At 40.2% G+C, this 116,320-nt stretch overlaps 2 protein-coding genes across 2 annotated transcripts; both read left to right on the top strand.

The window, feature by feature from the left end:
• The first annotated feature begins 18,391 nt into the window (after positions 1–18,391).
• On the top strand, positions 18,392–19,012 carry ASCL5 (achaete-scute family bHLH transcription factor 5). Its single transcript, XM_074220404.1, has one exon. The coding sequence runs from the start codon at positions 18,392–18,394 to the stop codon at positions 19,010–19,012; it is 621 nt and encodes a 206-aa protein (XP_074076505.1).
• Positions 19,013–21,015: 2,003 nt separating this feature from the next.
• Positions 21,016–115,187, top strand: CACNA1S (calcium voltage-gated channel subunit alpha1 S). The gene is made up of 44 exons (XM_074222319.1): positions 21,016–21,219; positions 25,996–26,101; positions 50,822–50,961; positions 52,389–52,531; positions 52,766–52,918; positions 54,396–54,601; positions 57,222–57,325; positions 58,378–58,523; positions 59,018–59,099; positions 60,680–60,840; positions 64,726–64,951; positions 66,588–66,795; positions 68,680–68,800; positions 70,473–70,587; positions 72,894–72,987; positions 73,347–73,416; positions 75,938–76,070; positions 76,470–76,599; positions 77,894–77,953; positions 81,245–81,351; positions 82,421–82,508; positions 82,835–82,942; positions 84,563–84,615; positions 85,506–85,652; positions 86,979–87,180; positions 87,635–87,793; positions 89,333–89,443; positions 90,425–90,508; positions 96,904–96,960; positions 97,541–97,669; positions 98,192–98,257; positions 99,921–100,012; positions 101,471–101,630; positions 104,491–104,618; positions 105,145–105,241; positions 106,068–106,170; positions 107,060–107,161; positions 107,972–108,096; positions 108,842–108,970; positions 109,714–109,970; positions 111,705–111,781; positions 112,693–112,802; positions 113,053–113,199; positions 114,319–115,187. The coding sequence occupies exons 1-44, from the start codon at positions 21,068–21,070 to the stop codon at positions 114,577–114,579; spliced, it is 5,649 nt and encodes a 1,882-aa protein (XP_074078420.1). The 5' UTR covers positions 21,016–21,067; the 3' UTR covers positions 114,580–115,187.
• The last annotated feature ends 1,133 nt before the right edge of the window (positions 115,188–116,320 follow it).

Raw genomic sequence — 116,320 nt, 5'->3', positions numbered from 1 at the left:
TGACCCTGAGTTTGAGAACCTCAGTGACAGACAGAGAAACAAAGCAATCTATTTCTGTAGTTATTAACTGGAGGCAGAGTGAGGACTTTTCATTATTGTAAGTTCCGGGAATCTGTTTCTGTGGTATACCCCTGACTCCAAGAAAAAAAAAAAGTTCTATGTGCAAAATTAAGAACTTTTTATTCACCATACAGATGGTTTGAGTTCAGTAATTAGGAGAGTCTACTCTGAAAAGAGAAGGTATATCTGGTTTGAAGGAACCTCAACATTGGAATTGAATTTACAGAAAATATTTTAGTGGATGATTGATTATTCACAACAAAATGGCATCCTATGGGATTCCTTAAGACACACATTACCTTTTTTATTTGAAATATGACAGTTTTATCAAAATGACTACATATTGCTTTTCCAAGCAGCACACCTACTATGTGAAACAAACATTCTGCCTTCTAAAATGAAGAAAGTCAGGGTTCTAGGACATCTTTGTGTATTCCAAGAGACAAGGAAAGAAAGTCTTATAAGAATAATACATAGTGGGGTGGCTAGATGGTACAATGGATAGAGCACAGGCCCTGGAGTCAGGAGTACCTGAATTCAAATCTGGCCTCAGGCTCTTAATACTTACCTAGCTGTGTGGCCTTGGGCAAGCCACTTAACTCCATTGCCTTGCAAAAACCTAAAAAAAAAAAAAAAAAAAAAAGAAGAAGAATATATAGGATACAAATGCTTTGTTTTGTTGGACTCAACAATAGTATATTGTAATATGCATATTAACCTATAATCAATGGAGTACTTGGTTTTTCCAGTCAGTAGAACCAAGGTTCAAATCTCATCTCACATTTACTAGCTGTGTGACCCTGGGCAAGTCACTTATGTACCTCAGATAACTTCCTAGGACATGTATACACAACCAAAGATGGGTTGTGATTCACTTGGTGGTGAATATTCCCACACCAGAACTCCCTTTACTGACGAAATTCTATACCTCCTTCAAGTATTTGCATTAGTATTTGGCATATGCTTTGTGTATATCTTTGATATGTACAGGAGTCAAATATGGTCCCACCAAACCCCCCCAGGCCCTGCTGTTTCAGGTTGGGTAGGCTGGGTCTAGGTTGCACAAAGCTTTACAGTCAACAGTATTATCACCAATCTTCTTAGAGCATACACACCTTTCTAGGTGTGAGTTGGAGGAATTCTGAGAGAAAGCAATGTCCCCAGGGAGGAAGCAAGACATTTTTCAGTGGCTGCCTTCATGACACCTTGTATCCTGGGGAATGGGCCAGGTCTGATGGTAGAAGAGAATGTACGTCCAGCTCCTTCCCTGGGTCCAGCTCCTTGATTCTGGGCCAATGCCAACTTGCCCTAAAAGATGCTGCTGCACCCTGGAAGTTAACCATGGGAGATTCTATAAGCCCTGGAAAAATCAATCTGAATTTGCTAACTCATGTTCCTCCAATTCTTTTTGTCAACTCTCATCTTTACACATGGTGACTGAAACCTTTTGGGCAGAGGAGAAGTTTAGTATGGGAAGATACAGAACAGGGGACTCTAATCCCAACTTGAGACCCCAAGTTTGAAGGAACTTCTGAGGTCAATTTATCCAACCCATGCCCAAACATCTCTGCAATACCCCCCCAAAGTAATCATCCAGACTGTCCCTAAAGATCATAGAATCAGAAAGCAAAAAATGACCTTGAAACTATCTGTCCAACAACTTCATTTTACAGATAGGGGAAACTGAGATCCTGGGAAGTTTCCCAGGTCACCCAGGGTCTAAGCATCAGAGGAAGGAAATAAACTTAACAGAGATGGGATACCTACCTCACTGAGAATAGCCCACTCCACTCTGAGATCATTGTGGGTAGTTGTTATATTGGGCCAAAATCTGCTTCTATATCATCTGTGCTCCTACTTCATTCCCTTAGGGCTAAATGGAAAAGTCTAATCCTTCTGCATGGCAGATATTTTCAGTTATCATGTTTCCTTCTCCAACTCTTAGCTTCTCCAGACTAACCATCCTTCAACTCTTCCCAAAAATGGGAACATGGAAATGAACACAATCAGACAGGGTCAGTCTGAAGACAAATATAGACAGAATGTTATAAGAAGCTATATCATGTCTATGATACAAGTCGCTTGAAACAAAATCCATTTGAGAAGTACAATGGATTCTCAATTACCCCCATTTATGTAGGGAAGCGGTGGGATTGGTAACTTAAAAGAACAAATGATCCAAATATTCATTATCTTTGGATATGGTTTTGGAATGCCATCAGGGAGATATACCCCAACAAATATATGCTTGGACATTAAAATAATCTCTCCCTCTGTGGTTGATCCTAATTCCTTGCCTTTCAACATGGTCCTATTGTCAATAACCTAATTAATACCTGAGGCAGTACCCAAGCAAGGCATTTGAAGATCCAATTCAGGTTTGAAAATTGCATTTCCTTTGGAGACTTTAAACCTTCACTAAAAATCCAATTTTATCACAAAATACTTGCATGCAAAGGAAAACAGAATGGGGGTGGGGCATGCAAAATACAGGGTCTTCCCAAAAGTCTTAGTGCAGTTCTAAACTTTATGTTCTTTCAAAAGAGATATTCAAGTATTTCGTGTTGCATCTCCCTTTACATTGTTGATCTTCAAACTAGCTTACCCTGCATATCTCTAATCACATCTCTAACCAGAGGACTCCAATTTATCAGTTCATAGCAGCTACTCAGGAGTTAACTATGTTATTGGTAATCAGCTAATAAACTCAGTAATGATAACCCAGCCAGCCTTGTGGTGCTCTGCTTCTCAGTGGTTGAATGGGGGCAAGAGAACTTGTTCCTCTGTGCGAAGATTTCTTCATCTTTAGTTTTCCAGAGAGTCCACTTAATGTCACCCCCAGGCAAAGCCAGAAGAGAAAACCAACTGAACAAATGGCACATCTAATACTTAATGGTTGCAAAGCACTTCACAGAAATTACCTCATTTGAGGGGGCGACTAGGTGGCACGGTGGATAGAGCACCGGCCTTGGAGTCAGGAGTACCTGGGTTCAAATCCCACCTCAGACACTTAATTACCTAGCCTTGTGGCCTTGGGCAAGCCACTTAACTCCATTGCCTTGAAAAAAAAATCTAAAAAAAACAAAAAGAAATTATCTCATTTGAACCTCACAATGACACCAGGAGGTAAGGGAGTACAACCACATTTTACAGGTTAAATGATTTTGTCCCCCAAGAGGTTAGCATTCCCACAAAAGCAAGTTGGGGGAGTATTCCAGAGGGAATGCCAGAAAAACATGACCTATCAAAAAACAGATTCCACCCTCCAAGAGATTGTGACTTGGTCAAAGTTACAGTACATTAGTATGTACTGTCTGTACTGAAGTCCAACCCAGGTTTTCTAAGTCCAAGTTTAGTTTGTTTCTCCCTGCCCAGGGAACACTGACACACAGCTTTGCCAGCTGTTACAGGGAGGAGGGGTTTTTGCTATTCTACCACCAAATCCCATTCTTCAACCCTCTTATTTGATAGAAGGGTAAGCATTTAGTCAAATAACAGTGGTTATTTTAGTTTTTTTTAGTTCCCTCCCCAACCATCCATCTATTAATGAAGAGGTATCACATAGTTTGATAGGACTAATATTTCCTAATTCTATAACTACATGAAACTCTACTCCAAACCAAGGCTCTTCTCCCCTTCCCTGTCCTTAAGAATGTCCAGAGAAATCAATTGAACCAAGTAGTTCCTATGTCTCATTATCCTCAATCAGGAAATACTTCCTGATGTCCAAGGGGGAAAGGGAAAGAGTAAGGGAAAGGGAGTAAGAACCTACTATGGGTTAAGTTCCTTAACATCTCATTTGAAATATTCAACAATCCTATAAAGCAGGTGTTATTATAAATATTAAATATTTATTATAATTTTTGTTATGAATAATAAAAAGATTATATTTTATAGATGTGGAAACCAAGGCATAGATAGGTCAATGACTTGACCAAATAAGGATCTGAGCCAAGATTTGAAATCAATTCCAGTACTTTGCTGTCAATTGTTGTAAATCCCTAGAAATCAGGGAATTCTCAAAAGAATAGTGGGTTTTGTATTGGAAGACCAGAGTTCAAATCCTGACTCTGATATTTACTAGTTATGAACTCTCAAGCAAGACATAGCCTCAATGATTCTCAGTTTACTCATCTGTAAAGTGGGAAGCACAAGGTTTCCCAAAAGACAAGACAGTGGTAAATTATTAGGCTATTAAAGCTCAAATCTGAGCTAAGATTTGGGAGAAATCTTATAGTAATTACTCACATCTGTGTCACTGGTTGTTGTGAGAAAAAGACACAATAAACTCAGTAGTGGTGAAGTAGATAGAGAAAAAAACCCCAGAGGGAATGCCAACCATAAACAAACACTAAGCATACAAAAGAGGCAAAAGACAGGCCCTACCCTTATGGAACACTGGGTTTAGAGTTCACAAGACCAATCAATACCTGTTTCAGACACTTACTGTGTGACTCTGAATTTCTTTCTCAAATATAAATTGGGGATGTTGATAGCTCACATCTTAAAGAATTATTGTAAGGAGAAACATGAAACAATAGATGATAGATAGATAGATAGATAGATAGATAGATAGATAGATAGATAGATAGATAGATGATAGATAGATGATAGACAGACAGATGGATGGATGGATGATAGATGATAAGATAATGTAAAATGCTTTGCAAAATCTTTATGTTATCTATAGGCAAGTTATTATTATACAAATCCCTCCTGCCTATATGAAAATGAGTTTCATTTTCATTCTGCTTATTGGAGGGAGACTATTCCAGAAAGTCTGTCCCTTTATTAGAGTTCTCACTCTCCTGTGCCACCCCTGCCCCAGCCTGCTCTTCTCTTGTCAGTAGTCTGAAGGACCAATTGTCTAAAGCCAGGAATGTCCCCAGCCTCTGTGTCTCAGTCTCCCTGGAATCATCTCCCAGATCAGAGAAGTCCCTGCACACGCCTTCCTCCCTCCCCTTCTGGGTGTGTCACTGTTTGAAACCGAATCAGGTAAAGCTTACCTGGCTCTCCGCTTCCCTGGTGGCAGTGGAAACCTGGGGCAAGAGACAGCCAGGCGGCGCCCAGGAGGCAAACAGACAGCTCCTTGGAGGCCCCCAGACAGCACTTCAAGGTCCCAAGGAACCTGCAGCTCCTGAGTCACCCCAAGGGAGGCATCCACCAGCAGGAGCAGTGGAAGAGATGGTGGCTCCCCTGGAGAGGTAACTGGAAAAGAAGCTGCTGCTGCTGCTGGGGGAGGGGGGGGTGTTGGGGGGCGTGCGGGGAAAGGGATTTGCCAGACTTGGATATTGAAATAGCAACAACCCAGATTAGCCCTGGGCAACCAGTCCAGAAATAATGTTTACTTAGGGTCTTAACGAAAGCACAGGAAAATAAAGTGGAGCCAAGCAGAGGACTTGGGTTACAGCACCCACTTCTAGGAAAGAAAGAGAGAGATTAACTGCTGAGAAGGCTAGTTCCACCAGCTGAGAATTTCTCTGTCCATTTAGAGACTCTGCTGCCAACTGGATTGGGGTTGGTGGCAGGGATAGAAGGGGAGAGCAGGGAGTTCATGCTTTTCTGCAATTAAGTCCATCTTATAGCACATAAGTTGAAAGCATCAGCTTTACAAATCCTATAGAAGTGATAGCTTTTTTTCCCCTGAATAGCCATCAACAAGGTAAAGGCCATCCCAGGGGACTTGACCAAGGACAACTGAGCTTTCTGTCCCCCCAAGATATTGTCCTTATGTTCTCATCTTCCTTAAAGGTTGCACCCTTTATTCTCCGCCTACAGTTAACCATTTGAATTGATTCTAATTTTCCATTCCCAAGATCTCAATAGAGTAAAAACATATGCAATGCAAGGAAATAGTAGTTCATTTGACATTAGGCGAGTATTTATTACAGATTCCCTAATGATTATAGCATTATGCTAGACACAGAGGGGGAGACAACATAGTATGCCAAAAAAAATAAAGATAAGTAGTGTGGGAGGTAGAGGGAAAAAGGAAGGAAGTGAGGAAGGGAAAGAGGAAGGAAAGAAGAGAAAGAAAGAAAGAAAGAAAGAAAGAAAGAAAGAAAGAAAGGAAGGAAGGAAGGAAGGAAGGAAGGAAGGAAGGAAGGAAGGAAGGAAGGAAGGAAGGAAGGAAGGAAGAAAGAAAGAAAGAAAAAGAATTAGAAAAAAGAAGGAAAGGAAGAGAGAAAGAAAGGAAGGAAGGAAGAGTAAGGAAGGAAGAAAGGAAAGAGAAAGAAAGGAGGGAGAAAGAAAGAAAGAATTAGAAAAATAACTAGAAAAAAGGAAGAAAGACAAAGAAAGAAAAGAGAAAGAAAGAAAAAAGAAAGGAAAGGGAGTGAATGGAAAAAAGAGAAAGAAAGAATTTAAAAAATAAGAAAGAACTAGAAAAGGGAAGAAAGAGAGAAAGGAAGGGAGGGAGGAAGGGATAGAGAGAAAGAAAGAAAGAAAGAAAGAAAGAGAAGATTGAGAAGGAATGGAAGAAAGAATGAATGAAAGAAAGAATGAATGAATGAAAGAGAGAGAAAAAAGAGAAAAGGAGAAAGGAAAGAGTGAAAGGAAAGAAAGAGAGAGACAGAGACAGAGAGACAGAGAGAGACAGAAAGAGAAAGAAGGAGGAAAGGAAGGAGCATAAGGTGAAACCCTTACATTCTGTTTGGGAGACAAGACTCAGTACAGTACAGAAGTCATAACAGAGGAATGGGACAGACATAGGGTTTGGAGGAGTTAGAGAAGGCCTCATGGAGGAGGTGAGGTCTGAGTTGCTACTTGAAGGATGGGTAGGTTTTGAAGAGATGAAAAGTCCAGATGGGAAGAAATTATGGAAACAAAAGTCCAGATTCAAGAGAGACCATGACAAGTTCAGGAGAGCATAAGTGGATTAATAGGATTAAAGCAGAGGGTTTGAGCAATGAGATGCTCAAGGTAGAATGGAACTAGATTGGGGTGGGGATGTGGGCTTTAAATGATAGGTTTAAAGGTTTGGTCTTCATCCACTATGCAAAAGAAATCCTTGAAAGTTTTTTTTAACAGAGCAGCAGTGTGATCAAGCTATATGTAGGAAAATTAATCTGTCAGTAGAGTGAAGGATGAGCTGGATTCAGGAGAGAAAGAGCTAGCTTCTGCAATAATCCAGGCATGACCTGATGAGAAACTAGACTAAGTGATGGCAAGCAGTGGTGAATAGAGAGAAAGGAAGAGGTGCGAGAGATATTAGCCAAGAAGATTGGACATGGTTGACATAGTTCATGACTTTCTTGTTCGTCACACTAATATTTCATCTTGCCTTTGCACAGGCTGTCCCTGATACCTTTTCCATTTCTGCCTCTTAGAATCCCTATTTTTCTTCAAAGGGTAATTTGAGTGTAACATTCTCCATGAGGACTTTCTTGATTGCTCAACTCTCACCTGCTAATACTTTGCACTAATTTTACATATTCATGTGCTTGACATTACCAAAAAGTATCGGTGAGCAACTTAAAGGCAGGAACTCTTTATCTTTGCACTCTAGGATGTAATGCACTGTGTAGCACATAGTAGGTCAGTATTTAATATATGCTTGCTGATTGATCTAATGAAAAGAGAATTGACAAAGAAAAATGTAGTAGTGATGTGGGCATAAGCAGAGAGGTGTCTCAAAGATAATCTTTAAGTTTATGAAAAGAAGCTACAAGGAGGATGATTATAAAATATTTCCAACTTTCTTGTGGATATAATAAGAGAAAGGAAGAATTTTTTTAAAGCTGTAATAAGGATTTAGTTTGGACATCTGGAAGAACTTACTTTCAATGAGATATTTTTTTTTAGTTTTTTAAATAATTTTTTAAAATTTTATTCTCAGTTCCAAATTTTCTTTCATCCTTCCATTGAGAAGGCAAGAACTATGATATCCTTTATATATATATACAAAATCATGCAAAATACAATTCCACATTAATGTCAATGAGATTTTAATTCTTTAGATCTTTTGGAAAGAACGTTTACACTCAGGTCCTCTGTAGTTGTTTCTAGAGGTAGGTCAGATCCGTCTTTGAGACATGAATTGCCTGTGTCTTCTTCCATGCAATGGGAAAGCTCTAGAAATCTTCCTCCAAAATATCAGTGTAAAGGTATTCCATTTCCTCACTATTATTTGAGAATAGTTCAAGAATTGCTAGCAATAGCAATAAGAGAAAAGAAAGATATTAAAGGCAATAAACATAGGCAAAGAGGAGATGAAAACCATCCTTATTTGTTGATCACATACTGGGTTTATTGGAAAAAAATCCTAGGGAATCCACAAAGGTCATTGAAACAATTCAACAAAATTGCAGGTTGCACAACAAATCCATAAAATGTCAACAGCATCTCTATATACTTATAACAAAATCCAAGAGACAGGAATAGAAAGGAACTACAAAGATGTATAAAAATTGGGGAGAATCAATCCACCAGAGCACACTCAAAGTATAGATTCAATTGCAAAGTGCTCCTTAAAGAAATAAACAACTTAAATGACTAGAGGAATGTTCAGTGTTCAAGACTGGGCTATGTTGATTAAAATAAATGTGACAATGCTATGAAAGTTAATTTATAGATTTCATGCTCGACAAGACTTTTCTAGTCTGAAAATTCTCTAGTCCCTTGACCAGTATTTACAACCAAAGGGAAGAAAAAAACTCTACAGTCCATTGCTCTAGTTAGCCTATTTTGTATTTGAGGCAAGAAGATAAAACTGTGCCTCCTACTCCATACCCCAACCTTCATCCTTATGGACTGGTATGCTTAGAAAAGTGGATTATTCCAATATGAAATAAATAATATGCAGAAGCATAATATATAATGTGCATATTATATTAATTTTTATTATGATATGATGTGATATTTTATGATATGATATGATATATGTGGGCAGGTCCCTCAGTTTTGTGCAACAAAGACATGTGCCTCAGTGGTCTATCTCTTGTTATAATTCTGCCTTCTTCCCTCCTCAACTCTGACGTTCTTCTCTAGTTAAAGAAGTCTTTATTTCTAATAAACCAAGGTAGCATTCCCATTTTTCAATCCATACTCATCACAAACTTCTTCCTCTCCCAGGATGTGTCCAGATTTCTGTCCATTTGAAGAGTTCCTACCTATTTCTTTTGTTCCCTTCTTTTTTATAATAAAATTTATCTGGAGATTTCATTCTTCTGCCTAAGTCTGAGACTGGAGAAGGATTATTGGAGCATAGCTCAAGACCAGAAAGGGACCTCTGAAGCCATGGAATCCAAGCCCTTCATTTTACAAGCGAAGAACTAAGGGTCAAAGGAAATCAAATGATTTGCTGAAGGTCATGGTAGTAATCATCACTATCAGGATTTGAATTCAGGTTTTTTGACTCAATCAGAGCTCCTTCCCTCACTCTATTACCCCAATCATGTTATGACTGGGGACAATCAATTGGGAAGGAAAAAAGCAAAATGGGGGGGGGGGGGTGGTACTGTGGCTTGGAGGTGAGACTGTAGACTCCAGCTGAATGGTTTTTGTCCTATAAATCATAACCATGGTCCCATCTTCCTTCTTCCTTCCAAAGATTTCAGATCCTAGAAATACCCTTAAGTTCACTTAGTTTATAATAATAATAGTGAACATCTACATAGCACTCTAGCATTTGCAAAATAAAAACATTTTATTCTCACAGTCTGGCCATGATGTTCTTTGAGTGGGGTTTGGCAGAGATGCTAGAGAGGTTTACCATTTCCTTTTCCAGTCCAATTTATATGTAAGGAAACTGAGGCAAACAGGGTTAAGGGACTTGACCAAGATCACATAAATAGGAAGTATCTGAGGCCAAATTTGATCTCAGGCTTTACTGACTCCAGGTCCAGTTCTCTAGTCATTGGACCATTCTGGAACCTTTCAAAAGATTCAGACAAGTAATTCTAACTTTCAGGCCAAATTAGAGTTGGAGGAGACAAAGATAGTTGGCTGGATGTGCCTCTTGCATGGGAAGATTTTCAATAATCGTTGTTTCTACTAATACTAATATATATTATTGTTTATAATAACAAAAGTAATCACTTGCATTTGGATGGATAATGCTTAATATCTTGACCAACAGAATAAGCTTAATTATAACCTCTAGGAGAATACTCCTTTCTCTTCCTGGTCTCTCCCATCCCTAATTTCAGTGGAGATATATTGATCTTGTACTGTAGAAATTGCTGGAGCAAAAGTTACATTCTAATTAATATCTTTATTTGTGTACAAAGCTGGCTAGAGGTGAATGAGTCCATGCTAAAAAAAAAAAATTACAATATGGAGGTGGGGAAATTCACCAAGACAAAATGGAGATTTTTCTCTCCCCATTGTATGGATATAAAAATTGAAAGTAACCTGCAGTTTCCAAGGTAAGGCAATATATAATGAAGAACCATACCAAAATCCAAATGTCCTGATTCCAAACCCAGTGAGAATTCTTCTATACAACTGTTTCTTTAGTGTTGGGATATTTTAAAAATCAAAAGTTTAATATTAAATAGAATTTTAATATTTACATTAAATAATACATTTAATATCAGTATAAATATATTTAAATATTTTTTGTTTTGGTACCTACATGTTCCAGTATATTGCTCCTATCCTACCAGACAGTCATTCTTTAGAATAAAGAATTTTTTAAATATGGTGGGACAACTAGGTGATGCAGTAGATAGAATGAAATCAGAAAGAACTGAATTTAAATCTGGTCTCAAATACTTAGCTGTATGACCTTGGGAAAATTATTTCACTTCTGTCTGCTTCAGTTTCCTCAGCTGTAAGAATAGCACCTTCCTCCCAGGGCTTTTGAAAGAATTAAATGAGATAATAATTAAAAAGCTCTTAGTCCATATATAAACACCATATAAAGGCTAACTATTATTATTATTATTATTATTATTATTATTATTATTATTATTATTATTATTATTATTACTGGGAAAAGATGGTGGATTGCTTGAGCTCAGGAGCTCTTAGCTAAAGTCAGGCTAAAGCTACTAAGTTTGTCACCAATATCATCAACACCTGGTGATGGAGGGTGAGGTAAGAGAGGGAAGGAGGAAAGCTAACTAAGCCTAAGGAGGGAAGATCTGGCCCAGATCAGAAATGGAGCCAAGTCAAATTTGTGGGATAACCACTGCACTTTCCAGATAAGAGACCTAATCTCAAAAAAGAAAAAATAATAGGAAGTTCAATGAAATTAATCAACATATCAAAAAAGTCTAATGTTATATGTGAGGTGCCTCAATTCTTTGAAGATGGGGAGAGATATTATCATGCTCCTCTACCTATCTCTTCTCTCACAACTAAATCAGTCCCTTCAATAAAATCACAGCATCATAGATTTAGAGATGGATGGAATTGTTTTTAGGTTTTTGCTAGGCAAATGGGTGTTAAGTGGCTTGCCCAAGGCCACACAGCTAGGTAATTATTAAATGTCTGAGGTTGGATTTGAACGCAGGTACTCCTGACTCCAGGGCCAGTGCTCTGATCACTGTGCCACTTAGCCACCCTAGGATCTTAATATAATCTATTCCAACCCCTATCTTTCACAGGAGGAAAAATGGAGGTCTAGAAGATTGTAAAAGACTCCCAACTTTATGTAGGAATAGGTGAACTTTGAACTCAGAACCTGTGATACCCAATTCAACCCTCTTTCCACTAGACCACATTGTCTTTATGGTTTCTAATGCCTTCAGTATCTCAGATACCCCATTGTGGAAGCAAACCAGCTTGTTTAAAAGCTTCTAAAAATGGTGCCTGGAATCAAACAAAATGCTCTAAAATAAATAGGTTGTGGAGTAGAAAGAGCATTGAACTTGGAGTCAACAAGACTTGAGTTCTAAGAACTCATAAATTCACTAGCTGCCTGACCTTCAGTAAGTCACTTAACCTCTGAGCCTCAATTTCCTCAACTGTAAAATGAGGGCATTGGTCTTGATGACCTTTAAGGTCCCTTCTGATTCTGAGAATATGACCCCCATAATAATAGAGTGACCAGAGCACAGGATAGTGGGACAACTGGACAAAAGCAGGTCTGACCGTGTTATCTACCTACTCCCATTCAATAAATTCCAGTATTCCTTGCTACCTTCAGGATCAAATACAAAATCCTGTTTTAGACTTTGATAACTTGGCCCCCTCCTACCTTTCCAGTCTCCTTATGCTTCACTCCCCTCCATCTACAATGTCCAGTGACATTGTCCTTGGTATTGACAATGTCCTTGCTATCGCTCACACAAGATACTCCATCTCCTGGTGCTGAATTCTCACTGTCCATCCCTCATGACTGTAATTCTCTTCCTAACTGTCTGTTGAAGTCCCAGTTAAAATCCCAACTACTAACAAGCAGCCTTTCCCAGTCTCCCTTAATGCTTTCCCTCCCATTGGTCCCCATTTTTACAGATGAGGAAATGGTGCCACAATAGCACATGGTTCCATTTTAGCCTATCTGTATCTTGCTTGTACAAAACCGTTTGGATCTTGTTTTTCCTATTAGACTATAAATTTCTTGAGGGTAGGGATTGCTTTATATCTATCCTCAGTGCTTAACTCAGTGTCTGGTGCTTAATATTGACTTGACTTGATTTGAACATAGTGCATCTAACAGAAAAGTCTAAACTATTTGGTCACTGTTTTTATACCACTGGTGGCCAGCTCAAAAGAAATGAGTCTCCCTTGGGTTCCTTACAGATTCTCAAAGCTGACATGAAGTAAGCCAAGGAATGATGACTTGCAGTTCTTTCAGTAGAATAACTGGACTTGTTAGTTATTTCAACTCTATTTCCCTTTTCCTCCAAAGCTAAAAGGGAGGAGTAGAGAATGAGACATGAAAATTGGGGGAAAATCCAAAAATGTTGTTTCAAAAAGTGATGCTGATAGTGAGTGTGAGGTGATCATATTACTATGCAACATCTCACGGCATCATGGGGGTCCCACCAAATACACAGAACTTTTAAATTTACAAAGTGACTCTTTCAAATAATCCTCTAAGTTAAGTAGTTCAAATATTATGACCCACCATCACAGAAGGGAGAGTGGGTGTGAGCTCCCAGTGAGGAAACACCCTTTATTTATTTAGATCAGCAATTATTTCTAACTTAGAGCCTTCAAGAGTTTCCTGGGGCTCTGGAAAGGGAACTGGCATATGTAGGATCACAGAGTTTATATGTAACCCCAATTTTCCCAACTTCAAAGCCAGGTCATTAGCCAAATCCACTAGTCCTGCCTTTCACTGATCCCCATTTTTACAAATAATGAAATGAGGTCATACTAGCACATAGTGATGATGGTTCAGAGGTTAACTCAGCTCTCCTGATTTTAAGTCAGTGGTCTTTAGAAGATCATAGAACAATATTATCTATATCCCAATATAGGGAGCTTATTGCATCCCTATGTGTCCTGTTTTTTTTTCATCTGTAAAATGAATGATTTGAATTAAATGAACTTCCATTTCTAAATCTATGATTCTGTTTGCTAAGATTCCACATGCCTTTAAGTAACACTGACAATTATCTGCAGTCCCTTTTGTTGCCTTTTCCCTCCTTATTTATTTGAGGATTCACTTGGATGTTCAATCATTTCAGTCAAAACTGAATCTTCCAGATCTCCTTCAAGAAAACATTTGGAGTTTTCTTGGCAGAGTTACTGGAGTGCCATTTCCTTCTCCAGTTCATTTTACAGATGAGGAAACTTATGCCAAAAGGATAAAATGACTCACCCAGGGTCACACAGCTAGTACGTGTCCAATACCAACTTTGAACTTGAGTCTTCCTGATCTCAGACCAGGCACTCTATCCACTTCATTACCTAGCTAATCTGAGGATTCAATTAGACCAAAATATTTGAGGGCACCCTTCTCCGTTGTTCCATAACATGGCTGTCTCTTGATTTTCTTCCTACCTATGCAACTTCCTTTTTAGTCCCCTTGGTGGGATATAATCTTCCTCTTACCCATTAAGTATGTGGATGTTTCTCAAGGCTTGGTCCTAAGCACTCTTTTCTTGCTACATCCTCATCAAAATTATGAAATCATCTTATCAACTCCCAAGGTTTCAGTTGGAGTAAACAGGCAGTAAAGTAGATTTAATTCTGGTCCTGGAGTCAAGATCTGAATCCAAATCTGACATCAGACACCTACTAGCTGAATGATCCTGAACAAGTCACTTAACTTCTGTCTGCTTCAGTTTCCCCAACTATAAAATAGGAGTAATAAAAACACTTACCTCCCAGAAATATTGTGGGGATCAAATGAGATCGTTGTACAACATTTAACACAATACCTGAAACATAGTGGGTACTTCATAAATGTTAGCTATTATAATTCAGTTACCATCTCTCTTCAGACAACTCCCAAATATATATATATATATATATATATATATATATATATATATATATATATATATATATATATAGTTATATAGTTCTTCTCTTCCTCCAATTAATCTTTAATGTGTGGGAGGACGATGAACCAAATTCTGGTTCTATACCTTCAACTTGGTACAGAACCTTTTGGACCTCTCCATAGGTATTTCCTGTAGGCATCTCCAACATCAAGTGTAACCCATTATATTTCTACCCCACCCTTTGTACCTACAAAACCATTCACTCCTCCAAAAATTATGATTTTTGTAGATGATATCACCATCTTCTCCAATTAACCAGATTTACTACCTTGCAATCATTCCTGACCCTTCCCTATCAACCCCCATAGACAATCGAGTCTTGTTGTTACCCCCCGACCTCTACAACCTACATCCTCTGCTCTTGATTCACAGAACTTTTGCTCAAGTTGATGCCCACATCATGATAACTTCCTAATTAGTCTCCCCACCTCTTGTCTCTTCTCTTTCTGATATATCCTACATATTCACCAAACCAATAATCTTAAAACATGGTACCCTAGTCTACTCAAAAAGTTTCAACAGCTTTTTGTTGCCTCTAGGACAAGATACAAAAATCCCAGTCTGACATATAAAGTTCTCCACAATCTGGTATGCAACTGTTTTTCCAGTCTTTTGTGTTACTCAACTTCATATATTCAATTTTTCCATCAAAATGATTGCTAGTGGTTTTCTGTATATGATGATCTATCTCCCTCCTCCAGGTCTTTTCATAAGTGGTCCCCAATTTGAGTGGACCACACACAATGGCTCAGTATGTCTCAATGTGAATAAGTCTAAAAAATTAGTTTTCTACTATGTCCTCTCCTGACTTTTCTCTATCCAGCTAAATATCTCATATTTCTTCAACAAACCCTCCAGTGGTATGAACTTGAGACCATTTTACCACTCTGGTTACCCTCCTCTGGACTCTCTCAATCTTCACAATTATCATACCCTTATTCCTAGAATCTGTCTTCTTTGATTAGTCCAAATACTCATTCCCTTTTTTTTTTTGCTAACATATCATCCTTTGAGCTCATCAAAATCAGTCAGTCCGTCAGTCAATAATCATTTATTAAGCATCTGGTATGTGTCAAATACAATGTCTAAAATTACCATATCAACTTTTAGACAAACTGCCAGTTATAATGCTCATCTTAGATCTGTGAAAATGATTATTAAACTTTCATTGATTATTTATTTTTATTATTTTTATCTATCCCCATTAAATTGCATCCCACTTTATATTCATCCCAATGTCCTAGCCTATGAGAGATTTTTAGATGCTGGCTTTGACATCTACTGTACTAGCCCTCCCTTCCTCCCAGCTTTGGATTTTCTGAAAATTCAATAAAAGCTTGCCACCTAGGCCCTCAATCCAAGTCTTTGATAAAAGAGCCAAGCACAGACCCTTAGGTATCATGCCAGAAATCTCCTTCCAAGGTTCCAAAATTAATCCTTCTTTGAATCTGACCATTTGACCAGCTCTGTATCCATCTATTTGTACTATTGTTTAGCCTTGTTTCTCCATCTTTTCAGTGCAAGAAGAGAAAAGTATTCATTTGGAAATCAGAGGACTTAAGTTCAAATCTCACATCTAGGGTGCACTAAATATGGTACTTTATAGTATTAATTTTGAGGGATATAGCTTCTTTCTGTTTTATAAACTTCTCCATGTCACTGGAACATCAGACATAGTTATCATCATCATCATCATCATCATCATTATCATTATTATTATTATTATTATTATTATTATTATCATGCTAGTAACAGAGCAAAGGAATTGGTGACATTTTAACTCTTTCTAAAGTAACTTGGTTACTTTTAAAGTGATGACCCCTTTCCTTTCCAAGGGTAAATGGGTTCAGTCAGATTTGGACTTTCAAGGACCCAAAGACAAAGTTTTGTGATAAATTCAGGCAGCTAAATGGTGCCAGGGATAGAGGGCTAGACCTGGAGTCTAAGAACTCAGGAAGACCTGAGTTCAAATGTGACCAGTGACATGTCCTAGCTGTTTGACCTAGCAAGTCACATAGCCTTGTTTGTCTCAGTTTCCTCATCTGGAAAAGGGAGGTAATAATAGGACTACCTAATGGGATTGCTGTGAGAATAAAATGAAATATTTGTAAAGAGCTGTATAAATGTTAGCTATTATATAGTTATAGGGTTTATGAATAATAATATAAAATAATAAACATAAAAAGCTAGCACTTATTATATGCAGTCTGATAAGTGCTTTACAGTCATTCTCATGTGATCCTCAACCTTTGAGAGGTTGATGCTCCCATTTCCTCTCCATTTAGCCCCATTATACAAATGAGAATACTGAAGTTAAGTGACATGCCCAGGGTCACATAGTTAGGTGGTACAGTGGAGAGATCACTGGCCCTGAAGTCCAAAGGTCCTAGGTTCAAATACAACCTCAGACACTTGATACTGTCTAGCTATGTGACCTTGGGCACGTCACTTAACCTTAATTGCTTCACATCCAGAGCTACCTCCAGTTATCCTGATTTATATCTCTGGAAGAGAAAGTGAGGCTGGTGACTTAGCCTAGCACCCCTTCACTCAAATCCAATTCATGTGCATGGCATGGCATGGTCCTCTTCAAGAATGAAGGACAAAAGCAACAGTTAATAAATGTCTGAAATGGAATTTGAAGTCAGGTCTTCTTGATTCTAGGCCCAGTATTCTATCCACTGCACCACCTAGCTGCTCCAAAATATAAATAATGCTGGGCAGTTAGGTGACACAATGGTTAGAGCACTGGCCCTGGAGTCAGGAGGACCTGAGTTCAAATTCAATCTCAGACACATAATAATTGCCTAGCTGTGTGACCTTGGGCAAATCACTTTACCCCATTGCCTTGCAAAAAAACCCATAAATAATGTGATCTCATCTACTCATGCAAAAAAAAAAAGTACAAAAAGACGTATGCTCATCTTAGTTCATGTCTCTGCCACTCCTTTGTTCCCAATTGTGTTTGCTTAAAGGAATAAGGCTGCAAACATGACTGCTTCCAGAAGATCAGCTGTATCCATACAATAATAGTCTGACTTACAGAGGGTCCACAGATTCTAGGAGATGTGATGTTATAACTTAGACAAAAAGGAGTTGATGTTATCTGCACTCTTAAATTGGTTAGATAAAACTAAACATGAATTTAGTTTCTTTCATTTCTTCTACTAGATGAGTGCCTTTGCCTTCTTTGAGTAAAGAAGTCTAATCAGATTGTTTCAGCACAGAAGGGATTTTTTTCCACTGTTGGGTTGTTGACTATTCCTTCCATTGGCCGGCCATTGATGCTGGCAATTTGGCCACTAGAAAGATACCCATTATGACTGATATCTTTATTCTTCTTTTCCTTAGAAGAATTGATACTGGACTACTGGGACCATCTCTGCTGAGCAGCTTGAATTATAACAACCATCCTCACTTCCTTGGCTCCCTAGACAACATCTAGATTTTGTCCCACAGTTCCCAGGATTTGACCATCAATTCTCTTGTGAAATTCCTCAACTATATTCTGAAAAAAAAAAAGAGAGAGAACTCAGCTTCCATGTGGCTGAGGAATGGAGTCCCAGAGGTAGTGCCAGAAAGATGTGTTTATGTTCCCTCTACAGAAACATTCAGTGAAAAAGTTTGTTGACTGGCCCATGGAAAACTGGAAGGGCAGACAGGGCAACCAGGAGGCCTCCTGAGCAGCAGTCAGAATTTGAGATGCTACTGGCTAGCTCTGAGAGAAGAAGGTTCTTTTTCAGGAGTAATGGCTTATATTAGAGCCTGGAAGCCCCCAGAAACCTTCCTAAGGAGAAAAATATCCCAACATTTCTTTCCAAATCTAAGCTGTAACTAGAGATGTGATTTATATATACCCTGCAGGTAGATTTCTCTTTAGACAGAGGAAAGGAAGGATTCCTCAGGGTTTATCTTGATCAGCAACCATGAACAATAATTTCTGTGGGACCTTGGTGAACCGGAGATCTGTGGCTTCCCCCAGCTGTATGCAGCTGGGGATCATGACCCCTCCTGGGCACTCCCACCTTCCCCGCACTGAGTCCTTGATGAGCATGCCTTTCCTGCTTTACCCCAGCAATGTGGAGCCAGCCTATTATGACACATATGGTGGGGTCTTTCCCTATGTCCCATTCCACGGTCCCTTTGGAGTGTATGACTACCCCTTTGAGCCAGCCTTCATCCAAAAACGCAATGAGAGGGAGAGGCAAAGAGTGAAGTGTGTCAACGAGGGCTATGCCCGACTCCGGGGCCACCTTCCAGGTGCTCTAGCAGAGAAGAGACTCAGCAAAGTGGAGACCCTTCGAGCTGCCATCCGATATATCAAATATCTGCAAGATCTGCTCAGTACAGCACCAGAGGACACAGCTTCCACAACTGGTAGTAATCTCCTGGGTGGAGGACCAGCTCCCAAACCTCCCCCTGGCCCTCTGACAGACTGTACCAGTGATGGTGAATCCAAGGCCTCTTCCACCTTGGTTCAGGAGTCTTCTTCTTCATCCTACTTCTCCTCATCCCCATTCTGTGAATCAGAGGAATCCAGCCACTGAATTCCCTCATGCCTATAACCTGCCCCTTTCTCTTCATCTCTCTATCTCTGACCCCAGAAGACCAACAGCAGAAGGTGGAAAAAAATGTTTGACCTGGTTGGCTATTCTCTACCAATTCATCTTTTTTATCCCACACCCTTCAATGGTCAGTCCACTTGGACTAGATGGCAAAGTCTCTAGAGGATAATGTTTTGAATGTTGCTATGCAGTAACCTATGACTGCCACCAGATGGCTCCAGACTCCAAAATTCTAGCATCTCCAAGTTCCAACCAACTCCCTATGACTAGTGGTTGGACAGTTGACCATTTGTAATGGTAGAGAAGTTCAATACAATGACAAAAATCACACGTCCAGGCTGATGAACCAAGACACCACCACATTCCCTCGCAGGCAGCTCTTCTAAGAACTCACCAAAAAAGGAAAGGGAAAAGCATTTATTGAAAGCCTGGTGGCCACATGCTGAAGTTTTTAAAGATTATTTCGTATGAGATAACTCATTCTGAGTTCACCAATTCAAAAAATCTCACCTCCTCTCCTGCTGAGGCTCAGATATAAAGGAAATTCCCACATAGGAAATATGAAGGTGGGACCGTGGGGGAATTACTCCTCCAGGCTCTTTCTGAGGTCAAAGCAGGTAGAATGAATACTAGATGTGGAGGTGACTGGGCATGGTATCATGGGATTGAGTTCTGGGGTTTTACCTTTCCCAAAGTAAGTCCCACCACCCTCTGGTCCTTGGTGTATACATGACTACCCATCTGAGTCAACCTTCATTCCGAAATGCAATGAGAGGGAGTAGCAGAATGAAGAGGGGCAATGAGGACTATACCTCCTCCTTTTCTTTTGATGTTTCTTCTTTCATGCTGCAAGTCTCTAAAGGGTCTATGTGTGCCTTGACTCTATACTAGCCCCCTGCCCTATCCCCCCCCAGCTACAAATCAGGTTTTAATAAAAGCTTTTTTTCACTTTTTGGTGTCTCCCAACAGCAACTTGTCCTTATCCAACCATTGTCCCCTCTCTTCCTCTCCCATTCCTCCCATCCCTCTCATTCCCTGATGGGTCTCCAGGATTACTAAACAAGACTTCATCCTGGAGTGGGGAAGTTCAGTCTTAGGGTACTCTCATGTTGGGGAGAAGAGTCTAGACTTAAGTTAAAATAGCTTGAAAGAAAGGAGAAATGGAAACTAAGGGGTGAATTGGGCTACAACCCAGCTCCTCTCCCCTGTTTTTGTTTTTTTCGAGGTGGGGGACTGGAGTTTGAGGTGAGACAGAGTTCCACAATGGAAGGAGCATAGGACTGAGAATCCCTATCAGACTCAAGTTGTTCTGTAAAATGATGGAGGAGGCTCAGGGGTTCCAAGGACCCCCACACACACCCCTCTACATCTATGATCCTATATGACTGGTTAGGAATGACAATAATTAGCTTTTATTTACCACTAATTAAAGTGTCAAAATCATTTCATATTTGTTCTCATTTGATCATCACAGTCACCCTGTGAGGCAGGTGATGTTATCATCATTCCCATTTTACAGATGAGGAAATCAAGGTTCAGAAAACTTGCATTTGCCCAGGTTCATCTTGTTATTAAGTGACTAAGGCAGGATTTGATCTCAGGTCTGTCTGATTCCAAATCCAGAACTCTAGATATTCCACTATCACGCTAAGACAAGAAGGCCAGCCCGTCTCTTCAGGACCCTGTTTCCTCTGCTTTCCTTTCCCCCTACCCTAAGGGTCTCTCCTCCAACACATTCCACTCACCGACCCCAAAATATGGCTGGAAGATTGCTTCCTCCGCGACCCCCAGGCTGGTGCCTGTGCAAGGGAGGGAAAAAGCGACAGCTGCCCCTTGGCCCCAGGCACTCCAGAACAGCGGGAGCCAAGCTGGGGCTAATTTTACACACACCACCCTCCCCCAGCCCCACCCCCATCCTCACCCCCAACAGCCGCCGAGCCCAGGCTCGCCCAGTCCGGGGCAAGGGGGCCCTCCAGGACAGGCGCAGGGGAGAGGGAGGGGGCGGGCAGGGTGCAGCGGCGACCAGGACCAGAAAGCATGGAGCCCTCCTCGCCCCAGGACGAGAACCAGAAGAAGAAGCAACCCAAGAAGCCGCTTCCTGAGATCCTGCCCCGACCACCCCGGGCACTGTTCTGCCTCACCCTTCAGAACCCCTTGAGGAAGGCCTGCATCAGCATTGTAGAATGGAAGTATCCTTTGGGACTACCCCGAGTGGCGCCGATGGGGCCGGGCCGGGGGGGAAGGTGGAGCCATCCCACCGAAGGACAGGAAACTGGAGACATCAGGAGATGAGCTAGAGAAAAAAAAGCTGAGGAAAAAAGAGAAGCTAGAGGAGAGAGAGAGAGAGAGAGAGAGAGAGAGAGAGAGAGAGAGAGAGAGAGAGAGAGGAGAGAGAGAGAGGGAGGAAGCTAGAGAAGCAGAAAAGAAGCTAGAGAGATATAGGGAGAAAAGCTAGAGAGAGAAAAAAAAGAAGAGAAACTAGAGAGAGAGAGAAGCTAGAGAGAGAAAAAGGAGAGAAGCTAGAGAGAAAGAAAGGAAGCTAGAGAAATAGAGAAAAGAAGCTAGAGAGGAAAAAAGCTAGAGAGATAGAAAAGAGGCTAGAGAAAAATAGAAGCAGAGAGAGAGAGAGGCTAGAGAAAAGAAGCTAGAAATATTCAATCCTTCGATGTACTAGATTTCATCGGTGCAGGGACAGTTGCAGTGAAAGGAGACTGACAAGAGTAGAAATGGTATGATGAAAAGAGTGTTGGGTTTCAAGTCAGAGGGCCTGGATTTCAATCCTTTCTCTGCCACCTGTGTGACCTAAGGCAAGTCTCTTAACCTCTCCCACCCCACAGTCTCAGTTTCCTGATGCGTGAAATAAAGGTGCTGAATTAGATAATCTCTAAATTCTCTTCCCACTTAAAATTTTTGAGATCCTATGGATAAATGCTTAAGCCTCCGGAGTGTTAAACTGGTACGGTTGACTTAGGGAAGGGATAAGGAAATCATATCTTGAGATGAAGAGAGGGCAAGTAAAATCCTCACAGAAACGGGGGCACCACAAAGATGCAAAAGAAGACTAAGAGCTTTTAGTTTTTAGCTTTTAACCCAAACTGATTGTCCTATGGGTGGACACTCAGAATCCCTCCATTCAGTCTTTGTTTTAGGTCCAATAAGTAAAGAAAGAAGTCTCCTGATTGGCTTAGAATTTCAGAAGGATTGATGGAGGAGAGTAGCTAAAATAGTGAGCCCTGGGGCTATAAGAAAGATGGGGACGTGATAGAGGGAGAGTCAGGATTTCTGGAATGAGGGATGTAGGAGAACGCTTTCATTTAGAGATCTGGAAAGGTGAGCACATAGAGTCCCTGGGGAAAAAAGAAGAGGCTAAAAGGGAGAGAAGCAAACCATTTCAGGAGAAAGTTGTGAAAGCTGTTTGAAATAACGTGGGATATGCATCAATCTATTCCCTTCAGCTGCTTTCTGCCTACCCTTGATCAAATCTCCCTTTCTGTTTCTCTTCCCCTTATGCCAATAAAATCTCTGCCCACCCTCTCCATCCCCACTCTCTGATCCTTTCCCTCTTTTCCTTCCCTTTGGCTGTTTTTTATCCCCTTTATGTTTCTGCTCTTCTTCCTTTCTCCCTAATTTTCTTATCTGCTCTCTTCTCTATGCTGCTTCTGTGTCCTGTCCCTTCCCCAACTGTACTCTTCAAAGTCAACAGAAATAAGATTTTCCCATCCAAGTTGTCTATCTTCACAGAGTTCGACTTTGTCTCCTGCCAAGCTGGTCATAGGGCAGGGCTCCATCAGGAGAGAATAGTTTCGGCTTATGAAACATCCTTATTCGTTGGCCCTCACTGCTGTTGTCCAGTAGTAAAGTGAGAGAGAGGAACCAGGAATGAGGAGTCTCAATGGCTAAGGGAAAATTTTCCTAACTTTATTCAATGACATGTCATCTTTATAAGTGTGATCAAGCCTAATTCCCTTTATTCTCAGCTTTCCTCTCCTTTGCCCCCTTCCACTCTGTTCTGCGCTCCTCACATCATGCCCTCCTCAGACCAATTCTAATTTTACCTAAATTTCTAAATTTCTTTAGATTCAGTCATACTTGGAGAGGCTTATGGTGTTATTGGAAGAGTCTTGGAAATAGACTGTTTAGATTAAGATATGGCGGGAGGTGGGGCGGAGTTATGTGTGTGAAGTCTATGGGTATGAATCAGTGTACAGTCATGAAGATCATCTGGTTCAAATCTGGTCACTGATCATTAAAATCTGTGTGACAGTAGAAAGTGACTTACCCTCCCAGCACCCCCAGCAACTCTTAATGCTCTCATTCCAGACTGATTGATAAATGGCTTCTGTTGTAAGAGTGGAGTTTTCACTCCAGAAGTTCTCTATGCTGATGAAATCACAGGTGCCTGCCTCCCTCCCTCCTCTCTAATCCCTAAGGAAAGTTCTGATTTTCCTTTTTAAGTAATACATTTTTATTGATATCTTCTGTTTTTATATCATCAAAATTTTTCCGAGTTATCTCTTTCCACACCCTTCCAGGGCCTTCCCCAAAATTTTGCATTTCTAAGTATATACAAGAGGAGTTATTCAAGTGTATGGATATAGGACTGTGTCTGTGTGGGTGGGCATATGTCTGTGATGACGTCACCATGGAAATCTCCTTGAACCACTGGAAACTTGAGAGTTCATTCTGTCCTGGAGCTACACCACCAGCCATCCTCCATCAGATCTTCTAATACATATTGTAATAACCCCCTGGCCCGAATTCTAACCAGATTCTCAGAAGTTCAGAAATCCTTTGTGGGGGGAGAGAGAGGGGAGAGAGATGGAGAGGAGGAGGCAGGGGGGGGATAGAGGAAGAGAGGCGGGGAGTCAGAGAGGGAGAAAGAGAAACAGAGACAGAGAAAGAGACAGAGAGAAAAGAGAGAGGGAGAGAAAGATGGAGAGAAGGAGGGGTGGAGAGAGATGGAGAGGGGGAGAGAAGAAGGGAGGGAGAGAGAGAGAGAGAGAGACAGAGAGAGGGGGGAGTCAGAGAGGGAGAAGGAGAGAGACAGAGACAAAGAGACAGAGAAAGAGACAGAGAGAGAAAAGGGAGAGGGAAAGAGAGAAGAGAGAGAGGGAGAGACAGACCTTGAAGAAACTGACAGATAATTACAAAAAAAATCAATATTTATATAAATGTTTCTAGTCCTTTCCTCATAATAACCCTGTGAGGTAGTTAACATGAATTACAATCTCAGAGAGACGAGGTATCCAGGTGGCACACTGGAAGCAAAAAAAAAAAAATCCTTCCTCAGTTCAAATCCTTCCTTACTGTCTGTGGTTCTGGGCAAATTTCTTACCATCTCTCAGCCTCCCAAAAAGTGGGGATAATGACAATATTTACAATACTATAGAAATGGTCCCTCACTCTCTCTACAAGATCCCACTGATTCTCAGGAAATGACATGGAAGGAGTCATGGAACCCGAGTTCCACTATTTCCTATTGTGTGACCTTAGGCAAGCCAAACCAGTGGGTTAACACAAAAATTAACCTCTCTGGACTCATGTCCTCAAAAAATAGGGCTGTTAGACTTGATAACCTCTAACATCCCTTCCAGCACTAAACTTAGATTCTATGATGTTCCAGAAGCAAAGATACAGAGAAAGGAAAGTAGATCTGATTGGATAAGTGTGTGTGTGTATATATGTGCATGCACATGTATATATAACTGAATCTCACTAAATAGTGAGAAATCTCTTTTGATTAGAGAAGAAGCTCTCAAAAGTGTAATTCCCAGGGTGGCTAGGTGGTGCAGTGGATAGAGCACTGGTCCTGGAGTCAGGAGTACCTGAGTTCAAATCCATCCTCAGAAATACCTAGCTGTGTGGCTTTGGGCAAGCCACTTAACCCCATTGCCTTGAAAAAAAAACTAAAAAAAAGAAAAAAGTGTAATTCCCCAAATCCCAAAAAATCTATAGGAGGTCTGCATGATCAAACTATTTTCAGAAAGACCTTTTAATTTCTAATATAGTAAATAGCAATAGATAAAACTCACATAAGCAATGCTTCTTAGGGGAATCCCTCAATAATTTTTAAAGGTACAAAAGGGTCCTGAGACCAAAAAGTTTGAGAATCACTGGACTAGACTCCAATCTAGTCAGAGATATTAATCATCAGCTACCATGAGCCAACCACAGTTCTCCTGATTGTGGACAGAATCAGATTAAAAGTAATTGGGAAATATCTAACAAAATAAACAAAAATACAATAGGGCACAAAGATTGGGAATGTGTGGTTTTCTGAGTCAATATGTGGCCTGCCAGGGATTCTTTTGTGGCCCCAATTTCTATTTGAGTTTGCCACCCCTGGACTAGATTAGAAGGGGCGGCTAGGTGGTGCAGTAGATAGAGCACCAGCCCTGGAGTCAGGAGTACCTGAGTTTAAATCCAACCTGGGACACTTAATAATTGCCTAGCTGTGTGACCTTGGGCAAGCCACTTAACCCCATGGCCTTGTAAAAAAAAAAAAAACCAACAGAAAGGTACTCACCAAAAAGTTAGAATTATAGAGATTGAAAGCCTTAGATCAAGGAGGGCCTGTGATTAGATTAGACTTTATTCTGTAAGCACCGAGGAAACATTGCAGGTCTTTTTAAGCAGATGATTAGAGCTTGTTTGAGGAATGTTACCATAAGTGTGAAAGGCTAAAGATTTGTCTTGGTTGATATGAGTAATATGTGGAGAAAGGAATTCACTTTTCTAAACTATCTTTCCTTGAATTCTTGTGACTGAATTCTCGATCCCCTTTCCCACCTCCTTTCCTGTATAGGACTCCCAAGGGGAACAATGGGCTATTTGCCTAGGATTGTCTGAACACTGATCTGGCTACCTATGAGTACTGTCCTGGGTATTATGGAGGTGTCTGCTCAACCCTCTTCCTTCCAAAGGGGCCCCTTATAATTAAGGACTCTCCTTAACCCTGCCTTCAGACCCTTTGAGACAATCATCTTACTCACCATCTTTGCCAATTGTGTGGCTCTGGCGGTGTATTTACCCATGCCTGAGGATGACAACAACTCCCTCAACCTTGGCCTGGTAAGTAAGCCCTGACTACTTCCTACTCCCACAGAATCCTAGCACTTCTGAAAAGAAAGTGACCCCCCCTGAAAAAAAAGACCTAGATCCTCCCCCCACAAAAGAATCACCTCAATGATATACTCAAATAGTCCTTCAGTCTCTGATTGAAGACCCTTCAGGAGGGAAACATCACCAGAAAATTCCATGGCACTCTATTGATGAGGAAATTTTTCCTTAAATTAAAACCTAATTTGCCTCTTTCCATCTTCCCCCTGGGATAGCTAGAGCATCAAGCCTGAAGTCAGAAAGACTCATCTTCCAGAATTCAAATCCATTCTCAGATACTTACTAGCAGATTGCATCATCCTTTTTGTCTCAGTTTCCTTATCTGCAAAATGAGCTGGAGAAAGAAATGACAAACCACTTCAGTATCTTTGCCAAGAAAATCCCCAATGAGGTCACAAATGTTGGGCTATGACTGAACTAAACAACATATTCCTATCACTTCTAGTTCTGTCCTCTCAGTCCAGGTCAAATATGACTAATCTTTCTGCCACCTGCCAGCCCTTCAGGAACGTGCAGATAACTCCTCACTCCCACCTACCTCCCCCATCAATATGGTCTTCAGGATCAGCATGCCTAGCTTCTCAACTTGTCCCCACTTGGCATAGATTTAGATCCTTCTTACTCTAGATTAATCACCATCTTATCTATGCCCTTCCCATCACTGAGCACAGGTGAGGTCTAGCCAGGACAGGGCACAGTAGGATGATCACCTCTCAGTAGCTGGAGAAAACCTCTCAGATGACTCCCCGTGGGCAGTCTGAGATCTGCTGGACTGTTTTGGAGATCCTACCATGCTGTTGACTCATCCTCAGCTTGTAATCCACTCCATTCCTTTGGATTGCAGTCAGCTTTGTTTTCCATCTGGCTCTGGATAACACCACTTGGGCTCCAGGTCTCTGAGGAAGTCAGCCAATCCTACTGACTTCTGGGAGGTGAAAGGTGGGATTGACCCAAATTGATCTCTCAGGTCCCTTCCAGATGTAAATTCTGTGAAAATGAGTCATAAGTAACTTAGTGGGTTTATAAGATGAAGGGTCTCAATCTTCCCTCCCCTGTGTATAAGCTAAAAGAAATTTGGTCCCATTGACTTATCTTTATAGAGAGATATAGATTTTATAGGGACAGAAGAAGGGACATATTTGAGAATTCAGTCCCTTCTGCCTCAAAGTATATCTCTGGTAGACACAAATATTTACTTCCAAGTAAATCTACCAAGAGCAAAACATCCAGGACATTGAGAGACAAAGAGAGAATGGTAGGCTGGGCTTTGAAATCACCTAAGAAGACCTAGGTTCATATTCTATTGCTGATGCTTTAAACATATATAGCTTTAAGCAAGACATTTAATTTCTCAGTGTGTCACTTTGCTCATCTGTAAAATGGGGGAAATAATATTTGTGGAGTCCACATCACAAGGTTGTTATGAGACTCAAATCAAGTATAAAATACTTTTGCATACTTTTCAAATTTAATATCACTGAAGGGGGGTGGCAATTCTGCTTTCTTACCTGTGGAAGGAATGGCTTAGACTCTCATAGATTTCTGGGATTTGGGTTTTTGCTAATCTCCCTGACCAAGGAAATATCCAGTGGGTTTGGGTTGGGGAGCAGGACTTGGAGGGGTCCCCAGTCCCAATTCAAACATATGGGATATTTCCCTGGACAAGGAAACAAGTGAAAATTTAAAATCCCAAATGTCTGTGACAGTCCAGGATGGGTCATCTTTTCACCTGTGAGGGAACAAAATTTTCACATTCCCTTCTCCTTCAAATGGTCTGTTATCAAATATGAATGTTATAGATTATTTTCTTTATCATGCATTCATCAGATTGGGGATGGTGAAGGACTGAAAAATGTCCTAGGTTTCTTGATCTCCCCATTCCCCTGTTATCAAATCTATCCATCTCTATATTACAGAGAAGGAAACAGGCTCATAGAGGTTAATTAAATGACTTTCCAACAGTCACAAGGCTAGGAAGTATTGGATTAGTGACACAAATCTAGGTCTTTTGCTCCTACTTAGAGCAGGTAAGTGGCACAGTGGATAGAGTGTCAGGTCTGGAGTCAGAAAGATTTATCTTCCTGAATTCAAATCTGACCTCATACACTTAATAGCTGCGTGACCCTGGGCAAGTCACTTAACTCTGTTTGCCTCAGTTTCCTCATATGTAAAATGATCTGGAATCGAAAATGACCAACCACTTCAGTGTCTTTGCCAAGAAAAAACCCCAAATGGTTTCATGAAAAGTCAGACAAATGTGAGAGTTCACTTTCTTCTGCCTCTGTTGCCTGCTTTAGAGGAAAGGTGGCTCTTGCTAGGTCACTGAGCATGTGTTCAGGTCTCAATAAATATTTTTATCTCTAAGGGTCTTTTAAATTAGGCTTCTGTCTTGGTTTGATGGGAAGTTGGGATTCTACATGTGTTTTTACTTCAGAAAAAGGCTTTCTATTAAGCAAGATAAAGATCGGAATGTTCAGGTAAAGGTTTCCAGGAGTTGTGAGATGGGGATGGAGTCTATACAAATGGCAGAATTATAACTGGTCAACATAACCTGGGACTTTACCCTGAGTACCAATATGGGGTAAAGGGGTCCTATGGATTCTCCTCATGGCATCTCCTCGCAGTTCAGCATTCTGTACCAGTTCAAGAGTTGAGGATGAGGAAGGAAGTCCTGGGAGAAGTGAAAAGAGTGAGTCACAAGGTGGTGGAGGCCCACCTTCTACTCTGGCATAATCATGCTCCCACCCCTCGCAACACTCTACCTACTCTCTTATGCTGATGCTGCTCCCTGCATTTTCCTTACTGTGCCCCCTCCTCATTTTTGCCTAAGTAAAAAAAATGCATAATTGCTTTAAGGTTTGCAAAGCAATTACGATATCCTATTTTACAGAGAAGGAAACAGGCTCAAAGAGGTTAATTAAATAACTTCCCTACAATCACATAGCTAGAAAGTATTGGAATTGGGAGTCAAATCTATGTCTTTTGCTCCTGCTTAGAGCACTCTTTGAGGCAGCAAGGTGGCATAGTGGATACAGTCCCAGAGCTGGAGTCAGGAAGACTCATCTTCCTGAATTCTGGCCTTAGACAGTTAATAGCTTGTGACCCTGGACAAGTCATTAACTCTGTTTATCCCAGTTTCCTGATCTGTAAAATAACCAGGAGAAAAAATGGCAAGCCACTCCAATTTCTTTGCCAAGAAAACCCCAAATGGGGTCACGAAGACACATCTGAAAGACAGCTAAACAATAAAGAACATTCTTTATTCTGTGTGATGCCAAATAGGGGTGAAAAACTTAAAACTTAAAACTTCCCTAGCAGATAATCAAGAGCTAACTATTAATCTTTAAGATTAATCATTACCCTAATTATTTATGGAACTAATGGCACAGATCCTCTAAGTTTCCAAGAATCATAAATTCCTTTTGTTTTTATATCACTTTGATTTCCAGCTATAATCTCAACCACCCAGCATTGAACATGCCCTTAGAACAAAGAAAGAGTGATTGATTTTGACAGTATATGCATTATTTTGTCAAAGTCCAAAGTCAATCTTAGAGGCAAGGGAGGGGGCTTCCCATATATAATTCTTTGTCTTATACCCCTATCCTATATTTCTCTTTATTTTTGGCCAAGTCGGATTATGCATGAATGTATAATGTTGTTCCATTAAAAGAGAGTGTCAGGGAAATAACAAGGAAGTGGGTTAATTATTCAGGACTATTGGCACCCATTCTCATTGACTGTCACCTCCTCCCCCATTTGTCTCCTAGGAATGCAAGTCAGCTTTCTGTTCTCCCAACACAGCAGGAGACAGATAAATCTGTTGGTTTCCAGCAGTGTGTTAGCTTAGCTACATTTGCAGCTATTGGGAAGATTGTTTCTTTGTCATAGCACTGCAGGCTAAGGAGGGCTGGACTTTTCTTAGGGATCAGGTCTGATCTGTCTCTTCCTGGTGGCACCTATACTTTTCCAGTCCTACATCTCCTCACCCTCTTGAGAATGCCATTCTCTCTTTAAGACTATAATTATTAGAAGCAAGCCTGCCCTACCAGAGTGGGTACTGGGTAATGTCATCATCCACCCCTGCATCCCTCTCCTCATTCTCCTGAGAATTCCATTCTCTCTCTTTAAGACTATGAATATTAGAAGCAAACCTGCCTCACCAGTGTGTGTGGTGGGTAATATAATCATTCTGTAGAGCTCACAAACAGATTTCTGGGAAGAATAGCACAAAGAGAGCAAGGTGAGCAGGAAAACATCCCCCTATATTTATAAAAACAATACTTATGGACAAAAGGTCCTGAAGGGGGACCATATAAGTGGGTATGTGAAAGACAGCTGGTAGACAACAGCTGGAAAACATTCTAGGGATTGACAGATTAACTAAGGGGCCTCTGAGAAAAAAGTGTGAAGGTATCAGGTGTTATTGAACCTGAAGAAGAAAAGGCAGGGGCTTAAAGTTAATAATAGATTACTAAGCAACAAAAGGTTGTTTCATAGGAGCTCAAACCTTTATTCTCTATCTTTGTGAAAGTTGGAGAATCCCCTTTTCAGGAAATCTTTTCCCAATACAGTTCTACTGTTTGGGGAAAGGTTAATGGCATATCCAAAGGAGACTTGCTAAGGAAATCCTGGGTTTTGTTATTGTTCTTTCACAATTTTTGATGAGGAAGGAGGTACAAAATAACTGAGGGATGAAAGAGAAGAAAGTAGTAGGGAGTATGAGTATCTAGAAATCTACCCTGGAAAGACAGCTTGGTAGAGTGGGGAGAGGTTGTGAGATTTAGAGTTAGAGAATGTGCATTCTAATCATGCTACCTTTTGTGATGACCTTGTCCCTTTACTTATCCAAGACTCAGTTTCCCATCTATAAAATGAAGGAGCTTTACTAGAAAATCTCTAAGGTCCTCACTAACTCTAACATTAGGATCCTATGGGGGCGGCTAGGTGGCGCAGTGGATAAAACACTGGCCCTGGAGTCAGGAGTACCTGGGTTCAAGTCTACTCTCAAACACTTGGTAATTGCCTAGCTGTGTGGCCTTGGGCAAGCCACTTAACCCCATTGCCTAGCAAAAAAAAAAAAAAAAAACCCTAAAAAAAACCCATTAGGATCCTGTGAACCTATGGTCCAAATACTCTGAATCTGTGATTAAAAATAAAAGCTTTGTGGGGAAGATAACCTGCTCTGTTGTTTAAATCAACTTTGCATAAAATAAAATTGTTTACAACATTGCATGAGGATTTGCCCTTATTCAAATTTCAGAATAGATAATAATCTTTCTTTGCAATATTTTCTACTTTCCCAAGATCCCAAAATCCAGACCTTCTTATTCTCTTGAGAACAACTGAGGTAGAAAGGACAAGGATTCTGAAGTTCTTTCCCTCTTAAACTGACCTCTCCACACCAGAAAAGAGCCTGAATGTTTCCTCTCCAGCCCCCAGTCAAGACCCAGACTGACACAAAATGATACTGGCTAGAGGAAAAGAACCATTCCCCCTCAAGTGAATTGTACTGTACATCAGTCTTTGGAGCAGCCAATTGTATAAAGGATAAAGTATAGATCTTGCCATCAGGCTTGGCTCAAATATGTGACCTTGGGCGTTTAATTTCTCTCAGCCTTAGTTTCCTAGTCTGAAAAATGGGGTTAAAAATACTACTTATTTCACAGATGTTATGAGAATTGTATGAGATGACAAAAGAATAGTTTTATAAAATTGCCAGCTATTATTCTAGCTGTTGATTAGAATTAAATAGTTCTCCTCCAACATTCTCTATTACTTTTCTCCTATTTCCTGGACATGTCTATTTTTCTTTTTTTTAGAATTTAAAAAAAAAATTGTTATCCTGAACTTGACATATGAAATCCAACAAGGAGTTCCATATTTATAGAAGAATGGAAAAAAGAAGGCTGTGTATGAAACCATAAATCTATTATATACAGCTTATATGTTTAACTTTAGAATTATATTTAATTTTTTTCAATGAACAAGAATTTTTCTGCTCATCAAAAAAAGAAAAAGAAATCTTTTAACAGATATGCATAGTCAAGCAAAACAAATTCTGGATTGTATTTTTTAAGATACATAATAAATTCAACACATTCATTTGAAAGCTGCTTGTCTATGGCCCTCTCTGAACTTCTTTCTATTCTCTTCAATGCCTTTAAAAAAATATTTCAATGACACCCTCTTCTTCCTTTTCTCCTCTTTTTAGTAAGATTATTACTAGAGTCCCCAAGTCCCCTCCCAGCTCCTTCTCCCTTCCTCCAGCCCCATTACATAAAAAGAATAGTCAACCAGGCATAGTCTCACACACACCAGTAATCCCATCTACCCAGGAGGCTCCATGGCTTTGATCCAAAAGGATCAAAGAAAGGATAGAAATACAGCTTAGGCTAGATAGAATATGTGTACAGTGGAAAGAATAATGATTGAGGAGGCAGAGGCTAGGTATGAAAGCTACCTCAGACACATATTGGCAATATGCTAAAATTCATTTAAACTCTTAGACCTCAGTTTCCTCACATCTAAAGGGAGGAGTTTAAACTAGATGATCTCTGAGGTTTCTTTCACTTCTAAATCTATTGTGCTATGATCATTGATGACAAGAGAAAAGCTTCTTGATACTTACTTTCCTTGTATTTTGTCTCCAGGGAGAATAATCTTTGAGACTAGAGAGAACAGAACAAAAATGACTGATGAGGAGTCAATAGCAAAGTTGAATAAGGAGATAGTTGGAGATCTCTCAGCAATGTCTGAGGAGTTCAAGTCATTTAGTTCAGGTAAACTATATCCTTAAGAACTCAAAGAACTAATGAATGGGGGCAGTTGAGCCACCATAAATGACATTTGAAAGATTGTGGAGAACAAGAGTTGTAACTCAGAGGTGAAAAATAAATATCCTGATTGTCAAAAAAAATGGAAGAGAATGGAATTGGAAAATTATAGATGAGTGAGACTGAGTTCCATTCCTGGGGAAATTCTGAAATTTATTATAATTATTTATTATTTATTATTATGTTAATGAATATCTGGAAAAGAAAGCAAAGATCACAAAGAAAACTTTTTGGTTTCATCAAATTCAGGCCATGCTAATCTTACTTCATTTCATTTTTGACAGAATTTTTATTGTTGTCATTGTTGTAGTTTTGTTGTATCTGATCCTTAAAGACCCTCTAGACCATAGCACACCAATGCTTGTCCCTGGGATTTTCTTGGCAAGGATACTTGAGTGGCTTGTCATTGCCTTCTCCAGTGGGTTAAGACAAATAGTTCAAGTGACTTGCCTGGGGTCATACAGCTAATGTGTCTGAGGCCACAGTTGAACTCAAATCTTTCTGACTCCAGGTCTATCTATTGTGATACCTCACTGCCTCTAATAAACAATGCTTTAACCTATATCTTCATGGGGTTTTTTCCATTCAAGATAGAGAATATTTAGCTATTGGAGTCTCCCTTCTCATTTGGCTTTGCTCAGAGAGGCCGGTTCTTCTGCTCTGGGTCACTTCATTCTATTCCACACAACTTCCATGATCATCTAGGAGAAAGAAGGTTATACATGTTATTTTAATAACTCACATTTTTCAAGTGTTTTAAAGTTCATAAGATGCTTCCCTGGTGAAGGATATAGTCAGTCCAGAGCAGTAACTCTTCTGCATCAGTCTTTTGAGAATCAGAAGATTTTCTTTGAATCTGACTGGCTCTGAGTCTCTGGAAGCCAAGCTTGAGCTCAAAATCCAATTTCATCAAATTTGCTATTTTTCAGGTACTCTGACGGACTCCAGCTTTGACAAACCTGATTTTTAACTCCTTTTATATGGCTCAAAACTCATATTTTAGGGGTGGCTAGGTGGTACAGTGGATAGAGCACCGGCCCTGGAGTCAGAAGTACCTGAGTTCAAATCCAACCTCAGACACTTAATAATTACCTAGCTGTGTGGCCTTGGGCAAGCCACTTAACCCCATTTGCCTTGAAAAAAAACTAAAAAAACCCTCATTTTAAAATATGTCTGAGGAGAACAGAGAAATAGTCTTTAGAGAAAGATATATAGTAATTTCTTCTTGTTGAGAAATATTGAACTAGATGTAAAAACATATGTGTCTTCCTGAATCATTGCCTCATCTTGAAGACCAGTTCTGTGCAGGGGACAAAAAGAGCTAGAGAGAGTTGCCTGGAACTATAAAAGATTATGTTACTTGCTCAGGGTCACTCAGTCATCATTTATGAGAAGTAGGTCTTGAACTTAGGTCCTCCTGACTCTGAAATAACAGAATCCAGTCCCAGATTCACAAAACCTTGTTGCTTTTCTATTCCTTTGTACATCAAAGGATGCTCTGATGCTCTAAGAAGGGTAGGAAGTTTTCTACAGGTGTGAAGCAAGTAAGAACATGAGTCCAGAAGAGGGACGGGATCCTGGTTCTCTGGTCCAGGGTCCTTAACTCTAGTAAGTGTGTGACTAAGTAGGTGCCATGCCAATACTCACTCCTTTATTGACTAAGTGCTAGTAAAATATGGGTGGGAAACATCCATGGTTTTGGAAACAGGAGGCAGATCCTCCACGGCCATGGACAGGTATCAGTGAAGTGGTTCAATCAGGTCCTGGGGGGTCTTAGATGCTTTTTTTTGTCTCTGTCCTATGCCAGCTAACTATACAAGATGGGAAGAACGGGGTGAGATCATTTCCACTGCAAGCTTTGAGATTATATTAAGCTGGGCCAGACACCAGCCTAGGAAGACAAAGAAAGGCAAAAATGTAGTTTATGACCTCAACAAGTTCCTATCATGATGGAAGTGACGACATGTAAACCTACAAGATATATAGAAAGGAAAGTCATGGGTTAAGGCAGGGAAAGAGGAAGAAGAGGACTGGGAATAGCCTCCTACAGGTGAGATTTGAGGTGAGGAGGCAGAGCATCCCTCTCATGGTGAAGAGCCATTGCAAAGGCACAAAGTTGAGAAATAGATCATCATTTGGAAGGAACAGCAGTGAGACCAATGTAGCTTAAGGCTGATTTTAGGTACTGGTTCTCGTGAAACTCTTGGAAGTAAATCATCCCATTTCTGCAGCTTCCTTCTTCCCCCAAAGCTCCACTTGGTTCATCCCATGTTGGGGAACCACTTTCCCGATGCTAGACTTTCTTTAAGGAGCTGTTACATTATCCTACTGCTATCTGATGTTTACCTTTAGAGGTCATACTAATAGAAGACACAGACACAGAGACAGAGAGATGGACAGACACAGAGAGAAAGAGAGACAGATTTAGAAGTAAATGAAAAGGAAAAAAAAGTTATACTAAGTTGAAGAATGAGGGTGGACTGAGAAGGAAAACCCTGTTTTCATTCTGTAACCCCAGAAGAGGCCAGGAAAGAGGCAGTGAATTCAATCAATAAGGACTTAGTTACTCAGATACAATGCTAAACATTAGAGATACTAAGACAAACAAACAATAAAAATGAAGCAATCCCTGCTCTCAAAGAGTTTACATTCTATCAGAAGAGATAATACATACATCTCTGTGTACAAGGTAGGATTGGAATCCAGTACTCATCTGTCCCCAGCCTTACGACCCTTGAAGTAATACTCTCTTTCTCCAAATGTAAGCAATGGAAGCCAATGGATTTTTTGTTAGTCTCATCTGGAGACTCACTAATTAGCTGAAGGGTGCTAGGGGAAGAAAGAGAACAGTGGGGGGTCTCTTAGAAGGACAGCTTGGTCCCTAAATTCACATCCTGACTCTAGAACTTGTTAACTGTATGACTCTTGGCAAGTCACTGAATCACAGATCCTCAGTTTCCCCTAACAGGAAGAAATGGACACAGTCAGCATTACTACCTACTTTACAGCTGTGAGACACGTGCTTGGTGAGCCTTAAGGCATGATATCAATGTGAAATATTATTTAGGGAGGTGGCCATTCATGCCCCTCATGGGCCCCCTGAGGTGGCATCCCTGGCAAGGCTCCTCAGTCCACAATAGATCCTTCATTGATACTCCATTAAGGACTTCTGGGGTTAGGTTACAGCTCAGTGTCCCTAATATGGCTGAGGTCCAAGCCTCTGACATCCCTGGCATCCTATCAAAACTTGGGAGCTTTTTTTAGGGTCAGGAATGTGTACACAGACTCCTGAGCTTGGGCAGGACTGGATTTCTGAGACCTCAGAGGACCAACTGGAGTGATCCCTCTGGCCTCTACTAAACACAGTCCTGGACACCTAGTCCAAGAAGGCAACAGAGCACATACCAGATTTGGACTCAGATAACTTGAGTTTACATCCTGATTCTGAGATCAGAAACCTATCAGTCAATTTCTCAGTTTCCTCACCTGTCAAGGTAAAGGAATGGACTAGATCGGCTCTGAGGCTCCTCTCAGTTCTAGAGCCATAACCCCTGATTCTTAACTTCTCATCCTAGCCACATATTTTACTTACCATGAAATCTGAGTTGCATATCCTAGAGTAAAGAACTTTTGAAACTCCTTTAACTAGTTGTAAGATTTAGGAGACATCTGTTTCTACTTTTTTCAAAGTAAAGCCCCAGAGTGAATGGCTTCTACCACTCCTATGAATCCACTTACCCCATGACCACCACCATGTTTGATAGACCCTCAGCAGAGCCCGAAGGAAAACAACAACATATGAGGAATGGGATAGATTGTCTTTCCAATGTTGTTCTGACCTTGCAAGTATCTTTTCACTCTCCTGCTTCTTTTCTCTCATTTCAGCTAATATTGATATCCTAATTTCACCCTGACCTTCGCCTTTTCTAGCTCCCCAATAGTTCCCAAGTTAACCCTTCTAATGACCCCTATTCTCCAACATCAGTCTACACACATATGCACACCTACACACACACACACACACACTATACCCCATAAACTCCTACTTTTGTCTGTCTTAGACAAGAGGAAGAGAGGGGAGAAGGGGGCCTGCTTGGAACCTGAAATCATTTGAGGGCTCTGTTTGGAGAGGTGAGGTAGACAGAGAGAACTGGATTGTTTTGGGCAAAGGTTCACAGGCCTAAATATATCAACTCACTTCATGCCTGAGTGGGTCATTTTCCAAACCCAGAATCTGAATCAACCTTGGTAATACCAAAGCACCGAATACCCCATGAGAGGAGAGGATAAATGGATATTTCAAGACCAAGTTCTCTCAGAAGATCTTAGCAATACTATTTTAAGTGGATTAGAATTTTGGAGGAAGTCAAGGAGGCCAGAATTAAGACATCAGACTACAAAGTCAAAAAGTCCCAGGCAAATCCCTAAAGCCAAAGAGACATAATACACCTTCAAAGAGGATCAGAGAATGTTAGAGCTGAAATTAAAGATGCTCAAAATTAAATTATTTTATCATTTTATCATTTAATTTGAGAAAGAAGAAAGGGAGAGAGGGAGGAGAGAAGAAAGGGGGAGGGAGGGAAAGAGAGAAGGAGAAAGAAAGGAGAGAGGACAGTGCAGTAAGAGAGAAAAGAGGCAAAGAGGTAGAAAGGAGGACACAGACTTTCCAAAGACCAAATGCATACCTTGAATTAGAGACAGTTTGTATCCAAATATTAGTCTTCTTATAATATAGCCAGAGTCTTTCCTATCACACTATGTATAAGTTAATCTTAAGTGTCTATGATGTACCAAGATCTTTGTTAGGCTAGAGATTACAAAAACAAAAGCAAAAGTCCCTGCCCTCAAGGAGCTTATACTCTAATAGTGAGGTACCAAATATATATATATATATACAGATATAGATATAGATATAACCAAAATATATGCATGGCAAATGCAAGGTAACTCTAGCAAGTATCAAGTCATTAGTAGTTGTTATTTGTCCCTTGTTCTTAAAGACCATGACATCAAGGGAGGTGATGTCATGACAAGCACATGAATTGGATTTGGAGGGGGGCTATGCTAAGTCACCAGCCTCACTTTCTCCTCTGGAGTCATCTGGGTTCAGTGGCTAGATATGGATCAGGACAACTGGAGATGGCCCTGGATGGGAGTGACTTGCCCAAGATCACACAGCTAGCAAGTAGCAAGAGTCTGAGACTGGATTCAAACTCCCTGTCCTTCTGACTCCAAGGCCAGTGCTCTCTCCATTAGCTACCCACAGTAGTAGTTAGCAGGACCAGGAAAGGTCACATGAAGAAGTAAATGCATGGGTCTAGGCTTGAAAGAAAGCAAGAATTTCAAAAGGTAAAGGTAAGGAGAGTTTGAAGTCTGGGTGTGGGGGATGGCAAGGGCAAAGGCATGTAGATGGGAGATGTCCTGGGAAGACTAGCAAGATTTGTTTATCTGGACTATTCTATGCATGAAGGAGAATAATGAGTAATAGAACCAGAAAAGAGTAGGACAGGAGTGTATTTTGAAGAGCATGAAATTCTAGAGACATGGGGCAGCTAATTGGTGCAGTGAATAGAGCATTGGCCCTGGAGTCAGGAGTACCTGAGTTCAAATCCAGCCTCAGACACGTAATAATTGCCTAGTTGTGTGACTTTGGGCAAGTCACTTAACCCCATTGCCTTAAATAAATAAAAAAAATTCTTTAAAATTCTAACTACAAGCCAGATCCTAAAGGCAGCAGGGACTCCCTGCAGTTCATTAAGTTGGGAAGCAAAGTAGCATATCTACAACTTGGGAAAGTCCTCTGTGCTCACCCTAGACACAGCTGGGATGTTACTGAGGATTGTCTTTAGACTGCCTCTACCTTCCTTTCCAGCATCCTCTCTTCATCTGTCCCAATAAGGGCTTCCCGAATTTCTCACTGAGACCTGTCCTTTCAGGGATCTTTCCATATTCCACCTTTTTCTGCAGCTAATTTTCCAGTCTAGCAGTCACCTTGGGAAGAGTTTGACAAAGTAATGTTAAGGCATTAAAGATTGATAACGGCTTAATGGATTATCTCTCACCTGGGACTATGCATTTAACAGGAAACAATGGCTTAACCCAAATGAATAAGCTGCATGGTTGTAGAATTTGAGACACCATGACAGGATGTGGGTAAGACAGTGTATATAGGCATGAGGAGGCCTATTGTTCCCTCCCCCTACCATGGAGGAAAGCAAAAAAAGTGCATTTACTTGACTTTCCCCTCTGGGAACCCAAGCCTGTTGCCAAGTCATAACCCAGAAACAAAGACAGAGGTATATTCAAGGCTGGGTTGCTAAGGCAGAGACACAGAGGAGAGAACTCTCAGGAAGCAAGGAATCTCAGAGCTAGAAGGGACCTCAGAGACCATCAAGTCTAATCCATATTGGAACAGGACTCCCCTCAGTAACATCAAACCATCAAATATTTATGAAATGCTTTTACTTAAAGACCTTCAGTAAAGGGAAAGCCATTATGTCTCAAAGCGACTCATTCCACCTTTGTACAGTTCTAATAGTTAGGAAGTTTTCCTGAGATCAAGCTTAAATTTGTTTCTTTATAATTTCCCCCCCCCCCATTTATATTCTTAGCACATGAATGGTCCTTCCACCGTCTTAGTTGCCCTTCTCTGGTTACTCTCTAGATTATTGATGCTTTTCCTAAATAATACTTCCCAGAACTGATCCAGAAAGAATACTCTTAATGCAGCCTAAATTCACCTTAGCATTTTTTTGACTATCATATCATATGGTTGACTAATATTTAGTTTGTAAACCAAGTCATACAAAAAATAAATCTTATGAGCAGGAGATGGAGGGATGGCTAGATAGAATTACATTACTTATTACTTTGTCAAACTCTTCCCAAGGTGACTGCTAGATTGGAAAATTAGCTGCAGAAAAACATGGAATATGGGAAGATCCCTGAAAGGACAGGTCTCAGTGAGAAATTCGGGAAGCCCTTATTAGGACAGATGAGGAGAGAAGATGCTGGAAAGGGAGGAAGAGGCAGTCTAAAGACAATCCTCAGTAAAGTCCCAGCTGTGTCTAGGGCTAGCACAGAGGACTTTCCCAAGTTGTAGATATGCTACTTTGATTCCCTACAGATGGCTAGATAGAATTATATTACAGATGACTTCAGATAAATTGCTACTTAGCCACATTTCCCCAATTCACACTTGTAAATTTTATTTTTGAACCCAAGTATAAAATCATTCAACTATCTGAAACAGCATGGCAGATTGCAAAGAACTCCAGATTCTAAAGTTGAAAGATTCAGTTCAAATTTGGATTCAGTCATTCACTACCTGTGTAACCTTAGTCAAATCATTTCTCTGGCCCTCAGTTTCCTTGTTTGTAAAGTGAAGAGTAGAAAAAAAGGCAATTTTAGCTCCTAGATGGTAGGATCTTTCCTTGAATCCCTAATTAGCAGAGTATCTGGCATACAGTAGGCATTGAATAAGTTTAACCAACTGACTGTAGTAGGACGTATAGACAATATAATTTATAAGGTCTTCCAGATCTAAATTTAGAATCCTATCACTTTACTATTTCCTAATTTTAAAACATCTTATTATATATGACCCAACATTCTAGACTATCCATATCTTATTGGGGCAGAGAGAGGGAGGGAGCTAGGTAGTGCATTCTATCTAATGAATAGAATGCTGGGCCTAAAGTCAGGAAGACTCATCTTCCTGAGCCCAAACCTGACCTCAGACACTGGCTATGTGACCCTGGGCAAATTGCTTAACCCTGTTTGCCTCAGTTTCCTCATCTGTAAAATGATCTTGAAAAGAAAATGGTGAGCCACTCCAGTATCTTTTCCAAGAAAGCCCCAAATGGGGTCATAAAGAGTCAGAAATGATTGAACAACAACAAAATATCTTTTTTTTTTTAGGATTTTGCAAGGCAAATGGGGTTAAGTGGCTTGCCCAAGGCCACACAGCTAGGTAATTAGTAAGTGTCTGAGGCTGGATTTGAACTCAGATACTCCTGATTCCAGGGCCAGTGCTTTATCCACTGCACCACCTAGCCACCCAACAACAAAATATCTTATTGGAATTGAATTTTATCTTCCTGCATATTAGTTTTCCTTCCTAGATTTGTGTCATCTGCATATTTAATTAGTATGATATCTATATCTTTAATTGAAAAAAATTGTCAATAATAGAGATCCAAACACAGATCCTCGGGATATGTCACTAAAGACCTTCTTCCAAGATGATATTGAACTATTAATAACTATTCTTACAATATGGACAGTCAGCAAATTCTGAATTCATCTAACTAGTACTGTCTAACCCAGATGTCTCTACCTTGTCTAAAAGAATAATATCACCCAGGGCCCTGAAAAATGTAGGCCCCTTAAAACTACACCCAGGTTCTATGAACATTTGGGTTAGTGTCTAGTTAAAACTATATTTCAGAGACAGCTAGATGGTGTAGTGGGATAGAATATAACCCTAAAATCAGGAGGACCTGAATTTAAATCTGGCCTTGGATATTTACCAGCTGTGTGACCTTGAGCAAGTCATTTAATATGTGTTTACCTTAGTCTCCTGAAATGTAAAATAAAGATAACTGCATTTGCCTGAGAGTTGGGGGAACACTAGTAGCTGGACAGATAAAGAAAAGCATCTTGGAAGAGTTAGCATTTGATGAGAATTTTGAAGACTGCTAGGAATTTCAAGAGATAAAAGTGAAGAGGAAGTGCATTCTCGGCAGGGTGTACAGCTTGCAAAGATACATCTATAAGTGGGTACAAGAAAGCTATTTTGGCTAGACTATGGAGTGCATGAAAGGGAAGTCATGATTGAAAGTCCTGGAGAGGGAGGCTTGAACCAGATTGTGAAATATTTTAAATGCCCAATAGTAAAGTTTGGATTCTATCCTGGGGCTATATGGAGTCACTAAAACTTTTTTGCATTAGTAACATGTCATTCCAGTATTTTAGGAAAATCACTTTGACAGCTGTGCAGAGGATGAATAATAGAGTAATGAGAAGGCTATCAAAATACTCCTGAACAAGGCTGGCACCCATGTGAATGGAGGGAAAGGAACAAATCTAAGAAATATTTTGGCAGTATGTGACCCCTGATTGAATACCCTTGACTGTTCAAGGTTGGCTCCAAATTGAAAATCTAATGCCTTTGAGAGAAATGGATAATATAGACAAGAAAGGTGGGCTTAGGGGGGGAAGAGGGGAAGGAGATCAGTCATCTTGAGTTTATGATGCCTATAAAGCAATACCTCCATTTTACAAATGTTCAATAGGTATTAAGTAGGACTAGAAATTGGTCTCTGAGAATTGTCTTCCTAAAAATGATTGTAAAATACATAAGTTCAACTAATGCGATCCCAAAAGAGTTGGGATGTAGAGAGAAGAACAACACTCAGGAAAGATGAATTTAGGATTCATCCATTAGGATGAGTAATGATAGTGCAAAGGAGACTGAAAAGGAGCAGTCAGATAAGATAGGAGTACCAAGAGAGCAGTATCACAAAATCTCCTCATGAGAGGATGGGTCAATGGTATAAAGTTCAGAGCGGTCGAAAAAGGATGAGCACTGAGAAAAGGCTAAGGAATTTAACAATTAAAAGCTCATCAGTTCCTAGGAGAGGGCAGATTCAGCTGAATGATGAGGCTGTATTACAGACAACAAGAGATTGAAAAGTGAGTAAGAGGAGAAAAGGAAACAACCAATATAAATAACTTTTTCTTGGAATTTGACTGAGAAAAGATGTAAAAGGCAATACACTGAGAGTGATGTATGGTGCTTTATTTTAGAGAACTCCCTTATCAGTTATGTGGTCTTTGTGAAAGTTAGCCAACAAATACTTATTAAATATCTACTAGGTGACAGTCATTAAGCTGTGTAAGATGGTCCTGTATGGAAGGCATGGTATTTTTCCCATTTTTCATATTTCTTTCAGATGAGGAACCTGTGACACAGAAAGGTAAAACAATTTGTGTGAGATCATTATAGGTAGTTCATGGTAGAGAAAAAATAAAAAAGTAATATTCTTAAATTTAATATGTATTTATATAATAATTCATAATCAAAATTGGAAAAGGATATCAGAAAGACACTGACACTAACTACAATAATTTTTAACTGAGGTTTAACTAATGTGAATTAATTCCCACATCAAGAAAACAGAAAGCACCTTAGTCAGCAAATACCCGACTCATTTGCTGGACAGAGAGGGATGACTGCCAAAGGCCACACTGGACTAGAATATAAACTCATATACAAAACCTTAGGTAGAAGAATGTCAGGCATTTACCAATATTATTGTCTCATAAAGGAAAGAGAAGCAGAAAAGGGTGAATCCAGCTTATTTATTTATTTTTCAAATCTAGTCCTTATAGACTCTCAGGGCCCTTATCCTAACACTGGAACTGATAAGTTAGGTCCTCAGAGCAAATCTAACTGGAAATATATCCCATCAGACTTTTCCAGGGATATCTCTGAGGGGCAATAATTCTATCCACTTGAGCTCCCTTTCCAGTGAATTCTCCCTAATTAAAATCCCCAGTTACAGTTCATATTGCCTTATATCATTCATTGATTCCATGATAAGTGAATGTTCATAAATGAATAAATTGATGATAGATGAATAATGAATAAATGATAAATAATCATTTACCCAATTAATATCAATTAGTTTTTACAAAGGGATATTTGCTGAGAAGATACAATGAGAAAAAATTTCAAAATACATTCATCCCAGGCTGGGACATACTTTCTTCCCTCTACTATCCCTGTCTCCAGGGAGAGTGGACTCCAATTTAAAGCAGTTACTAAAAACACCTGCCCCACCAAATTCAAGTTCACTTCCTAATTCAGTAGAGCCTATGGACAGAGCCCTTCCCTTGCTTGTAGGATCTACCATCTTGACTGTGGAGCCAATTCACTGTTGGGATGAGCTGTTTGAAATATCCAGCATGGACTCTAGACGTCTGGTAATTCTCTTCATCTTTTGAAGCTCATAAGGTCACTGTTTAGTCCATGCCCAATGCTCCTTTTTATAAATTTCTTTTTAATTTAAGGCAATGGGATTAAGTGTATGCTCTTTATTCCAAAGCAGGAAAGAATAATCCAATCACCAACAGAAGAATCAGCAGAATCATATTCATGGTTTCATGCCAACTTGGCTAAAAGAATAGGCTACTATTGTATCACTACCTCTCCCAGGAATAGCAGGACCAATCTTAGCTTGAGCCTTCATTCCAATTCCAGGTCCACCACCTCTCCCCAATGTAGAGGTCCAAAGCAGCTTATCCTATCTCTTCAACCCCAGGGAAAGAAAGAGACCTAGTTGCTTCCATGTATACAATCAACTAACAGTCAATCAAATAGGCAGACCAGAAATAGAAAATGTTTGTGAATTCTCTGAGGAAGAGAATCAGAGTTGTTCATTGCACATTATCAGAGCTGTTCAAGCACACTAAATGCCTATGTATCTAGAATTGAACCCCTTTTGACCAGTCTCCAATTACATTCATTGATATTGATTTTATGGATATTTTTAATTTTTTCCATAGCCTACATTTTTCTCCTTAGTTCTTTCACTCCACTTTCAAAAAAAACATTTTTTATTACTAGGAATTTTGAATTTTTCCCATTTTTTAAGGAGAAAAAAATTCAATAAAACCAGTGAACACATAGTGAATATCTTACATAATATGCAATATCCTACACTTCTCTGTAAAAAAAAAGTGGAAGAGGAGTCTCTATGTCTCTTCTTCAGGGCTAAGCTTATTCCTTATCGCTTTACCACATTCAGTTTTATAGGTGTTTTGTGTTTACTGTTTTTGTTATTTATATTGTGGGATCATTTTTGTTTGTATATTGTATATTTTGAATGCAATTAGTATGTCATATATATTGTTTTCATTACTCAGTTTACTTTATTTTGCATGAGTTCATATGCTTCCATGTTTATTTTCATGCTTCTTTGTATTTATCATGTTTGTCATTTCTTAGAACACAATAATATTCAGCTGGATTCATGTACCACAATTTGTTTAGCCATTCCAATTGATGGAAATCTATTTTGTTTCTATACTATTACAAAAAGTGTTATGGTTAATGTGTATGTTGGTGTATATTAAAGTTTTCTTTTTCTCAGTTACCTCCCTGGGATATATGCCTAAAAGTAGAACCTCTGGTTCAAATGGTAGTTTTTTTAGTAACTTTATCTGCATAATTCAAAATTGATAATCCATAGTGGATGTGCCAATTCACAGCTCCTCCAAATGATGCACAAGCCCTCCAGTACTGACTTTTCTCATACTGTGTCATCTTTGCCTATTTTCTGGGTTTTGATTTACATTTCTCTTATTATTAGTGATTCAGAGCAGGAAATGACAATTTGACAAGATAGCCAAGTAAGCAATGTCATCCCAAGGACACAAGGGTGAAAACAGTAAGGCAATAAACAGAAAATGGAAAAAATTTGTAAAAAATCACTGTTATGAACTGTTTTCTCAAATAAGGACAGAACAACTACATTTGCACTCTAACATCACCTTCCTGGATGTGCCCACAGGGGAGGAAGAAATTCTAAAAAAACATCAGGGAAAGCCTCAGTCAGCACAATTGTGACACAGTGGGGGATTGATATACAAGATATCTGAAGAAGGGGAAGATAAGTAAGGCATAGAGGGAAAAATCTGAGATTTACTAAAGGGGAGTAGAGAAACTATAAATTATTCCTAAATTATGTCTACTCTCCCAAGTTCTATGTCTAATCACCAGTAAATCTTTATGAGAATCTTCTATATATGATTCAAGGTAACCTCAGTGAACTATTGGTAGAGAACCAGCAAGCTCCCCCAAGAGATATTCAATAATAGGCTACATATTTATCATATTACAATTGACTAAAAGATGTGGAAAATATCTAATCCCACTGTTGTTATTGTCTTTTGATTATGAAAAAGCATTTGAGTTCAACAAAATGCCCCCTTATAGTCTCCTATTTATCAAGATATCTCTCATTCATACTTCAAAATTACTCACTTAGAAGAAAGACAGCTAGTGAGAGGCTCTGGCTTCTCCTGTTTTTATATGACATTTTTCTAATTACATCAAACCTTAAAATATTTCAGAACCTCCTAGGAGAGATCTGGAATCATTCAAAGGTCTTTGGTTGGATCATCCATATGGGAAATATCAAGTGGATGAATATATATATATATATATATATATATATATATATATATATATATATATGTATATATATATATATATATATATATATATATATATATTGAGAATAGATAGAACAAATGAACAATGAGCTTAGCCCAAATTTAGATAGGAGAAATAGAGAAGGCTAGATTACCTTCTGGAAGTCCCAAATCTTCCAAGTTACCATGAAAGCAACTACCATCTACCAGTATTGCTGTATGTCAATGAGATATGAAATACTACAATTCCTGAAGAACTAAAGATGCCTATCACACTTATGGGAATGAATATACCTGGGGTAGTTGTGAACAGACTATTTTTATAACACATACATGTTTCCATCCTAACCTTTAGCTCCCATTATTCTGACACAGGAAGCCATATTAAATAGAATCCCCACAAAGACACTAATAGTTGTATGACTGAGATGGTGATTTCCCATCTCTGGATCTCTATTTTCCCACCCATAAAATGGGGGAGTTGGGTTGGTTGATCAGATCTCTTTTAGAACATGATAATAGTTAGAATTCATATATCACTCTAGGTTATATGAAGTACTTTTCATTATTGTGTTATGTTACATATATTATCTAATTCTGTGAGTCAATACATAGATTGATTAGAGAGGGAGTTAATCTCTACATCTAGATGAGTGTACGTGTATGTGTCCCAATGGGAGAGCAATGCTCTGACTCAGATTAACACCTACAAATACACTGACACAGACAGAAATAAATACCCTCCCTCAAAATACCATATTAAGTCTCAAGCTGGCCCTGACAGATGAAATGGCATCTGCCCAGTCATGGATATTCATAGACACATATACATGTATACAGACATACAGAAAACACTTGAATCCAGCTCTAAGACTTTGTAATTCTATCAACACAGGGATTTTATGTAAGGGAACTCATTGGGGAAAAGAACCACAGAGTCTTGAGAGGCCAAGCAGCTGAAACAGCTGACTTGCTCCATCTGGTCACCCACAAGTCCTTGAAACTGTCAACCTGAACCTGAGGCCAACTGCCAAGAGGGGACATCTAGGAGATGGGCAGCAGCAGGTGGGAGAGGCCAGACTGGGTGATAAATGGCTAACAGCCTCTTTGGGGGCCTGTGGAGAGCACAGCATCTATTTTGGTCCCTGCCATCCCTCCTCTTCCTCCTCCTCCTCCTTCCCACAGTCTTCTAATGTAGCAGAGGTCTAAGGTCATTGATGCTGACTCAATTCTTTTCTTTCTCTTACTCTCTTCCACTTAAGGAATTCAGTGAACTACTATTTTAGAAAAATCCAGAGCTCTAACTAAAAACAGGTAGACACCCTTTATATAACCTCATCCTCATTTTCACCATTATCCACAGTCACAGTTCTTCTTCCTTCAAGTCCAGTCCACCATTTGCTGCTCCTCCCCTCCAGAAAAGAGATTCAGTATTGATAATTAAAAAGCCCCTTCAGCACAGTGGGTTGTTCCTAATGGTTACCTTCAGATAAACATCACCTTCCCTGTCAGAAGTCATTTTTACTGCCACTTTGGTAAGATGCCAAATGTAATAAAGCTGTCTGAAAGTTTCAATTTTAATTTTGTTTTACCAACTTTCTGAATGGGAAAGAGGCCCAGGTGACAGAATGGATAGAAGTCAGGAAGATTTGAGTTCAAATTTAGCCTTAAACACCTGCTAGCTGTGTGACCCTGAGCAAGTCACCTAACCATTCAGTTTCCTGCTATGTAAGATGGGAATAATAATAGCCCCTTCATCCAAGAGTTGTGAGATTCAAATGAGATAATATTTGTAAAATGCTTAGCATAATGTCTATCAAGCAGTAGGTGCCATAGAAATGTTAGGTATTATTATTATTATTATTATTATTATTAGGAATTGGTGAAAGAATCAAGAGAGTTAAGTGTATCTTCTATGATGTAAAGATCATATAATCTCTAAGGGGCCTTATCCCAATTCCCATTCTTACAAATCAGTCTTGGATGGGTTACCTAGGTGGCACAACAGAGAGAGCACACTGACTCTGGGGTCGAGGACCTGAGTTCAAATCCAGCCCCAGACTCTTGATACTTGATACTGTATGATCCTGGGCAAGTCACTTAACCTTGATTGCCCTTCTAATATGTTTCCCTCAATTTTATCCATTGAGTTCTTGTGACTGTTTCCACCTATGCTCTCACCAAAGAAGATCATTGGAGGTCCTAGGACCTGGCTGTTGGTGAAAGCTGCTTCCAACACCTTCCATCTCACCAACAACTTTTTTTTTTAGGTTTTTGCAAGGCAAACAGAGTTAAGTGGCTTGCCCAAGGCCACACAGCTAGGTAAATATTAAGTGTCTGATGTCGGATTTGAACTCAGGGTCCTCCTGACTCCAGGGCTGGTGCTCTATCCATTGTACCACCCAGCCACCCCCACCACCAACTTTAAAAAAAAAGCTCTCTGGAAATATGAATTTGACAATAGATCAGTGTGACTGAGACCAGATAAAATGAATTAAAATGAAATTATATAGATGTTCAAGAGAATACTACTCTATGATAAGACAAAGCCCAAGGCTGAGAACTAAAAAGATGAAGACAAGTGAAAGGTTGTTGGCAGTCCCATGATGATGATAAGTGGAGCTAGAATTCTGAAAGACTTCTGGAAACATAAGGAAATGAAAGTAGATTCAGGTCCAGAGTCAGAGAATAATAAATTCTGTTTGTCATAGTAGATTAAGTACTAGACCTGGAGTCAATAGATCTGGATTTGAATTCTACCTTTGAGATATATCACCTTAGATATGGGTCTTTGAGATATGGATCACCTTAGATAAAGTCAATTAACCTCTGATTCTGTTTCCTTTTTTGTAAAATGGGGATTATAATAACCATAGGGATTATTTTGCAGGAATGTTATGAATTTCAGATGAAATAAAATATGCAAAACATTTTACCAATTTGAAGCCCCACATGAAGGTCAACTATTATTACTCACTGGTCAGGTGTGGTTAGAGTGCTGGACTTGGAGTAAGGAAGACCTGAGGTCAAATCTGGCTTCAGTCTCTTGATAGCTGTGTGACCTAAGATAAGTCACTTAACCCTATTTGTCTCAGTTCATCAGGAAAGTGAGCTAGAGAAGGAAACAGCAAACCACTTTAGTATCTCTACTAAGAAAACCCCAAATGGGGCCACAAACAGGCATACACATTTGAAATGACTGAACAATAATAATAATTATTATTTAGGTAAATTTTATGAGCCTAGAACAAACCAACCAAGTTTTAGTGGTTTCAAGGAGATGGTTTAACCAAAGGATAATCTCTGTCTCTGGCTTGCTTTCTCAATGACACCAAGGGCTGACCTTAGATTGGAGAATGGGAATAATCCAAGAAGTCATTTAGGGAGATTTATTAAGCACCTGTGATATATGAGGCAGAGAGAGAGAGAGAGAGATAGGTTATAATGAATAGAGCATTAGCCTAGTCTCAAGTACCCCCCCTCTAACCCAAGCTGGAACTGTCACCCAAGTAATTTAATCACTGTATCCCAGGGAACACTTCAACACTAGAATTTGCGAAGTATGTGCCAATCAGCATGGTAGAAGAAGTTTCCTCATTACACCCATGATGTCACTATTCTTCCCCCCAAAAAAGTGCAAGGTACTATGTTGGGTCCTAGAGATGCAAAGAGAAGCATGAAAGTCCTTGTCCTTAAGGAGCTTAATTCTAAATGGGGGTAGGGATGTTGAGGGAGGGGAAGAGATTAAAAACTAGCAAATGGGTTTTTGTTGTTTAGTCATTTCTTTGTGATCCCATATGGGGTCTTTTTGGTAGAGATATTGGAGTGGTTAGCCATTTCCTTCTCCAGTCCATTTTACAGATGAAGAAACTGAAGTAAACATGGTTGACTTACCTAGGGTTACACAGCTAGTGAGTGCTTAAGGCTGGATTTGAAACCAGGAAGATTAAGTCTTTTTGGCTCCAAGTCTACTTGGCTTTGGCTCCAATTCTATCCACTGTGCTACCTGGCTACGTAGAGAAGTCAATGATTGCACGTACATCTGAATCTGGAAAATGGAAGCAATAACTTAAGGAAGGAAAAAATGACCCAAATGATGGAGTTTACAGGAATCAGTTAACCAGGAGGAGGCAGTGTGGTGTAATGAAAATGATACCAAATTTGGAATTAGAGAACCTGGGTTTGGAAACCACTTATTAGCTGTGTGACTTTGGGCAAGTCATTTAACTTTTCTGAGACTGAGTTTGTAAAATCCTTAAACAAGGGTAACTGGGTAGACTAAATTGACCTCTGAGCACTGTTGGTAACCAAGTCAAGCTGAAGTGAGAAACATGAGGCTGTGTCTCTCACCTGTAAAGCATGGACTCCCATGATTCCCTCACATTTACAGTAAAATATTGTATCTTTAGCCATACTGTCTATACCACAGAAGGTAATGGGGGAAGGGGTGTCTCTTTGAAAATGAAAAACATCCTGAATCCCAGGCCTGTGTAAAGGAAATAGCTTCAGTCTCTGGTGATAACAAGTAAAATCTTCCCTAGGTAGCAAAAGAAACCAGTTAGGACATCTTCTGTTTGGGGTCTAACCTTTCTCCCATTCTCCAACAACCCTGCAGGAGAAGTTGGAGTATTTCTTCCTCATTGTCTTTTCAATTGAGGCCGCCATGAAAATCATCGCATATGGCTTCCTTTTCCATCAAGATGCCTACTTGCGCAGTGGTTGGAATGTGCTAGATTTTATCATCGTCTTCCTTGGGTAAGGAGTGGTCCTCAAACATTCCAGAATTGGAGATTCCACCTTTGCCAGCCCTCCCTCACTTAAATTCAATTCGCTTGCAAGTTATGGCTTCATCTTTCCTGATGTCTTGGTCCTCTTTGAAAATAAAGGACAAAAAAACAGCCAGGAGGAATACTGTAGTAAGGGATCTGTATACAAAAATGCAGAAGTGGACCCTTCTGCTGGTGCTCTTTACAGAGGGGAGTCCCCAGTCACCATCCTGGAGATATAAGGAAAGGCATCATAAGACCCCAGTTCTGACAGAATATTCAACCTAACTCCATTCATTCTTTTTTCTTGTCCCAGCTGAGGCAAGTTCCCAAATCATTTCCTTTCATTAATAATTAAGCATTTATTAGTTGTCTATAGTGTTAAGTACTGTGTAGACTTTAGGGAAATACAAATACCAAGGTAACATGTTTCCATCCTCAAAGCATTGACATTCTATTGGTTTTACCTCCCCACAGAGAGGTGACAATATGCAGAATGAGACATAAGACGTTTTGGACATGGTTTATGCAAGAATTTGATTTGCCCAACTATGCATATTTGATACAAGAATTTTGTTTTTTCTTCTTTCAATGGAGGTAGAATGGAAGGGAAAGAAAATTTATTTTTTTGTTAAAAATTAAATTTTTAAAAATTCTACTTGTAAGCTCAGAAGTCAGAATATGATTCCTTGGGTAAGGAGTGGTCCTCAAACATTCCAGAATTGGAATATCAGAACAGTTCTACTCATATTAAAATATTCATGAATCAGAATCACTTTGTAAACAAAATAAATTCAAACTAATTTTGATTCATGGTTATTTCAATATGAATGAGTCTGAACTGACTGGTTATTATAAATATAGACTAGTGCTCCAACTGCCGAGTTTATATCATTAAATTCAATTCAAGAAGTATTTTCTAAACACCTATTATGTATCTACCACCATTTTGCTTGGTGTCTTTAGAGAATACAAATGAAGCATATACTATAATTCCTCCCATAAAGGAACTTATAATCGAGTTGGGAAGGGAAGGCAAATGGGCATGAATACTTAGAGAATACTACCCAGCTATGGATAATTGAATGATAGGTTTCATAGGGCAGAAACCAATCTATGGAGCAATGCAGAGAAGGAAGAGAGATTGGTTTCCTGGAAGATTTGAGCTGGACCTTAAAGAATGAGTAATATCTATATGGACAGAGAGGAAATGACCCTACAGGTCAAGGTATGGAAGTGGCACTGGCTTTTAAGCTATCTGCTCAGAAGCACCTCTGAGCCAAGGGCATGGTTAGAGAGCTAGGCTGATCCTTTAGAAGGAGCCCTTCAGAATCCAAGCCCCTAAACTTTCTCACTGACCTGAGACAGTGTTGTTTTCTGACCTGTTTCTCCTTCTCTCCTTTTTCTCCCCTCTAGGGTTTCCACCGTGATTCTGGAAGAGATCAACTTGATCCAAAGCAATTCAACCCCAATGAGCAGCAAAGGAGCTGGTTTGGATGTCAAGGCCCTAAGAGCCTTTCGTGTCCTCAGACCCCTCCGATTGGTGTCAGGGGTTCCAAGTGGGTGGCAGTGCCCTCTGTAGAACCTGCTCTTCCCTCATTGCCATCCTTTTCCACTGTCTCCATCTCTAGCCCTGCTGACAGAAGTTTGGGGAACCGGGGTCCCTGGGGTAGATAGGAATGGGAAGACAGGTTTCTTATTTTCCTTGAGAAAAAACTTCATGGGAAAACAGGGTAGCACTCCGGGGTTGGGGGCAAGTGAGAAGAAAGGTGACAGGCTCTCCCTGACCACAGGTCTGCAGGTTGTTCTCAATTCCATCATCAAGGCCATGATCCCTCTTTTCCACATTGCCCTGCTGGTCCTCTTCATGGTCACCATCTATGCCATCATCGGACTAGAACTCTTCAAGGGAAAAATGCACAAGACCTGCTACTTCATTGGGACAGGTGAGCCCTCAAAGGGAGAAGGGAGGCAAGAGAGACCTAGAGGTTGACTCAACTGATAGGCAGACCAGGCTATTTCCTCTCAAGCCTATTTGTGGCCTTGGCTTGGACTCTCTGAGGAAGGGCAAAGATGGAGTACAAGGTAGAGCTGATTCTAAAGCCCAAGAACAAAATATTCCATTCCATGCTCCGTGAATCAAGTGAAAAAACTTGAAGAATTTCCCTAGATCTCTTAAAATTATTTTTAATTAACAAACATCTAGTTTTCTCTCCCTCTACCTCTTCTCTATCCCCATGAGAAAAGAAAGAAAGAATGAAACCCTTGTAACAAATATGCATAGTCAGGCAAATCTAATTCCCACATTGGCCATATTCAAAAATGTATGTCTCTCATTCTGCATTGTGAGTTCATCATGATCAGAAGGTGGGCAGAATGCTCTGTCCTCTAAAATCATCATTGGTAAGTGCATGGATCAGTTGTGAAGTCTGTCAAATACACTTCCCTTTGCAATATTGTGGTTAGGGTACAAATTATTCTTTTGGTCCTGTTCATTCATTCTTCATCAGTTCACACAAAAGTCCAGAATTCTCTGCAACTAGAACTAGAGCCCTGTATTAGATTCATATATTTCAAGATTTCCAAAACATTCCTCCATCCCCTTTTTTTCACTCTATATGTACACCCACTTCCCTAGCAGACTCAAAAGATGCAAATAATAATTAATTTTCACATGGAGAGAGAGAGAGAGAGAGAGAGAGAGAGAGAGAGAGAGAGAGAGAGAGAGAAAGACCGACCATACCCTGCAATATACAAATCACTTTTCCTACAATTACTATGTGAAGCAGAACAGGAAAATATTTTGACCAAGAAAGAGGTCAAGTGATCTTGTCCATAATTTCACCATGAAAAGATGCCAACCTAGGACTCAGACCTAGATCTTGGATCTCCAGTATTTTTCCTGCTTTACAAGTCTGACTTGCCAATACTTTTACTACTTAATAAAAATCATTTGCTCAGTTTGATGAGTATTAATTATTCTTGAAGCTTGCATGGAAAAAATTGCCACAAGCAATGAAGAGGACTGGATAGACAATGTCTCTCTTTATCCTTTTTTCTTCCCTCTAAAAGCATATACGTAGCCTGTGTAGTTTCTGAATTGTAGGAAAGAATAAAAATTTGACAAAAAGAAAAGTGACCCTTTCTAAACTTTTATTAATGTTCTAATTTTTTAGTCTTTAACACTCTGAAAGTCCTCAGAATGTTTTCCCATATTATATCACAAGGGTAAAGATAAGTACATTCTGCCTATGAAGAATGATATTACAGTGTTCAAGTAACTTGCCCAAGGTTAGTGTCTGACTTCTAGGTCTAGGAAGCAGGTTCTGTACCTCCCAGTCCCTTTGTCCTGCCCAGTCATATGTCAAACCTGAAGGAGCTCTTGGATCCAAGACTGATGCTATTGTATCCTTCCTCCCTCAGACATTGTGGCCACAGTCGAGATGGAGAAGCCATCCCCTTGTGCTAGAACAGGCTCTGGACGCCCATGTACCATCAATGGCAGTGAATGCAGAGGTGGATGGCCAGGTCCCAATAATGGCATCACTCATTTTGATAACTTTGGCTTTGCCATGCTCACTGTATACCAGTGTATCACCATGGAGGGTTGGACTGATGTCCTCTACTGGGTAGGTCTCAACTGTTGCTTGCTCGATCTCTACCCCAAACTCACCTAGTCACTAGAGAATGGAGGGAAACTGCAGATGCAGATTCCCCTATAGTCACTGGGGGACACATACCCCATTGTCTCCTGGTAAAATTCAATCCTGGAGAGGATATAGAGAAATGATGGAACACTATACCTTCTCAGCATGAAAGATGGAAGATAATTTGAGTTCATAGAACCCCAAGATTCCATTCCTAACTACTAATTATTCCTTAGGTTAGGCTGGAAATGATTCATTCTTCCAACCCTGGAGTCTTGGAATTCTTGGAGACAGGAATGGTATTATGAAACTGATTGTGTCCATCTCCCATTCTCCAGACAGAACCATAATCCAGGATAAACAATAATATCTTGTCTTTGGATGGGTTTGAACACTGGGGAAAATACTTTCCCATCTCTTACTTCATTTTTTCTTCTAACAACTCTGTAAAGTAAGGAAGGACAAATGAAAATACTTATGTTCCAAGGAAGTTGGCTTGCCTAAGGTACAATGCTAGTTGGTAGAAGACTAGAGCTATTCCCCAGATCTCTGAATTCCAAGACTTACTTGGACTACTTAATATAACTTATAGCATAAGACTGAGTGTCTCTTCTACTTTCAAAGATCCTAAATTAGAAAGAACTGATTAGTGATAAAGTACCTAGTGGAAGAACGTCAGGAAGAAATAAATAAGAGAAGTTCTTGGCCAAGGATAGGAGAGATTCAATATTGCCTAGAAGCAGAAGGATGGAAAAAAAGACCTGGGGGTTGACAGAAGCATTGATTGTTGGTTTAATTGGGAAAGGACCTCAAGTGTATAACACCCAAATCATTTTTTTATGTAAGAAAAAACTGAACCTTTTCAAATACTTCCTCCCTATATCCAAAACAATTTTGTCTCTCTACCAATGTTGAATTGATACCAATAGAGGTACCAATGTACCTCTATTCTCTCATGGGTGAAAAAACTGGAATGAGTACAAGAGGGCCCTGAGTGACAGAAAGAAGAAGGGAAAGGAAAAGGGCAAGATCAGTGCCTGTAGTTGTGGTTGTTGTTGTTCAGTCATTTGATTATATTACTGTTCAAGGGGTTTTCTTGGTGAATGTACCAAAGTCGTTTGCCATTTCTTTTTCCAGTGACTTAAGGCAAACAATGTTAAGTGACTTGCTCAGTCATACAGCTAGTAAGTATCTGAGGTTAGAATTGAACTCAGTTAAACTATGTTGGAATAAAACCCTGGATTTGAAATCAAGAGGCCTAAATTTCAGTCCTGGCCCTGATGCTTACAAACTGTGTGACCTTAGACAAGTCATTAACTCTCTCCATGCCTCAGTTTCCTCCTAAGTAACAAATAATAGGAATGTGTATACAGTTTGCTTCCAGGTTTGAAAAGTGTCTTATATACATTTTCTATCTGAGTTTCATAACTTCCTCTGTGAGATAGGGACTACAGATATTATTACTACCACTTTGCTAATGAGGAAATAGATCCAGAGAGATAGCTAAGTGTATGAATAGAGTGCTAGGCCTTGAGCTAGGATGACCTGAATTTAAATCCCAACTCAGACATTTATTAGCTATGTGACTATGAGCAAGAGATTTGGCTTTTGCTAACCTTAGTTTTCTCATCTATGAAAGTAAAGTTAATTATGGCCCCTGCCTCAATAAGCATCTAGCTCCCAAGTCGTTGAAAGATATAATGAGATAATATGTGTAAAGTTTGTTAACAAAGCTCAGAGTGCTATATAAATGCTAGTCGTTACTATTGTTGCTATTAATATTTTAAGTGACTTACCCATGTAGCATAGTATTCAATGTCAGGGGTAAAATTTGCATCTACTCCTCTCCTAACTCCAAATTCAGCATTCTTTTCATTACAATAGTCTGCCTCACTGAGGCATGTAGAGCAGGGGTTCTAAATGGACCCCAAAGGATATATAAATAGATTTTAGGGAGTCCATGAATTTGGATATAGAAAAATTACATCTTTATTTTCACTACCCTCTGCCTGACAGTTAATATTTCCTTTAATTTTTTAAAAACAACATTCTGAAAACTATCCATAGGCTTCACCAGACTGCCAAAGAGAGACATTAAAAGGATAGTTTAAGAATTCCTGGCCTAAGTACAATGATCAAAGACAATTCTAAAGGATTTGTAATGGAAAATACTATCCACATCCAAAGAAGGAACTTTGTTTGGAGTCTGAATGCAGAAAAGCATACTATTTTCAATTTTTAAAATTTGCTTTATGTTTTTGTCCCTTTTGTTTTGATTCTTCTTTCCCAACATGACTAATATGAAAATATGCTTAATGTAGTTTTATATATATATATATATATATGTATATATATATATATATATATCATAATCTATATCAGATCACTCACTTTGGGGGGTTGGAGGGAAGGAAAAAATGTGAAGCTCAAAATCTTATAAAAAGATGAATATTAAAAATTATCTTTGCATGTAGTTGGAAAAATAAATAAATAAATTTATTTTTTTTTAAAAAGAATCCCTGACCTAGATGATCCCTGAAGTCTCTTTTAGCTCTCAGATTCTATAATTTCAGACTCAAAATCTTTGCTGACCCCTACCTAGGTCAATGATGCTATTGGAAATGAATGGCCCTGGATTTATTTTGTCAGCCTCATACTCCTGGGATCCTTCTTCATTCTCAACCTAGTTCTGGGCGTCCTGAGTGGGTAAGTGTGTTGAAGGATAAGGCTACTGAGAGGGTTATGGGAACCCTAAGGAGATGTGGCTTATGACCATGATTTATTTCCCTGGTGGTGTAGTTCTTACCTAGTCCATCTTAGTCCAACCTACTCCCTTAGGGGATGCTGATAAAGACAATAGAAAAAAAGTTTCACACAAATCCCCTCCTCTAGCACTTTCCTCTGCCCATTGATTTTCTGAGAATAAAAATATAACCCTTTTCTGAATAGTCCAATCTAGAAATTGAACCACTATGAGCCCATAATCAAGTCCTGGGTATACTATTTGCAAGCTATGTAACCCTGAACAGATTATTTCACCTCTCAAGTATGTATTTCCTCAACTGAAAAAAGGAGAGAATTGAATTTAGATTCTCTTCTTCTTCTTTCTTCTTCTTTTTTTAGTTTTTACTAGGCAATGGGGTTAAGTGGCTTGCCCAAGGCCACAAGCTAGGTAATTATTAAGTGTCTGAGGCCAGATTTGAACTCAGGTACTCCTGACTCCAGGGCCGGTGCTCTATCCACTGTGCCACCTAGCCGTCCCCTCTCCTTCTTCTTTGTTATCAGTGGCAAAAAAGGTCTTTTTAAAGGATTAATGGACCCCATCACCTTTTCTAAAGGTTGCTTTGTAAAAGAAAGATGTTCAGACTAACTTAGATAAAATGTGAAAAATGGGAAATTTAAGTCATTTCTTGACCAAAGACTGTATTCATTGAGGAGTTCAGGTAGTACTTGGCTGTGGCATCCAAGGCTCTGGAGGTCTGGGGAGAGGTGACTATTCAAGCTGAATAGCCAGGGTGGCTAGGTGGAGCAGGGGATAGAGCACTGGCCCCTGGAGTCAGGAGTACCTGAGTTCAAATCCGGCCTCAGTCATTTAATAATTACCACCTGAGTGGTCTTGGGCAAGCCACTTACCCCCATTGCCTTGCAAAAAAAACCTTAAACAAAAAGATTCAAGTTCAATAGCCTTCATTCTCCTCCAAGGCAGTCAATACCCTGCCCAATATTTTCTTCTCTTTTCTCCTCTTGTGCTATTTTAGTGAGTTCACCAAAGAAAGGGAAAAGGCCAAGTCTCGGGGAACTTTTCAGAAGCTTAGGGAAAAGCAACAACTGGAGGAAGATCTGAAAGGTTATATGAACTGGATCACTCAAGCAGAAGTCATGGATATTGATGACTTAAGAGAAGGTTTGGATTCAGTCAGCTAAGAGGAACATTCTACTTCTCTATAACAGTAAAGATACGGGGTGGGGAGGGGGTTCTCCAGGATTTTATGTTACTTCACCAGAGAGAAATTGAATTCATCCTAATATAACCTCTGTGTCTATAGAAATAGATATTAATATATATATTAATATATTTCTTTCTTAAAAACTGTTTTTCTTCTGTCAAAGAAGATTGACTTTCCTCTCCCAAATTCTCGTTCTAACAGCTCTTAACATATCTTACTTAGCATTCTCTCTACCAATCCAGAGTCAGGCATATGCATACCACAGAAGGCTTGCATTAAAACCCAGGTTACCCTAATGTCATTTTACTGTAGCTTTGTCTTGAGAAAACATTGCCCTATAAAAGACTCTTATCTTGGAAAATCTTTCCAGATATGCCAGTGAGGGCAGTTTCCTCAAAGATGACAAAAGCCCATCCACTTGTTTGACTGTCCATTTCTCTTGTATCCCTAGGGAAGCTGTCATCAGATGAAGGTGGCTCAGATACAGAGAGCCTCTATGAAATTGAAGGCTTGAACAAGTTTATCCAATTTATGTGAGTATCCTCAAAAACCTACTGAAGACAAAATGACTCTATGTTGTCCATCCTCAAGAGACTGTGGAAGTCAGATCATTTGGAAAACTCAACAGTCACTGATTAGTTTTCCAAATATCCAGATTAACAATCTTTCTACTAGTCTGAAAAGTTTGGTGGATAAGTATAGGATTTAGAACTACAAGAATCACAGAGTTGCCAAGGCCAAAGCTCTCATTTAATAGATGCTGAAACTGAAATCCAGCTAGGTTAAGTTACAAACAAAGTCACAAAGGGATTAAGAATAAAGCATAGTTTCAAAATCAGCTTCTCTACTTTCAAACCCTATGGTTTCTCCTCTACCTCCTTTTCCACTCTCCCTGATTGCATGGATTAGGAGAGCATTTGAATGTCTATAGCTCATAATGAATTAGGGAACACCTCCCTTATAGTCCCAAACCTGAATGGAACAGACAAGAGGGACTGGTTAGTTGGTTGGTTTTTCCATGTTCCTTTTCATCTTGTTGTTACCTGAGTTTCTTTAAGCACAGAGCACATGAGTGTGGACATGGGCTACTTGGAATTGTTGTATCTTAACTGAGAAGTTTGTGAATGACTAATTCTCACCATATCCTTCTCCAAAATTAATCTCTTTTCCAAAATAAAAACAAAAAAAAAAACAAAAAAGGGGGTGACAAGCTAGGTGGCACAGTGGATAGAACATAGGCTCTGGAGTCAGGAGGTCCTAAGTTCAAATCTGACCTCAGACACTTAATAATTACTTAGCTGTGTGACCTTGGATAAGTCACTTAACCCCACTGCCTTTCAAAAAGAAAAGAAAAGAAAAACCAAAAAACAAAAAAATGAAAATCAGAATTAATCTCTTTATTCTTTTTCTTCTGGAAAGAGAGAACACACATCCCATCAGCCCCTAAAATCACAAAGACAAGCTACTCACTGGACTGATTTCTTCACTGGTCTAAGTGGTTTACAAATATGGTTTTCATCTGATCCTCACATCAACCTCAGATAGAGAGAGGTTAAGTGATTTGCCCCAAATAATCCAGCTACCAAGACTGGATTTGAACTTGAGTCTTCTAGAGTTCAGGTCCAGTGCTCCATCCATGGCACCATCTTTTAATCCCAGAAGACCAGTAATGTAACTGATCTTCCTCCTTTCTCTATAAGTAGCTATGGATAATGGATGTGGATGGAGGTATGTGCTATTTCAGATACAGTCTGTCGGCTGGTTGAGCTCTTCTCCAAAGCATCCTGTCTTCCAGACATAATCACCTTTTACCAGAAGCACACTTTTTCATAAGAATTGATCAGAGGACCTTCATTCCATTGGTCCCATCCTTAAAGTCCATGACCTTATAGGAAATGTATTTTCCCCCTATAAGCATGCCTCTAGTATGTATAATTTGGAAGGAAACTCACTGAAAGAGAGGTGATGAATAGGTTTGCTTGTGAATAATGGAAAATATATTGGGGATGGAGAGGAAGATCTTAAAAGCAAAGGAAATTCCAAACACTCAAGAGCATGGCTTTGGTACCAAAGGCTCTGGATCTCACTCTTGCTTGTTTTTCTCCATCTTCAGACGGCACTGGAGACACTGGAATCGCATCTTCCGCCGGAAATGTCAAGCGATTGTGAAATCAAAGGTCTTCTATTGGCTGGTGATTCTGGTTGTGGCCCTCAACACACTGTCCATTGCCTCAGAACACCACTTTCAGCCTCTCTGGTTAACCCATTTACAAGGTGAGAAGGGGACATTGTGAAGAACAGAAGGGGAATCAAGAATCAAGGATTATCAAGAGGTAGATAGGTAGATGACACCATGTTGTTCTCTTCCTCCCTTGTCAGTAACCATTTATTAAGCCCCTACTGTGTTCTAAACACTGGGGGAACAAATAAAGACAAAGAACAGTCTGTCCTCAAAGAGCTCACAATCTAAAGGGCAGTCAAAATGCAAATAATTATATACAAACAACCTGATCAAAAAGATTCATCTTTGTGGTATCAAAGGCTTTGGCAATATTTATAATAAACTTCCATTTATTAGTCATTTTTAGGTTTGCAAAGTGCTTTACAAATATTTTTATTTATTCCTCACAACAATCTTGGGAGGTAGATGCTATTAGTATCTTTAATTTACAAACAGAGAAAACCATAGCAGAGTTTAAGGTCACACAGGTCACACAGCTAATAAGTGACTGAGCTGGATTTGAACTCAGGTTTCCTTTCTTAGGTCCTATGATCTCTGAAGTCACCCAGACTAACCCTTGCCTAAAGGATGAATCTTCTCTGTAACAAGCCCTCTTCAGACCTCTAGTGATAGGGATCTCATTTCTTCTAAGGGCAGCTTATTTCCATTTTTTTAGGGGCAGATGCAGTAGATAGAGCTTTGGTCCTAGAGTCAGAAAGATTCATCTTTCTAAGTTCATATCTGGCCTCAGACACTTTCTAGCTGTGGCAACACTAGGTTAGTCACTTAACCTTTACTGCCTCTATTTCTTCATCTGTAAAATGAGCTGGAGAAGGAAATGGCAAACTGTTTTCATATCTTTCCCCAAAAGAAACCCAGATTGGGGGGGCTGAAACTGACTGAACAATAGTCCTCAGGGCGGCTAGGTGGCGCAGTGGATAGAGCACCAGCCCTGGAGTCAGGAGGACCTTAGTTCAAATCCAGCATCAGACACTTAATAATTACCTAGCTGTGTGGTCTTAGGCAAGCCACTTAACCCCATTTGCCTTGCAACCCCCCCCCCCCCAAAAAATAGTCCTCTATAACTAATAGTCTGTGAGAGTTTCTTGTGGCACTCAGACTTGGTCTTCCTGATACTGTATCTACTATGTTGCCTGTCCAAAACATTCATACTAGTGCACGTCACAACAACTATATCTGTTTTCCTACAGCAGTGATACATTAAATTTTGCTATATTTGTTTACTTTTTTTGGCTATTTAAATGATATCTTAAGTTGCTTAGATTGTCTTTGATTATTAGAAAATCTAAACAGGTTTTCAGGTCTATATTAAGGAAAGAAATAAGCTTTTATTAAGTACCTTCTATATGCTAGTCATTGTGCCAAGCATTTTTAAAATATTATCTATTAATAATTTGTACTTCTACCTTTAAAATTTGTCTATTCATGGGGCATTTGATCATTTTTCCATTGAAATCTGAATTCTAGTATTTAGTACAATTCCTTATAAATTCTGAGTATCTGACTTTTTTTACATGTTTACCATATATTCACTCATTTCTTTCTTTTCTTTTTTTAAGCAATATTGCTTGTTGTCATGCAAAAATTCTCTTTTTGTATAAGAATGCCCATCTATTTTGTGTTGAGTTTTTTTATTTGATTTTGTTCAATATATATTCTTTTCTCCAAAATTGAGGTGAATGTACCTTTCATTTTTCTTCATTAATTGTTCATTATTTCAAAAATATTTCTAGATTATTAAACCAGTGAGTTTCTTGTAGTATATACTATAATCAATGACTCCAATCCTGGTAGTTGGGGAAGAAGATTAGTATATAGTTATCAATGTTCTCTACAGTTTCATTTGAATAATGGTTTCATTATTCTTAATTCATTAGCCACTAATCCCTTATATTCGTTACAGTTCATTTTTGTGTCCCTATTAAATTTTATCTAATTAGTAATAAACTTGGTCCTATGAAAACAGATCACAATGCAGAATTTTCAGGGCTGAGACTTTCAGGATGTAGGAGGATTTGGGGTTTGAACTCCCATGACCCAGGTTCATATTCTACCATAAACCTGTGGTATGAAGGAAAATAGCCTTTTAAATTTATGCACTAGCATCTTTTGTGCATGAAGTACTGAAAGGAGGGACTAGAAAAGGAATGGATGCAGGAATAGATATTGCCCCTACCCTCTCTCTGGAAGCTGCTAGTTTGCCGACTACTTTACATTTAGGACTGTATAGAGTAAGTTAATAGGCATATTATTATAGACATATTACATAGACACTATATATTAATAGACACTCTATAAGGTGAGACTTACAGTCTGACATTTTCATACTTTTGTTATATCCAGATACCTAGAAGATATAAAATTTGTATGTGTGTGTACATATATATATACACACACACACTCCTATAGGTGCATATGTACATTTGTATATGTAAATGTATATATATATATATATATATGTATATAAAACCTTTATTCATCATGCAATCACATAACACATGAAACATTGATGAATAGTCCTTTTTTCCATAGTCTAGCCTTGATTATATCTGCTAGTTTCTTAAAAATATTTATTCATTTTGAACTTAAATACAAAAAGATCCCCAAAAGAACATTTCTACATATACACAACATAAAAGTATTTAATATAAAAATATGAATTTCCATTTCACAGTTTGCTTTTAAAAAACAATGTAATAAATACTACGCATCATTTTCAGAGATACCCTACTTTTCTGTGCTTCCTGATATAAAGTTTTCTAAGTCTTCACTTGAGAATGGGGCAAAAATTCAGCTTTACTTAGCAAATCTTTTATTCATAGAGAGTGAAAATTTAAATTGTAGACCAGATTGTAAAGGGGACATTTATAATAACTAAACAATTTCAAGAACTTTTAACCTTCTTCATCATTGTAGAAGTAAATTGTGACAGATAATTGCCCTAATAATTATAAATCATTCTTCTCTGCTTCTCTAATCATTAAAACAGGTCCCTGAAGGGCCCCCATTAGGCAGTAGATAGAATAAGTATAAGAATAAACTTCACTTATCTAGTCTGTAATATGAGGTTCTTAAGAGTATTGATGCTATATTTCTTTTTTAATAAGGGTATGGGGAATTGATTTGTAATTTAATTGGTGGAGGAAAGTTCTAGATGAGATATGCTCTATTTCCATACAAGTCAATAACATAGAGCCTTAGTTTGTGAAGAACATTTGAGAGGTTGACTTGTTTAGAGACATAATAACCAATGAATGTAAAAGGCAGGATTTGAACTCAGATCTCCCTGGTTTGGGGACCAGATCACTATACCTCAGCCTGATAAAGGTTATAATGAAGACTTTTCACCAATTCACACTGATTTGTCAATTTAGACCCATTTCAGTGAAGATTTGCTGTACAATAGCACTGAAGAAAGATCCTTAAGTAAAATTACTTAATTGAAGTGACCTGAATTAGATGGATTTTATTAAATTATTATTTATTGTTGTTCAGTCATTTTCAGATGTGTCCAGTGCCCTGTGATCCCATTTGGGCTTTTCTTAACAGAGACACTAGAGTAGTTTGCCATTTCCTTCTTCAGCTCATTTTCCAGAAGAAGAAACTGAGGCAAACAGGGTTGAGTGACTATCAAAGATCACCATCTAGTACAAGTCTGAAGTAATATTTGAATTTAGGAAGATGAGTCTTCCTGACTCCAAGCCTGGCACTCTATCTATTGTTCCACCTGGCTGCTGATAAATTTTGCAGAAACAATAAATTTTGTTCTCCATTTGAGGGGAAAATAACTCAGAGAAGAGAATAGTATACAACGTCTCAGGCTGAAGGTCTGGTCAAGAGGAAGACACAGAGGTAGCAAAAAGATGGATGGGGAAGTAATCCAGAAACTAATCCCTGAACCTACTCTGGCCTTACAGATGTGGCCAACCGTGTGCTTCTGACTCTCTTCACCATTGAGATGCTGATGAAGATGTATGGGCTGGGACTTCGACAGTATTTCATGTCTGTCTTCAATCGTTTCGACTGTTTTGTGGTGTGTAGTGGAATCCTAGAGATCATTCTGGTGGAGTCTGGCATCATGACGCCCCTTGGCATCTCTGTCCTCCGATGTATCCGCCTTCTGAGGATCTTTAAGATCACCAAGTAAGCAAATTGGGGAGGGGTGTGGGGGGAGGGGCAGTGGAAGAGGGTTCAAGGGAATCTGCTTGGAACAAGGGTATATCAAAAAAAATCTGGGTTTCTCAGTCCTGTCCATCGCTGTCTTTTCCCACTTCATTGTGCCATCCTTAATAATAATGATTCACTTTTAATATGGTACTTAATGTTTACAAAGAATATATCTCTGTGTGTGTATAAAATCTCATTAAATCATTACAACAACCCTATGAAGTAGAAGCTAAATTTATGCCCCTTTTATAGATAGGAAAGTTGAAGCTGAGAGAGGTTGAAAGTGACCTGCTTAGAATTGTAGTATCTGAGGAAGGCTTCAAAGCCAGGTCTTCCTGAATCCAAGTTCTTTGATGTATCTAGTATAACTTTTCATTTTCATTTAGACTTACAATCTAGGTTCATTATGAATAAAAATTATTCTTTTCCTCATCTTTTCTCCTTGCTTCTATCCCAGAATGGAGACAGAAAGAAGATAAAAGAAAGAATGCAGAGTGGGAAAACAAAGGCAAAGTGAGGCAGGAGATAAAGACAGAAAAACAGACAAGCAGAGATAGAGAGAACAAATGTGTGTGGTGTGTGTGTGTGTGTGTGTGTGTGTGTGAGAGAGAGAGAGAGAGAGAGAGACAGAGAGAGAGAGAGAGAGACAGAGACAGAGAGAGAGAGAGACAGAGAGAGAGAGAGAATGAGGTAAGCTTCATCTCCTTGGGTCTCTCACTTCTCACCCATAAAACTGATGATCTCTAAAGATAGAATGCCAGGTCCGAAGTCAGAAAGACTCATCTTCCTGAATTCAAATCCAGCCTCAGACACTTACCAAGTGATATGATTCTGGGCAAGTTACTTCACCCTGTTTCCTCATCTGTAAAATGAGTTGAAGAAGGAAATGGCAAACCACTCCATTGTCTTTGCCAAGAAAACCCCAAATGGGATCACAAAGAGACACAACTGATGGAAATAACTGGACAACAACAAAAAGAATCAGCTAAAGAGCTGATTATTATATTTTCAGTGTGAATATTTACCCCTCAAAAATCAGCAAACACCATCAATCAAGGATTTGTACGCCATTTTGTTGATTGTCTAGACTTAAAAAATTATGGAGTCCAATATTAATAACTCATATTAAATATCTTGAGTTTTGGTTTTTTGAAACCCCCTTTTAGTAAACATGTACTACTACATGCCTGCATTAATCTCTAAATTCTGTTAATCTATAAAGTATCAAGTAAACAGAATGTCCAGTCCTCTGACCAGACAATTCAATCAATTCATCAACCAGTTATCAAGACATACACTATAGAGGCATCTAGGTGGCACAGTGGCACCAGCCCTGGAGTCTAAAGGTCCTAAGATCAAATCTGACCTCAGACATTTACTAATGTGTAACCCTGAGCAAATCACTTAACCCTAATTGCCTCAAAAAAATCAAATAAAACAACAACAACAACAACAATAACAAATTACATAAACTATGTTCAAGGCCCCGTACTGGTCCTTTCCCCTCAGGTTCAACAAACTGAACTAATTCATCATCACCCCTAAAGAGTTCCTTTCCTAGATGCTGTAGATGAGTGAAGGCTCCCTACCAATAAGTCTCATTTTCCTTTAGGTACTGGACATCTCTAAGCAACCTGGTGGCCTCTCTGCTCAATTCTATCCGCTCCATTGCCTCCTTGCTCCTACTGCTCTTCCTTTTCATCATCATCTTTGCCCTGTTAGGAATGCAACTCTTTGGGGGCAAGTTTGACTTTGAGGACACAGAGGTGAGGCGCAGCAACTTCGATACCTTCCCCCAGGCCCTTATCAGCGTCTTCCAGGTATGGCAGCTCACCTGACTGGGTTGCAGTTCAAAATGGTAGGCAATCAGTCAATGAGCAAATATTTTTTAAACCTGTACTTTGTACACTGTGTAAGCACTGAGGAGACAGACATAAAAGAGAGAACCATTCTAGCCTTCAAAAAGCTTACATTCTAAAGGATGTGTATAAGATGCAGGAAGATTATTTGCCATTAGGAAGTGAGCAAGTCGGGGATTCTGCAAGGTGGAGGTGAATAGGGAGGGGCATTACAGGCACAGAATTGATCCACAAGCTCTTATTAAGTCCCTATTCTAGGTTCAGCATTGAGTTGGAAAGACAAAGACTGAAATAGTCCTAAGGAAGCCCTGATACCCACCTACCTTCTTTTTCCTAGTTCTGCCCCTTTGTGAGCAAAGGTAAGAAAGGTGATGCCTTCTTGCTCAAGCCTAGGAAGGCATCAGGGCTTCCCTAAAAGTCTCTGAAGGAGACTGAGGCTTATAATTGCTGTGAGAGCCATATATCTCTCTGAGCTTGCACGGATTCACTGGTATGGATAAATGCTCATGGAACATAGAAGGCACTTATATGGGAAAAGAATTAACTCTGAATCAGAGGACCTGGTTTCAGAATCTGCCTCTTCCAGGAATACAATCTAAGTGACCTTGAGCGAGTCCCAGCCTCCTTGAACATCAATTTACACATCTGTAAAATGGGAGGGTTAGATTTAAATGACTTCTAAATTCCCTTCCTTCTCTAGATCCATGATTCTTTATGATGTTCATCAGTTTTACAGGAGCCTGCCACAGAAGCAGCTCTTCAGGGTTGGATAGGGCCCTACAAATAGTACAGCTCTGCTGTGTTGGAGAGGATCAAAGCTCCCCCTCTTCCACTAAGACCTCTGTGTGTCCAGGAAAAAGAGATTTTGTAGAAATGATGTTTGTCTGTATTCTTGGAGAATGCAGCATGGCCAGTAGCTCTTCCAGAGCATTTTACACTTATAAGTCTTTGAGAGCTAGGAGTTAGGGTATAATGGCTAATTCCAAGGAACCCCTAGGGTCCAAAGTTAAAATTGCAGCATTCTTTGCTAAAAGAGGCATTCCTTTGTAAGGAATTGTTCAGTCATATCTGACTTTTTGTGACCCCATTTGGGGTTTTCTTGGCAGAGATACTGGAGAGGTTTGCATTTTCATTGCCAATTCATTTGACAGACAAGAAAACTGAGGCAAATAGGTGAAGGGACTTGTCCAGGGTCACACTTCCTAATCTCACATCCTGTGCTCTATCCACTTCACCTTGTTCCTAACCTTAAGGGTCAAAAGGCAATCAATCAACAACGATGTCTTAAACCAATGGTGTCAAATCCAAATATAAATGAGGGGCCCTAAACACCATTAAACAATACATAAGGAATCCTATAGGAGCACATTGACATAAAAAACATATTGACATTATTTATGCTTATTGTATTTTTATTTTATTAACTATTTACCAATTACATTTTAATCTAGTTCAGGCAGTAGAAACAACCTGGTGTGTGGATGTACATGCATTTCTATTTGACTAACCAGTTTTAAGTACTTTGTGTACTTAAATACAGATCATTTAAGCCCCAGAAATGCAAAAATAGACCCTGACCTCAAGCAATTTACAGTCAGTTGACAAACAATTATTATTAAGTACAGAGACAAAGAGGGAATTTAGTAGTTTGCCATGGTATGACTCTCTTAGGATAATTTGTTGGAGGAGGAGGGAGGAAAGAGAAAGACTTAAAACTAATTCATTCATTTTCTCTCTCTCTCTCTCTCTCTCTCTCTCTCTCTCTCTCTCTCTCTCTCTCTCTCTCTATCTCTCCCTCCCTCCCCCCATCCTGTATACCTGTCCTTCTTTCTTCTCCCAAAGTAGATCCTGACAGGTGAAGACTGGAACTCTATCATGTATAATGGTATTATGGCATATGGAGGACCCTCTTATCCTGGAGTGCTGGTCTGCATCTATTTCATTATTCTCTTCATCTGTGGCAACTGTATCCTTTTAGAAGGCAGTGGGGTCCTAGCTTTACACTTTAATCCCTCATCAATCAGTCATCATCCAACATCCCATACCCAATTCCACCCTGCCACCACCTATTCCCAATATCCCGTCTCCCCATCTTCATCACACACACACACACACACACACACACACACACACACACATATACATATATATACATATGTGTGTGTGTATGTGTGTAAGATTTGAGAGGCTCCTGAGTTCAAAGTCCTATCTGAGGATTCGATAGTTGTGATTTTTTGTGTTGTTATTGTTTAGTTGTTTTTCAATTTTGCCCAGCTTTTTGTGACACTATTTGAGATTTTCTTGGTAAGTATACTGGAGCGATTTTTCATTTCCTTCTCCAACTCATTTTACAGATGAGGAAATTGAGGCAACCAGAGTGAAGTGACTTGCCCAGAGCCACGCAACTAATAAGAGACTAGATTTGAACTCAGGTCTTCCTGAGTCCAAACCTGGTACTCTATCCACTGTGCCACCTAGCACTCTAGTGTTTGGCACAGGTGAACATTTACTTAAGAGAAAAATGAGAACTCTGCCCTGAGACTGAAAGGAAGACTGAACAAATACACATGTACAAAAATAGATTTCAGGAAGCTTTATGACTTCACAGGTGTTAATAACTACATTTATAATCCTAGAATATTGGTCCTAAAAGGGATTTGGAGGATCATTTAATCCTAACCCTTCATTTTACAGAGAAGTAAACTGAGGCCTGAAGAGAATGACTTGGCCCAGGTCACATAGGTATTGTAGAAGAGCTGTATGCCAGATCCACTATGCTGCCCATTACTAATCAATAGGAATCCTAAGGAGAACAATAATTGGGTGAGACAAGTGAAGAGAAGACTAGTTCAGACAATAACTGGTTCTCCAATCAGTGGAAGCTAATCAGTATGTGTTGGAGGCAGTTCAGTTCCTGAAAATTGATTTAGAAATTTATAATGTGAGCATTTATACCCCAGAAATCTGCAAATGTTACAAAGTAAATCTGCTGTTTTGTTGATAGTCTGGACTGCAGAGGGTGATGGAGAAAATGCAAATCATTCAGATTAAACTTAAAAATATGATCTGGGTAAAGTTTTTTCACCCAGAAAGTTAAACATTTAACAGCATACTGTTACTTGAAGCACCACACACAGGGGAAGTTTGAGTACAAATCCTACATCTCAAATATCCTTCATGTTTCCAGAGATATTACTATGTAGTGAAAACAGCAATGGACCTGGAATCAGGAGACCTGAGTTTAAATCCTCTTTACTGTGATCTTGGACAAATTATTTCTTCAATATTTTCATCTATAAAATAAGAATATATTACAGAGGTAAGATGGTATCTCTAGAGTCTCACCCTTTCAGAGTCCTGGAATGCCCAACTCTAATCTCCTCTGAGGATGTTGTTCCATTATTACTAGATACCATGCTTTTCAGTTCTGAACAATTATACCAAAAGATATTGGATCATAGATTAAGACCTGTAGGCTCCCCAAAGACTTTTTGGTGCAAACCCACCCATCTCATAGACAAGACCTGAGAGATATAAGGAAGGACAGATCTTGGGTCCTTCATGAAATCACCTTCTCCCCTCAGCGACTTCCTTTTCACACTGCCCCAAAAGGGTTCCTTAGCAGCTCTACTCTCCAGATATCCTTCTCAACGTCTTCTTGGCCATTGCTGTGGACAACCTGGCCGAGGCTGAAAGCTTAACTTCTGCCCAGAAAGCCAAAGCTGAAGAGAAGAAACGGAGGAAGATGTCCAAGTCAGTGATCATGTCATCAGCCTGGCTCAGCCCCAGGATAGGACAGTCAATGTTTATCAAGCATCTTCTATGTACCAATACTGTGCAAAGTGATGGGAATATATAAAGATATATAGAAGGAACAGCTAGGTCCTGGAGTCAGGAGGACTTGAGTTCAAATCCAGTCTCAGACACATAATAATTGCCTAGTCACTTGTGTGACTTAAACCCATTGCCTTGCAAAAAAAAAAAAAAAGGATATATATATATATATATAGAAAAGCAAAAACAGGGTCCCTGTCCTCCAAGATTTCAAATTCTATTGGGGAACAATGCAACTAAAAAACTCCATGTAAGATAAAATGAAAGCAATATGAAGGGAAGTGAGGAAGGGAAGGTAGAGGAGGGAAAAATTGGCAAGGCTTACCTGCAGATGATAAATTTGGGCTCAAGCTCAAAGAAAACCATAAAGTTGAAGGAGAGAAGAGAGAGCATTCCAGTCATAGAGGACAAATAATATAAAGTCAAAGAGGGAGAAGGGTTGTTGTTCATAAGGGACAGTAAATAGTTCAGTGAAGGTGGATTATAGAGAACATGAAGGAGAGAAAATTGTAAGAAGAGTAGAAAGGTGGAAAGGGGTAAGGTTGTGAAGGATTTTAAAAGCAAAGAGAAGATTTTACAGTTGATCCTGAAGGTAATAGGGATTACCTAAGTTTGTTGAAGAAAGTGAGGAAAGGGATGAAACGGTTAGCACTGCAATTGAGCTGACAGGAAGATGAATTGGAAGGAGGAAGATGAGTTAGGAAGCCATTGCAATAGTCCAGTCATGAGATAGGAGGGTCTGTATTCTCATGGTGACTGTATGACTGGATAAAAGGGAATATATAGAAAGAATTTTATGAAGGTAGAAAGGACAAGATTTGGTGTTCTTGAGGATACATGGGGTGACTCCTTGAGGGGGACACAATTCAACAAGGAAGCTCTTTGGGGCCCATGCTTCATTTTCAAACAAGTCCTTTCCACCCAGAGGAAATTGGAGGGCATTAACCAAAGCCATTCTTCCAACCTGGCTTCCAATGATAATACATACTATATCCCTAGTTCCTATATAGGCCACTCCCAGAAGTTTTGTCCATTATCTGGCATCATAAGCAAAGCTCATCTGCTAGTGGGAGCTGTTATTGTCAGAGAGAATCATCAACCTCCCAGTAACCCAGGCTCCCAATTTCCATATTATCTTTGATTCCTTTCTTGTACCCACTCAACATCTAATCTGAATATCCAATGAATTTCCAAGACCTATTTTTTTAAGTGACTTCTAAAAAAAGTTTAATTAATGTTTTGTTTTTACATTATAGACATTTACAAATTGTTCCTCTTCATGAAAAGTCTCATAACAAACTTAACTAAAACTAATAATAGAGACTTCATTTGAAAGTTCATTTTTCTACTAAAAATGAACATAAACCTATTTTCTCTTCCTTTTACCCCTCACTCCACTGGAGGGGAAAAAAAGAAAAGAAAAACAAGTTTCTTAGAACATATATGCATAATAAAAACTCCCAAAATCCTCAATGACTATATATATAATGTATACATACATATATATATAATGTATACATACATATATATATAATGTATACATATACATGTATATATATATATATATATATATATATATATATATATGGGTCTCATTTTGTACCCTAAATCTATTATTTCTCTGTAATGTATAGCAGTTTAATCAAAGATCCTCTGGAATCATGAATGGTATAGCTTTCAAAGACCTGACACTTTTAACTTCATACATCTTCCTCTCTCTACTCCATAGCTACCACACTACTACAAACACTTCTTATCTTATAAATGGACTATTTCAATAGCCTACCAATTATCTCCTAGTCTCAGGCTGGCCTCTACACCTATCCAGATACTTAGATAGATAGACAGACAGACAGACAGAAATCTATATATAGATTTAGATAGATACATATACATCTATCTGTATCTAAATATATATATATGTACACATGCATGCATATATTTTAACATACCCACATGTTATATACATATAGATAGATATATAGATATACACATATATGGAGAGAGAGAGAGAGAGAGAGAGAGAGAGAGAGAGAGAGAGAGAGAGAGAGAGAAACAGAGAAACAGAGAAACATAGTTAATTTATTTATGGTCTTCTCCATTAGAATGTGAGCTCTTTGCGGACAGGGACAACATTTTTGCCTTTCTTGTATCCCTGGGGCTGAGCCTGGTACCTAGTACATATGCTTATTTACTGAATGACCTTACTGAGATTTCTAATTCAGGGGTCTCCCAGACAAGTCTGAAGAAGAGAAATCAATTCTGGCCAAGAAATTAGAACAGAAAGCCAAGGGAGAAGGCATCCCCACCACAGCGAAGGTAAGGGCTTCATTTAGGGACATTTTCAGATTCCTGGGGAGTGATGAAACATTAAAAGGTCAACTAGGTCATCATTTTGCCTTTAGGTAGACTTCTAGATAAGCTCAAATGATTTTACCATACTAACCCAGGCAGGTGGAGGTTTTACCATTTGGGGCCCCTAGGAAAGGAGAGTTGACTATTCCCCCAGAACAGTTTCTCCATCTCTGAAGCTGGCCTAATTCTGTCCTGCCATTGCTTCAGTTCACACTGAATCTTTTGGGCTAAAGGTCCTGGAGATTGGACCATGGTTTCTTAGAGGGAAGGTCTCCTCATCTCCACTACCCAGCCTAGGCTGCCTCTTTTCCTTCTTCCTGCAGATGAAAGTGGATGAGTTTGAATCCAATGTCAATGAAGTGAAGGATCCATACCCTTCAGCTGATTTTCCAGGTGAGAACTGGGATTGGAAGTGGAGGGGCTCAGTTAGGGAGAGGGAAGATTAAGATCTGTTGACAATGACATATTTAATATTTAAACATCCCATGGGATATCAACTACCTAGGCCAAGGTTCCCTTATATTACAGACTAATTATTTCAAAATTTCCCAGAATTCTTAAGGAACAACTCCCACATGGAAGCCCTGAGAGAAAATGGACCTCCCTTCTGTCTTCTAAATGCCCCTTTATGCCTTGAGAAGAAGTCATTTTGGCAACCTGTGTTCCCACACTAGTTCACAGAATTACTTTTTATTTTCAACTAAGACAATGTCATCCATTTGTTACTGCCCTTTGACCTGACTTATCATTAAGAATTCAATTCAGATAGTTATGAAACACCTACACCAGACACTAGACATACAAAGACAAAAATGAAATAGTTCCTGTCCTCAAGGAGCTCTAATTTTATGGGGGAGAGGAGAACAAAAAAATAGATACAAATAATGAGGCGGCTAGTAATAAGCACTAATCATTGGAATGGTCAGAGAACACCTTTAGGAGGGGGCAGTGAAGCAAGTCTTGAAGGCAATTAAGGGTCCCAGGAAGTAGAGGGAAAGTGTTCCAGGAATGGGAAGCAGATTCTGCAAAGAAACAAAGAGATGAGATGCCATCTATAGGAAACATCACCTTGGCAGCTTTGGATGGAACATCGACTGTGTGAAGGGGAATAATATATAATCTCATAGCCTAGAGGAAACAGGGAGCTAGTGAAGCTTCTTAATTAGGAATGAGACATAGTCAGACCTATACTTTTTTTTCACAAAATAGACATCTATGGGTCATTGAGCATGATTTCCTAATATTGAAAATAGGCAAATTTATAAAAAATCATGTAAAAAATGTTCCTAGTTATCTTTGCATGCTGTATCTGAGTCAACAGCCTCATTCAGTCATTCCTGACTCTTTATAACCCTGTGGACTATACTGAACATGGGGTTTTCTTGGCAAAGATAGTGGAGTGGTTTGCTGTTTCCTTCTGTAGATTAAGACAAGCAGAGGTAAAGGGACATACTCAGATCTAGCAAAAGTCTGAGGTAGGATTTGAACCCCAGTCTTCCTGACTCTGGACCTAGTATTCTGTCCACTGAGCCATCTACTGCCAGTCAGCTGCCTACCTTACCCTTTTCCCCTCTCAGGAGCCTACCAGATGCCCTTCACTGGGCAGTTAGCTAGAACAATGGATAGAGTACTGAGCTTGGAATCAGGAAGAGTCATCTTCCTCAGTTCCTGACCTCAAACATTTATTAGTTTTGTGATGCTGAGCAAATCACTTTCCCCTGTTTGCCTTATTTTCCTAACCTATAAAATGAGCCAAAAATAAAAAGGAAGAGGCAAGCCACTTTAGGATTTGTGTATCCCCTACTTCTTAGGATTTGTATGTTCCCCACTTTTTAGGATTTATGTGCTCTTCACTTTTTAGGATTTGTGTCCTCCCTCACTTTTTAGTATTTTTATACCCCCCCCCCCATTTTTTAGAATTTGCATGCTCTTCTGTTGTTAGGTTTCTTGTATTCTCTCATTTTGTTAGGGAACTATATACCCTCTTTAGCCACAGAATGTATGGAGGAATGGAACCTTGGAGATGGGCTGATTCACTCTCATTATACTGATTAAAGAAGCAAGCTCTAGGGATTAAATTAATGAGGTAGTTTATGGCAAAGCTGGGATTGGAATCCAGGTCTTCAGTCTTCCAGGTCATGGATCATCCCCCATGACTGCTCTTGGGTAGACTTGTCATAAAGGTTCAGAGCAGACCCTGTGAAGGGTTTCTTGCAACTCCATACACCTTTCCTCTTCATCCTTACTCCCACTTGCAGGCCCCAATCCTGAGAGTCATCATCACAGCCTATGCCCATTAGAACCTGTTTCCTTCTTTTGACAGTTCAGTGCCATTGTTCCTGTTGGGGGGGTGACAGCAGATCAGAGGGTCAAACTACTGACACTTGAAACCTTGGTCAAATCTTTATACTTCACCCTGAGCAAGTTACCACATAGTCATGCTCGCCAAAAGGACTAACTTTTAGGAGGGATATTTCTGGGCTTGATCACTGAAAGCCTTATAGAGAAGGATCATTGGACTGGAAGTCAGAGAACTTGGGTCACCTCTTTGACCTTGGGAAAGTTGTTTTCCCTATTTTCTTTCTCAATCAAATAAAGGGGTTCCTAGGATCATTTATCTAGAGATCTCCTCTAGTTCAACTCAATTCAATTCAAACAACAGTTATTGTATGCCTGTTACAACCAAGGAACTTTATTAGGCAATAGACCCCTGACATTGAAACAAAATAGTATCTGCCTTCATGGAGTTTACAATCTGCTGAGTCTGATATTCTATTATTCTATGAACCTATAACTTTGGTGGAGCTGATAGGACCAGAGAACAAACAGAATTCTCAGGGAAGGGTTCAACATCAGAGCTGAAATGATGATCTCAATTTCTTCCTGCCCCATCCAATCTTCTCATCCCACACAGGAGATGATGAGGAAGAGGAGCCAGAGATCCCTCTAAGCCCTCGGCCTCGCCCCTTGGCAGAGCTACAGCTGAAAGAAAAAGCAGTGCCTATGCCGGAAGCCAGCTCATTCTTCATCTTCAGCCCTACCAATAAGTAGGTGGTACCCTATATACATCTATAGTATATATATATATTTGGTGAAGGGCGGAAGGTCTGAATATGTGTTTTTATTGATGTGGAAAATATCCAGTGTGGGAAATTCCCTCTGTTAATGGTGATAGATAGGTGAAAGACTGTTGTATTTGGAACCAGAGGATGTGGGCTTATATTCAACCTAGTTATACAACCTTGAATATATCACTTTATCCTCTCAGTGTCCAGGTTCCTCTTTTGCAAATGAAGGGGGTTAAACTAGAAGAACTCTCTGAAGCCCTTTCCAACCCCAAATGCTTTGATTTTGCAACTTATCTGGAATGAATAGTCATGGGCACACTGAGAGGTTAAGTGTTCCTCACACTCACCAGAGTACCTACCTTCCTTTCCTCTTGCCAGGATCAGGGTACTTTGCCACAGGATTGTCAATGCCACCTGGTTCACCAATTTCATTCTGGTCTTCATTCTGCTTAGCAGTATCTCTCTGGCAGTGGAGGATCCCATTGAGGCAGACTCATTCAGGAATGAGGTAACTTCCCCATCCCCAGATCATGGGTGCCTTTTTTGGGCTTGATTGTTCCTAGGTTTTCAGCAAATTCCATTCCCAGGGGCAAGACCAGCCCCAGGAAAGTTGACTCACAGGATCACAGCAACACAGAGCTAGGTAGCACCTCAGAGATTATTGGAATCTCTTTGACAATATCCCTGACATGTGTCCATAAATCTTCCACTCAAAGACCTCTGATAATAAGACTCACTACTTCCCAAAAGATTCCATTTCACTTTTGAACAGATTTTCTTAGGAAGTATTTCCTTACACTAAGCCTAACTCTGCTGGATGCAACTTCTTCCCATTGCTTATAGTTCATAGCAAGAGGTAGTATGGTTGTGCTGTCGAGTATTGGACTTAGAACCAGACGTTCTTTATCTTAGGTAAGAAGTACCTAACAAGCACCTCCTATGTGTCAATGTGTTCCTCTCTGAACCCTATGTATTTCCCTAACAGGAGGGAGTGTGGCTATAGTGGAAAGAGAATTGGACTTAAAAATCAGAACTCCTTTCATTTTGGGAAGGAATTAGTTATGGAGCAGCTCCAGACATTGGACTAGCCACCCAGTGACACTCCTGATGACATGCCCAAGGTCATGCAGCTAATGTGTCTGAGACTGGATTTGTTGTACTCTTGACTCCAGTGTTCCAACCACTGCACCATCTGAATAGGTGCCTCTTGAATCTTTTGAGGTATAATGACTGTGATCCTAGTACCCCAACTGGCTGCCATTCATGAGTTCCATGGACTCTAAGGAACATCTCTGGATCACATACCTGTAACTGTATTTAGCCTCTGTTCTCTCCCCATTTTCATTCATGGACTCATGGGATTAGATAACTAAAGTTGGAAAGGACCTTAGAGGCATCTAAGATCTCTATTCTCTTATTTTACAGATTGCCCAAGGTCATACAAATAGCAAATTACTGAGGTAGGAGTTGAACCAAAATCCTCCTCCTTTAATATACTGTTCCTTCCATGATACCATAACTGCAACAGTCCAAAGCAGTTGGGGTTTTTTTTTAATTCACAGACCTCAGATTAAGAACTCCTGAATAGTCAAAAAACAAAACAAACAAAAAAAACCTCCTGAATATCTAGTCAGTCTTGTCCATGTAATAACCTCTGTTCCATGCCCAACACAGAGTCTAATACAAATAGGTTCATAATCTATTTTGCTCTTTTTGGTGGTGGTTATACTATCATTGTCACCTCACTGACTCTCACTGGTTTCTTTTCCTTCTTCTATGTCACTCCTTCATCCCTACCTCAGATCCTTAAAAAATTGGACATCTTCTTCACTTCAATCTTCACTGTTGAAATTGTGCTCAAGGTAAGGTATAAAAAGACTAGAAGACTCCTGAAGCCCCCATCTGCCCATGGGGCTTTCCAAATCAAAAAGCCTAAGTCTCACAGGAGAGGAATTTCTTATCCATAGCCCAACCAGCCAATAGAGGCAGACTGTGAAAAAGTTAATTGGGCCTTTCACCTGACTGAGACAATCACTCCTTGTACACTTACTCCTACATAGGCCTTCATGCTTTCAATTCTCTCCACTTTCTAAAACTTCCTTGGTCCCTGGCCTGTCAAAATTTCCTGATCCCTGAACCTGGTTGGATCCTTAGGCTCATATGTCTATTAAATCCATCCTCTAATTAACTTTTTCCTTACTTTTGCTGCTGTCACTATAACTTGATGTCCTGGATCTCCTCCCTCTTTTCCTTATCTACCATATACTCCGAACTAAAGAATGAATGGGCTTTCCAGGGTTTGTATATAAAAGAAATAGATCTATAAATTCATAAACTATACATCAAGGTAAGCTAACTAGAAGGATAAATAAAAGAAATTATCTAATTCCTGCCTAGGGAATACTTACATTTTCTTCCTTGCTACAGTTTCCCAGGTCAAACTTAGTTCATCATGATTTTCTCTTGTCCTAGAACAATATCTCCTTTGCATATTCCCCAGACAAAAATGACCTTTCTCTGAATTGGGACTGGTCCTGTGGTCCAACATCATCGGTCCATTTCATAATCCCACAGGCCCACATATATCTAATCAGGAAATTCCAAAAACTGAAAAGAAGATGGAAGTAACCATCACATATGAATAAAATTTATCCTGTCATCTCAAAACTAGAAAATAACAACTTCCAAAAAGTATACATTTATCACATGAGCTCAGCAAAGTAGTTCTAAAGTGAAACCTTCTGTTATTAAAAAGAAGCTGCTTGAGGGCAGGAACTACACTGGGTTTATATCCACAACCATGTTTAACAAAGAACAGTGTATATAATGAGTGCTTGGTGAATTTCTACTTAATTAAAAATGAATGATGAATAAATGGATAAAAGGAAGAATGAATGAAGATAAAATCTGAATCTCTATTCTCATAACTAGAGAATAGAGGTTGGGTGTAAAGTCCCATTGTTGCAAAATGCAAAGTAAGTTGCTATCTAGTTTTAGCATACTGAATAATCTTCATTTGTACTCTCTCAAGCATGTGTCTAACTTATTGAAAACTGATTATCTCTGGAGTAGCTTCAGGGGGTTATGTTGGGTCCTTGATCTTTCTTAGCTACAACTGGGAAAACTTCTTCAGAACCTCCCATGTTGTTGGGTCTGAACTTTCAAAAGTCTACATTTATATCAGATTCTTCTCTGAGCCATGATCTGCTGAATGTCATTCATTCATTCAGCAAATATTTATATACAAGGTATTATAAAAGATACAAGATAAACAAGGAAGTGCCCACTCTTAGAGAGTTTGAAATCTAGTAAGAAAGGAAAAATCATATCATAATCGACTTCAGAAGAGATCTCTTCTATCTGGCAGGAGCAAAGAAAGCTTAAAAGATGAGGTGGATCTCAAAAGGAAGAGATAATGTATAGGGAGAAAGTATTCCGAGAGAGTGACGCAATCAGAGGTTCAAAGGTGGGAAAACATGGGGTCATGATCAGATGGTCATTTAGCTTGACTGGAACATAGAGTATACCCATAGAGTAGTAATGGAAACTAAACAAAGGTAGGTTGGGAGTTAATCAAGAAGATGAAGGTTTGAAATAGTCTAGGGGGCAGCTAGGTGGCACAGAGCACCAGCCCTGGAGTCAGGAGTACCTGAGTTCAAATCCAGTCTCAGACACTTAATAATTACCTAGCTGTGTGGCCTTGGCAAGCCCCTTAACCCCATTGCCTTGCAAAAAAAAAAAAAAAAAAAGAAAGAAAGAAAAAAAGGAATAGTCTAAAACTTTTAAAAAAATTTTTTTCAAATTTCAAGAGCAAAGGGGCTTGGGGTAACTGTTAAATTGAAGCCCTCTTTGGATGCTCAAGAAGATGAAAGAATTTGTCATGTAATTCCCATATCCTAAAGGAAAGATGAAGTAAGAATTTCTCTTTGGAGTCAAAAGGAAAGCCAGCTTCTCCTAGATATTTTCATTCCTTTATTTATCAAACATTCATTAACATTTCTTAAGCATGTTGGTATTCTGCTGAGGTGGCAATAGGGTGCCCTTTACTTGTGGTAGAACTCCCAAGCAAAGCCCAAACCAGATTAAAATGTCAGTGGGAAATATTTAAGAAAATAAATAAAAAGACGATAAAACATAGTGTTAATATGTGTTTTTTTCTCTAACAATGTAATAGTTTACGTGTAGTTTAGTTTCTATTTGAGTTTGACACCTAGTAAATATTTTAGCTTTTTGAGGGGAGAAAATGTGCCCACAATATACTTTTAAGTTTAAGATCTGCATTATTAGCATATTCTGCTTTGCTTTCTTAAGTCTAAACAATCAACAAAATAATAAATCAAACTCTGATTTTCTGAGGTATGAATGTTCACTCTGGAAATTTCACAAATCAGGATCTTAAAACCAGTATTAGATAGTATTGCTCCAGCACAGTTCTGCAAATAAATTGCAGAATCTGAAAAGGGACATTGATGGCTTTTTAGTCTAATCAGTACTTAAAATTATCCTTTTGCCACATAACCAACAAATCATCTAGCCATTGGTTCAAACCATTCAGTGAAAAGGAACTAATTCCTTCCTTCCTAAATTGCTTCACTCCACTTATGAATTATTCTAATTATGAGGAAGTTTTACCTTTTATCAGGTCTAATGGTCCCCTGTAGGCTTCCAAGTCCAAACTTCATAGCCTAACATTCAAGGTCCTCTGAGATCTGACTCAACTTACCTTTCCATATTGTTTCCCACTACTTCCTTATAAATATTCTTTGCTCCAATCAGACGTGCTTTTCCCACTTCTGTGACTTTGTCCATGCAGCTGTTTCCACCTGAGATGTCTTCTTTTCTCTTTTTATCAGTTTATTTCCTATCCATCCTTCAAAGTTCAGCTAAAAAGCTACCTCTTCTTCACAGTCATAAATGATCTCACACTCCTCAACATTCATCTGATGCATTGCTCCATCCTGGATACTTATCATGCTCTGATTTATATGGTAATTAAATGTTTGCCCTTAGACACTTCACAGCATCCCTAGAATTCAAATTCCATCTATAGATAGAGAAGTTGATTCCTAAGTGGATAGTATGAAGACAGAAGGCATTATCATAAAGTCTGTTTCATTCCATTGAAATTAATATTGGTTTTTTTTCTTCTGTAGATGACAACTTATGGCGCCTTCCTTCACAAGGGCTCCTTCTTACGCAACTACTTCAACATCCTGGACCTAGTGGTGGTGGCTGTGTCCCTCATCTCCATGGGCCTTGAGTGAGCAATGACTAAGGGGTTAACACTGGGGAAGAAGACCTCATAAGGTCTACAACACTGACCCCCAAAAGAGGAGGTTCCTCAAGCTCCTGGTGCCTTTCCCATAGTTTAGGGCTGGCAAGCTTAACATAATAGCAATGGCTCATACTATTTATATAGTACTGAAAAGTTTCAAATGCATCTTCTTCCACTTAGTTCCCACATTTAAGATATTTAAAAGTTTGAAAAGTACATATTTTTTTTCTCCTTCGACCCTCATAGCAACTCTGTGAGGTAGGTGTTATTATTATTCCCATTTTACAAATAAAGAAACTGAGAATCAAAGAGATTAGATTACTCATCCTGGATCACATTGCCAGTGTGTGTCTGAAGCAGATTCCAAGTCTAGGAGTCAGTAGTTCAACTATTATTTTCATCTAATAGAAAGGCAGCTTGCTATAATGGAAATATACCTATATCCAGAATCAGAGGTCCTGAGTTCAAATTCTAACTCTGACAATCTCTATGACCTTGATCAAATCATTCCACCTTTTTTGTACCTCTGTAATCCTTATTTGTTAAATGATGAGATTAACCTCTCCAACTACTTAGGAGACTGAAAAGGTTAGGCGATTTGCCCCAGAGTCACCCTTTAAACAGGCATCAAAACTAAGACTTAAACCAGATTATGGGACTCCATGATCACTATTCTTTCCATTACATTAAACTGTAATAGAAATTCCCTTTACATGCCTCTGAACCAGGACAATGACTCAGTCAAATCTATTAATAAGATGCCACTGGGGATTCCAGGACCCTGAAATTTAGAGGGTGCTGACAAACAGGAGTGATCACAGTCTGGAAGAAATGAAATGTGAATGGTTGCTAGAAAAAGTAGGTGACTTAGGGGGAGAAGACTCAGTAGGGAAGACAGTGTTTTGGGTGGAAAGAATGACTTATATGAAGAAGAAACAGACCAGTACCTGGCAGGGAAAAATGATTAAGGTTACCCAGTTGGAGAAAATAGTTATGGCAAGGGTCTCCTTCCAACTCTTCCCATCATCTTGTATTCCCTTCCCCACCCACTCAGATCCAGTGCCATCTCTGTGGTGAAGATCCTCAGAGTGCTGAGAGTGCTCCGACCCCTCCGAGCTATCAACAGAGCCAAAGGGTTGAAGGTGAGAGTTGAGTGAGTCCTGGATCCACTTCCCTTAGGAGAAGAAGGAACACAAAATTAGCTAAGAATAGGTGGTGACCTTGAACCCAAACAGCCCAAACAGAAACATAACTTGGTACATTGACTCATTAGCCTGACTGGTTCTTGCCTCAAGCCTTTCTTGGGTCATCCACTCCCAATGGGACCTTGGAAGTATCTCATCGGTCTCACTCTCTCCAAGCAGGGGTCTCCCCTCTCTTGTCACCCAATTAACTATATTCTTGGGTCTCCCTCAAATCCTGGTGGCCATGAGTCTGATTCTCACCTGATCCCTTCTTCAATACCCAGCATGTGGTTCAGTGCCTCTTTGTGGCCATTCGGACCATTGGAAACATCGTGTTGGTTACCACCCTCCTGCAGTTCATGTTTGCCTGCATTGGAGTCCAACTCTTCAAGGTAAGAGATCCCCATTACATCCAGATGTCATCATTTGATCACCCATTTCCTAATTGATGCATGCCCCCTTCTTTTTTAATTATGTGCTATCACAAAAAGAGCTGCTATCAATATTTTTTGTACATAAGGGTCCCCTTGTTACGAGGATTTCTTTTTTTCAGGAGATTGGAAAAAAATTTTAAGTAAGGGGTATCCCTCTGGGTTCCAACCCCTAATCAAAGGGCAATTAGCCCTTCCTTATTGAGGAGGGCAATATAATTTGGGGAATATTTAAGGGGAAAGATTGCAACAGACTCTCTGAAGACAGTGGGGCATTTGTCCCCCACCACACACACACACACCCCAAACTGTACTATCTGCCCTTTCTAATGGGAGAATCAATAATGGAGCTTAAGTACCTGGATGTTTTACTCTGGATCTGAGCCTCATAGGGTGTGCCCAGCCCACTCTGGGCAACTTATCTTGTTCTTTGAAAGGCATGTGGTACAACTGGATTTGAGGTCACAGAACCTGGGTACAACCTTTCAAATGAGGGATCAGACTTGATGTACCTTTGAGACCACACACGTATAATTGTCATTTACCTTTTCAATGGGGTTGGGGGTGGGTGCTTGAAAAGGAAGAGAACTTGGAACTCAAAATGTTAGGGGAAAAATATTAAAAATAAATAAAATAAATTATATCCTTTTGAATTCCAGTAATCCTGTGAGATGTTAGTGCTGCCCCCTAATGCTATTATTAATAATGTTTAATACATTACAGTATGTTATAGTTATATCATACATTGAATTACATTGTATCATAGCATAGCATATTAGCAATGTTATTATTATCAAGAACAATGTTAATTTAAGCTGTTGTTGTAATGATGGTCAAGTCTGTCCTGTTCTGCTTTCCTTCCAAAGAATTCAGGTTTTTACCTTCTTGAAGGTTACAGGGGCAAGGAGACTTCCATTATCAGAATCAGTAATTCTGCACTATCATTCTATCTTGATGTCCTCCTGCTCCCATTTTTTTAATTGTTTCCATGACAACATATTCTCTCTCTCTCTCTCTCTCTCTCTCTCTCTCCCTCTCCCTCTCCCTCTCCCCCTTCCCCTCTTTCCCTCTCTCCTCCCCCTCACCTTCTCTCCTTTCTACCTCTCCCTCCTCTTCCTCTTCTCTCACTGTCTGTCTTTTTATCCCTACCTCTATCTCTCTGGCTTTCTGTGTCTCTATGTGTGTGTGTGTGTGTGTGTGTGTGTGTCCATTTGTGTGTGTCTCCTTCTCTCTCTCTGTCTCTCTCACTTTCTCCATTCTTCTCTCCCTCATTCCCTTCCTCCCCACTTCTCCCTCCTCTTCCTCCTCCCTCACTCTTTGTCTTTCTTCCTCTGCCTCTATCTGTCTCTTTATCTGTGTGTCTCTATGTATGAATGTCTCCCTCTCTCTGGCTTTGTCTCTCTCTCTGTCTCTCTCTCTTCCCCCCCCCCACCCCTATCCCATCTCTCTTCTCTTCACATGTCTCCTCCTTCCCCTTCTTTTTCTTTCTGTCTATGACCCTGTCTTTCTTCCCTCCTCTTCCCTCTCTCCAACACCCTCCCACCCACATTCTTTTTCTTTCCTCTCCCCACATCACCTCAGGGGAAACTGTACAGCTGTAATGACTTATCTAAGATGACCGAAGCTGAGTGCAAGTAAGTTATCTCCTGCCAGCTTCTGGAGGAACCTCCCCACCTGAGCAGGATCAAGTGAAGGTTTCCCAGTTCTCCACCTGGGGCTGCCCAGGAATGTGACTCCAGGGTCAACTAGCAGGATGCTGACTTAGTGGGGAATGGAAAAGATCTGAGTGTCTTAAAAGGCTGAAGGTCTAGGGAAATGGGGAAGAAATGAGAGACAATGTGGTATAGGGAGAAGAATCATTGATCGGAAATAAGAAACCCTGAGCTTTACTTCTGATTGTTTCTCATGTGTGTGACTTTGGACAATTCTCTTAACTTCCCTGGCCATACTTTCTTCATCTGGAAACTGGAAGCATTAGACTAGATGGTCTCTGGGTTCCTTTTAACCTTGAATCTATGATCCTATAATCCTTTAAAAGAATAAGAGCAGGAAAGGGTCAATGGGGAATCACCCCAACCTGTCACCTGGACAAGTACCTCAATTCTTCTGCTAACTGTTTAACCCTAGGTATATCACTTCCCTCTGTAGAATGGTGGCCTCCTGGCCAAACTAGATCATTCTAAGACTCTGATTCTAAGTTCTATGATCTTGTAAAAACCTCAGCCCCCTCCTTGATTTAGCTTTCAGATTTAGATAGAGAATTTGTACCTTCTTCTTCATCATTTTCTTTGCTGTTTTTCCCAGTAATCCTCCCCTCTCTCAGAGTCCTTCCTTGTAATAAATAAGTAATCAATGGGGGATGACATCAGAAGATCATGAGCTTGGAAGATTCTTGTGGGCTCTAAGCTATTCTGCTTCTTTCCAAAAGAGGGATGTCTGAGGTTCCCTGGGGTAGAGGGAGGTCCCAAAAGAGGGCTTTCATGGATGGAGGAAGGCAGCTAAGTCATTTTTCCCCTCTGCTCAGGGGATATTACTATGTGTACAAAGATGGGGACCCTAACCAGATGCAAGTATATCCCCGAGAGTGGTTACACAGCGACTTCAACTTCGACAACGTACTGTCTGCAATGTTTGCCCTCTTCACTGTCTCGACCTTCGAGGGATGGCCCCAGTGAGTGTGTGGGGATTGGAGAAAGGTGGAGTAGGAGGAAGGGTGGGAAGGATACAAAATGAGGATGGTCATGGCTACATTGGAAGGGTACTTGGATGGCAAGAATATTCTTTTTTTTACCCACCCCAGCCATGCACACACATTATACGAGTGTACCCACATTGAGAACGTATTTAATACTTGGAGATTGTTAGTAAAGAGGACATTGTTAAAGGATCTTCTTCCCAAAGAAAGTTGGTAAAATACCTGGTATATCTAATCACTAAATAGAATGCCAAGGGACTCTTGGGTAAAAGAAGCAGGTTAGCTCTATCAATCAGATGCCACTGAAAATGTTTTATAACAGGCCACAAGAGGCAGCATGGGAAAAGTGACACTACAAACTTTACAGAATAATTGTATTCTTGTGCCAGTTGCTAATAGTACAAAAGAGGCAGCAACCTATTAGTTTGGGCACCAGGAAGACCTGGGTTCTAATCCTTCCTTATACTTAAATGTTAGCAATTATTCTTATCCAATGTCTATACCATCACATCATTCCCATACTCATAAATCTCCAATGACTCCTTTGTGCCTATGGAAGTATCATCATGGCTTCCAATTTTGTAGCACTCTACTATTCCCTTAAAGTTTTCCCTACAATAACCCTATGATTTTTTGCACATGACCAATATAAAAATTTATTTTGTTTGAATGTGCATATATGTTATAAGGCTTCTACCCACTTTTTTTTTTAAAAAATGTAGGACAGAGAAAAAATAGTAAGATGCTGCAATAAAAAGAGCCCTGAGGTTAGAGCCAGGAAGCCTGAGTTAAAATCTGGCTTCAGACACTTTCTATCTACATGATCCTGGGCAAGTTACTCTGTCTCAATTTCCTCAACTATAAAATGAGTTCATAAAAGTATCTACCTCCCAAAATTGTTGTGGGGATCAACTGAGATAAAGGCAAGTAACAAAGAGTAGTATATCCTTTACCCCAAAATTTAAATTTGTAAACATTCATTTTTTTTTTTTGGTTTTGTTATTTTTTTTGCAAGGCAAATGGGGTTAAGTAGCTTGCCCAAGGCCACACAGCTAGGTAATTATTAAATGTCTGAGGCTGAATTTGAACTCAGCTATTCCTGACTCCAGGGCTGGTGCTCTATCCACTGTGCCACCTAGCTGCCCCAGTAAACATTCATTTAAAAGAAATTTAAACATTAAAAAAAAATCCATAGATAATAAAAATATTATTCTTAAGTCCAAAATCAGTCTGGCATTCAAGGTTCTTCCCAATCTTGCCTTACTTTTCCTTAATCTCTCACTTCCTTTCATCTTTTCACAGGCTTCTCTACAAAGCTATTGACTCACATACTGAGGACATAGGCCCCATCTACAATTACCGTGTGGAGATGGCCATCTTCTTCATCATCTACATCATCCTCATCGCTTTCTTCATGATGAACATCTTTGTCGGCTTTATCATCGTCACCTTCCAGGAGCAGGGTGAGACTGAATACAAGAATTGTGAGCTCGACAAGAACCAGGTACCCTCAATGCCCATAAAGGTGGGATTAGGGAAAGGGAGAGAGGATTCTCAATATCCACAATCCTAAAGGGAGGTTAGGATGGAATTGGGATGTGGGAGGGATCTTGCCAATTGATAAAAAGAATACAGTTCAGACAAAGGGAGTTAGTTTGGGGGTAGCACTAAAGTTTTCATTTGTCCTTAATGCCCACATATTCACTGAGTTGTCTGGCCAGAAAACCTAGGATGGAACACCATGAATGGCGAGAGCTCACCAGGTGGGTGAGAGCCGAGATAATAAATGGTGAGACTGCCATGTTAGACTCCCCTCGAGGCCCTCACCAAGATGGTACAACTTCCTCTGGGCATCTCCTCTAGGGCCATAGTTTCCATCTAGACATTCTCCCACTGTCTTCTGGGGGATTTCCTGCCTCCTCCTTGATTCTGATGTCCTTGGTTATGGTGTATCTCAGCGACAGTGTGTGCAGTATGCTCTGAAAGCCCGCCCCTTGAGATGTTACATCCCTAAGAATCCCTATCAGTACAAGGTGTGGTATGTCGTCACCTCCTCCTACTTTGAGTACCTGATGTTTGCCCTCATCATGCTCAACACCATCTGCCTGGGTATGCAGGTAAGAGGCCCCTTGGGCCAGCTCACCAATTCCACTGGGCAGAGCAGAAGGGAGGTCAGGATTCCAGGATCAAAGAAGACCCCCAAGAGACTTTTAAACTTACAGACAGTGGTCCTAGCCCTAGGATGATTGAATTGACATCTCAGTAACACTTCAATTAGGCATAGATTTAATATTTGCAGAGCAGGAGTATCTCTAAGGATTCCAAAGTTAGATACTTCATTATCATGCCTGCTTTTAAACTTTGATTAATCTTCTCATTGCTTAAATAATTCTACAGTTGTCTGAGGGCCTCAGAGGTCATTTAGCCCAACCCTTTACCACTATGACATCTCTGATAACTGACTGATAATCAAGTGTACAAATAGAATTGCCCAGGCTGAGTTCCTGCCCTGAAGGAGTTTATAGGACCAAGCTAACAGCATTGCTAATATATCTGTGGTACATATAAAAAATTATAACAATAATAGGAAAATACTAAAGTATTTATATCCTTTATAGGAGATGGGGGAAAGACATGCTCTAAGCCTTAAGGAACAAAGGTTGAGACTCTTTAAGAGGGAAGGGACAAAGGAAATTGGTGAGAATATGAGATGTCCAGGTCCAAATCTGCTAGGACAAAAGGAGTCCCACCAATATGTTTCTGATAATAGAACCCTAGATTTAGAATTAGAAGGAAGCTTAAATGCTATCGCGTCCAGCTCCCTCATTTTGCAGATGAGGAAACTGAGATCTAGAGGTTGAGAGTCCTAAGAGCTGTGGAATTTGAACTCAAATCCTCTCACTTAAAATCTAATATTCTTTCAATTGTACCATGCTTGATCCAAGAAGACTTTGGGATAGTTTCTAGAATTGTTTTAAAGAAAGGAGAGATAATAAGCCTGCTGCATTTATGACTAAATGGAGGATACAGAAATAAGATTAGAAAATATGCTTCCTTTTTATTTTCACCACACTTTTGGATAATGAGGAGACAAGATTACTCTCTTTTGAATAATGTACCAAATGTCCCAACAGCCAGGTAGTGATGCTGCTGTTTCTAGGATTCAGATAGCTCAACTCCCAGCTCATTTGCCTTAGCAGTTAGATAAGGATAAGACATCAAGCTCTACTAAAGAAAAGGGCTCATTCCTATCTCAATTATCTGCAGAATAATTATAAAATAAAGTCTAGCCCTCTACTTCACTAACCTACTGACTGTAGATCTAAAGAAAAGTAGACATAAGGGCTGAAAGAAATTTCCTCTCCTCTTCCTCTCCTTTCTATTCCCCTTGTGTTATGTTTCCATAAGATTCTAAATTTGAGGAATATGAGCATAAAAGGAGGAAGGCTATGAGTAGTTATCAAATTAGACACTTGTATTCTCTGAACTTAGGGAGAAGAGGAGGAATGAGGAGGAAGGGTTCAGAAAGAGATGGGTGCAAGGACATTCTGATACAGAAGTTTCATACTCTGGGATCTCTGGAAAACAGGTTCAAAGTCCCCATATTGCCTTGTTCTCCTTTCCCAACCTACCTCCCATCCTTTCCATTTCCACAGCATTACAACCAATCAGATGAAATGAACCACATTTCAGATATCCTCAATGTGGCCTTCACAATCATCTTTACCTTGGAGATGGTCCTCAAGCTCATGGCCTTCAAGGCCAAGGTGAGTGTTGAAAGTGGTATTCATGGTCATTAAGCAAGGCAGGAAAGTTTGAAATGAGAAGGGATGGAGAAGTAAACTTTAGGTTGTAGCAACCCAAAGTCATAGACATAGAGCTAGAACGAAACTTAGAGGTAATTAATCCAGTCTCCTCCATTTACAGATGAGGAAAGGGAAAATCAAAGGTCTGAGATTTGCTCAGGGTCACCTTTGACTCCAAATCCCCTTTCATACTTTTCATTCGTGATACTACTAATCAATAGGCAGGAAGCAGATGTCCCTCCTTCACCCTCACTTCTCCTCTCAACTCCCTGCCTTCAACTTCAGGTCATAGTAGTCAAGAAGTCACTCAAAGTGACAGAGCAGCACAACTAGAGAATGAAATATTCTTCTCTGTATACCTCTTTTCTCCACCTTCTGTCTAAACTCAGGGTCTCTTACTTCCCCTTATATTCCAACTATAAATACCAGCCCTACTTACTACCTTGGGCTCAGAGGAGAGAAAAGAGAATATTGAGGAAGATATGAGAAGAGCAGGATAGTCATAGTGGGAATTCATGTTTGTAGAGTGTTAGATGATTGACAAAATGCTTTCTCCCACAATAACATGGGGGGAGGGGGGCAAGTGTGTAATTTCAATTTTGCAGATGGATAACTGAGGTTCAGAGAATTAAATGACTTGCCCATTTTGCCATAGCTAGTAAATAATGGAGCCAAGATTCTAACCCAGGAATCCTGGCTTCAAATCTAGCAACACTATAAATGTGAGGGGATGGGGTATTCCTTATTTAAAATTGGATGATAGAGGGAAATCACTAGGAAAAAAATCTGGTTCATGACACCCTTTACAACCCAACATCAAGAGGGATTCTCTATCACATTCACAGATCACCAAAGGATCCTAGGCTACCTTCACCTTGTGATTGCTCTTTCCTCCTTCTCTCCCTTCCTCTCTTCATTCCTTCCATTCCCTCTCTTTCTCAGGGCTACTTTGGGGACCCTTGGAATGTGTTTGACTTCCTGATTGTCATTGGCAGCATCATCGACGTCATCCTTAGTGAGATTGATGTGAGTGTCAGGAAATCGTAGGTACCTAAAAGGAGGGTAAGGTTTCTAGATGTGTAGATCCATTCATTGATTCAGCTGATATTTAGTGGGCAGCTACTATGTCAAGGAAACTGTATTAAGTACAGTGAATTTTGTTGGGGGGTTTTGGGGGGAGGGGTTACTGTGAAAGTCAAGTTCCCTCCTCAAGGACTTTACAATCCTATATAGGAGATAAGATATGCTCACAATTAAATATGACTTCAAACTGCACTAAGACTTTTGGGACACAATATAAAACAAGGCCGAATATGATAAATCCTAGAAGAATATTACAGATAAAAAAAACAAATTTTGAATAATTAAAATATCCAAGAAGTTTCACCCTAAGGAAAATTCATCTCCCTCCCTTCATTACCGAAGTGGAGGGCTCTGGAAACAAAATACTGCATACTTTGTCAAACTTGGTTAAATAGATTGTACATATACTGAATTGCTTTTCTTTCTTTTATTCTTTGTTATAAGGGGTATTTTCCCTGTCCTTAGAGACTAATAGGATAATGGAACCAGAGCCAGAAAGAAACTCAGAGGCTGTTTAATCTAAACCCCTCACTTTTCAGATGAGGAAATTGAAATGTGGGAAGATTAAATAATACACCCAAGATATATAAGTAGTCAGTATCAGACAAGGATTTGAACCCAGGTCCTGTGACTCTAAAAGCTATTTTTCCCTTTTAAAAGGGATCCTCAAAAGATTAAGGGCAACTGATGCAGAAGTCTTATTGTCGGGGTGGCTAGATGGTTCAGTGGATAGAGCACTGGCCCTGGAATCAGGAGTACCTGGGTTCAAATCCAGCCTCAGACACTTAATAATTACCTAGCTGTGTGGCCTTGGGCAAGCCATTTGCCTTACAAAAAAACCTAAAAAAAAAAAAAAGTCTTATTGTCAGATCCCCTCTATTTACATTTAAGGGCTTGAGGCAAATAATACTCACCTGTAACCTCTGTGATAAGGAAAGTGAAGTCAGAAAAGTTTATGATCTGTGTGGTAGATGTGAGGAGGGAGGGAGGGCACTGAGGTACTAGGCATAACCAAGACAAAGGAGAGATGGTGCTGTGTGTGAGGAACAGAGAGAAGACCAGTTTGACTGTAGGGTGCAGGAAAGAGAGTGACATATAAAGAAGCTAGAAAGTGGGTTAGGGACAGGGGGCAAAGGGGTTTAAAAACCAAATAGGAGATTTTATATTTGTCTCAGAGGTAATAGGGAGCCACTAGAGTTCATTAAGTGTGTGTTTGTGTCTGTGTGTGTGTGGTGGGGGGGGGGGGTTCCATGAACAGGTCTGGGCCTCAGGAAAATCACTTTGGCCTGTGTGGAAGACAGATTAAGGGTACGAAGGGGAGAAAGACCAAATAATAATACTGATATATAGAGGACAAGAGGAAGAAGAGGAATTAGTTTAAAAAAAAAACAAACCTGAGGTATAGTCAGAGATAAGGAGAGAACCAGGATAGTATCATATCACAAAAACCCACAGGGCAGTTGTTATTTTTAATAAGGGTTTTAACAACATCAGTGTTTCAAAGAGACCAAGGGGATGAGAACGGATAATTTCTTAGATTTAGATTTGGCAAATAAGAAATCGTTGTAGAAGTTTCTTTAGGGATAGAAAGAAATTTCAGCAATTTATGGAGGAAGTGGATAATGAGGAAGTAGAAGTAGGGATTAAAGGTATATTTTAACAAGATCTTTGGTGGGAAGGAGATAGGATGCCATTTAGGATTGGAAGAAGGTTTAAGAGAAGATTTAGCAGTGGGGAAGCCTGAGTTTGTCTGTAGACACAGCAACGAACCAGAGCAAGAAATTGGGGTGGAGATGGGACAAAGAGTAATTTACAGAAACTCAGGGGAAGCTAGAATGTATAGAGCACTGGGTCTGGAGTCAATAAGTCTTGAGTTCAAATTTGGCCTCAGATACTATAACTAGGGTGACCCATGAACAGGGAGCCTAACCTCTGGCTGCCTCAGTTTCTTCAACTGTAAAATGGGGGTCATAATGGAATTTCAGAGTTGTTGTGAAGATTAAATGAGATATTTGTTTAAAAAGGGGGGGAGCTTGGCACAGTGCCCTGCACATGGTAGCTGCTATATAAATGATCCCTTCCTTCCTCATGGAAATCCCAGTGGAAAGAGGACAGCTTATGAGGAAAACTCCTTTGCAGAGATTGAGCTCCACAGATGTAAAGCATTACGTATGATGTCAGGGTTTTCCAATGTGTGCATCCATTTTGCTGGATTTTTTCCCTTTTTAAAAAAAATTATTATGAGTGATGGCTTGAGGAATGGAAAGGAATAGAGATATAGGAGAAAAACCAAGGTGATATAAAAATAATAATAATGATAATCATTTTCCTGTCAATATATTTTATCTTGTTAAATATTTACCAATTACTTGCAAAAAGAAACCTTTAGCATTCATTTTTAAAATTTTTGAGTTCTAAATTCACTCCCTCTCACCTTTTAAGAAGGCAAATATAATATCAGATAATCATTTATATTTTAAGAGTACAAGATTAGTGGGTTGGCCTTTGAAAAGAAAGGAAACAGGAGATAAGGTGAAAAGTGGATAAAAAGGGAAATTCTGAAATAGAGATGTGATAAGAGAGCAGTTTTGAAGCAGAGAAAAGGGAAGTTGAATGACCTCATGTTAGATAACCTTGTTGCCTGTAAAACAGGAGGTTGGATCTTCTGCCAAGAGTAAGGAAGTCAGGAATAGATTTAGAAGAGTGAGGAGAGCAAGATAGATTGGTCTGGAAATGCCGTGGAAAATATAGCCAGTTAGAGCTGAATAATTAGGTTGTTAAGCAACAGTGAGGATAGCAAAAATGGATTGGTAGGGGACCCAATAGCTTCATGACAATCACTAACCACATTTCATTGTGAGAGGAATCAAAGAAAGCAAATTCTGGTGGTGATTCAGGTATAAGCAGAAGGTCAAAGGAATTTTAGAGAACTAGTGAGAATATCCTTGAAGTGACTAACCAAGGCAGGCTGGTAAGTGAAGGGGGTTAATGAACCAAGAGAATAGGAAAGCATCAGGGAACTAGAGGTGACTTGAGGATGAAAATCAACTTGGGTAGGCAAGGAGTCGAAGTGGCAAGGTCCATGGGGGTGTGGGAGGTCAAAGGAAAAATGAGATTGAACCTCTGGGTTCAGGGAGCAACTCTAGGTAAGATTGGGAATATTTCTGATAGGATTATAACAGGGTAAACCTATTTTAGCCTAGAAGCCAGGAAAAAAAGACCTGAGGTCTCTAAAAATTCACAGGAATTCACCTCCTTGAGAGTTGCTTTAACTGCCTGTCTCTGTGGCATAGGGATTCTGGCCACTGAGATTGGGAGGACCTCAATATTGGAGTTGGATAAGAAGAGAACTACAATTAGTTTGGGGCAACTGGCCCTTTTCCTCAAAGTGCTGAAATTCACAGGGCACTAACAATACTTGTAGTCTTGGAAAAGGAAAAGCCACTTCCTTCTCTCAGGAGAGTGCCTCCTTGACCTAGCCCTGTTTACTATACCTTTCCCCAAACCCCCCCCCCACCCTGCAACCTCCAAATATCCTGAGGTTTCCATCATTGGCCCCTCTTGACTAAAATGCTGCTTGGCCTGGTGACAAAAACTGTCAATTATGACTCATATGAGAGAAAGTATATGAGATGAAATGAGCTGCCATGGACTCTAGAAGGTCGAGATTTGACCTTGGGCCATGGAGGTTACTAGGAACAAACAGGTAAGAAACTGATAGTGGTGGGAGACAGGAAAGGACCTACAAGGGTCTTGGCTGCTATACTGTTCTGTTGTTCATCAGATCCATGCTGGGGCTTCAGTTCACTACGACTGAGCATGTGTAGAACAGACCCTAACAGACAAAGCTGCATATGGAAACTCCCAAAGAGAGGGGCTGCTGGAGCGGATAACACAATTTGGATTCTGGGGCAGGATGTGTACAGGATATAAGGATCACATATTGAGGCTTTTCTGTATCTTCTCCAGAGAGTAGTGGGCCTGGGAAAGGGTCTTTTTTTTTTTCTTGGAGGGGAGAAAGGGTGTGTGTGTGTGTGTGTGTGAATTTTCTACACATGGGATTTATATATACAGCTTCTAGCTTCCGGGGGAAATAGAATTCCAGTATAATCCCCTAGCTTGACTGCTCACAGGCCTCCTGGAGAGCAACAGGGTCTAAATAAAATCTCAAAGTGCTTCTTGGTTCCCCAACACTACAGTCATGCCTTGATTTTTTTAATCATCAAAGAAAAACACTGACTTGAATATTCTGAAAGTTATTTATTTTGTTTTTGAAAGATGACTTTTTTTTAGCAACAGCAGATTTCTCCTCCTAACAATGTTTTCTTAGGCTCATATGAAAATTCATTTTAATTCCTTGGACATAAGCCAGATGAGTCTAGGGGGAGGCAGCCCAGTTGTGTACTGTGTGGCAGAAGGAAACCAAACTGGTCTGAAGTAATAATAGCTAACATTTACATAACATTCTAACATTTTCAAAGTGCTTTACAGATATTATCTCACTTTATCCTCACAATAACCTTGGGTCCTGTTATTCCCATTTTATAGATGAGGAAACTGAGGCCCAGGGACATATGACTAGATAGTGTCTGAGGCCATATTTGAATTCAAGTCTTCCTGATTTTGGGTCTAATGTTCTGTCTACTGTACCAATAGTCATAATAGCAACAAAAATAATGCTTCAATACTTGCAAGGGTCTGTGATTCCTGGCATTGAAATGTAGTCCACCACAGTTGATCTCAATTCCTTTCTTAAGTCATGATCAAACTACTTCTCCTATGGCTGATGACCTTTTGGTGATGAGCCTCACCAAATCCAGCCAAAATGGCCCCAACCTCAGAGCCTTTCTAGCTAGGTAGAACCCTCTAGGGTTTACAGCTGACATACTGTCAGTAGAGATTGTTTCATATATTGTATTTGTACTCCCAACACACAACCACACACAGTGCCCACCACACAATGGGCACTTAAAGAATGCTTATTGGTTGACAGTTTTTGAAAATTTAGGACCCCTTCTTTGCCAGGGAGGGTAGGACTTTGGCAGAGGAATAATAATACAAAATAATGAGAATCCCATTTAATATGTCCTTTGGGTCTAGAAAGTCTTCTCCCACCTTGGACAACTGCTTATACAGAATAGCAACTTTCATTTGTATAGTATGTACAGTTTATTTAGGTTACAACTACAGATAGATATAAACGCCCCAAGGAGAGGCACTGTCTTTCCTGTTTGTCCTTGGGTTTGTTGGGGACAGGGGAGCTGGTATAGGACCCACAATGAGTAAAGAAACAGGGACCTAAGATTTCATTCTTAGAGGGGGGGCTCCAAAAAAGAGAAACACCCTCCACCAATACAGGTCAGCATCTCCTTTGCACCTAGACTTTGCCTAGAACTATGAGAAGATAATTGATTTACCTATAGTCACACAGCCAGAATGTCAAAGACAGAATTCAAATCTAGGTCTTCTGATTCCCAGGTCATTTCTCTATCTTGCTACTTTTCATATGCACATAATAGGAACTTCTATTCTCTCATTTTTATCAGATAATCTATAAAAATGAATATTCTAAACACATGTAACTGAGCTTTAACTCTATTGGCTTCCCCTGAGCTCACATCCCTGTCTTCAAATACTTTTCATCAAATGGATCTAAAGTTGCCCATGCCCCCACCTCCCAAGGGTCAAACTAGAGTGAATGTTTGTTGCATCCTTGTTCCCTCATCCTTTCTCAACATTATATACCAATCCCTAGGCAGGTTGGGTCAAAGAGATTTGGCAATGCTCTTCCCACCTACTCTTGATATAAAGAAATACCATCCATTGAAATCTTGGTCTTTCACAAGATTTCTGCCATTTGGACAACATTATAAGGAACTTACCAATCCACCCTGAGGTTCAGGTTCAGATGTAGATCCTTCTGGAACAACTGGATTTATCTGGATCCATTTTCAAATGAAAAAGCAGGCTCCCTCTGAAGTGCCCTTATTGAGAGTGTTATTTCTGCAAAATAGTCCTCCTGTTGGATGAAGAATTCATATTGAGTATATAAACAGATCTTGGGGGAAGTAGAAGGGTCCAATTCTTCTGCCACCTGATTTCTATTGATTGCTCAAATTCTGTCCCTCTCTCCTTAGTGCTTTCCTCTTTACCATTTAGAAACAGATTTGAAACCACCTGACCCTACTGGTTCAGAAGCCAAACCGAGTTGGTCCACCCTGTATTTGTCTCTCTCTAACTCCCCTGCAAACCCTGTGTCTTTCTCAACTCTCCTTTCCTCCCTGCTATTGTCCCATCTCTCTGATTTTCTTTCTTCCACTCATTTCTTCTCTCCACAGACTTTCCTGGCTTCCAGTGGGGGACTATACTGCCTGGGAGGAGGCTGTGCCAACACTGTAATTCTGACTGCATGAGTCTGCCCCTGACCCTGCATGTAGCTTCTTTCCTAGCTCTCCCCTCCTGTTTTTCTTGGGTTTCGCTGGGTGTCTCGGATGGGGGTAGATCTGGGACTCAAGAGGCAGCTAGGCAAGGGAGCAAGGTGCTATAAACAAGCCTGGCTTTTTCTCAGACAATCTTGAGAACTCAACAAAATCGCCTCACTGGATTAGTCCTTCCCACCCACCTTTTTATAGATAGGGAAACTAAGACACAAATTATATTACTTTGGCATATATGGTGCATCAGTAGCCAAACAGGTTTAGAATTCAAAATCCCTAATTCCCAGGCTGTAAAGTTTTTTATCTCTATAAGTACATAAAAATGAAAGTATTAGGACAAAAGAGGGAAAAGACATTTCCTCACAGAATACTAATATTAGTTGAAGAATATGGGTTCACCCTAAAGGCAGGGAATCTATCCTCATCAAATAGAATCAGATGAGCCCTGTTCCAGGGAGGCTGCTCCAGAGGTCTCAACTCAAAACCCCAGGAGAAAGCCTCCTTCCTTACACTAATTCTGAGACTGCTGCCCTGGCAGGATCCAGATGAGAGCGCTCGCATATCCAGTGCCTTTTTCCGCCTATTCCGAGTCATGAGGTTGATAAAACTACTGAGCCGAGGAGAGGGTGTCCGAACACTCCTCTGGACCTTCATCAAGTCATTCCAGGTGAGGATCTCTCAACTCCATGAAATTTGCTGCTCAGTGTTCTCTGGTGGCCTATGGTTAGAGTCGGGTAAGAGATTCCCATCACCTGGTTTCCAGGAGATAATAGTTAATTAAAACCAAAGGGGTAGCATCAATTTACTCAGGGACCCATTGACATAGGAACTGCCAGACCCTCTAAAAATTGAGAGAAAAGGAGAGGCATGATTATAATTATTATAATACAGCTTGAGAGGTTTGTTGATCTTCGAGTCAGAATGTCCTGAGATAAATTCTGACTGATGCATCCTAGATGGGTGATGATGACCATATCACCAACCTCTCTGTCCCCAGACAACTGAGGCATTCCAGAGGAGTTATCAATTTTTATTGGTGGAGCAAGTTTCCATAGTGGGAGTTGCTGAAATCATCTGGAACAAAAAAGGAGAAGGGATGGGGAAAGAGTTTGTCCCCTTGGGCGGGAAGAGGAGGAGCTGTTCTGAGACACAACATAGCTCTCCTAACCCTTCGGGTTTTGTCCCCTAGGCTTTGCCGTATGTAGCCCTGCTGATTGTCATGCTCTTTTTCATCTATGCAGTCATTGGGATGCAGGTGAGGAAGGACTCGGGTGGGAATTCTGGGAATAATCAGGGGACTGGTTACTCTTAGAGTGAGGCACCAACACAGATCTTAGAAGAAAGGAGGGCAGGGGGAAGAGTAAACGCTGCTCTGTCAGTATCCTAGGGTAGAACAGCTCGACCAAGGGAGGGAGTAGGAATAGACCCTGGAGACTGGAGAGCCCAGGAGGGCATTGCCAAAGTGGGGCTCGTCCTCTGTTTTCCTGCATACAAACATGCTTAGCATCTTGACTCGATCATCATTCCTTACAGTTGTATTATTTGGGATGAAGTTTCTATACCAATGCAGATCTACACCTTCTCTGAAATTTATAGCCTTAGAGAGGAGTGGCCTAGGACACTGAGGGGTGGGAACTTGCTAAGGGTCACATAGACAGGATGTATTCCAAGTAGGATTTGAACCTGTCTCTGAAGTCCACTCTCTATCCACTACACCATGCTGCCCAATATTAGGAGGCCTAAGAGTGGCCCTCTCCTCAGCCTTGCTCCTTCTCTCCCTGCCTCCTCCTCTTCCTCTTCACCAGCTCCTACCATTTAAGATTGACTCTGCCCAGTCTGAACATACTGAGGAAGCTCTGCTGAGGTTCATCCTGCTTCAGTTCCAACAACTACTCTGAAAGGAGGAGGGGGAGGTAGGAGTGAACAGGTCTCTTGGTCAACCTGAGACATTATTAGAAGTCATCTATCTGTCCTTACAAGCTTACCCATCCATCTGGCCATCCCAAGAGAGAACCAGAAGAATTCCTGAAAGATAGAAAGATAAAAGTTGGAGGCAAGAATATCCCTTAAGGAGACCCCTGAAGGCTCAAGAGGTCTGAGTTTTCTTCCCTAAGCAAACCTCAACTACACCAGTCCATACCCTAGTTTCCAGTGGGTGTTGCAGAAATCAAGTCTGGAGCAAAAAAGAAGGGATAGGGAGAGAATTTGTCCCCTTGGGCAGGGGGGAGGGGGAGGGCTGTTCTGGGACACAACGTAGCTCTCCTAACCCTTCAGATTTTGTCCCCTAGGCTTTACTATATGTGGCCCTGCTGAGTTTCCCATGAAATGCTGCCTCTGAGGTCTCTATTAGGAAAAACAACATTTAAAAGAGGGTATTATTCATCAAGAAGCACTTTTGCATAAAGGATATAGAACTGGTCTCAAAACCAGGAAAGCTCCTACCTCTAAAACATACAGGCCTATGGATAGTTCAAAGCCTATCTACATTATTCAAATTTTCAATGCTTATTTGCATTAGATTAGAACAATTTACCATATTTTATAACTTCAAACAGTATAAATTTGAGTAGAGGAGACCACATCAAGGAATTCATTGACACTAATCAAATCCCAGTTAGAAATTTCAGAGGAGGTACCTACCTGCATTGCTGTGAGTTTCCTCACCTATGAGTTTCTTACACTAATCACAGGTCCAGCTCCCATTTACCTTGTTCTTTAAAACCTTATCCTAAGACCTGATATGAGGAAGATGTTCATTCAGTTTTAAAGTAATAAAAACAGAGGGGTTTGAGTTCTCAGGATCTGGAAGTATAGAGAGTGAGAAGAATAAAGAAGTGCTGAGATGATAATGAGGGTGAGGTTAGTTAGGAGATCTTTATATATTTTACCTGGGAACTATACCCCTTTTTGCCCTGCAGATGTTTGGGAAAATTGCCATGGTGGATGGGACCCAAATCAATCGGAATAATAACTTCCAGACCTTCCCACAAGCTGTGCTCCTGCTCTTCAGGTAGAAGCTGTTAGAATTTTAACTAGAATTTTTTAAATTTTATTTTTATTTTTCTAGTGATGTCATGAAAGCCTTTCAACATTCATCCACCTGCATATTCATAGGTTACACATTTTTCTGCCATCCTTCCATTCCACCCCACCCCCTCCCCAGAGGTAAACAATTGGGTAAAAGTTGTACATTGTACACCCATGTTCAACATGCCCATATATTAGTCATTTTGTTTATGTGAAATTAGGACCAAGGGAAAAGAAAGAGAAACATGGAATAGGAAGGAAAACACGAGAGGTTTTTTAAAAAGTGAAGGGGGGGGCAGCTAGGTGGCATAGTGGATAAAGCACCGGCCCTGGAATCAGGAGTACCTGGGTTCAAATCTGGTCTCAGACACTTAATAATTACCTAGCTGTGTGGCCTTGGGCAAGCCACTTAACCCCATTTGCCTTACAAAAACCTAAAAAAAAAGTGAAAATGGTATTCATTCAGGTTCTGTGGTTTTTTTGCTTTTGTTATTTTCCTTCTGGATGTGGATGGCATTGTTCATAATAAGAATAATAGGGTTGTCCTAGCTCTCTGAACTGCTGAGAGAAGCTGCATCCATCATAGTTGATCAATTCACAATGTTGTTAATGTGTATAATGTTCTCTTGGTTCTGCTCCCTTCAATCAGCATCAGTTGCTGTAATTCTTTCCATGCTTCTCTAAAGGATTTTTTTTTCACCAAAAGCAGTAGAATAGGGTTGGAGTTGGGAGTGTTTAGGGGAGGAGAGGGGATTGGCTGTACAGCACAGTACTGTACATTGGCAGAAGTCTTCAAGAGAGGGCAAGGTTATAAGGAGATAGTGAGTCTTCTGAGGGAGGAAAGCCCCCATCCTGGGGGCATTGGCATGTGGAACAAAGCATCATTTTCCTGTATTAGTTATATTTTGGGTGGCCTTTCCCCTTTTCCATTCTGGATTACTGCATCAAGAGCTACATCAATAAGGAAAATGTTCCTTTATCCCCCAGTCTGCTCCCATTTAAGCACATGAACAACTGTTCCTCTGTAACACTACTATACCTCTTGTTGAGGTTGGAATCTAGCTAATCTAGCCTGGAACTCCTTGGGGCAAAGACTTCAAGCTTCTATTTCTTAAAACTTGCCATAATATGCCTCCATTCAAGGCACTTTCCCACAGTGTTCTAAGTTCCCCCTTAGTGACTTCAGTCCTGAAAGCTTGACTTGGTTTGGTCCTTAGAAGTCTCCACAATTTGAGATCATACATCATTGCAGCATTCCCATAAAGAGTGGAGATATTGGGACTCAATGAGCAAAAGATAAATTGAAACATGGAGAAATACAGTGATAAGGGTTGGTTACCCAGTAATGTGAGGGCAAAGTCAGGAATGGGATCCTGGCATCCTGGCAAAAGCCCATTCATTCCATATTTGAACACACTACCAGAAGCCTATCTCATCCTAGGTGTGCGACTGGAGAGGCATGGCAGGAAATCTTGCTGGCCTGTACCTATGGAAAGCTCTGTGACCCCAAGTCTGATGCTCTTCCTGGGGAAGAATATACCTGTGGCACAGGCTTTGCCTATTTCTACTTCATCAGCTTCTACATGCTCTGTGCCTTCCTGGTAAGTCATCCATTTAGACATCACAGAGACCACAGACAGGGATAAAAAATGAGAACCAAAAGCACAGATTTGTCTTTTGGATTTTTCTGTCTTTTTCCTCCTTCTTTTTTTATTTTTAATATTTTATGTTTTAAATATTTTAATATTTTAATTTAAATTAAATTTCCTTCTTTTCAATTTTAATTAAATTTTATTTTTTAAATTAGTAAGAATTTCTTTTCTCTTTCTTCCATTTCCTTCCTCTCCAAAAAAGAAAAAAATAACTTGTAATAAATATCCATGGTCAAGCAAAACAAATTCCTACATTGGCATTTCCATAAATGGGTATCTCATTCTGTTCCTTGAATTTATCACCTCTCTGTCAGGAAATGGCTAGCATGCTTCATTACTGGTCCTCTGGAATCATGGGTGGTCACTACCTCAAGAAGTTCCTAAGCCTAAACTTTTCCATCACAGTCTATGTCCAAGTCCCTTCACAAACTCATTAGGAAAAGGAAGACAAGCACCTTGCCTTACTATAACTCATCTCTCCATCAGTAAATCTGGAGCTCCTATTAGTTATCTATTAACTTTTCCTTTATATAAATCAAAATTTTCCCTATTTTATATGTTTGTATATATATGTATGTATGTGAACTATATAAAAAATATTTCATATCCATAGCACCCTATCTCTGCAAGGAAGGGAAGGAGATATATTTTCTCATGTCTTCTCTAACTTTGGTTACTATAACTAAACAACATTTAATTTGGTGTTATATTCCTTTCATTTTTATTGTTGTACATATGTTGTCATATTTTTGTAACTATATACATATATACATGTGTTTGTGTATGAGTATATGTATGAAAACTTATATACATATATATGAAAAGAGAGAGTTTTCCTGGTTCTGCTTCTTTCATTCCATTTATGCTCATAAATGTCTCCTCATGCTTATCTGAATGCTTTATCACTCCTTATGGTTCCATAATATTCCATTATCCTCATTCACAACATTTTGTTTTGCTGTACCCCAGTTTGTGGGCTCGTACTTCATTATCACAAAAAGTGATGCTAAGAATTTTGGAGGATTTAAATGATATCCTTTGTAAAAGATTAGCCTGCAGGACGTTGTAGATAGTAATAGCAACATTGAAAGGATGATCAATTGCAAAAGATTTAGCTACTCTGTTCAATACAATGATGTACCACAGTTCCAAAGAAAAGTGCTAGCCATCTCCAGAGAAAGAATTGATGACCTGAGTCCAGATCGAAGCATATTTTTGTGTTTCTTTATTTTTCTTGTTTTTTTAAGACATAGCTAATATAGAAATATGTTTTGTGTGTTTTTACATGTATAATGAATATCATATTTTTGCATTCTTAGTGCGAGGGAGGGGCTGGAGTGAGGGGGAGAACTTGGAAATCAAGTTTTTAAGATATGAATGTTTTTTAAAAAAGCCAACTATAGGGATAAAATGAATTAAAAATTATCCTAGTGATATCTGAGCTTTGTAAATGCCATCTATCCAGTTGTCTCTGTCAGTTTTTCATTCCCTCGTTAGGAGTAAAAGGGTTATAAAAGAGGCAGCTTGGCATAAGCTTGGTTGGAATTGGAGGCATAGAGCTCTGATACTGACTAGTCATTTTTTCACTCTGATCTATAAATTGGACATAATAATGTCTATAATCAAGTTGGGTATGGTAGCACCTGTTAAGGGGAGCTTGAGAATTCCGAGATGCTATAGAGTTATAGAGCTAAATGGATTGGTTGTCCACAATATGATGAGCCTCTGGGAGAGGGGCTGCCAAGCAGCCCAAGGGCAGTGAAGAAGGGAAGACTAATCTAGTTTGGAAACAGTGAAAGTCCCCAAATCAATCAGCAGTGGAATCAGGAGCATGACTGCCCTTAGAGCCTGGGTGAGATAGGGAGACGGAAAAAAAGAATGAGAAAGAGAGAGAGAGAGAGAGAGAGAGAGAGAGAGAACGAGAGGAAAGAAGAAAGGAAGAAAGGAAGAAGGAAGAGAGGAAGAAAGAGAAAAAAGGAAAGAGAGAAGGAAACTGAGAAAGAAAAAACAGAGAAAAAGGAAGGAAGGAAGGAAGGAAGGAAGGAAGGGGGGGGAGAGAGAGGGGAGAAAAAGAGGAAGGAAGGAAGGAATAGTCCCATAGTATCTACCTCACAGGGTTTTTGTCAGGCTCAATATGCATAAAGATCTGTGTTGTTGTCAATTATTATTTTTACAGATTTAATATGACCTGATATTTGTGAAGGGGTTTCCTGCAAAAACTTTAAATATTTAATCCACCACAAAATCATTGTCTAGAAAAATGATAGCCATCCCCACCCCCAAGGTGGGGGTTTCAGAGAATTTAAGTCATTTGTCCAGGATCATGGCAGTCCATTATGAGGAAGAAAACAAAAAGCAATCCCCTCTTGGTCCCTCACCCAGCTATCTATCTGCAGGGAAGAACAATCTCAGTCTCAATCCTTTTCTCTTCACCAGTGGCTCCTGTCCCAATTTCCCCTTTTGCCCATCATTTCTTTTGCTTTTTGTTTCATTTGTACTAATATCTTATACTTTAGATCATTTCCAAATATCTCTTTCCCCAGAGAGCTCTTTTAACAAAGACTAAAAATAGAAAGTTAAAAGAAAGAGCAAGCCAATCCACACATCAGCTGACTCTGAAAGTCTATGCAGAGAGACTAGGGTAATGGCAGGGAATAGCATTTATATCATACCTCCTATACCCCAGGCCCTGTGCTAAACACTCATTTCATGCATCATTTCACATCCATAGTCCCCCACCTCTGCTAAGAAGTCTCCCCATCATTCCTGCTTTTCATGCCTGATGACTGTTTGGTTCTGCTCCTTGCAGATCATCAACCTCTTTGTGGCTGTCATTATGGACAACTTTGACTACCTCACTCGAGATTGGTCCATCCTGGGTCCACATCACCTGGATGAATTCAAGAAGATCTGGGCTGAGTATGACCCTGAAGCTAAGTGAGTATGGCCAGAGCCAGGGACCCTGTTCTCAGACTGTCCTCTAAAACCTCCACCTCTCACTCCTTGTTGGGAGCCCTAGTCTGTTATACCTCTGGACTATTTAGACTGATCCTCCTATTAAATCTCCATTTATCTATGATCCTTTGATGAAACTCTACCTCTAAAATGAGTCTCTTTCCCTAGAGGGGGGAAAAAGGACCAGAGTAAAGGGAGAGAAATACCTTGACCCCTGGATTCAGCAACTTCTGGTTACCTCAACTAAATTATACCCATCCTGTGATAGATGGCAATGTAACCACTGAGTTGTCTAAGGAAGGGCAACTCAATCTCCCTCCCACCAAATCTAGACTTTTGAGAATAATCTCTGAATCTAAGAGCAGGACATTCCCCCATTTCCCCATTTCCTGACCTTCTCCATCTCCCACTCCCAAGGGGGAGAGAGAGAGAGAGAGAGAGAGAGAGAGAGAGAGAGAATGTTGCAGGTGGGATGGTAAACCCAGAAGACTGTGCTCTTATCCTCCAGGGGAAGAATAAAGCATCTGGATGTTGTGACCCTGTTGAGACGGATCCAACCCCCTCTGGGCTTTGGGAAGTTCTGCCCTCACCGGGTAGCATGTAAGGTAACTGGTGTACCTTGCACTTTGCCAGGGAAGCCCTTCATTGAAGACTGGGGAGTTGTGGCCATTTTTCTATGTGAGAGGTGTGTGTGCCAACTCTAACCAGTTATTTCCCAGGCTTTTGAGTACTAATATGGAGACTTGTTCTTCTCTCCACTTTGGACTTTCCTCATAGTATAGTTTCACCATATATTGCAGTAAAAAGTGGCCTGAACTGGTATGAAAGACCTAGGCTATAGACCTGGAAGAGACAGTGTGGTCCAAAGAATAGAGCTTGGCATCAGAGGTCCTTGGTTTAAGTCTCATCTCAGACACTTCTAACTGGGAGATCCTGTCTCTCTATTAGGCTCAGCTTTCTTCTTTATATTGAACTAGATTTCTAAGGTCTATTCTGGTTCTTACTCTAGAACCCATTAGTCTAAAGGAGCCACTAAGTCTCTGTAGCATTGAGAAAGTCATTTCAACTCTCCAGGTCTCAGTATCTTTGTCAGATGTCAAAACTGAATCAAAAAAGGGGAAGCTAGGTGGTGTAGTGGATAGAGCACCGGCCCTGGAGTCAGGAGTACCTGAGTTCAAATCCAGCCTCAGACACTTAATGATTATCTAGCTGTGTGGCCTTGGGCAAGCCACTTAACCCTGTTGCCTTGCCAAAAAAAAAAAAACTGAATCAAATAGAAAGGAGCTTTCCACATTCTATAATCCTCTATTTTCCCCCTTAAATTAATCTTCCTGACTGTCCTACATCACCCATATCTTCTCACTATCCAATCTAGGCTCCTGAGCCAGTCAATTCCTGCAGTTCCATAAATCATTTCCTTTCTTGCTATAGAGATTAGTAAGCATGAACATGCCCCTGAACAGTGACGGCACTGTCACCTTCAATGCTACTCTCTTTGCTCTGGTCCGAACAGCCCTCAAGATCAAGACAGAAGGTAAGAACCCACACTTTATGAGTTCCCCTTTCTCTTTCTAATAGATATTTTTTAGTCCATATGCTCCCTGATTCTCCAGCCTTCTAGCTAAAGGTTTAAATCATGAAAAACTAAGTAGTGGAGAGTGGAAGCAGAAGAAATTCCTGCACTTTCCACTATTTAACCTGGGGCCTGTGAACTTGTTCTCTTAATATTTTGATAACTACATTTTATTACAATTGGTTTCCTTTGTAATACTATGTATTTTATTCAATGCATTTAAAAGCATTATTCTGAGAAAGGATCCATAGGTTTCAATAGACTGCCAAAGGGGTCCATGACACATACAAAACTAGTTTAGACCCCTTGGCCCCTGCAGTCCCACAAGCCCCATATCAGTAAGTCTCTGTACCTCCTTATTATGATCCTTTCCTAGTAGCTCTTCAGGATCCAGTCTTACCCCTCTCACCTCCTACCCCCCCCCAGCACCTGTTCTCCCTAAAGTTAATCAAGAGGGAGGAAAGAATTCTTTACAGGGAGACAAGAGGTACATTATAGGAAAAATGATGCAAGAGGGAAACACCAGGAGAGTAAGAGAGATGAACAAAGAGGTAGATATTGAAGAAACTTGAAATGCAGGAGTGTTCAGTACCTGGGGCCCAGACAGCTTTGATGATGACAGAATGAAGCTAGAATAAGGTGAGTTTTGGACCCTGATAAGCAGGGTAAAGAAGCATCCAAGAAATGGACTTCAGACCCCCGAGAAGAGCAATGATGGAAGAAAAATGTCCTCCCAAAAGTGGCTGGCTAGCTCTGGTTTCTGGTCTAGTAGGTCATTTTGTCACAGGGGATTGGCACGATATGAATGATATCAAAAAAAAAACCATTCCTTCCTCTCACTTGCTACCAGGTAACTTTGAACAGGCCAATGAGGAGCTAAGAGCCATCATCAAGAAGATTTGGAAGAGAACTAGTATGAAGCTCCTCGACCAAGTCATACCCCCCATTGGAGGTAGGTATGGCTTTAGGAAACCAAAGAGTAGTGATTTTTTAAAACTTTTATTCTTAAGAAATGCCCAATAAAATGCACATTTCCATTTATAACTATGTATATGTGTATATTACTTACTTTGTTTTTCAGGTATAATAAACTTAACCTCTAGTTTTCAGAACTGTCCTGCCCTCTGTGCATTTTTCTGACTTTCCATTTCTTTCTTCTTTCTCTAAATTATTCTTTAAAAAGAGGCCTTAATTACTCTTTTCTGTCCTTTTTGGTTTTGGCTACACCATCTTTCTTTTAAGGGAAAGATGGCTTCAGAGATATTCCCTTAAAGGGAATGATGAGTAATTCAATAGTGACAATACATTCCCCCTTTAAAAGTCCTTATAACAAATATGCAGTTTCCCCCCAAAAAAATTCACACATTGACTGAGTCCAAAAATGTGTTTCCTTCTACATCTTGATTCCATCATCTTTCTGCAAAGAAGTGGGTAACACATTTAATCAGTGGCCCATTAGAATCATAGTTGAGACCAAAGTTATTGAAGGAGAGAAAGGAAGGGAATGTTCAAGAGAGCCAGTCCTTTGTCATAGCTTTGTGAGAGAGAAGTGCCTTGCTATCAAACATTTGCATCCATTGAAGTCTGTCAGAACTCAGGATAGAGAATTTCTACTGACCAAAATAATCAAGAGAAATGGAGTTTTAGAATATCCAATCCCATTTCTTTCTTGACTTCTTCTACCCCACCCCAATCAATTCCAAATTGGGCCCAGGAAGCCCACTCTAATTGGGGCTCAAGGCTCTGTTGATTAATTCTCTAGATGATGAAGTGACTGTAGGAAAGTTCTATGCCACCTTCCTCATCCAAGAGCATTTCCGGAAATTTATGAAACGCCAGGAGGAGTATTATGGATATCGACCCAAAAAAGACACTGTGCAGATCCAGGTGAGTAGCTGATAGGTCCAGAGATTTCCATATATATGTACCACTACTACCATTCTTCCCAGGAGGCATTATCTCCCTTCTAAAATCTTGAATGGAGATGTCACCTTTCCCATATCATGGGCTCAGAGTGATAAATCTGGAGGAAACTTAGGAGTAAGTCATCCATTCTAACTCCCTCATTTTACAGATGAGGAAATGGGAATAGAGTTCCTTGCCTAAGGTCATACAAGTAAGTGTTCTTATACCATCAAAAATGGAGAGAGGAATCAAGGAGAGATATAAATGCCTTTTCTGAATGGTTAAAGGTTAAAAGAAACTTCCTCTCCCAGGAGATGCGTCAGCTCTTCCCCATCTTAGGACAACAATATATATATTGCAGTTAGCTATATATATAAATTTCAGTTAGTCCATAACTAACATCAAAAGTCAGGTCCAGACAATTTGAGAGGGTATGTGGTACATCCCTGGAATGATAAGCAAAAGGACCTGTCTAGATAAGATGAACTAGATGACTGCCCTGGCAGTTCCAGGAGTGTAGTGTAGTATACTCAGGGACCTTGATGAGCCAAAAGGAAAGTAAGTGACAAAACAGCAAAATGAAAAAGAGACATTGGTAGAACTTTAGGCAGACTCTGGCTCCCAGTGTTGGAAACCCTGGTCAAAGAAAGGGAGCATCCCTAGGGCTAAGAGCCCTCAACCCTTCTACTTGGATGTATTAATCACTGCATCTCTTTCTCTGCATTAGGCTGGGCTTCGGAGCATAGAAGAGGAGGCGGCTCCTGAGATCCACCGAGCCATCTCTGGAGATCTGACAGCTGAGGAAGAGCTGGAGAGGGCCATGGTAGAGGCAGCCATGGAGGAAGGGATCTACCGGGTGAGTGAGAGCTGGCCAAGCTGAATGGCTTGGGAGGCCCATGGAAACAAAGAGGTGGATAGGGTCTCCTCAGTGTCAGATCCAGACCTATCAGATAGATCCTGGGCCAAGATAAGCAGCAACAGCCTGGCAGCTGATTGTCCCCTCATCTGATTGTCCTCTCATCTGACTGTTCTCACCTTTTGTGGCTACTTGGCTCACAATCTTCACACTCTAGACAAACAAACCTATTTCTAATCCCACATACCTCCCATCCTGTCCCCTCTTTCCGAGCTTCCTCTTCTTATCTATCTAATCTTGTTTCTCCCCCCATCCAAATTCTGATCAATCCTCCATTGACTCCAGGATCAACTCCAACCCTTATAGCCATTGCTCTGTCCATCTGTTTTCTATGTCTTCATTTCTCCTCATTTGTGATAATTAATAATCATTGATTATTAACACTAATTTCCCCTTCGGGCTGAGGATAGAGACTGTGTCTCCTCATTCCCTTGTATCATTTCAGGCTTCCAAGGTGACAGTCTACCCTCTCATTCTGGGATAAGATAGTGGAGGTGGCAAACCTCACTGCCCACTTCATCCTCCTATGAACTTATCAGATGGAAGAAGGAGGCCGTTTATTTCCCAAGAGGCCTCTGCCTATATTTTCTTCCCTCTTTTAAATTATCTGCCCTGGAGTCACTCTCAGTCTTTGTTTCCTAGACATTATTCTGAGTTTTCTCGTTCTTTTCCCTAACCTCCAGAGAACAGGAGGACTTTTTGGCCAAGTGGACACCTTCCTAGAGAGGACTGACTCATTGCCCCCCAATGTTGCCAGCCAGAGGCCCCTTCAATTCACAGAGATGGAGATGGAGGATATGGACTCCCCTGTCTTCCTTGATGACTTCCCCCCAGAACCACCTGCCAATCCCCTGGCCAGGACTCATGCCAACACAAATGCCAGCAATGCCAATGCCAGCAATGCCAATACCAACAATGCCAACAGCTGTGTGCTCTTCAGGTGGTGCCTGGGAACTGTTTGGGGATGCTAGTTGGAAGGAGGGAAGGACAACAAGAACTTGGGAGGGAAAGGGAGGGAGCATTCACTTCATTTTTTCCCCCATGAAGAAAGGAAGCAAACTGGTTCAACGGAAAAGGAAATTTTATTTGGAATCAGAAGACTTAAGTTTGAATTCTGGCTCTATCATTTTCTGTCACAATGACCTTGGAAGAGTCACCTAATCACTTTAGGCCTTGGAATATTTATCTGTAAAATGAGAACACTAGACTAAATGAGTTTTGATATTTTTTTCCAATTCACTGTGACACAGGGTAGTTAATGTGGCCTGCAGAGACCCTTTAGGCCAGGAGAGGGCACCCCATTTCAGAAGTGATACTGTCATTTAAACCTGAATGATTTGCTCATTCCACTTGTAGACAAATGGTAGGATCTCCAGAGAGCAGTGAAGTGAACTGATGAATTTACTGAGCAATCAGTTTATTGAAAATGTTATTGGTTAAAAGGTAGAACCTATAATAACCGGGATTCCAGGAAGGGGAAGGAAAGGAGGTGGGAAGGTTTGCATCCAAGGTCACTAATTACATCAGAAAGGGAAAATCTACAATGCAAGAAGGAAGCACATGTTTATTTAGTGCCCGCTATTTATCAACACTGTCCCAAGTGCCTTATAAATATTATATCATGGAAGGTGAGTTTCCCATTTTGTCACTGGGAAAAAAAAAACTAGGGGTGGCTAGGTGGCACAGTGGATAGAGCACCAGCCCTGGAGTCAGGAGTACCTGAGTTCAAATCAGACCTCAGACACTTAATAATTACCCAGCTGTGTGGCCTTCAGTAAGCCATTTAACCCCATTTTCCTTGCAAAAAAAACTAAAAAAAAAAAAAACTAAAGCAAACAGGGTTAAATGACTTGCCTAGGATCTATATATCTGAGGTCATATTTGAACTCAGATCTTCCTGACTCCAGACCTAGTTCTCTCTCCATTGCACTGCCTAGCCACTTCTGTAAGATTTGAGATATAAGATAATACAGAGGAAGCATTTTAGATTTTGAGACAAAAGACCTGAGTTCAAATTCCAACTTTATCACTTGTGTGACCTTGGGCAAATCACTTAACCACTATTTGCCTCAGTTCCTCAGCTACAGATCAAATGCAGATACTAGATCAGAGGTACCAAAAAGTTGCCCGATAGTATGACCCAAAATACCCTAGTGCATCTTAAACCAGATTAAAATGAAATTGAGAAATATTTAACAAAATAAATAAAAATACAATAAAATATAGATGATGTTAATATGTGTTTTTCTAAGTCAATTAAACCCAGGATTGGTATATTGGGGGAGGCAGAGAGCATTTGGCATGATCTTACTGTACCAGCCACCTCCCATATGCAGAAATCTCCTAGCTCCATGCAGGAAGACCAATTCAATTTTAATTTACTGAATACTTATTACATATTTACAAGAAGGAAAAATGGGAGGGTGATAATGGAAATAAAGGTCTGGAGGTGGTGGGAGTAGTCTAAAAGAGAGGGTAGATGCTTTGGGGTGATAAGACAGGTTGTTTTTGGTCACAGTGTAGACATCATGGTCTCACACTGCAGCCAGATCCATCAGAAAATCAAGAGCATCAGAAAAATTGATGGTGGGAGGAATGAAGTCTTGAGATACTGGGGATGGTCATAATGAGACACAGGGAGACTGATGATCTATTTCCTTGCATCTTTTTTCAGTATCCATCATGAGAATGAGCTTCCAGTATCACCTTCCCCAAAGAGGGGTGACCTTCGCCACCCTAACTCTGCTCCAGGTCAGTCCCCTTTTCTTTGGTCCAATGAGAAGTCCAAACTTGTCTGGGATCATCCCTTCAGCTTCCTTAGTACCCACTCCAAGCTTACCCCTTTGGGTGGGGTATAAAGATCTCAGATTCCTTGTGGTAGGCAAGATGAGGGAGTTGCCTTGGAGCTTGTTGCCAAGGGAACTATGTGGGGCAGCAGGATAGTAGGTAAATCTTCAACCAGTCCATGTGGGCAGAGTAGGAGGCTGCCTACTAAAGAGTGTGAAGTGAGGGAAGTTTTACAAAGAAGCACTTGTGCAAAATATTTCTCCTATCTTTCCTTAAGAAAAAATCTGCCAGCATGAGAAAAAATATATGTGGTCAAGCTATCTGTCTCTGAAAATCTCTGATTAAAACTTCAATTCCTTAACCCAGTCATGGAGGTCCATAGCTAGGATTAGTTCATAAGCTTAGCTAGCTCTCACCTAGCAAAGTTCAGAGGAAGAACAAATGAGCAAGAGAACCAGTGCATATGGATGTGATAGGAGGTACCATGGAGCTAATTTGAGAGATCACAACATCAGGTTAGAGTGGTGCACGAAGACTATGAATCAAGATGACCCTAGGGAATGCTGCCACAGGGGAGTGGAGGGATAAGGCCTTTTCCCAAGAAGATTCTACTAAAGAATAGGCTGCCTTGGACTGACCCACATCTTTGATGTCTCCCCTTCCTAAACTTGTAAAGGTGGAGACCAGGGAAACTGGAGTTACCAGATCCTGGTGCTAATGAGGCTAAGCATGTGCTTTTCAGTGAGATGTCTTTGTCTGCTCTTGGCTGCCTGCAGGCAGAGGTTGCCAGTGTGCCAAGGGCCTACCAGGTCCCACTGGGGCTGTTAACTGGGCTAATAGGATTGGTCAAACCAAACTCCCCTTATTCCCAGCAGAACATCAAGGTGCTGTTTATCCAGAAAAACAGAAAGTGAGAATGACCAGGAGGCAGGCAGCCAGTCTGGTGGCATTCTCAGAGGCCCAAGCTCCCACCTCCCCTGACCAGGTAATAAAGGGGAAAGTTGTATACAGACACATGATCTCCTTTCTGAAACTGAGCCATGGGATGATATGTGTGTTGGTCGAGAGCCAGTGGGAGACAGTGAGATAGATAGCAGACATTAGTCCTTATTCAGGACCAGAAATCCTGAGTCTTTCTTTGCTGTGGTGGGTGACTAGATTCCCCCCAGTGGGCTGGTCCACAAATAAGTCTAGTTCCCTTCCTGAGATCTAACCCTCTGCCCCTTTGGGATCAGCCTCACAGGAAGGAAGACAACATTTCCAGGGAGAGGGAGAGCCCCCTGCCAGAATCCCAGGGCTCAGCGACAATGGGTGGCCATAAGGGGATGGGTCCAGACACCCCTGCATCTTCTACACCAGCTACTGCCCGGCTGATCCGAAAGGTGAGACTGGGGTTGGTGACTTGTCCAGAAACAAGGGCATGAGGAGGGAAGAGGGATTGCAGCTTGTGGAGAGGTAGATGGCATGAGAAGGAGAGACAGTATGTACCTGGGTTCAAATCCAGCCTCTGACACTAGCTAAGTAGCCCAAGGCAAACTACATAATCCCTCTCTCCAAAGGACTCTCCAAAATTATAAATGGCAGAACAGATACAGATCATTGATAACCAACATTCCCTGTGCTATGCAAATGGTAAATCTAAACCCCTGTCCTATCAAGGTGCAGTGGACACTAGCTCTCAAGTCGGCACATGTAGTCTCTGAGGTCTAATAATGAATAATAATAATAATAATAATAATTACTGTACTTTAAGGTTTGCAGAGATTAGTACAAATATTATCTCATTTGATCCCAACAAAAACCCTGGAAGCAAGGGTGGCTAGGTGGCACAGTGGATAGAGCACCAACCCTGGAGTCAGGGTTATACTTACCTAGCTGTGTGGCCTTGGGCAAGTCACTTAACCCTGTTTGCCTTGCAAAAAAACAAAAACCAAAAACCTAAAAAAATCCAAAAACCCCTGAGAGGTAGGTGCTCTCATTCTTATTCTCATATTATGGGTGAGGGAACTGAGGCAGACAGATTCGAGGTTTGTGTGGAGGAGAGAATAAATATAAAACTGAGAGGGACCCTGGAGATAATCCCCTTATTTTACAAAAGGGAAAACCGAGGCCCACAATGGTTAAGTGATTTGCTTAAAATCATACAGGTAGCTAAGCAACACAGCAAACCAAATACTAGACTTGAAATTAGGAAGACCTGAGTTAAAATCCAGCTTCAGACCCTGGGCAAATCTGACCTGTTTCCTCATCTGTAAAGTGGATATAATAATTTTAAAAATAAATAAATAAACCTTGCCTCCTTTGGTTGTTGTGAGTGACCAAATGATAGAGGTTTAAAACCCCATTTAAATGGGAATGTGATAGATCCTAAAGGGCTGGGACAGGTGAAAGCAGGGTAGCCCCAGGGTCAAATACATAAGAAGAGCCTATTCTGAGAAAGTCAGACCCCTCCCAAGGGACTAGAAGTTACTGTGCCCTTGCTTTCTCTCATCCCTGGACAGGCTCTGGTTCAGGGAGGCCTGGGTACCCTGGCTGGCGACACTGGCTTTGTGGTGGCGACCGGACAGGCGTTAGCTGATGCCTGCCAGATGGAACCAGATGAAGTGGAGGAGGCAGCAAATGAGCTACTGAAAGGACAGGAGTGTCCAGAAGACGGGAGCAACAGTCCTTCATCCCTGGAGCCTCAAGCCATAGGGCCCACCCCTGGCAGCTACGAGGGACCTTGGGGCTCCCAAGAGGCTCTCATCTCTACCCAGCTGTGAACCCCCTCATTGAACTCCCTCCCTTAGAATGGGCATAACAGAATGGCCCTGGTGTGGAAGAGGGTTAAACCTGGGATCAGAGCATCATCCCACCAGGATAGCCATCCAATTAGCTGAGTGACAGGTGATCCTGACACATGGTGAAAAATCAGAAGATGGAGCTGCTCCTGACTGGCTCCCTTTCCCCTCAGGAGCCTTCCCAGACCATCCACAGAGAGCCAGGCAGACTCATGTCTGTGTGTGACTAGCACAAGGTCATTACTATTGGCAGGGCATTAAAGACCCCCAAGTGTGGCACCAGCACCCCGCATCTGTTTCCTTTCTTGGACCCAAACCCTTTCACTCCTTAACTTGGGATAACTCTGTGATCCCCACCTCCCCCCTCAGACCCTGAAGCCCATTGGTTTGACATCAGGAGACTGTCACCATCTGGAAGCAGAATTAGTCTGCTTCAAATAGAAACCCAAGGCAATAACACCATATTATGGTACTTCTTGTTTCAATACCTAGGGAGTTTTCCTGTTGTAAGGTCCCTGAAATAAAATTCTTAGAAATGAGACCAGTCCTGGAAAGAGAAATTTGAGCTAGAAGTAGTACTGGGAGGGTGAAAGGCCGGGGAGGGGGGGGGGGGGGGGCAGACAGACCTTCCCTGATTATAGAAACAGAAATGGAAAGGAGGCAGACTGTAGGGTGGGATTAGGCCCAGCTCCCCAGCAGGACTGTCTGACACAGCAAGCTTAAAGGGGCTTCCAGGGAGCCTCCGTCTGTCACCTGAGTAGCCCAACTAAGGACAGTGTCTGCCTCAGACACCTTGGCATCTCTAGGGTAGCCCCACTGCCAACTGCAGGACCCCTGATTCCTGGGGTCTGAAATCCATTTAAGTATTTAACCAGAGAAAGGTTGTGTGTGCGTTTATGTGTGTATACACTAGTGAGCAAGCTGAGGGTTGGGGGGCATCAACATTCTGTCCTGTGCCAAGCCCAAGTTTCTGGCAGCTGGTAGAACTGATCAAGGAGCTGACCTGGCAATAAGCCCTGTGAGTCTTGCATGCAGAGTCCCTAGTTGTTGACTCCAATTCAATGGTGTCCTTGCAGAATGATTTACATTTTGTCTTCCAAGTAAGGAAGGTCTCTAAATTTGCCCTGAAAGAGGAATGCCTAAGCCCCCCCCCACTCCCATTCCCCTGACTTCAATATTAATCATAAAAATGTTGTAGCTACATGGGACTTCTGCCTCACCAAATCACCAATGCCCCTTATATTTATACTAGGGAAGCAGTGGCATATTTGAGGAGAGACATGGATCAGACTGCCTACTATCTCTCTGACCTTAGACAAGTCCAATTCTCTCTGAACCTCATTTTTCTTACCTATAAAATGAATGAACTGGAAAAAAATAGCTCTAAATCTGATCATTCTAAATTCTGATTCTACTACTAACGTATAGTTGAGTAGTTGCCTCATTGCTCAATTCTGATGAAATCAGAGGTCAGCTTTAAGTTTCCTTGCTCCAAAAAAAGAAAAAAGACATTGCATATATTTCACTTGAACCTAGCAACAAACTGATGAGATAGGGGTATAAATCAAGAAGCATCTGACCCCTTGTTGGAGATAAAAAGACAAAAATGAAACAGTCCCTGTCCTCAAGGAACTTACAGTCTATCACAGAAGATAACTTACACACAATAAAAATGGAACTCCATTGATTATCCTACCCACCTAACCTTTGTTAATTGGAACTC

Source organism: Macrotis lagotis, chromosome 2 (assembly GCF_037893015.1).
Source record: "Macrotis lagotis isolate mMagLag1 chromosome 2, bilby.v1.9.chrom.fasta, whole genome shotgun sequence".
Taxonomy (NCBI): domain Eukaryota; kingdom Metazoa; phylum Chordata; class Mammalia; order Peramelemorphia; family Peramelidae; genus Macrotis; species Macrotis lagotis.
The sequence above is the reverse complement of the archived record's forward strand: the minus strand, read 5'-3'. Positions and strand labels throughout refer to the sequence as shown.

What these genes read in the sequence shown, in the direction of transcription:
- ASCL5 (XM_074220404.1), top strand. Translation starts at nt 18,392, where the DNA reads ATGAACAATAATTTCTGTGGGACCTTGGTGAACCGGAGATCTGTGGCT.
- CACNA1S (XM_074222319.1), top strand. Translation starts at nt 21,068, where the DNA reads ATGGAGCCCTCCTCGCCCCAGGACGAGAACCAGAAGAAGAAGCAACCC. An exon ending in GTTCTGGGCGTCCTGAGTGG is followed by an intron (nt 57,326 to 58,377) that starts GTAAGTGTGTTG and finishes GTGCTATTTTAG; the next exon opens with TGAGTTCACCAAAGAAAGGG. An exon ending in ATGACCGAAGCTGAGTGCAA is followed by an intron (nt 84,616 to 85,505) that starts GTAAGTTATCTC and finishes CCCTCTGCTCAG; the next exon opens with GGGATATTACTATGTGTACA.